The sequence below is a fragment of the Cotesia glomerata genome, linkage group LG5 (assembly GCF_020080835.1).
Source record: "Cotesia glomerata isolate CgM1 linkage group LG5, MPM_Cglom_v2.3, whole genome shotgun sequence".
In the NCBI taxonomy this organism is placed as follows: domain Eukaryota; kingdom Metazoa; phylum Arthropoda; class Insecta; order Hymenoptera; family Braconidae; genus Cotesia; species Cotesia glomerata.
The window spans coordinates 12,915,944-13,060,122 of NC_058162.1; the positions used below are offsets into that span (position 1 = coordinate 12,915,944).

At 35.6% G+C, this 144,179-nt stretch overlaps 10 protein-coding genes across 10 annotated transcripts; 1 reads left to right on the forward strand and 9 right to left on the reverse strand.

Moving 5' to 3' along the window:
• Positions 1–14,517: 14,517 nt before the first annotated feature.
• LOC123265998 lies at positions 14,518–15,447 on the forward strand. The gene has a single exon (XM_044730025.1). It carries the CDS (start codon positions 14,518–14,520, stop codon positions 15,445–15,447), a length of 930 nt encoding a protein of 309 aa, XP_044585960.1.
• A 33,154-nt stretch (positions 15,448–48,601) lies between these two features.
• Positions 48,602–50,012, reverse strand: LOC123265999. Its single transcript, XM_044730026.1, has 3 exons — positions 49,556–50,012; positions 49,360–49,476; positions 48,602–49,273 (listed from the first exon to the last, which is right to left on the reverse strand). Exons 1-3 carry the CDS (start codon positions 50,010–50,012, stop codon positions 48,618–48,620), a joined length of 1,230 nt encoding a protein of 409 aa, XP_044585961.1. The 3' UTR covers positions 48,602–48,617.
• A 12,556-nt stretch (positions 50,013–62,568) lies between these two features.
• LOC123265223 lies at positions 62,569–63,118 on the reverse strand. Its single transcript, XM_044728880.1, has 2 exons — positions 62,875–63,118; positions 62,569–62,718 (listed from the first exon to the last, which is right to left on the reverse strand). The coding sequence occupies exons 1-2, from the start codon at positions 63,098–63,100 to the stop codon at positions 62,642–62,644; spliced, it is 303 nt and encodes a 100-aa protein (XP_044584815.1). The 5' UTR covers positions 63,101–63,118; the 3' UTR covers positions 62,569–62,641.
• A 662-nt stretch (positions 63,119–63,780) lies between these two features.
• On the reverse strand, positions 63,781–65,534 carry LOC123266000. Its single transcript, XM_044730027.1, has 2 exons — positions 64,625–65,534; positions 63,781–64,505 (listed from the first exon to the last, which is right to left on the reverse strand). Exons 1-2 carry the CDS (start codon positions 65,532–65,534, stop codon positions 63,781–63,783), a joined length of 1,635 nt encoding a protein of 544 aa, XP_044585962.1.
• Positions 65,535–67,801: 2,267 nt separating this feature from the next.
• LOC123266001 lies at positions 67,802–68,980 on the reverse strand. Its single transcript, XM_044730028.1, has one exon. The coding sequence runs from the start codon at positions 68,978–68,980 to the stop codon at positions 67,802–67,804; it is 1,179 nt and encodes a 392-aa protein (XP_044585963.1).
• Positions 68,981–69,901: 921 nt separating this feature from the next.
• Positions 69,902–73,704, reverse strand: LOC123266002. Its single transcript, XM_044730029.1, has 2 exons — positions 70,746–73,704; positions 69,902–70,626 (listed from the first exon to the last, which is right to left on the reverse strand). Exons 1-2 carry the CDS (start codon positions 73,702–73,704, stop codon positions 69,902–69,904), a joined length of 3,684 nt encoding a protein of 1,227 aa, XP_044585964.1.
• A 220-nt stretch (positions 73,705–73,924) lies between these two features.
• Positions 73,925–75,103, reverse strand: LOC123266003. The gene has a single exon (XM_044730031.1). The coding sequence runs from the start codon at positions 75,101–75,103 to the stop codon at positions 73,925–73,927; it is 1,179 nt and encodes a 392-aa protein (XP_044585966.1).
• A 1,511-nt stretch (positions 75,104–76,614) lies between these two features.
• Positions 76,615–77,369, reverse strand: LOC123265222. The gene is made up of 2 exons (XM_044728879.1): positions 77,209–77,369; positions 76,615–77,062 (listed from the first exon to the last, which is right to left on the reverse strand). Exons 1-2 carry the CDS (start codon positions 77,353–77,355, stop codon positions 76,799–76,801), a joined length of 411 nt encoding a protein of 136 aa, XP_044584814.1. The 5' UTR covers positions 77,356–77,369; the 3' UTR covers positions 76,615–76,798.
• An 11,485-nt stretch (positions 77,370–88,854) lies between these two features.
• LOC123266004 lies at positions 88,855–92,844 on the reverse strand. The gene is made up of 2 exons (XM_044730032.1): positions 90,657–92,844; positions 88,855–90,596 (listed from the first exon to the last, which is right to left on the reverse strand). The coding sequence occupies exons 1-2, from the start codon at positions 92,842–92,844 to the stop codon at positions 88,855–88,857; spliced, it is 3,930 nt and encodes a 1,309-aa protein (XP_044585967.1).
• A 15,316-nt stretch (positions 92,845–108,160) lies between these two features.
• Positions 108,161–118,602, reverse strand: LOC123266005. The gene is made up of 3 exons (XM_044730033.1): positions 117,866–118,602; positions 113,522–116,311; positions 108,161–108,344 (listed from the first exon to the last, which is right to left on the reverse strand). Exons 1-3 carry the CDS (start codon positions 118,600–118,602, stop codon positions 108,161–108,163), a joined length of 3,711 nt encoding a protein of 1,236 aa, XP_044585968.1.
• Between the last annotated feature and the right edge of the window lie 25,577 nt (positions 118,603–144,179).

The following is a 144,179-nucleotide window of genomic DNA, read 5'->3' on the forward strand; positions in this document are numbered from 1 at the left end:
TGGTAAAGCATCCTGACATGTAATCGGGGAGATCCAGGTTCGATTCCTGGCTTGGTTAATTTTTCATCGATTTTTTCAAAGTTGCCCTTTATTCTCAGTAGCTTTCCATCGTTAATACTTAACATATAGTCGAACAGATACTAGCATTCACCAGCTAACTAGTGTTCAAGTTCGATGGTTGCCCATCGACTTAACTATCCGAAGACGAATTGTCTCAAATCGTTAGTGAAGATGGAAATTTCCATCCACTTGAAATTAGATTATACTAGCATGAAAATGACCGAATAGGTGATAACGGGTTAGAAGAATTATAATAAAATCACGGTTGATAAAATTAATAAAAATTCTAAAGAATGATTTTTGTTTTTCCAACCTCTTCTTTTAACTTCAAGGAGTATTTATTTATCCGTGTTTATTAGTCTGAGCCAAAAAAATCAACTATTTCTTTTTTAAGTTATATCGAACATATTATTTGGGATTGCAAAAAAAAAGTCTTATGAGAATTTGAGCCCTAAATATTAACATTAAGAGGACTATCATCGCAATTTTTGATTTTTTCTTTTCTAGAACGGAATTTTTTCTTATAACTCCTAAACCATCGGGGTAAATGAAATTGACTTAGAAACATTTTTTCGAGAGAATTTAAATCTTAAAAAAAAAAAATTGATTGAAATTTTTTGTCAGAAGAACCGCTTTCTCGTAACCACGCCTTGAAAATTTGTATGATTTCACACTTTGACTTTTTAACTGTGGAAATTTGTAACTCACTTAAAAATGAGTGTTCGCGAAAAATCTAATACAGTTTGTTGAAAAAAATTCAATTTTCTACAAAAAACATCTTCAACATTTTTAGCTCAATACACTTCTTTAAAAGTTATTCAAAGTTAAAGTTGAGGTCAAAATTAAATTCTTGTTTTTATCGCGGTAAATTTAATTTTTTCGGCCCCGTTGAAAAATTTCATCTTTTCATAGATATTAATTTTTATTTTATCAATCAAATTACGAAAAATTAAAAAAAAAACTTTAATATATATTAGATTTATTAACGTTAAAAAGCATTTTTCATTAAAAAAAAAAAACATTGTTACCGTTCTTCAATCGTTTAAAAAATATGAGTTGGAATTCAGCTGACATCCGACAATCGAAAATTTAAACAGTTGATATCTTCATGAAAATATCGATTAGCACAATTTCTCAAAATGATAATGGCTTGTATTTACATCATCTGTTAGTGCATTTTTTTTTTCAAATTTATAAAATTCATTACTTAGGCTGCAATTTTCCTTACAATTTATAATAGTTTCAACTTTGACCTTGAATAACTTTTGAAGAAGTGCATTAATCAAAAATATATAAGAGACCTTTTTTGTAGAACATTCTATTTCCCGTAAGGACATGTCATGGTTTACCACTTCAATAATTCATTGCAGAGCTACAAAATTCCAAACAGGATTGCGAATTTTCTAATTGAAAAATTTTGCATTAAAAATTAAAATTAAAATTTTTAATCCCAAAATCATGATTAAAAATTTTATTGTCAATTTTTAATCCCAAAATCAGAATTAAAAATTGAAAATTTAATTTTTAATCTCAAAATCGGAATTAAAAATTGAAAATTTAATTTTTAATCCCAAAATCGGAATTAGAAACTGAAAATTTAATTTTTAATTCCAAAATTCGAGTAAAAAATTAAAAATTATTTTTTAAACCAAAAGTTGGAATAATAAGGAATAGAAAAGTAAAAGATTTATTTCTAACTTAAACGCTAGAGTTTTGAGTTATTTAATAAAAATGAAACAAAGTGTTAAACGATGATGGCTTTCTTAAAAATAAGCTTTTATTTTACTAAGATAACAGATATTTAAAGATCCTTAAGATTTAATTTAATTAATTATTTTTGTTGAATTTGTTTAATTTGTTAAATTCGCTTTAGTAAGTATTCTTTGCTCAAAATGCTGATCATTTAACTGATCAAATTGAGCATTATGGCATTGAATAAGAGTTTCCTTATAAGATATATATTATAATCTTTGTACTTATAACTCTTGAAAATTATCTATACTTATTAAATTATTATTATTATGTAATGCCGTAAGATGGACGGGTGTCTCCAGGGTCCACCTTTACAAGCATGCAATGTGAATGTTATCCATACATGCTTGTAAAATAAAAAAAAAACCATTTGGCAGCCGAAATGGAAGTAGATTTCATCATGAATAGGAAAAAAAAAAAAAATGAGGATTGTATACAAAATTAGGGCTTCTAACTTCTATGCAATTGACAGAAATATATGTCGACGGAAAAATACTAAAACCAGTGCACTAGCAAATTTCATAATTGGCATAGCGGAATAGGACATAATTTTGAGACTACACATATAATATGGTACTCAAATTGAAGCTCATTTAAAGAGCTTTCAGATGAAATTTAAAGAGTGTCAATAAGTCATCCCATTCAAAAGTTATTCGAGTAAGGAAGTGAAGAAATATGAATTTTTATGATTTTCAAAATTTTGAAATATAATAACAACGAAAAAATAATAACTCGGAAAATGCTCAGACCAGGAATCGAACCTGGATCTTTTGGTCTCGCGCCAACTGCTCTACCCTTAAGCTATCCGAGACACTGTCCGTAACTATCATTCAGTTACCTATTAAGACCCAATGAGTATATTGACAAATTTTAATGATGTATTTTTAGATGTTTTTAAATACGTAGACTAATCTCCTACTTGACTGTAAGAAGATTGTAGTCCGTCTGGCCAGGATTTTTCGATAATTTACTATTTTTTCCGAAGATCGGTGTTTTTACTAATTAAAAAGTTCTGTATTTCAAAGCCATTATCCCCGATCCAAATTGATGTTAAACTTATTTTAAATTTTACATTAAATTTTTATTTATTAAATCCTTTAAATTTTAATTTTTACTTATTATTTATTTCCACAACATATTCACCCAAGAATGGTATGAGTGCTCATACCGACAATATGTTGTAAAAATTAATAATAAGTAAAAATTTAAATTTAAAGAATTTAATAAATAAAAATTTAATATAAAATTTAAAATTAGTCTAACATCAATTTGGATCGGGGATAATGGCTTTGAAATACAGAACTCTTTAATTAGTAAAAACATCGATCTTCGGAAAAAATAGTATATACATATATATATAATATACAGGGTGTCCCAGAAGTCGCGCACCTCATTGGAGGGATCGAAAGAGAAAAATATTCTGAGACGAAAAGTCCTTAGCCATTTTTGAATCAGACGCATGGATAATTAATAATTAATTAATAAAAGTGACCAATCAGGAGCGCGCGACAGAAGAATTGAAAGTGAGTGGAAAGGCAGAAAGAGACGCGAGAGTAATACGAAAGATCTGCGTCTCGCGCAGTAGACCGAGAGTGAGGACGGAACAAACGTGGACGGCGGACGTACGTGATGCTAGGTGAATGTGTGAGATCGTGCGCTAGTGTGGGCTAGCGTCAGTGTAACGGTAACAATGCACGTATGAATGTGAGTGAGGATATTTTTATTTTTTTTATTACAGGCACAAGATTTGACCAAATTTGACAAGAAAAAAAGGAGATTTTACTGAACTCAATCGGCACGACTGAATTTTGATATTTAATTGAAATAATTGAAGAAATTTTTAATGAAGAATCAGTAGCGGGGCTCAGAAAAAGGCAGAGGGCGAAAGTTACTAGACTTTTTTATTCATTAGGAAAATTAAAGTAATTGTTGATTAAACAATCATTAACAAGGCACTGGGCGGCTGTGTCTGAATTTTTTTTTTTTATTTGAAGTAATTAAAGTAATCGTTAATTGAATAATAGGTAGCGAGGGTCAGTTAGAGGCCTTGGGCAGCCATGACAAAATTTTGATTTTTAATTAGAATAATTAAAGTAACTTTTAAATAAAAAATAAGTAGCGAGGGTCAGTAAGAGGCACTGGGCAGCTATGAATGAATTTTTATTTTTATTTCGAATAATAACAGTAATTTTTAATTTAATATTAAGTAACGAGGGTCAGTGTGAGGCCCTAAGCGGCTATGGATGAATTTTTATTAGTATTTCGAATGATTAAAATAATTTTTAATTAAAAAATAAGTAGCAAGGGTGTGTCAGAGACACTGGGCGGCTTGGGATGAATTTTTATTTCGATCTAGAATAATTGAAGTAATTTATAAATGAAAAATAAGTAGCAAGGGTGAGTAAGAGGTACTGGGTGGCTATGAATAAATTTTTATTTTTATTCGGAAAAATAAGAATAATTTTCAATTGAAAAATAAGTAGCGAGGGTCAGTTAAAAGCATTGGGAGGCTATAAATGAATTTTTATTTTTATCTCGAATATTTAAAGTAATTTTTGATTGAAAATCGAGTAACTAGGTCGAGTAAGAGGCACTTGGCGGTTATGAATGAATTTTTATTTTTATTGGGAATAGTTGGAATAATTTTTAATTGAAAAATAAGTAGCGAAATTCAGTTAGAGGCACTAGGCGGCTATGAATGAATTGTTATTATTATTTCGAATCATTCAAATAATTTTTAATAGAAAAACAAGAAGCGAGGGTAAGTACTAGCCCCTGGGTGGCTATGATTACAGTAATTTTTATTCAGAAAATAAGTAGGGAGGTTGTGTAAGAGACACTGGGTGGCTGGGAAGGAATATTTATTTCAATTAACAATACTTAAAATAATTCTTGATTGAAGAACCAGTAGGAACGATGATTAAGAGGCACTGGGCAGCTATGAATAAATTTTTATTTTTATTTAGAATGATTAAAGTAATTTTCATGTGAAAAATTAGTGGTAAGTGTCAAGTTGAGGCTCTGGTCAATTTTCTGAATGAAAATTACTGTAATCATTCGAAATAATAATAAAAATCCATTTATAGCCGCCCAGGCCCTCTAACTGACCCTCGCTACTTATTTTTCAATCAAAAATTTTTCTTATTACTCCGAATAAAAATAAAAATTAATTCATAGCTGCTCATTGCCTCTCACTGACTCCCACTACTTGTTTTTCATTTAAAAATTACTTTTATTATTCCAACTAGAAATAAAAATTCATTCCTACTCGCTCAGTGTCTCTTACACACCCTCGCTACTTATTTTCTGAATCAAAATTGCTCTAATTATTCGAAATAATAATAAAAATTCATGCATAGCTGCTTTGGGCCTCTAACTGACCCTCGCTACTTATGTTTCAATTAAAAATTACTTTAATTATGTAAAATGAAAATAAAAATTTATCCATAGCCGCTCGGGGCCTCTAACTGACCCTCGGTACTTGTTTAACCGCCAGAAAAGAGATCCAGTAAAAATTTATGAGAGGAATTGCGCCTTCGGGCTTGATCGCTCCAACTCGGAAATAATCGTATCACGCGATGGCCGTCGCTCATGCGCGCCTTGGTTAACGGGAGAGAAACCGGCTCACGTGGTCGGCGATAAGCAGTTGTGCTTGGACTCTTGTACTAGTACGACTACTCTGTATCATTCGATCCCGATATTTCTTACTTACATCTTACATTTGTTCAAATACTTAAATTATTCATTAAACACAAATAATTACTTCAATTTCAATAACAATTAAATTCTCAAATCATTCAAATCAGTTCAATAGTTCAGTGAATTAAAATCAATAAAATCAAGGTAGATTTAATTAGTGACGCCACGCGGCCATTGCGCGCCATATTAACAAAGGATTGCAACAGCCACGCGGCTTTAGTCAATACATTATTGACGCGCGATATTGATATTAAATTATATTGAATTCATTACCAACATTTAATTACAATTTTACTTAATCAAATTCATCAATAGTTCAATTCTAAATTCAAAATCATTTGACTATTTTCTACACGAAAAACAATAAATTCAATTGACCAACATCTTATTATCAATTGAATATTATAAGCTCTCACACTGAGATAATTCATTTAATTAATTGAACATTATTAGCTCTCACACTGAGACAGTTCATCTAATTAATAAGATATTACCAGCTTCCACCTTAGGACAATACAAATTTAAATTATCGATAATTATCTCTTTACGGCGGCTGAGCTCACCCCTATTGCGTTATTGCAACGTAATTTACACATACATACTTACACACATACAATTTACTTGTATAATTTTCATCAAGGAGGTTTTTTCTCAGCCTAGCTGGGTTTTCCTCCTTTGGGGACAAATAAATCATCTAAATTGTTCCCCAAAAAATCCAAGTATTTTTATTTAACTTCCTAATCCTAATTTCATCACATTTTTAAAATTAATTACGGGAGCTATCCGCATTGGATAGTTTTCGACAAAACATTTGGTGCCTCCTGTGAGGTTTGAACTCCCGACCCCTGGTTTACGAAGACGAGCAAGACGTGCCGAGGATCCAGTCACTATACCACCCAGCTGCTGCCAGCATCGTTGGACTTCAATACAAATCAGATTAGTTTTTAACATTAAATCATTTATAATTCAATCATTGATAATATATTCAACTTATTTATTTGTAATTTTAGTTAATTGTTTAACTTTGACTGATTGATCGATTGTCACCTGGCAATTAGTTCATCGGTCGAATAGTGCAATTGATTATCATTCAGATATTTATTTACGTTATTATTCTAATTATTTACGTATAATTTAATTTAATTAATCAATCGACAGTTCACAATTAATTGATCATTATCCGGTGATTAATTATTGTTCAACAGAATAATTAATTATCAATTAACTCTCTATCTTCATTATCAACTCTCAAGTTATTTATTATTTAATTATAATTAATTATTTAAATTATTTCTTAAATCAATTGATTACCATAAGTGATCTATTTATTGTAGAAATAGGATAATTAATAATCAACTGATATTTATCATTATTATTATTGCTATTATTATCATATAAATCTATCGCAAAATGACTAGAACAAAAATGACTTTCGAACAATTGCGTAGTCTATTAACTACTAACATTACCGCATTAGCCAATGAACTAAAGGCACAGACCACAGACGTTCAGACTGCTTTTGTACGTTTTCCTAAAATCGAACGATTATTCGAACAGTACGATACTGCTGTCGACGAATTAGAAGTTAACAAACCTGAGGACATAGAAGTAGGACTCGCGGACGGAATTCGTAAAATTTATTACGAGCTTGCAACTAAAATAAAGACTCCTAATCAAGATATTCTTAACACTACTATTCAATCTGCAATTAACGCTTCAACTCTCAATCGGACACTCGAAACTCAACGATTCGCGAAGCTCCCTACCACGGATTTACCAAAATTCGATGGTAACTTTGAAAATTGGCTTTCTTTTAAAAATACATTTAAGACACTTATCGACGGACGTAACGATTTAGATGATCTTAATAAGTTTTTATACCTTCGTGGATGTTTAGCTGGGTCTGCTGCAAACAAGCTCGCGCTTTTTGATGCAAGTGCAGAAAACTATACAAAGGCTTGGACCCTTTTAACAGAAGCTTATCAGAAAGAGCGCGCTCTAGTTTTTAAACATTATGACACTCTTTTGAATATCAATTCAATATCAATTCCAACTAATGAAAATCTTACTAAATTCATAGATGAAGCTCGACAACACTTGAATGATTTAGAGTCATTAAAAGCAACACCAACTGACGCATTTACAGTAAGATTATTAGAACATAAATTACCAATAGAAATTAGAGACAAATGGGAAGAAACGTATAAAGACGATAACACTCTCCCAACATTTGACGAGTTTAGCAAATTTATTATAAAAACTGCTTTCCGACTCAGTACACGTAAACCTAACAAACAGCGTGACTCTGATAACTCTTTTAAAAGACGACGTAATGAACATTTAAGTAATAATTTAAAGAAACAAAAAACAGATACGCCAGTTCGAGCTTTAGTGACGACCGCCTCTACTACCTGCCCATGTTGCAAACAATCTCATCCTCTCTTTAAATGTTATAAATTCAATGTATCAACTATAGGAGAACGCATAAAATTTGTAAAATCTGTTAAACTTTGCAATAATTGTCTTCGCGAACACAAAGGAACTTGCACTTCCAGCAGATGTCGAGTCTGTAAGAAATTCCATCATACCACATTGCACATTAATCAAAATGTAACTCAACAACCGACTAATCCAAATACTTCCAAGAACAACTCCGTAAAATTCGAGTCACCTTCTACTGTAACAACTGATAAGGAATCTACATCTTGACTAGTAGCACACAATTATACAACAATTCTCAGAACACCGCGTTTCCAATTGATGATGAGCGCACTCATTCAATTGCGTGATTCAACAGGTGAATTCATACAAGCTCGCGCTTAACTTGACACTTGTGCAACAGCTAATTTCATTACTGAAAAATTGACTAATAAATTAAAATTGCCAATGCAAAATTGTTCTATTCTAATCGGGGCTGTTAACGGAATGTAAACCTTTTCAAAACATATCGTACAAATAAATTGTAAATCTTTAAATGGTAAATTTCAAAGATCATTGTCATTTCTAACTGTTAACGAAATTGCAGAACTGAGTCCAAATGAAATCTTTCCGCGTGATAAAATAAGCATACCTAAAAAGATAATACTTGCTGATCCGCAATTTCATATACCAAGACCCGTAGATGTCCTTATCGGTTCAGGTACCACACTTTCTCTTCTATCTGTCGGACAGATTAACTGCTCACAAACTGATTGTGATTTAATATTACAAAAAATACAACTAGGATGGGTCGTAGCGGGAGGAGTCAACGACGATAAAAATATACTTGCTGTAACTTGTCAATTAACTGATCTGTCCAGTCAATTAACAAAATTCTGGACTATTGAAGACGTAGGTTCTAATGATTCCCGATCTTTTGATGATTCTACACGTGAGACTCATTATCAAAACACGACTACTCGCGATATAGACGGTCGATATGTAGTAAAATTACCTTTTCGCGTAGACGATGTCGATTTCGGGAATTCCAAACAACAAGCTTATAAAAGATTTCTGTCCTTACAGAAGAGATTGAATGCAGACTCATCATTAAAATCTGAATACAATAAAGTCATGAATGAATACATCAATCTTGGCCACATGGTACTCGTACCGAATGATAGTGGACCAGAGTATTATATGCCCCATTATCCGATAATAAAAAAAACCAGCACTACCACTAAGGTACGCGTTGTATTTGATGCTTCAGCTAAAACCGATAAAGGTATTTCTTTGAATGAAGTCTTACTAACCGGACCTACTATACAAGATAATCTTTTTACCATTCTCTTACGTTTTCGTACCTTTGTTTTCTATGACTTCTGATATAGCTCAAATGTATCGACAAATTTGCATACATCCGGATCATCATAAATATCAACGAATCCTTTACTATCATAATAACAATATTAGTACCTTTGAACTTAAACGAGTAACATTTGGAGTTTCTGCAGCCCCGTTTTTAGCTATACGCACTGTAAATCAACTTGCTGATGACGAATCTCATAATTTTCCTGTAGCTTCGAAAATATTAAAACGAGATCTTTATGTCGATAACTTATTAACCGGATCTAATTCTTTGACCGAAATTTTAAATTTGCGTGATGAAATCATTCAACTAGTGCGAAAGGGTGGATTCGAACTCAGACAATGGGCTTTGAATCATCGACACGCACTCGATAATTTCGATCAAAGAACCTGAGATTTAGATTGTGCTATTAACGATGATCCTATCTCTAAAACTTTGGGCATAGCATGGAATTCTCTAACTGACGAATTTATCTATACAGTCAATTCAATCGATTCATCGCGAAAAGTAACTAAACGAACCATCCTATCTGACATTGCAAAAATTTTCGATCCTATCGGAATTTTAGGTCCTATAGTATTAGCTGCAAAAACCATTATTCAAGAATGTTGGAAATTAAAGGTCCATTGGGATGAAGCGGTCCCACAAGAATTGCATTGGCGCTGGTGTAAATTTGCTGAACAATTACCTCTAATTAAAGATTTTTCTATTGAACGTAATATTTTACTTCCTGATCCGACTGACATACAATTGCATGGATTTTGTGATGCTAGTAAAGTGGACTATGGTGCTTGCATTCATATAAGATCTGTAAATGAATATGGAGACGCGATCGTGAAGTTAGTTTGTTCCAAATCTCGAGTCGCTCCCATTAAAGATGTTACAATTCCAAAATTAGAGTTATGTGGAGCATTATTACTTGCTAGATTGTATAAAGACACAATTCCCTCCTTTAACTTTGACATTTCTAAAGTCACATTTTGGTCAGATTCAACTATTGTACTTCAATGGCTCAAACGATCTCCCAATTCTCTCAAGGTCTTTGAAGCGAATCACGTAACAGAAATTCAAACTCTTTGCGGTAAAGTCGAATGGCGACATGTCAGAACTAAAGATAATTCGGCAGATGGTCTATCTAGAGGTCAACTTCCTTCTGAATTTTTAAATAATAAAATGTGGTGGAACGGTCCTACGTGGCTATCACAGGATCCTCTCAATTGGCCTAACTTAAAACCGGCTGTTCCTTCTGAACTTCCCGGTATTCGAAAAATTACTTGTTTACTAGCTTCCACTGAAAATTTGTTTAAACGATTTTCATCATATTCTAAACTTATAAATTCCTTTTCCTATTGTTTACGAATGTTAAAGGGTAATCTATTCAATCACAAGTCTTTAAGCGTAGAAGAAAAATTATTAACTGAAATAAAAATCTTAACTCTGATTCAAAACGAACAATATCATGATGAAATCGAACAAATTAAAGAAACCGGAGAAACTAAAAACCTCCAATTGCGATGTCTTAATCCATTTATCGATTCAAACGGACTATTGAGAGTGGGAGGACGTTTGAAACATGCTCCTATATCTTTTTCGAAAAACATCCTATTTTATTACCTTCACGTCATTATGTTACTGATTTAATCATTAGGGAAACCCATGAAAATTTGTACCATTCGGGTATACAGAGTACACTTTCAAATCTCAGACATAAATTTTGGCTGCTAGACGGAAAAAATCAAGTACGTAAAATCATTAGACATTGTGTTAAATGCATTCGACTTCAACCAATATTACTACAAACTAAAATGGCCAATTTGCCTAGTTCTCGAGTCTCAGAATCTCCACCATTTTCCCACGTGGAAATCGATTATTTCAGACCTCTCTTTATCAAAGAACGCAAATTTCGAAACAGAACTAAAGTCAAGGTCTATGGATGTGTTTTTGTTTGTATGGCTACTAAGGCCGTACATTTAGAGATCGCGAGTGGCCTAACTACTGAAGGTTTCTTAGGAGCTTTCGGACGTTTTATTGGTAGAAGAGGGGTTTCATCTCATGTATATTCTGATAATGGTACCAATTTTGTGGGTGCAAATCATCAATTAAGAGAACTTTACCAACTATTCAACTCAAAATCCCATCAGGATATTGTTAACAACTATGCTATGAATAAAAATATTATCTGGAAATTCAATCCACCTCTATCTCCTCATTTTGGTGGTATCTGGGAGGCGGCAGTCCAGTCATTTAAACATCATTTTAAACGAGTAGTGAAAGAACAACTTTTAACATTTGAAGAATTAAATTCTCTGGCCATACAAATTGAATCTGTATTAAATTCTCGTCCTTTATGTTCATTGTCAAGTGATCCTAATGATTCTATTGCTTTAACTCCTGCACACATTTTAATAGGTCGTCCTCTCACAATGCTGCCTGAAAATGATGTTTCTGATGTTCCAGATAATAGACTAAGCTCATGGCAATTCATTGTCAAGGCTCGACAGAATTTCTGGAAACGCTGGTATTTGAAATACCTTCACGAACTACAGACCAGGCAAAAATAGGACTCCAATCGAGGAGATATTAAAATCAATCAAGTTGTCTTGCTAATGGACAAAAACCAACCATGCGTGCGGTGGCAGCTGGGAGTCGTGATCGACATTCATCCAGGAGAGGATAATATAACAAGAGTAGCTTCAATTCGAACGGCTCAAGGCATATATAAACGGAATATCACTCTATTGTGTCCTTTACCAATCAATTCTTAAATTCTGTAAAATCAAAATATTATAATCATGTGATGTCACTAATTGTAAACACTATTCATAACATCTTGCTCAACCTTCGCAACGGGGGGAGAATGTTGAGCCGCCAGAAAAGAGATCCAGTAAAAATTTATAAGAGGAATTGCGCCTTCGGGCTTGATCGCTCCAACTCGGAAATAATCGTATCACGCGATGGCCGTCGCTCATGCGCGCCTTGGTTAACGGGAGAGAAACCGGCTCACGTGGTCGGCGATAAGCAGTTGTGCTTGGACTCTTGTACTAGTACGACTACTCTGTATCATTCGATCTCGATATTTCTTACTTACATCTTACATTTGTTCAAATACTTAAATTATTCATTAAACACAAATAATTACTTCAATTTCAATAACAATTAAATTCTCAAATCATTCAAATCAGTTCAATAGTTCAGTAAATTAAAATCAATAAAATCAAGGTAGATTTAATTAGTGACGCCACGCGGCCATTGCGCGCCATATTAACAAAGGATTGCAACAGCCACGCGGCTTTAGTCAATCCATTATTGACGCGCGATATTAATATTAAATTATATTGAATTCATAATTAAATTAAAACACTTAATCAAATTCATCAATAATTCAATTATAAATTCAAAATCATTTGACTATTTTCTACACGAAAAACAATAAATTCAATTGACTAACATCTTGTTATCAATTGAATATTTTAAGCTCTCACACTGAGACAATTCATCTAATTAATTGAACATTATTAGCTCTCACACTGAGACAGTTCATCTAATTAATTAGATATTACCAGCTTCCACCTTGGGACAATACAAATTTAAATTATCGATAATTATCTCTTTACGGCGGCTGAGCTCACCCCTATTGCGTTATTGCAACGTAATTTACACATACATACTTACACACATACAATTTACTTGTATAATTTTCATCAAGGAGGTTTTTTCTCAGCCTAGCTGGGTTTTCCTCCTTTGGGGATAAATAAATCATCTAAATTGTTCCCCAAAAAATCCAAGTATTTTTATTTAACTTCCTAATCCTAATTTCATCACATTTTTTAAAATTAATTACGGGAGCTATCCGCATTGGATAGTTTTCGACAAAACACTCTCTCTTTCAAAAAAACTAAATTCTCGGCCCTTAATATTATTATCTTTCGCTTCCACGCTTTCGTAGCAACAAGTTGCCATTAGTGTTACTTTACTTTTGCTTTTTGCTAACAAACCGCATTTCGCTTATTTAATAATTTAATTTGCTTAAATTAATTGTTATTAACCCGCTTTAGTTTATTACAGATAAATTGTAAAAATAATTCTCTGCTTTTCCAGTGTCGGCAGTGTGCTCAACCACGTATCAACCGGCTTCGCTTTATTAATCACGCAGTGCTTTTATCCGCTTTTATTTAAACAATCCGCTAAAATATTAAATAAATGTTAAGTGTAATTTGTGTAAATGAATTTATAGTGTTCATTTTAATAATATTTCCGCGTTTGAATTGAAATATCCAGACCAAAAGCTGATCCTCCACTGTCCCGCATTTTCAGCATTTTATATTTGGTCCATCGAGCCGGATCAGGGTGGCTCTATCTCAATTAATTTAAATTAATTATACCGCTAATAATTGTGTTGTGAGAGTGAAGTTTATTACCGCTAGGAAGAGTCGAGTGTCAGGAGCATCGCGGATCACATCGGGTGCTGCTCCCAGTAGTCATTCGTACACTGGTACGCTGAACTTTCCGCTTTATTAAGACTGAAAACTCGACTTCGGGCCTAAAATAACTTCTGTATGGAGAACTACGCAAGATAGTTGAAAAATGCAACTTGTGCTTCAACTGTCGTGTTCCGCACCAAGCCGCAGACTGCAAGACCGCTCAATATTTCCGAAAATGTGGTCAACATTACCACGCGTTCATCGAGTTTAGATGCAGCAACGAAATCAGCTTCGCCGCAGCCTACATCTTCCGCAAAAGCAACTGATCGTTCCTTTAGACCGATTACAGCTTGACATTAAACGTTGATTATTTCAGATTCACTTTCCGCTCCAGTCTTGCTAGCTACCGCTTCAGTCCAGGTCCGTCCACATGATGGTAATCCCATCACCGCGAGAGTTTTGATCGATCAAGGCTCAGAGTTCTAATTTATGAGACAGACGCTCTTCAAAAAGCTTGGACAACCGCTACAACGCGACATGGTCATGCTCAAGGGCATTGGCAATGTCTCCGCAGGAAGTTCACTAGGTGGAAGCACAATTGAACTTTATTCGCTGTGTACACCCGCTTCAATGCATGTCAGCATGCATATTCTACCAACACTGACGGTAGATCTTCCATCGTTCGTGATCGCTGATCCGGAATGACCACATCTTGATAATCTCAAGCTCGCTGACCCGCACTATCTACAGCCGCGTTCTGTAGACATTATTCTAGGCGCATCACCAGCCGCACAGATCATGAACGCTGAGATTAAACACGAACTTCGCAATTCTCCGATTGCACAATCCACCACGCTTGGTTGGATTGTCTATGGAGCTTTCACAGCTAAACACGCTTCCACGTCACACGCAGAATTACATGCGTCATTAGACACATCATTACAAGACGCTATCGCAAAGTTTTGGGAACAAGAAGAAGTTCCATCAGGAAATTCACCGCTCAACACCGCTGAAGAAGACGAATGTGAAATTCACTTTCGTCAAACGCATTATCGACAGCCTGATGGACGCTACGTAGTGAGATTACCGCTTAAAGCCCCCGAGAGTCAACTTGGCGACTTTATCAACGCAGCCATGGGGTCACTCCGCAGATTAGTAACCCGCTTTTCGCGAGAAAAAGAATATTCTGACATGTACCGTGCGTTCATGGCAGAATACATACAACTAGGACACATGGCACGAGTTCTAATCAACGAATTGCCCGCAAACGCTTACTTCTTGCCTCACCATGGAATATTGAAGCTTGATAGCACTACTACGAAGCTCCGCACAGTGTTCAACGGTTCTTCTGCAACATCTATAGGAATTTCATTGAACGACATTCTACACGCAGGACCCAAAACGCAAATTGACATCTTCGACGTGATGTTGAGAATTCGCTGCAACAGGATTCTATTCGCTACTGACATCACCAAGATGTTAAGCCAGATTGAGGTTGATTCGCTTGATTGGCCACTTCAGTTCATTCTCTGGATAGATGAGAATGACCTAGTAGACGCTTACTTTCTCCAGACAGTCAACTACGGGACCGCTAGTGCAACTTTTGACGCTGAACGTGTGCTCATCAAACTAGTAAAGGATGAGGGACACCGCTTCCCGCTAGCTGTTGCTCCAATGTTGGAAACACGCTACGTAGACGACATCTATGCTGGAGCAGACAACAAATAACTAATATTATAGTCCAAGCTATATAATAATTTTTTCTCGCATATTCTATAAACTCACATTAAGATGATCCTCTCCACATTCCTTTCTCATTCCTTTCCTACCAACATCCTGTTACGTAAACGTGGTACGCTTCACGTAATTATTACCGTAACTCCTATTCTTTCCCGCTCCACAGCATTATTTATACTTGTTCCACATTTTTACAAATATAAATAATGTTAATTGCTATTAACCCGCTTTAGTTTGTTACAGATAAATTGTAAAAATAATTCTCCGCTTTTCCAGTGTCGGCAGTGTGCCCAACCACGTGTCAATCGGCTTCGCTTTATTAATCACGCAGTGCTTTATTTATTCGCTTTTATTTAAACAATCCGCTAACATATTGAATAAATATTAAGTGTAATTTGTGTAAATAAATTTATTGTGTTCATTTTAATAATATTTGTGCGTTTTAATTGAGATATACAGACCAAAACCTGATCCTTCGCTTTCCCGCATTTTCAGCATTTTACAGGCACAGTATAATATATATATATATATATATATATATATATATATATATATATATTATAACCAAATTTTCAAGGGGGGTATACGGGAAGTTAACTAAACTTAATTCTAAAAATAAAATCTGGATTATACTTCGTTATCTTTCCGATTCTTGGTCTCTAGTCTCGATAAAATAGGGCGCCAGGTAATTTTTAATCACTAGAATTACCAAACTAGTGAACACGGAACGTAAAGAATTTTTATTCGCTAGGAATTCTCAAACTAGCTAAACTTAAACGCAAACTCAAACAATATCAGAACTCAAACTTAAACTCAAACGTAATTAGATAATTTTTATTCGCTAGAAATTATTAAACTAGCTAAAACGTAAACTGAATCAAAAATACAGAAAACTTAACAAAATAAAGACCAAAAATCAGAAGGACAACGGAATACCTCGGGGTCGCTCAGTGTGCTGGTTTGTGGAGAGAGGGGGTGGTTCGAGTAGAGAGGATCCATAATTGTAATAATTTTATACGCAACACTAAAAATTTATCATTAAAACAAAATCGGTATTTATTCAGTAAACCGTAAACTTAATTAACAAACTTAATCTCAAATCCATATAAAATTACTAGAACGATATAGCTAACAATATCAACGCTATAGCCAAGTTACAGTACCTTATTCTTATAAAATAAAACAAATAAATAAATAAATCTTAATGACTCGAATCACAATCTCAATTAAATCTATCAACAAAACTCTAAATTCTTTATAATACAAAAGTTTACTATTAACGAGACTATCCGCGATCTCAAGACCAAAAACTAAATTATTAACGCTCAAATTACAATAAATAAACTAAAATCATACCTGATATAAACAATGCCGATGCTGAGTAACTTTTTATACTAACTTAAATAAACCTCATAACTATATTCATTTCTGTAACGTAAACTAAAATGCAAGAGACTAAACTCTTCACCTGTAGCTGCAATAATACGCACATCCGATCACTTAAAGTGATCAGAGGCGACTCTCTAACTCGACTGTCCTCTACGAGGTCTAAGACTCAACTCTCTTTAACAAAATCTAAAATCCAACTATCTTTAACAAAATCTAAAACTCAAGTATTCTTAAACGTGACTCACTTCCAACTAAAATTTCTATATTCAATTAATCCCCATAAACATTTTAATCTCTAAATCAAACAATTGAGGCTCGGAGTACGGATATTCCTTTAGTGGATGCTCTCCGGGAACTGACTACTGCTGGGATCGAAACCAAAAACGTAACTCAAAACGTAACTTAAACTCAAAATTAAAATATCAAAAATGTAACTTAAACGTAACAAAAACTTAACGAAAAACGTAAACGTAAACGTAACTCAAACTGATCTCATATGCTTTCGTCATGTTCCTCTACATTGGAGCGCTGGCGGCTCAACCAGACCTAGGCATTCCACCCGGAAGTCTCAAAGGGTTAGACCAACGTCTCACATCAAACGAAACCGGGTGACTTATAGTCCCGCTCCTCGGTAACGCTGATTTACCCACATACTCTGCAACCTCCAAACTCAATAACTCAAAACTTACAATTCGAAACTCAAAACTAAAAATTCAAAACCCACAAACTCAAAATAACTCAATAAAACCCATAAATAACTCGACCTCTATATTTTTTAAGAACTTGACTCTAAAACTGACTCTAATTTCAAAAATCTCAAAAGCTCGACTGTAACTGTAACTCTCTAAATTCACACTAAAACTGTAGCTCCTCGTTACTCGGCATCTACACTCGGACTCTACTCACTAAAGACTCGCTAAGAACTCACTTTTAATCCTCTCAATTATTTTCTATAAAATTTTGGCCTTGGAATATCGACTTAAAATCACAAAAAATCCGTTGGCGCTAGTGACGTTCATTTTAAATAGACCCCGGTCGAAAAAATAACGTCACAATATATATATATATATATATATATATATATATATATATATATATATATATATATATATATATATCGGACATAACGCGGCTTGTCACGACGATAGCGTAGCCAATTTACAACAGATCTTTACAAAACTCAATATACTTATTCTAAAGTTCAATACCGAAGTCAAGTTCGAAGATAAGCTTAATTGGTCAAGTAATTTAGAAATGCCAGGATTTCATAACTTTGAAAATCATAAAAATTCATACTTCTTTACTTTCTTACTCGAATAACTTTTGAATAGAATATGTAACGTTCTCGTAAAAATTAATTAATAAAATTATTTAAGAAAAAAAATATTACGGCTCCGTTAGTGACAAAAATTTATCGCCAGCGAAGTAACGGAAATCTCTAATGATAAGAGTCGCCGTTGCTCGCGGATAGCCTAAACATCTTGCGTCAGCATAAGATCCGCAGCTCGACGACGTTCCCGAGGTGTAACCTGAGACCAACAATGGCTGACAATCAAAAGATTGTACCATTTTAAGCAATCAGAATAGTCAGTCGATCCAGAATCTTAATAGAGCACGGAGCTTTGCTCCGTACACACCTGACCCTACTGCAGTTATCTTTATCATTATTTATTATCATTAGTTCTTACTTATTGGCTATTCATTTCTATTGGAGACGAGCGCTCATAACCCGTTCTCTCTTCCTAAAAAATCATATATCCTCTCTGGCCCTAATTGCTGTTCAAGGCCTAAATTCTGCCTCGTGAGTGGTCAAAAGGTCAAATAATTATTGTCCAATCCAGCAAGGGATCCAGCAAGTTTGAATCTTACAAACAAAATCATCTGTGACGATACACCTGAGGTCGATTGATTCTCTAATGATGTCAACCTGGATTATTTATAATTAATGCCTCAAATTTGGGAACATTACAGTGGTGCTGTGACCAGGATCACAGGTAATACCAGTGATTGTGATTCAAAACTGAAAATTAAGAAATTGTGAAATTTAAAAGCGGTTGTGAATTAACTTCGGTGCCAAATTACTCATCGCGGAGTGACATTATGTGACGTTATTCAATAAAACCAACTTTTGTTCAAAGTGAACGAATTCTATCAATTTAATTTATTTTTCGATAGTTTTGAACAGCCGCGTGTGATTATATTATGAATAAATAATTGTGCTAAATAAAATAAAATTGTTTAGTGAAATATGAGTGCAGTGGATGTTGCTTGAACGCGAGATATTATATTTTGCCGTCGGAAGATGACATCTTTATTAAAATTTGACACGTTGGCACCAGACATTGAAATTTGTTTTAAAAATTGTTGTTACGGACCTTTAAATGGGTGATAATGATACATTTTAATCTCAATTTATGATTGCATTCAATTGAAAAATTTATGTCAACATTAATTAGTATATATTCTCGCCAGTTCATAAATTTACATTAAGATTATTGTAATGCATTAATTTTGAACTGCTAGAATTAATTATAACGACGATTATCAAATTTACATATAGTAAAATTATTTTATTGATAAGTGAAATATTTGGAGTCTATAATTTCGCGTGCAAAAAAAAAAAATAAATGGTACTTGAGCTTTTTAAATTAAAAAAAATTAGGAAAACGGTTGACCCTAAAGGCCATCACTGCAACTTCCCGCTAATTCCGTTAATACCTGGCCGCTTTTTTGAGCTCTTCGAGCTCAAAAGTACAATCTGTGTGTTGTTTTAAGCTCTCCGAGCTCAAAAAGATACCTTTTCTATGCTTTTGAGCTCTTTGAGCTCAAAAGTCTGATAGAAGTTTCATGGAACACTATTTTTTGAATGTTCATACCGCAATAACTTTTGAATGAATGAACCGATTTTTACGCGGTTGGCGGCATTCTACGTAGTTTTTTAAGCCTTATAAATAATTTCTAAGTTTCAATTGGTCAAACTAGAAATTTCGGAGTAACTCTGAAAAAACACTTTTTTCGGTTTTCTTTCGTTCACGATATCTCTCGAACGAATCAACCGATTTTGACCAGCTTGGTGGCAATCGACGTGATTTTATGATGTTAAGAGCTAATTAGTTTTTGGAATCGATCGGTAGAGCTGTTTGAAAGTTATTCCAAAAAATGTCGAAGTTATGTTGAAAAAATCCTTATTTCCAAATATTTCGTCGAGGATATCTCTCGAACTAATCAACCGATTTCCACGTCTTTGGCGGCAATCGACGCGGTTTTTTAACCTCTGAAATTATTCTCTATCATCAAAAACGATCCGAGTAGAAATGACGAAGTTATGTGAAAAAAACAGTTTTTTCGGTTTTTTTCGGTTTTATTTCGTTCACGCTATCTCTCGAACGAATCAACCGATTTCGACCGGATTAGCGCCGATCGGCGTGGTTTTTTGACGTTAAGAGCTAATTAGTTTTTGAAATTGATCGATCGAGCCGTTTAAAAGATATTCCAAAAAAACCACTTTCAAAAATGATTTTTTTCTAATTTTTTTTGAGATTTTTCAAAATTTCTCAAAATCTATCGGTCCGAATCGGTTCAAATTCTTAAAAAATCTAAGTTTGGCAAAGCCCTTTCGAATGGCACCAACCGCGATGAAATCCGTTCAACCGTTCAAAAGTTATAAGTGATTCACATACTTACACACACACACACACACACACACACACACACACACACACACACACACACACACACACACACACACACACACATACATACAGACAAAGTGACAACCTCGCGGGGATAGTCAGGGAAGCTTCCTGTGACCTTCAAACGTCGAGATCTGATGAAAACTCGATTTTTGCAAAACGGGGTGAAAACAATAACTTCCCGATTTTTGAAAATCTGAGATTTTTAGCGGGAAGTTAAAAAAAGAGAATTCATAAAGTTCTTTTCAATTAATTAAATAGAATTATTGTATAATTATGTTGTATTAATAACATTCTATTCTATTTAGCTCGATTTTATTCGTGCTTAATTATCAATAGTAGTTATTGTTAAGAGAAGTATTGTAAAATGTTAAAAATGCGAGAAAGCGGAGGATCAGGTTTTGGTCTGGATATCTCAATTAAAAAGCGGTAATATTGTTAAAAAATTAACACTATAAAATTATTTACACTAAATACAAGTTATATTTAATATGATAATTTGCAGAGTGTTTAAATCAAAGCGGATAAATAAAGCACTGCGTGTATAATCAAGCGAAGCCGGTTGACACGTGGTTGAACACACTTCCGGCACTGGAAAAGCAGAGAATTAATTGCACAAATAACACAATTTATCTGTAACAAACTAAAGCGGATTAATAACAGTTAATTTAAGCAAATTCAATTATTAAATAAGCGAAATGCAGTTTATTAAAAAAAAACGAAAGTAAAGAAATACTAATGGCGACTTGATGCAGCGAAAGTTAAATAATAATAATGCGTCTTCTTCCTCGGCGACTTGGGGAAGAAGGCTTATTGCGCATGTCTGCTGAGCAATTAGCCAATCACGCCATAGCGTGATGTCAAGCTAAGCTTTCATAGACGGTTAGTTTTTGCGGGAACTAGCGGTAGACAGGTGCGGCTCGTGAAATTGGGAGTCCCCCAGGGGCGATTCTATCGCGCCTGTTCACTGAACATTCACCCCCAGGTTGGCGGCTGCGTCGACAAGATCGTCTTTTTCATATTTTAGCGGCAAGACACAGAGCTTTGTAATTGGACGTACTAGTTCTGTGTTAACTGTCTTGACAGTTACCACGCGGACTTGTCCATCTTCCCCTGGATGGAGAGCGATGACAACTGAACCCACTTTGATCTCGTTGCGTTGATGATGCCACATTGAAATGGCCTGGTAGCGGTGGATGCAGTCCTGATAATAGCGTTTCCAGAAATGTTGAACCATTTGCTGGACTTGTTTCCAATGAGAGAGCCGAGCCGGTTGTACTTCTGTCAGCGATGGCTCTGTTATTGCGGTCAGTGACTGTCCGATTAAGAAATGACCTGGTGTCAGTACTGCCAGGTCAGCAGAATCTTCATTCAGCGGTGTGAGTGGTTTGGTGTTCAAGATAGCTTCAATTTGAGCCAGTAGCGTTGAATATTGCTTAAGCGTCAACAGCGAGTTTTCGATTGTTCTACGAAGGTGAAACTTAATAGATTTCACAGCGGCTTCCCATTTTCCTCCAAAATGTGGAGCTCCAGGTGGATTGAACTTCCAGTTCGTGCCATCTTGAGCGATTAAAACTGATAATTCTCGAAGTGTGCGGGATCCTGCAGCGAATAGTCGTCTTAGCTTTTTATCTGCCCCTACAAAGTTGGTTCCACATTCTGAATATAGCGTATGACAGATACCTCGGCGACTTGTAAAGTGGCGATAAGCGGCAATGAAGGTGGCAGTGGTGTCGTCAGTAACTAGCTCTAGATGTACAGCTGAGCTGAACATGCAGATAAAGACTGCAATCCAGCTTTTGTATGTTTTTGCTCCATGTGCTTAAAAAGTTTTCAGCGTGATAGGTCCAGCGTAGTCAAGTCCTGTATGCAGGAAAGCTCGAGTTGCTGCACTCGTGCGGCAAGTAGTTGACCCATCAACTGTTGAGCGCGTTCTCCACGGTGTCTAGTGCAGATAGCGTAGCGTAATATAAATGATCTGACTGAAACACGGCCTCCAATGATCCAGACACTCTTGTGTAAGTCAGCGAGCGTAAGCTGAGTACCTTCGTGAAGCGTTTCGCGGTGCGAATCATCAATCAGGATTGATGTAAGCGGTGATTGTCTTGGTAGAATCGCTGGATGATTTTCTTCTGGGTCCAGCAATGCGTGTTTCAAGCGACCGCCGACTCTCAGGACTCTCTGATGGTCGATGAACGGAGTCAGCTTGGTGATGCAGTTATTTTTCGGCAGACCATCACCATCTTGAAGCGTGTGAATCTCTCTAGCGAAGTATTGTCCTTGAGTGAACTTTATCAAGGTCAATTTAGCGCGCTTCAGGTCTGATGGAGTAAGCGGGTAGGCCAGCGAAGATTGTCGAACTCTTTTGAAGCGGTCGATGACACGATGCCAGATGCTGAGCTTCCGTAGCAGTGGAAACAGCTGGGTGTAATGCGATAGTAATTGTTGGAGCAGGCAGTTTTTTGCTTTCCAAGTTACTAGTGTCAGACCTTGGTGTTTTTCTCGATGCGTTGCGTTGTCAGCTGGAGGTTCCAAAGTGGGCCGAGAGGATTCTGGTTCATGAAGCCAAGTCAGTCCATACCACCAGAGAGCTTGTTGTTTGAGCTTTAGCGTTGGTATACCTCTTGAAGCGCAGTCAGCGGGGTTTTGTTTTTGTGGAATAAATTTCCAGGAGACATCTCGAAGCGTTTCTTGGATTTTTCCCACTCTTTTGCGGACAAATGTCTTTCAGCGGGTTGCTGGACTTTTAATCCATGCGAGAGTCATGGCGGAGTCAGTCCAGAGATTTATCATGACATTTTCAAGCGACTGTACTTCCTTGACATGACGAATCAGTTGTGTAAGCAACCATGCAGCAGATAATTCCAAGCGTGGAATTGTCATGGTCTTCAGCGGTGCTACTTGCGTTTTTGAACACAAAAGTGAGACCTTTGTGTTCCCATCAGCGTCAGTGACTCTCAAATAATAAACAGCGGCAGCAATTGCGTTTTGCGAAGCGTCTGAGAACCCGTGCAATTCTATTGTTGTTCCAGGTGCAATATTATTTCAACGTGGAATGTAGATGGATTCGATGTTTCGAAGATCCTCGCGGTATCCAGTCCATTTATGAATGAGTGATGATGACAATTGTTTATCTCATGACACTCTATCTAGCCACAGATCTTGCATAAAGATCTTGGCTTTGACGATAATTGGTGCGAGAAGTCCTAGCGGGTCATACAGCTTAGCGATTTCAGACAAAATAGCTTTTTTTGTCTTAAGTGTCTCTGGTGGTAGCGTGTCCTTGAACTGGAGAGCGTCAGTGTTTGAATTCCAGTACATGCCTAGGACCTTAACTAGTTCATCACTGATTTATTTAAGCGGTGTTTATAGCTGCTTTTCTGGAGCGACTTCAGCAAAAAGTCTTAGACTATTGCTAGCCCATTTGGCAAGCGATTGTCTGCCCCACCGTATATGTCATCTACGTAGCGTATTTCCAACATTGGAGCAACAGCTAGCGGGAAGCGGTGTCCCTCATCCTTTACTAGTTGGATGAGCACACGTACAGCGTCAAAAGGTGCACTAGCGGTCCCGTAGGTGACTGTCTTGAGACGGTAAGCGTCTACTAGGTCATTCTCATCTATTCAGAGAATGCACTGAAGCGGCCAATCAAGCGAATCAACCTCAATCTGTCTGAACATCTTGGTGATGTCAGTAGCGAATAGAATCCTGTTGCAGCGGATTATCAACATCACGTCGAAAATGTCAATTTGCGTTTTGGGTCCTGCGTGTAGAATGTCGTTCAATGAAATTCCTGTATATGTTGCACAAGAACCGTTGAACACTGTGCGGAGCTTCGTAGTGGTGCTATCAAGCTTCAATACCCCATGGTGAGGCAAGGAGTAAGCGTTTGCGGGCAAGTCGTTGATTGGAACTCGAACCATGTCTCCTAGTTTTATGTATTCTGCCATGAACGTGCGATACATGTCAGAATATTCTTTTTCTCGCGAAAAGCGGGTTATTAATCTGCGGAGTGACCTCATGGCTGCGTTGATAGAGTCGCCAAGTTGACTCTCGGGTGCTTTAAACGGTAATCTCACTACGTAGCGTTCATCAGGCTGTCGATAATGCGTTTGACGAAAGTAAACTTCACATTCATCTCCTTTAGCGGTGTTGAGCGGTGAATTACCTGATGGAACCTCTTCCTGTTCCCAAAACTTTGCGATAGCGTCTTGTAATGATGTGTCTAATGACGCATGTAATTCTGCGTGTGACGTGGAAGCGTGTTTAGCGGTGACAGCTCCATAGACAATCCAACCAAGCGTGGTGGATTGTTCAATCGAAGTATTGCGAAGTCCACGTTTAATTTCAGCGTTCATGATCTGTGCGGCTGGTGATGCACCTAGAATAATGTCTACAGGACGCGGCTGTAGATAATGCGGGTCAGCGAGCTTGAGATTCTCAAGATGCGGCCATTTCGGATCAGCGATCACGAACGATGGAAGATTTTCCGTCAGCGTTGGTAGAATATGCACGCTGACATGCATTGATGCGGTCGTACACAGCGAACGAAGCTCAATTGTGCTCACACTTAGTAAACTTCCTGCGGAGACATTGCCAATGCCCTTGAGCATGACCATGTCGCGTTGTAGTGGTTGTCCAAGCTTCATGAAGAGCGTCTGTCTCATAAATGAGAGCTCTGAGCCTTGATCAATCAAAACTCTACCGGTGATGGGATTACCATGATGCGGACGGCCCTGAAATAAAGCGGTAGCTAGCAAGACTTGAGTGGAAAGTGAATCTGAAATAATTAACGGTTAATGTCAAGCTGTAAACGGTCTAAAGAAACGATTAGTTGCCTGTGCGGAAGATGTAGGCTGCGGCGAAGCTGATTTCGTCGGTGCATCCGAACTGGATGACCGCGTGGTGACGTTGACCACATTTTCGGCAATCTTGAGCGGTCTTGCAGTCTGCGGCGCGGTGCGGAACACGACAGTTGAAGCACAAGTTGCATTTTTCAATTCTCTTGCGTAGTTCTACATATAGAAGTTATTTTAGGCCCGAAGTCGAGTTTTCAGTGTTAATAAAGCGGAAAGTTCAGCGTACCAGTGTACGAATGACTACCAGGAGCAGCACCCGATGTGCTCCGCGATGCTCCTGACACTCGACCCTTCCTAGCGGTAATAAACTTTACTCTACAACACAAGTATTAGCGGTATAATTAATTTAAATTATTTGAGATAGACCCAGCCTGATCCGGCTTGAGAGACCAAATGTAAAATGTTGAAAATGCGGGAAAGCGGAGGATCAGGTTTTGGTCTGGATATCTCAATTAAAACGCGGTCATATTATTAAAAATTAACTGTATAAATTTATTTACACTAAATACAAGTTATATTTAATATGTTAATTTGCGGATTATTTAAATAAAAGCGGATAAATAAAGCACTGCGCGAATAATAAAGTGAAGCCGGTTGACACGTGGTTGAACACACTGCCGGCAGTGGAAAAGCGGAGAATTAATTGCACAAATAACACAATTTATCTGTAACAAACTAAAGCGGATTAATAACAATCAATTTAAGCAAATTAAATTATTAAATCAGCGAAATGCGGTTTAACAAAAAGCGAAAGTGGAGAAATACTAATGGTGACTTGATGCAGCGAAAGCGTGGAAGCGAAAGTTAAATAATAATAATGCGTTTTTTTCCTTGTCGACTTGGGGAAGAAGGCTAATAGCGCATGTCTGCTGAGCAATCAGCCAATCACGCCATAGCGTGATGTCAAGCTCAGCTTTCATAGGCGGTTAGTTTTTGCGGGAACTAGCAGTAGACAGGTGCGGCTCGTGAAATTGGGAGTCCCCCAGGGGCGTCTTTATCGCGGCTGGGCCTGTTCACTGAACAAGTATTACTGTAACGAAAAGAAAGTTTTTTATGTTTGATTATGTTACGTTCTCAGAATTTTGCCTAAAATTATTTTTTTTTATTATTTTATAAATATTATATTTTACATAAATTTATCTCATTCAATGCTCCGAATGCACATTGAGAGATGTCCGTTGCTTTGCTGGTAGCTTGATCAGCAGCTTGGTAACGGAAATCTCGCGATAAGGCGTCGGCAGAGAGTCACCGCGGCCGCGAATAGTCCAAACATCTTGCGTCAACATGAGACCTGGGCCTCGATGACTCTCTCAGGGAGTAACCTGAGCTGCAAACATGGCTGAAATACTGTTTATAAAAACTAATCTGTAGCTAATTCAAGTCTCGAGACGTAGAAGTAGATCTCGAGACTCTCTAGTGCAGAGAGCTCTATCCTCAGGATTGAACCTCTCCAGATCCTATTATCAAATAAACCAACTATACCGAACATATAGCCCATTACACTTATTATGAGGATGAGTGCTTCACGGCTGTTCTACCCCATATGAAGAAATCCTTCGGCAGAAGCGCTAGTCAGCGTCTTCTCCAGTCTAACTCTCCTGCTGGGCGAACGCTTTATCGGCGTTCCACCAGGTCCCAATCTCTTCGCCAACTCCAACTTCCTTTACTTCATGCTTCGAGGAAAGCGATTACGTCGATCGGGTCAATCGGTACATAAGCGTCGCCATCTCTTCGCCCAGCCGTTTTATTTGTCGTTACCGATAATCGACGACGAAATTCCAGTTGAGCCGCGAGTGGAAGTAGTGCGGGCTCAGAAACCGTTGCTGCGTATAATCGACGACGAGATACTCGTTGAACCACGGGTGAGAGTAGTACGAACTGCCGAGGAAGACTCGCCCAAATCACCACTGTACCAGGGTCCGCAGGGTCAGTCAATCTTCGCCAACAACAACCGCCCTGCCTATTGGACGGATGTCACCAGGACCTGGAAGTTGGTCCCAGTAGAGGTTCCCAAGGTTCACCCTCCAGGAGGTGTCATCCCGATAAAAGATCCCAGATACGGGTATTATTCGAAGGAGTACTTTCGAAAGACGGAGTACGACATCTACCCGCCCTTCGAAGCTAAGTGGTTAGAAACCCAGGGGGTTATTTGGGCTGATTTATGGGGCCCATAATGGTAAGTCCACAATAATTAAAATAAAACAAGTAAGCTCATCTGTGACGACACACCGGGGGTCGATCGATTACCCAAAGTGTCAAAACCTGGTATTTAATTATTTAAAATCTCAAAGAATTTATTTGACGTATTTTTGGGAACGTAACAATTAACAATTAAATTTTAAACTTTTATAGTGAAATGTCACGAACATATGTCACGTGATGATCCGAAGGAATTTTATAAATTTTCAATATTCAATTACGCATTAAACCTAATCTCAATGTTTTAAGAATTAAAGTCGCGATTTTTAATATTTATTTGAATCAAATTGAAACTTATTTTTGCAAGCACAAAATCTCATTTCCAAAATTATTTTATTGAAAAATAATTATAAATTATTTGTCAAACCAATAACTTCAGAAAATTCGTCCAAGATCCTAGAATAGTCATTATCATTAATAATGATCAGGATACATGACTTGAATTCATTGTCGATGGAAAGGTCTATTGCAATAGATGTAAATTCATTCATGGTTTATTGGTAAAAGTTTTATTATAACTTTGATAGAATTGAACTTATTTTGCAAAAATCTTGATAGATAATTTAACTTATTGATTATATGCCTCAAAATAATTTGGAAATAGTGTGAAATATGCATTAACGGGGCTGAGCTTGAATCCTCAGTTTCAAATGCCCGTCTCGCAAATTAAACTGTAATAAACTACTTTTGCGATGGATTAATTATTTAAATTTTGACCATGAATCCGTATTACAAAACGTGTAAAAAATCTTGTTAGTATTCTATCTTATCTGAATCTAATGACGAAGTTTGTTCGCTTAATGAAATATTTCTGAAAATTACACTGGAAATAGAGCAACGCGCGTTAATGATCGAGTTACCTTTTTCTTTTGAGTCAGGGGCTCATTATTACCGATCAGACCGTTTAATAAACGGTACCAATTAAATGACCGTAGGAGTTAACAGGTTGTCATCTACAAGAAGGAAAGTCCCGTAGTACGATTTCAGGTTGATGAGTTTGTTGTTTCGTGTAAGAACAACGCGCACTGAATCGGCTACCAAATTAAGAAATGGCCGTGTCGAGAAACATGTTCTCCTAAGGCGGAATGTCACGTATTGCTATTTGGAAGTTCTGATTTCAAGAAAAATTTTGAAATTTAACGCGTTGAAATTGAAGCTATTCTACCAGTTGCTCGCGGATAGCTTAAACATCTTGCGTCAGCATAAGGTCCGCAGCTCGACGACGTTCTCGAGGTGTAACCTGAGACCAACAATGGCTAAAAATTAGAAGATTGTACCATTGTAAGCAGTCAGAATAGTCAGTCGATCTATAATCTTTATAGAGTATGGAGCTCTGCTCCGTGCACACCTGACCCTGCTTCAGTTTTCTCATTATCATTATTAAGTATCATTAGTTTTAACTTATTGGTTATTCATTTCTATTGGAGACGAGCGCTCATAAGCCGTTCTCTCTTCCTAAAAAATCATATATCCTCTTTGGCCCCAATTGCTGTTCAAGTCGCCTAAAGTCTGCGTCGTGAGTGGTCAAAAGCTCAAACAAAAAGTTTCGAAAATCCAAAAGTGCACGACTCATAATGTTCATTTAATTATGAAATATAAAAAAAAAAAAAAAACTTAAGTCGTTCAAAATTAATTGCCGAAAAAACAGCTGTAGTAGGAAGGTACTGCACAAGCGCCCCTGGTGGAATAAAATGTACATAATGTCTATAGATATAGATATATCACCATCCATGTTAATTTTACATGGATATATATAGATATACAGTCTTGTAGTTTTCGTTTTTTATTAATTGCAATTAAACGACACTGAATTAATTAATCATTCGCATTCAGTGACCTACAATCGTCGATTAGAATTTTTAAAGAAAAAATTTAACTCAAATAATGGATTTTTTCACAAGTTACAGTGTTTTCGGGTTTCACACATGACGGACAGGAAAATTTTTTGACCTATTTTGGTGTTTTTTTCCATTTCTATTGCAGTAAATCAATTTTTAAAAAGTATGAAATTAATCTCCATTAAATTATCTCGACAATAGTATGCAAAATATCTTGATTCCGTGAACTAACAAGGCTATAATAATAAAAATAGTCGCCAAAATGAGGCGAAAAAAATTTTTCGATCGTAAAGCACTCTCTGATGCTTCGCATCATGAGTCGTGCAATTATTGTCCAATCCAGCAAGGGATCCAGCAAGTTTAAATTTTACAATCAAAATCATCTGTGACGACACACCTGAGGTCGATTGATTTTCTAACGATGTCAACCTGGATTATTTATAATTAACGCCCCAAATTTGGGAACGTTACAGATAACTTATTGAAACTCTGTAAATTGCATCTAAAAACTTCTTAAGTAAGCTTCAATTTGAGTACTATATCATATGTGTAGTCTCAAATTTATGTCTCATTCCGCTATGCCAATTATGAAATTTGCTATTGACTGGTTTTAGTATTTTTCCGTCGATATATATTTTTGTTGATTGCATAGAAGTTAAAAGCCCTAGTTTTGTATACAATCCTCGTTATATTTTTTTCTATTCATGATGAAATCTACTTCCATTTCGGCAGCCGAATGGTCTTTTTTAAAGCTTATTTTTGAGTCTTTAAAATTTTTTTAAGGAATGTGCGCGGCGCATATTCCCAGGGTACAATTTAAATTAATAACACTCACCGAATAAATTGAATAAATTTAAAATACAATATAATTCTTTTCAGTTTATTCTTCACTATATCATCATGAAAATTATTTTTCTAATTTATCCTCATAGTGTGAATTTTTTACATTTGTTATAAATATACATGTTAGCATCATTGGAAATTTGAACGGTTCATATTTCCCACTTGGTGTTCATAAAAACAAAAACGCATCGTGCGATTTAGAAGTTACGATGCATCTCGAAGTCTTCCGGTAGAAAAACGTAAAGTGCATGCTTCTAATAGTTTGAATTTTCATGGATTTACATATAATATCCATTCGAAATTAAAACAAGTCGAAAATATTTGGTAAGTACCGGAAATAAATATTTTCACACTTTTTAATCCTTTTTTTTTTTAAGTGGCATTCGTAACATATGATTTAATTTTCTTTTACATTGATAAAAAAAAATTATTCTATTAAGAATATATGTTCTTGGTACAAGAAAGTATCGTGGTAAAAATTTTCAACAATTTACTTTTTTATTTAAAGAATTCGTCGAATCACCTAGATCATACGTATTTATATTATTGAAGCTATCCATTTATTTATTTTTTCATTATATTAAAAATAATAATTGATATTCTTCAGTCCAAAAGTTAATGAAATAAATTGTTAATTTGAACAAATATCTTGAAAAAAAAATTCTTGTCGGGACAAAATTTTTTTTTTTTCTCAGTGTATCTGATTGTTTTATTAAAACTTGATCTTTTGTTAAAATTTTAATTCTAAAGGTATGTTGAGTGCAAACAGAGAAAAAAAAGAAAAGGGGGTGAGAACGGAGAAGGGTGTCAAGTTGCTGGTCATGTCTTTTTCCCAGCAAACGGTCTACCCCAATTTACAATAATTGAAAAACTCAAGAAAAGAAAACACTACCATCCTAAATTTAAAGAGGCAGCTGAGGTCCACAAATTGAAAGTTCCCTTGAAAGAATTGGCGAAGAGTTTACCTATTGGAGGCTAATTAAATGTGGCTTATCAGGCGCTGATTCCGAAGTAAGTTATTTTTTAATTCTTAGACTAGCAACTTTGCAGTCACTACATGACTGCTGAGACTTGTGAACTATGAATAAAAAAATCTGGAAAACGGTTGACCCTAAAAGCCATCCCTGCAACTTCCCGCTAATACATATCTAAGCGCTTCAAATAGCACTTATGACGTTTTTGACCTCTTCGAGCCCAAATATGAATTTATGCGCTATTACGAGCTTGTTATATGTTATAACGAGTTAGCTGTTCTAAGTTTTTGAGCTCTTCGAGCTCAGGAGTCTGATGGAAGTTTAATAAAACACTACCCTAGCGGTTTAGACACCAACGCCAAAACTTAGAGTATAAGTAGCGTTTAGGGAGAGTTTTAGCGGAGTAAACTCAGAGGATGGTGTGCAGATATGACGCTAGATTCCGCTAGTGCTCTGTCGGGGTTTTCGTGGAGTACCGTTAGCGTTCTCACCGAGTATGAGCGGAGTAATGTTGGAGTTTTTTCCGAATATTTGTCGAGTACAAGCAGCGTTTTCAGGGAGTATCTACGGAGTACTGCTGGCGTTTTTAAAGATTTATAAATTAGGCCAGCAATACCACCTCTTCCCATAACAGACCGTCCAATATCCTGGTGAATAAGATCACGGTCTCATTTGAAGGCTATATAATTGGGAAGATTGAAAACCGAATTATCATGAGCAAGTTTGAGCTAAGTTTCAGTTAATGCAATAATGTATGATTTTGTTACAGCAACTAAATCCAAAAATTGAGCGATATGGCCATTTAGACTATTGATATTTAAACTTAATAACCCTATGGACGTTGACTTATGACTAAGAGAATCAGTTAAATCTAATAAACATTTATCAAGTATATTCAAATCTAATTCAGAATAAATTGTGATACGAGGTGAATCGTCATCTTTTTCAAAAAAAATGGAACCATTCTGATCCTAAGCGTATTTAAATTTGGAAGTTTTTGCTTTCTGTTGAGCACTGATAAGTAGTTTGTAGACTAAAGGATGCAAAAGTTCATTAACATACTCATAACCTCCAGCTTGGCGTTCATCAATAACCTTAGAAAGATATATTTTTCAGGTAACGCCTTATGATTTCGTTTAGCTTCTACCATATGGTCTCGAATCTGAGGTGATTTTAGCTTGACTATGAATGAGTGCAGAACAGGTCCATTCTTATTTTTACGTATGTTATTATTTCTAGCCTTACCACTATTAGTACGTTTTTTATCAAATCTACGAGCATTTAGAACATCTGACTTTAAGTGAGAAACATTTCGGACATTAAAAATACTGTCTATAATATCTTCAGTGGATATAGCAGCTATAACCGATTCAGGAATACCAGAGATGACCAACTCCGATGTTGACTGACAGACAGCTTGCACAGCTGATGGCGGTGGAATTTCAAATGAAGAAGCTTTTAGTGTAGCAATGTCTTGAGTCATAACAACTAAACTTATAGAAGTTGTATTCATCCAATTCAGACTTTAAACTTGTAACCTTCATAGCATTTTCGGTTAAACCTTCATTCAGTTTGGCTAAGTCTTCCTTAATAGCAGTTTGTTCAGTTTGCATGGAGCTCAAATTCCTTGAGAGATGATCGATAGTATTTGTGAGTGTTTGAACTTGTCGAGTAAGGTTAGATAACTGTTGAAGTTTTTGTGATTGTAATCTCAGGGATAGCATTACCAATGTCAACCTTTCATCTGCTGTCATGGTCAGCCAACCTTGTGGTAACTCATTGGACTCGATAAGACTCAAAGTTGCATCCTGTGCTTGATTGTTATTAGCTGAACAAGCACCACCTAAGTGAGAAAGAAAAGATAACGTTGACATAGAACTCATAGTGGAAAGAGCACCAGGATCAGTATCAGTGTTTATCGTTGATGTCGAACTCATGGTCTCACTTACTGTAGTAGTAGATAGAAACACTGAATCATCTGTAGGTGAAAAGTACGGAGTACCTGGAGACACAGTGCATGAGTCAGATTGCGAACAGATCACCGAGTTATTTAAAGCTGCAGATCTTAAGGTATTTAAACGGCTTTTATTTGTTTGAGTCTGTTGAATTTCAAGTTCAATTAAATAAGCAAACTGAGATCTGCAACAGTCATCCTGGGATTTATTTTTGATGTAATCGCGCAGACAACTTTTATGAAAAGATTTTAGACAAGTGTTATAAGTAAAGGGAGTCTTTAAGTTAGCTTTACATCTAACACATGTGTCACAAGATACTGACTTAACAAGTACCAGCCTAATTCAACCGATATGACATTGTTATAAAATATAATAAAATGTTAATAAATAACGTACAAACACTTGAAAGTTTAACGGTTGAGAATAAGGATAAGAAGTGAATGTAACATTGATTGATAATTTTTTTTATTGATTCAAAGTAATGAAATTATTTAAAATGATTTTATTCGATCAAATTAATCTTTTATCAGTAAATAAAATGTGTTTGTTAGAATATATACGTCACTATGCTGCTCAATATTACTTTTAACGGAGTACAACGAGGGTTTCATTATCCGGAGAAGGCCTCCGGCCCGTGCTAGTCAGTTATCGACAAATCCTCATAGCGCTGTAGTCCGAAGTACTCGCGCCAGTAGTTGTAAGTAGTGAGTAAGTCCCAAAGGTGCAGGCGCCGGCGCAGAGGTGGTGGGGAAGACAGAGTGAAGAAAGAAACGCACCAACAAAATTCTGAAGAGTTATTGTGATCGAGCAGTTCAGCTGTACAACACGCGAAAAAAATCTTCAATCCAGGTAATTATTTTAAGTTCGCTCGAACAAAGTGGAGCGAAGCGATGAAACTTTATTTATTTAAGTGCTTGCTAGGCCATTATGTCAGGTTGCTTAAATTAATCTTAATTTGTAATAAGTACTAATACCAATTTGCGGTTACAGGAAAAATCATTATCAAAGAGTACGTGACGCAGTGACCGAGGATTTTGCCGTCATCCCAGAGTATCTCACCGAGGGAAATTTGATACCAGCACCTGAGACAAGGAGTTGCAGCTCACCGAGGGAGTGCCAATAAAATTATAAAAACTCCAGGTACAAATATTATGTCTGAATGATTTCTCGGGTGTGAAGCATCAGCCAGGCCGTCATGTCAGCTAAAAGTCACCGCCATTTCGCGCTCGGTCAGAATCACTAGGTTTAGAATACATTTAGAATAATTTTAAAAATAAATTCAGGATAAAATTTGTAACGGAGTGATCGTTACCCGTTAAAGGCCCTTCTATCCGCACTCATTAAGTTATCGACGGATCACAGATTGCTGTGATCTGAAGCCCTCGTACTCATAGTTTGAGACTTGTAAGTAAGTCCTCAAGGTGGAGGTGTCGGCGTAGTGAGAGGGGGGAGAGCAGAGGAAGAAAGAAACGCACCGACGAAATTCGGAAGATTCATTGTAACCGAACAGTCTAACTTAGTAGAAACGCAAAATTACTGAACATCTATCCCAGTTACAGGTAAAATATTTGCCGGGAGTACGTGACGCGACGCAGTGACCAACGTCTTTGCTGCCAGATCAAATAACTCACCGAGGAGATTTTTGTACTAGCATCGAGACGAGGAGTTTGTAGCTCATCAAGGGAGTGCACACTACAATTATAAAAACTCCAGGTACAAATATCATGTCTAAATAATCTCTCGGTGGTGCGGCGTCAGCCAGGCACTCAAGTCGGCTGAAGGTCATCGCCATTTCGCGTTCAGTCACAATAATTAGTTTAAGAATTTAGTCGTAAAATTTACTTAAAATATTATATAGAATTTGTTTATCAGAAATATTTAGAGTGTTATTTAGAATGTTTTAGAATTCATTTAAAATAATATTCGGAATAAATTTAAGAACAATCGAGACAAGTCCAGAATAGAAATCAGAATATAATTAAGAATGAATTTAAGTACAAGTTAGAAATAAAAGTACTAAATATTTAATTAATGAAACCAGGAATTATTTCGGTTCATTAATTTACTACGTAGGCAGAGTCTGGATTGACTTTACTAGAAATAATTTCGGTTGGTCAATTCATGGTTTTGGTGCCATGAGAAACGAATTGTCTTTGGTAATTGAGTTAAGTAGATTTATTTAATTAATTGCGCATTTTAAAACCAGTAAAATATTTTGTTAAAATTTTAGTAAAATCATTGGAAAATAATTAAAATCAGTAAAATTATTTATAATAAATTTTTGGTTGTCAAAATAAAATTGTTTAAAATAGAATTCGAGTCAGGAAATAGTTGTTAAAATTGTTAGTCTGCATTGTTTAATTAAAATATAAAATGTTTCACTTGAAAATTTCGTTCGAAATTTGACTTAGCGAGTTGTGCGACAGAGACGCAAGACCGAGCGAGAGCGTCAGCCATCTTGTCCCGCGCAAAAACGCTGAGTAGAGGACACTCAAGGTCGAGACCAAAATCTTATTGTGTTGCTAGGCAGAATATAATCCGCTTTTAAAATAAAATAAATGCTAAGTTTTTCAACCATACACAATAGAAAGTAAAATGAAATAATTTAGGTAAAATAAAACTTGGTTATTTAAGGACAAGTAAAATAGTTTAGAAAAATAAATCGAACAAAATCAATTGAAAAAGTCTTAGTTAATAAAAATTAAGTTCTTAATTAAATAAAATAACTCATCAATTCTGACAAAATAATTCGGACAAAATTCTAAATAACTTAGTAAATTGGACTTAATAAATTCTGGTAAAATAAATTAGACAAAGTAAAATAATTTAACAAAACAATTTATAAAATTATTTAAGTGAATTCAGTAATAATAAATTTGTAAACACTCGGACGCAACGAGCACGTTGTTGGCAGATTATTAAGACCACTGTCAATAGATTTTAACCTATTAATTCAAGATACGAAGACCTCTTGGATTTAAATATTTATTGTTGTATTATTAAGACCACGTCAATTAATTAGTTAATGATTTTAATTTGAAATTTGGATTAGATATTTTGTGAAATTAGTTAGGAACTCGGATTTAGTTAATTAATGAATGGAATAAATGGACCTAGGTATTAAATCGGATCTTATTTAATTTTGGGAAATTAATTTTTGTTACATTGAAAATAAATTTATAAATTTTAATCTGTAAAATTCGGGTAAATATTTACTGTGTTTGGAAATTTAAATAATAGTGTGCGTGGGTAGTATTAATTATTGCAGTGTTGCCTAGGGATTCATGGTATCCTCCTCTGATTCCTGGGCACACTTAAAGTCCTTTGCATAGACACCCAGGTGGGGGTGCAATAGGCGTAAGTTGGAAAATAAATAAATTGTGGGTGTGTGTGGAAAATATTATTGCAGTGTAGCTTAGGGATTCATGGTATCCTCTTCTGCTTCCTGGGCGCACTTAGAAGCCGTTGTATAGACGCCGAATTTGGGGTACAACGGTAGTAAGCTAGAAACCACGGCATAGACGCTCCATATGAGGGTACTGTCGGGAAGAGGAACTATGATAGAAATCGCGGTATAGACGCTCCATATGAGGGTACTGTCGGGAGTAGAAACTATGATAGAAACCGCAGCGAAGGCGAGAATAAGTTTGGTTAATTATTTTGTAAGGGGTTTTATTTGTGTATTAAGGGTTGGTTAAATAAAATAAATGGTTAAAATGAATTTCTTTGAGTAATTTCTGTATCCTTCCTAATAATCTCTCACGACCCTGTGTTATCACTCCATGTTCTGGTTCAGTTTCTGGATACTGTGTGAAAAATCCAGTGGCGCCCTAAATAAATTTTAGGGCCGACCAATAGAGCGTCGGATCCCCGTTTCAAATTTAAGAATAAAAGTCAGAACAAAATTAAGAATGAATTAAAGAATAAATCAGAAATGAATTACTAAATTATTAATTAATAATTCTAGGAATGATTTTGGGTTATTAATTAAACATGTAGGCAAAATCTGAATTAATATTACCAGGAACAATTTCGGTTTGTTAATTCATGATTTCAGTGCCATGCGTAAAATTGATCTCTGATAATTGAGTCTTGAGTAAATTTGTTAATTCAGTGTAAATTAAAATCAGTAAAATAATTAAATAAATTGTTTGTAATAAAAATTAATTTAAATCAGGATAATTAATTCAGAGTAAATTTTAATTGTTTAAAATAAAATTATTTGAAGTAAAAATAGAATCAGGAAATTTTTTTTTAAATTTATCTAATTAAAATCATTTACCTTAAAGTTGAAAATAATTCACTTGTAAAATTTGTCAGAAAATTTAGACACAAAAATTTACTACAAAGAGGCACAACTTTGAGAGAGTCGGTCATCTTGTCTCGCGCTAAAACTCCGAGTAGAGGACACTTAAGGTCGAGACTAAAATCTCATTTCATTGCAAAATAAAATAAAATAAAGTCAAATAAATTCTCAGTTTTCAAGCAAAATGAAATAAAGTAATTTGAAATAATTTAGGTACAATAAATTTACTCAGTTATTCAGAGACAATTAAACAATTTAGGCAAAAATAAATTAAATAAAATCAATTTAATAATTCTTAATTCAGAAAATTAATTAAGTAAAATTCATATATAAATTCTGGCTAAGTAAATAGGATAAAATAATTGAACAAAATAACTTGTAAAATCTCGGACTTAACAAAGATTATGTCGGCAGATTATTAAGACCTCTGTCGTCGTATTTTTAATCTATTAATTCAAGATACGAAGACCTCTTGTAATTAAATATTTATTTGTGTATTATTAAGACCACGGCTATAAATTAGTTAAGGAAAATAAATCATGGAATCGATATTAGGATTTATATTAACTTAGAAATGGATTTAGCAAATTAGTTGATGGGATTTTAATTTGGAAAAATTAGGAAATTAATTTATAATCAAATGGAAAAATGTAATTCGGAAAAATTTAATTCGTAAAATTAATTAATAAATTTGGGAAAAATATTTGTGTGTTAGGTTTGGAAATTAAATAATATTGTGTGAGTGCGTGTGATCATTATTACAGTACTGCCTAAGGATTCATGGTATCCTCTGTTTCCTGGGCACACTTAGAGACCGTTTTATAGACGTCCGGGTCGGGGATACAACGGCAGTAAGTTATAGATGCTCCATAAGAGGATACTGTCGGGAATAGTTTTTTTTATAGAAACCGCTGCGTAGACGCCTGGGTCGGGGCGCAGACGGGAATAAGGCTTAGTATCGTGTTGCTTATTATGTAAAAGGGTATTTATTATTGTGCAAGGAGTTAGTTAAATAAATAAGTTTTGAAAATTAATTTTTCTTAATCATTTTTTGATTCCTTCCTAGCGATCTCTCACGACCCGTAGAATTACTTTATGCTCTGGTCCGGTTCCAAGAACTGTGATAAAAATCTTGGTGGCGCCCTTAATTGATTTGTACTTGTTTGTTTAATTGTAATTAATTACTGGGGTCAATTTGGACAGGTAAACCTACCTGTCTCATACTATTAAAGTAAAATTATATATGCTGGGTTATCTTATAACATTTATCTAGATAAATAAATATAAATATAAGTTAATACATCTCTTTTTTTGAATGCTAATTATATGAAGAAAATATTAGTTTACTGCATTCTTGACTTTTTTTGAGTTCATAACTGAGAAAAACTTTTGCTAAAAAAAAAAAATGATGGTTATCTCCAAAAAAATTTTAGAAATATGCTTTTTAAGTAAGGCCGAAAAAAAATCTAGGTAATACTAACACTTACTTTATTATTCAATTAAAAAATTTTAACAAAACCAAAAGTAAATATTAATCAAGTAAGAAAAAAAAATCAAAATCCTAAAAATAATACCGATAAAAAATATCCAGACTTCACGTTTTCTTTGTTGAACGTACATAAAACGTCGAAATTTAGTTATAATCTCAATGATATGAAGAAAAATCGCTCAGGAATTTGTATTTGTCATAAATTAAGGTTTTTTAAGAAACTGGTTAAAAACGTTAACGCTTATGAAGAAAAACAAAGAATATTAAATTTAGCAGTACTTACTCTTTGATATCAGATTTTTTTGCTACACGACAATAAACTCCACGATCCATTAAACATTTACCGCTAATTGGATCAGGTGGTGCCAAGTTAATGTATGGTGATTCTTCAAGAAATGTAATTCTGAGATAAAATTTTTCAGGAACACCATGAGGGGGTGTATGAGAATTTCCAGGCCATACAATATCTTTTATATCAAGTCCATCTTTTTGCCAAGATTTCCAGACACCAATCTAGAAAACAATTTTATTTCTGTATTGTCAATAGTTATTTCTTTATTGTCAATAGTTAAATGCTACAGATCATAACATTTGAGGCACGTGTTCTTTAAAAAAGAAAAATATTAGATCATAAAGTTCTTTTATAAGCAGAATTTCTATATCAGGTCAATAAAAAAGCGTCACTACCCGTGTAAGAATTTAAAGTGACTAATTTCATGAATTATATATTTTGTTGAATATCAGAATAGACTAGTTGCAAGGAGCTATTAAAAAAAATTGTGAAATGACTGATCTTACAGGCTTTTACAAGCTCCAAAATAGAACAATTATTCGCTATTGTTATGGTCAGATTGGACAAACGAATCAAATTTACTTTGGTTTTGGTATTTTTCAACCATTAAACTAAGAACACAGAAGTTTTAGAGAGACAGGTTTTATTGATAAAATTATGACTTAAATTTAGTTTGTAAAATATATTGTTAAACATGAAATTAGTTTACATTGATTTAATTACTTACAAAATTTCATCTACAAGTGAATTAACATTTAAAAATTACATGTGATAATTACATGTGAGAATAGATAATACCTGAAGTTGTTTTGTCATCACATGTGGTTACTTTCATTAATTATTCTCCTCACTATTTTTTCGTAAATTAATATTCTATTTTAATGCAGTTGAAAATTTAATTTGTTCAATGAATTTACTTTAAATTTTCTATAAATTAGTTATTTGTTACACTGTATTTTTTATCAAAATCAAAATTTCATGCATTTATTCAAATTTTTCATTTCTCCATAAGATATATTTTTTATAGTATATTTTGTACGATTTGCACACTTGCAGATATTAGAGACGAAAAGGAATCTGTCATGGAAATCGTCAAGGTATCGAATTTCTGGGTGTTATTAATTTACACTAATTGGGGAAAAACAGTGTCGAATTAGTTGCCTATTTTCTTGAGATTCTACCCTCTCACCTAGGTGGCCTAAACGTATCATTTGGGTCCCCTCTACTCAGGTCATAATGTATTATTGGTATCACACTTACTCTTATTTGCTGTTACACATCGATGTGTTTGCGTACACATACACCTATTTACGTACAGACAACGACATACATATCGTCGATACAAATATAAATAATGCTGTGAAGCGGAAAAGAATAGGAGTTACGGTAATTATTACGTGAAGCGTTCCACATTCACGTAACAGGATATTGGTAGGAAAGGATTGAGAAAGGAATGTAGAGAGAATCATCTTAATGTGAGTTTATAGAATATGCGAGAAAAAATTATCAGATAGCTCGGACTGAGATTCGAACCCACAACCTTCCGAAGATATGTCGGCTACTCTACCATTTGAGCTATCCGGTCTATACTAAATTTCCTTTCGCTTATTCTATATACATTAAGCCACACCGTCCACTCTACCTTCGTGTTATTGAATATAACATTATTTATTTAAAAAAGTACCAATACATCATATAACAATTTTTTTAAAGGTTTGAGCAAGCCTGGTCTCAATTTCGATAGCCGCTAGTGTTTTTTTCTACGTATGGGTCTTGCGGCAGATACTTGGGACCAGATTAAAAATTTAAGTCTAGTTTAAGCTTTTCACCATAATCTGGTACCAGATTATTGCTCAATAATTATACAGGAAACATGAGAATATCTGGCGAATTTTTATTGATGAAGATGCTAACTCTATTCTAGAGAGAGACTGTACTCCTTCTTCGTTCGCTAACGATATTTTACATTACAGTGATTCTCATACATTATAATATTCAAATAGACCGGTAGATAGAACAGGGTTTTCTATAACTATTGAGACACTATAGTTTTGTATACAAAATGCCTTGGTCTTATCAGCCTAGCGAACTACCACTAAAAATTTTCGTTACCGACCCAAACTAAATAATTTCTGCCTCCCGTGACGTCACAAAACGACATGGAGAGGGGGAAAATAAGTAACGAACCTCAAAACCCGAGCATTGATCGACACTTCGATCTATCCCCCGGTGTTTACCGCCACGCTAGATTTTTCTTAGTCAATTATTACCACTATTAGGTGATTACTCACCAAAACTTATTATAAAAAATTCTGATACTTTCTATTACTATTGTTAGGTAATTATTTACTACATTTTATTTTTAATTTTCATTTATTTCTAGTATTAAGCAAGTTATTCTACTATTGTTACTGTTCTATTCTATTGTTAAGTGTGTTAATACCGAAAGTGAATATTTTGTGTAATAAAATCAAGATTATTATAATCGCCGTATTCAAACCTCATTGTTGTAATACAACCATCTACCTACTTCAATCATTTTTATTCAATCAAAAGGGTCAATCAAGGAAGCAGAATTATCACAACAGTTAAGATTGTAAGTAAGTGGAATAAATTAACAGACACGCGTGAGAATTCTTGTCCGATTGACTAAAATAAATCTAAACATACAATATTCATCTGCTCATGGAAGTAGAATATTCCAGAACAGCTTAACCCATTTTTTCGAGGCTTAGTGAACTATAATTCCTATTCGCAAGGTTTAATTGTCTAACAAAGGGAGGATACGACCTTGGGGAAACGGATTTGGATGATCTTTGACGCAGTGATAGTACACCATGTGGGTATACTACCTCTGAAATACTAAAGTGCAATATTAAAAAATGGCTGAGAAAAACGCACTCAAAGTTTACTCAGCACTATAATATATTAATAGGTAAATAATTGATACATTAAATTATTCTTTAATAAAATATTTTTTTATTTTCAACTTCATTTCTATAAATTATCTACGGTGTATATCATGAGATATTTGTAATTCATGAATAATTCTTATAACTCTCATATTCATTATAAGTTTAACTGAAAAATATATACCTGCGCCAGACAATAAGAAGGGTCGAATATGGTATGAGGGTACAATAATTCTTGTCCTCGAGTTATTGTAAACTGTACATCGATTCGAGCTCTGTTGGCCCACCGGAAGAATAGTCATGTTGTTGTCCTTGAACCTATGTTAGTCCCACCACTTTTTCAGAAGCTTGACTATAGCAGTTAGTTTCTGAATTTCGACACGAACAGACGTATTTGTGCAGTGAAATTTACTTTAAAAATTGTTTTATAATTTATAAAATGTCATCAAGCGAAGCCAGTTCTTCTCATGGAGATGAAAACACTCCTGATACATCCTTACATAGTGATTTATCGAAGCAACGGCTAAAAGATGGAGTAGTGTATTATGAAGGTTTACTTCTTGAAAGTGATTTAATTGCAAAAACATCTTCTGACACTCTATCTGAAGATGCTATGTTGATTGGTAGAGAATTATATGATAATACGTTAGATATGTTAAATAAAAAGAAGTTCGTAAGCGATCAAGAATTGATTCATGCTCAAGAAGAATGCCCAGACGGAAATTTTGAAGCAGTAGAAGATAATTCAGTTGATGACTATGTTCCAGATGAAGAAAAAAAAAAACAAAAAATGATGGATTATATTCCTGTGGAATATAAAATTAAAGTTTTAAACATAGCAAAAGCTCACCCTTCATGGAAACTAGAGACATTACAAAAAAATGGATGTAGTCATTTGAAGAGAATGGATCATTTGAAAGTATGGGAAAAAGATGTTGAACATGGTGGAACTAAATTTGATAAATATCATGTGATTGATTCTTGGACGTATGACCACTTCGTCGAGGCAAGACAAAATTATCAACAAGTGACTACACGAAATTTGCAGCAATGGGCTTTAGCTGCAGCCAGCCAGTTTCCTAATCTTCAATTTACAGCGTCCGACCCATGGGTAAAAAAATTTAAACAAAGACACAACATTCGTCAACTCAAAATTACAAAATTTGTAACAGACAAAGAAGTTCACACCATGCCAGAAATTATCGCCTCGGCAGAAATGTTTCGCATTCAAAAAAAAAACAATTGATATCTAACTTCGATAGTGACTTCGTTATTAATACAGATCAAACAGGTATATAAATTTTCTAACGGTTAACTAATTATTTTTTATTCCATTATTAAATTTAATCGAAGTTAATCATTAGATTTTTTAAAATTCATATTTTCAGGATGTCAATACCAATCAATGTTTAATAGGACACTGACGGAAAAAGGAAGCAAAACAGTGTTTGCAAAAGTACAAGACATGACCAAGGTGTCACACTCATATACTGCACAATATAGCATAACATTATCTGGAAAATTACTACCACATGTTTTTATTTGTTTGCAAGAGCCTACAGGTGATTTTGGGCCAAGAATAAAGGAAAACGTAGAAGAATATTTAAAAAAATACAAAAATGTTATTGTCACATCATCAAAATCAGGAAAACTGACAACTACTCTCTATAAAAATTTTCTAGAGAAATGTTTAATGCCATATGTTCAAAAAAATAAATTTCTTTTAATTATTGACTCGTGGACAGGACAAGTGAAGCCAGAATTATATGATGAAATATTTCAGGATGATAAAAAAATGCCTACATGCACATTTAAAGTTATACCTCCAAAATGTACTCCGTTAGTTCAACCATGTGATGTCTATTTCTATAGACAAGTGAAAAATTTTATCAAACGATTGCAAAGTACCGCTGAACTTCTAGACAAGAATTATGAAATTCATTCCCGAGAGGATTGCATAAAAATTCATTCGATTATTCATCACCAATTGTACTTTAGTATTTCAGAGGTAGTATACCCACATAGTGTACTACCACTACGTCAAAGATTATCAAAATCGGTTTCCCCAAGGTCGTATCCTCCCCTTGTAAGTAAATAAATTTTAAGAAAAGTAAAAATTTCTGTCTCAAATAACGCTCAAACAGTAAAGCTGCTCTCAGATGAACGTTGTAAATCCTCTATAAAATTATAAATTTATTGAACATTTAATACTTTAAATAAAATGTACTTAAAACAGTTGGAAAGTGAAATTTTTGCTGTAGGAAATGATATAAATTATAAAACTTGTAAAATTAATTTTTAAGTTGGCAAAAATTGTCACGTTCTCATATAAATTCCTCGAGTATTTATGCATCATAAATCGAAAAATTACACAAATTCTATTGTATGCGTCACAAATCCTAAAATTGTTAAATTATAATCTCCTTACTGTAAAGATATTTATGCAGATGTCATTTATTTTACGATCACTGAGAAGTACTCACAGTAAAATTTGTTGAAAATATAGTAAGAACTTTATCAGTGTATAAATCTTTACAAGTATTACAAATCTATTGTCTGGTACAGACAATATACTTTGTGTGTGTCGGGACGTAAGCCATTAACACGCTGCATGCCCGGGCTAAAGTAAACACAATCCTAACAAAAAACAGTTTCACTGTAAAAGTGGTAACGCGACCGTTGATTCGACAATTGAACCGCGGCGATTGATCCACGACAACTGATCCGACAACAATTCATCTGCACGACAACTGATCCGACGACAATTGATCCGAACTACAATTGATTTGCACGACAATTGATCCGGAAATTGCAGGGATAGGAGGGCGGAGCTCCCTATTTTAAGGACTCTAATAATGCTTATTGTTGTTATTATATAAATTAAATCGTTGGGGTCCAGGGGCAAAGCCCCGGCGGGAGTTGGGGGGCAGAGCCCCCCACTTAAGTAACTCTATTAATTCTTATTGTTGTTACTAGCCGTTCCTACCCGCTTCGCTGGGCGAATTGTCACAGGAAATAAATTAAATTTTATTTTTTTTTATTTTTATATGAACATAAATATGCCCCGCGAATAGAATTGTAAGCATCGATATTATTTGACTTGTACAGATTCCAAATTCCATCAAGTTAGCCTGTACCTTTTATCTATGTGATTTTTCTAACTAATATTAATTGTAACTTTCAATGTGCAATCATTATAATATTTCAGTGGCTCTCTTAGAAAAATGAATAATAATTGTCACGAAGAAAAAAATTTGAAAGAAGCATTGAGTTTCAGTTAAAATAATTGCAGATCTCATAAGTGCAGTTGAAATCTGCCTAGCTTAAAGTGCGATGGATTTTCCGTCAACTAAAATTTTCTTCGTGACGTTAATTTCTTATAGAAAATTATTTGTATATGATTTTTATGAATTCTATTGAAATAAGTAGCCAAATTTCTTTCCCACATCTCAAGTGCTTGGAAAATGCATCCATTTTAATCTGTTACATTCCCGCGATCTCCGCAATAAAATAATTAATCGGTTATAAGATCTGCGAAAATAAAATTAATGTAAAATTCTTAGTTCATTGACTGAATAACTACATGTAATTCTAAATTTTGAAAACATTACAATGACTTTTTCTCCGCTGCTAAAGAGACGATTGTTATAAAGAAATTTTTACTGAATCTATTGAAATTTAATAGATATGTCGTAAGTTTCATGTCTCAAGAAGTTCTAGTTTATAAATGAAAACATTTTTTACATACTATTCACCACTCTGACATAACCTACACATGAAGTCAATTATCTCGAAATTCGTTTTTAGCTGATATCTAATTATTACGAAAGAAAAATATTTAAAACGGTTGACGTTGGAGGCTGAATAATTACTGAAAGAGCGGAAAAGCGGGAATCAGGTTTAGGTCTGGATATCTCAATTAAAACGCGTAAATAATTATCAAAATTAACACTATAAATTTATTTACACTAAATACAAGTTATATTTAATATGTTAAATAGCGGATTGTTTAAATAAAAGCGGATTTATAATACACAGCGGATTTATAATACACAGCGTGGTTAGCACAAGCGATACCGGTTGACACGTGGGTGAACACTCTGCCAGCACTGGAAAAGCGGTGAAATAAATGCACAAATAACACAATTTATCTGTAACAAATAAGAGCGAATTATTAGCGGTTAATTTAATCAATTTAAATTATAAAAATAGCGAAATGCGGTTAATTAACAATAAGCGAAAGTAAAGCGGAATTAATGGCGACTTGTTGCAACGAAAGCGTGGAAGCGAAAAAATAATAACAATAGTTCGTCTTCTTCCTCGTTGAGTTGGGGAAGAAGGCTATTGCGCATGTCTAGCGGGAGCGATCAGCCAATAAAGCGGTCGATTCATGGCGTAATCGAGAGGCTGATTTTCTATTGGTGGTTTGATTTTTGCGGGAACTAGCGGTGGACAGGTGCGTCTCTTGAATTTAGGAGTCCCCCAGGAGCGAGTTAATCGCTACTGGGCCTTGTTCACCGAACAGAGGCCATCTCTGTAATTTCCTGTTTCTCTTGAGATTCTTTCAAATTTTATATCTGTAGGAACTGTATTTGAAGAATATTAATTTTTTGATAATTAACACCCCAACACTACTATATAGGGGAGGAATTTCCTAAGATCCTATTCGAGATGATTCCTACTGTAGAAATTCTACATTATAAATGAAAGATTCCTACCAAATGTCGAGTCTGTAGAGGTTACAGTTTGGAAATAGAAATTTAACATTCTTGCACCCACCCCCGCAATCCTTCTTGGCGGAGGTTATTGCAAAATCTGCTCTTAGGTCATTTCTGGATCACATATAGAAGACTCTAGCTAAATTTGGAGTCTGTAGGAGCTATAGCTTAGAAATAAAAAATTTTCATTGTTAATACCCACCCCCGCAACCCCCTGTGAGGTAAGCTGTCGTAAAATTCGTTCATAGACTATTTCTACATCTCTTGCAGAAGATTCCTTCTAAATTTGGAGTCTATAGAGCTATATTTTAAAAACGGGAATTTTTGATTTTCAACGCCCCCGCAATCCCCTTTGAGGGAAGAATTTCTTTAAATACGTTCTTAGCTTACCTCTATATAGCAAAAGTAATATTTCTACCAAGTTTCACGTTTCTAAGTTCTATGGTTCCCGAGATTTTGTGATGAGTGGCTATATAGTTGGGATTAGGGGAAAAGCCCCGGCGGAGCTCCCTACTTTTATGACTAAATGCTTATTGTTGTTATTATATTAATTAAATCGTTGGGGTCCAGGGGCAAAGCCCCGGCGGGGGTTGGGGGGGCCCCCCCACTTAAGTAACTCTTTTAATGCTTATTGTTGTTATTGAATCAATTAAATCTTTGAGGTCCAGGGGCAAAGCTCCGGCGGGGGTTAAATATTGTTAAATGAGCACAACACGATGACGAGTATTTGTGTTGGTCTATTTACGAGTAAACACACATACGAATCTTGCTAAATGAGCACAACACGATTACGAGCATTTGTATTGGTCTATTTACGAATAAACACACATACAAATCTTGTTAAATGAGCACTCCACGATTACGAGCATTCGTGTTGGTCTATTTACGAGTAAACACACATACAAATCTTTTTAAATGAGCACACCACGATTACGAGCATATGTATTGGTTTATTTACAAATAAACACATATACAAATCTTGTTAAATAAGTAGAAGATTTCGAATAAACACACACAACAACCATGATAAAAAGGCACAATACGGTAACAAGCAAGTGCAGCTGTTTCAGAATTTAAATACCATAAGTGATTTTTAAATTTATGTAAAACAGCTTCCAAAACTTTTTTATCAATTGTTCTGTATTGATAAACAACTTTTAAAAACTGCAAATCTAAATTTGGAGATAATGCTGCACGAGTCACCGCAAACCAAAAAGGCACATAGATAAACACTATAAATAAACAAATATCTAATAGATTTTTTCTCAATTGTGTATCTAGTTCATAAATATCTCGAAACGTGTAAATTTTTAGAGTGTAAATCGCCTTAGACATCCAGCGAGCATGATGAAAGGCTCCTGGTTTGTAAAATTTGACTTTTTCAACATCCATTGTGCCAAGGAAAATTTGACATAATTCTAAGAGCTCTTTGTAGTCATCTCGAGGTAAGATTGAGCACAAAAACTCTTGAACTTTAGCATTTGTTTCTCCAACCTTCTTTAATAATTTCTGAGGAATTTTATTTCCTGCTAAGAAATTATTATATTTGGTTTTATCGAGAGTACTCCAATTTTCCTGGAACTTCTTAAACAATGGAACGTTTGGCCCATCAGTACCTGGTATTTTCGTAATAAAAACACAATTCAAAACTAGCTTGTAAATGTGATGTCTGCAAGGTAAGTACAAAAGTTCCGTTTATAACATTTGCTCCAAAATAATCGCCGCTCCACTTCGACTTCCCAGATTTGAGGGAGTTGTATCACAACAAACAGCTTTGATATTATCAGTTAATCCCCATTCTTGAACCACATTGAAAATTGCTTGTGCCTGTGTAATTCCTTTCCCATCTGGTAACGCTGGTACGCTTAATATTTTTTCTATGGTATTACTTCTAACTATGATTGGTACTCGATCGACCTTTTTGCAAGAAAAACCATCAGGTATCAACTTTCCATCCCAATGCACTACCGCCGGACCAACTTCAATCTCGCCAAATTCTCGTCTTATTCGTTCAGCAGCTTCTTTTCTAAATTTCGATCGGTATTCATTGAATGACGTTTTGTTCAAAATTAAAGCACTAGTATTAACTCCTAGGGCTTCTGATATAACTGATATTAGTCGAACAGAATTTCTATAAGAAATATTGCAACTATCTAAGGCAGCCACAACGTCTTCAGTAAAAATATTAATAGTTCCTCTCTCATTTTTAGCTTCATAATTTCGTCCTTGAACTTCAAACATTGACAGCGTGCTTTGGTGCGAAGTAGTTGTAGTTGACTTAGCACTTAAAGCTTGCTCACCACTCAAAGGCGGCTCGCTAGTACTTTTAGAGCTTGATGGTAAAGTCACATCTAAAGAGTTAATAAGAAAATTATCATTCCAAGTTTATCAAATCATACAATATTTCTTACTTTAAACAAATACTTTTATTAACTACCTGAATTTGAACGATATTCATCATCGGTTATCAAATTAACATTATTATCGTTTCCGGATATATTTTCATCTGACGTTTGAGTCGTATTGGTATGATCTTGCTCGAATATCGGTTTTTCTGAAATTAATAAAGTATTTTAATATCCAATATTTAAACTACATCTGAATTAGTATGCTCGTTGAATACTCTTACTTACCTAATAACTGACGAGTATTACCAATTTCTTTGCACACGCGTAAATGATATTTTCTATCTGTTTTTTGGTCAAATAAAAAGTTTAACGCTTCACTATCAGCTATATATTGAACGTTTCCGTGTGCGATGTCAAATAATGTTTCAAGAAACTCAGAAAACTCGCGTTCTACTGTTGGATTTGGATTTTTTTGTAAGTTTCTATACTTATCATACAGTTTTTCGACTTTTTTTACACATCTTGAAACAATTTGTATTTTAATTCCAGCTCTAGACCAAAATTTAGTAACTTCTCCAATAACAAATTGATAACTTGCTGTAAGTGTTTTTTTTGCTTCTCTTGTTTGATAAAATAACAATTGTAGTACTTGTTTGTTAGTTGATAATTTATTGCCGCTGATTGTTTCGGTTGGTTCTCTCAAAAGAAACATTGGATTTCTCAAGCTCACAGAAGTATTCATTTTTTTTTTTGAAAAATTATATTAAACAGTATTTTTGCTGAATGAGTTAACACTAATAAAGTTTATCAAACAAACATTTCACCGAGAGGTTATAGACTCAAAGGATATGAAGTTCTCTCACGTTACTCACAGATGGCGTTAGATTATAAAACGAATAAATTTAAAACGTGATTGCTTTTAGTTTTTTCGTTTAATTGCCTTAAATTCACAAACTTTAAAAAAGAAAATTATTTAAACACTTAAATTTATGTAGAATCACGTTTATATACGGCCTATTAGAGTTACTTTATAATTATATTGCAAACAAAAAGCGATAGTAAATAAAAAAACAGGAACATGATGAATTTAACTATGAATACAACTTTATCGTTGAATAACTTTTAAACCGTAAATTTTATCGCAAAAAGCATTCAGATCTTTTTTGAAGAGCGTTAAATTTCCTACAAAAAACAGCTGTCAAAGTATTTTTAGCTACATTTGTTTCGGTGGAAAAAAATTAACTGCAAAAAGTGCAAAAATCCCATGTTATTTAAATGGGAAATGTATTATGATTCAGGAATGGGTTAATGTGAATATTAAGGGCTGGTTTGGGTCGGATATTTTTTTTTAGGTCATAACCTAAAAATTTGAGGGGCGTTCGCAGAACAAAATCCAATTTGGGAAATAACGGACACCCTAATCAATAGTCATTAACAAATTTTCAGTTGATTATTTTATTTCAGACGAGTAGGATCGTCGCTTTTATTCCCAAAAATAGTATTATCTAAAATAATTAATAAATTGAATTTTTTACGTAGAAGTTGAAACGAATCATAGTTTTTGTGATAATTATAAATATTTGATAGATAGATAATAATTTTATTGGATTCTGGAGCCTAGGCTCCCTCAGAACTATCATCAAATATACATTTATAATTAGTATGATGTACAGAGTGTTAGATACATAAAAATAAAATCAAAATAAATATAGTAATTAACAGTAATAACATGTTAATCATGTTTATAAATAATACTTGTGTTATACAAAGCTCAACAATCTTCAATAGCAGTAATAAACGTTGATAATTATAATTTAACAAATAATAATAAAAAATGCCGTTAAAATTCTCTAAATCAGAACGTGGTGGGTTAATATTAATACACAAAGGTTATTTGCTCACGAAGAAAAGTGTCAATAAGAATGATGTCACTAGGAGTCGTATTAAATATAAGAAGCAAGCTTTCCTAGCCTTAATTCTATCCATGTCATGTATAATCAAAAGTTATTACCACTAGTATATATTATGGCTCTAAATAAATCTGAAAAAATATATAGTTCTATGTTAAAAGTTATCAAGGATGCTCAACCGAATTTGAATCCGAAAAGAATTATAGTAGATTATAAACGTGCATTTATTGTCACTTTCTCAAATTTATTTCCACGATATTTAATAACGGGCTGTTTGTTTCATTTCACACAATGTGTTTATCGACATGTACAGCAATGTGGTTTGCAAGTTAATTATAACACAAATTTAAAATATCAGCAAAATATAAAAATGATTATGGCACTTGCGTACGTTCCTGTGGAAGATGTAGTACCGGCTTACGAGAAGCTGTTGGCATCGCCGTTTTTTGATGAGCATGTTGATGAATTGAATGAATTCATAGCATACTTTGATCGTACTTGGATCGGAGAACGAAAACGTAGTGGTAGTAGCAGGAAAAAGCCGTTATTTGAATTAGAACTATGGAACTGCTATCAAACGATTGTCCATGGGTATTAAGAAGTAATAATGTTGTCGAAGGATGGCATAGCTCATTAAATAAAAGATTTGGAACATTTCATGCTGTTTTTAGTGATTTCATGGATGTAATTAAGGATATTCAGGTTTTAACAGAGACAAATATATGAAAAATTGATACTGGTGTAAATGTATGTAATAAACGGAGAAAAGAATATATTGATAAAGATGAACGAATCAAATATGTTATCGAACACTATGATAAAAACGATAAATTAAAATTTCTGAAGTCGGTAGTGAATAATTACTTAAAGAGCGGAAAAGCGGGGATCAGGTTTAGGTCTGGATATCTCAATTAAAACGCGTAAATTATTATCAAAAATAACACTAGGAATTTATTTACATTAAATACACTCAATATTTAATATGTTTAATAGCGGATTGTTAAGATAAAAGCGGATTTATAAATTACAGCGTGGTTTGCAAAAGCGAAGCCGGTTGATACGTGGTTGAACACTTTGCCGGCACTGAAAAAGCGGTGAAATAAATGCACAAATAACATAACTTATCTGAAACAAACTAAAGCGAATTATTAGCGGTTAATTTAAACAAATTAAATTATTAAATAAGCGAAATGCGGTTTATTAACGAAAAGCGAAAGTAAAGAAATACTAATGGCGACTTGATGCAGCGAAAACGTAGAAGCGAAAGATAATAACAATAGTTCGTCTTCTTCCTCGTTGAGTTGGGGAAGAAGGCTATTGCGCATGTCTAGTGGGAGCGATCAGCCAATAAAGCGGTCGATTCATGGCGTGATCGAGAGGCTGATTTTCCATTGGTGGTTCGATTTTTGCGGGAACTAGCGGTGGACAGGTGCGTCTCTTGAATTTGGGAGTCTCCCAGGAGCGAGTTAATCGCTACTGGGCCTTGCTCACCGAACAGGTAGCCACAGTGCTAAATTTTAAGTAGATATTAATAATCGTTATAATGTAATATTAATGAATAATGGATATTTATATTAAATTTATGTTAATTTTGTGTCATATAAAAAAAATAATATCATTATATTCATATGTTTTTAGTTTATCGAATAAATTTTGAAATTATGTAAATAATTTTATTGTGTATATTTTTATTAATCGGATCGAATAAACACACACAACAACTATGATTATCCGCAGATCAATTGTCGTGTATTTAAATTGTCATCGGATCAATTGTCGTGCGGATGAATTATCGTTAGACGTATTGTCCTCGGATCAATCGTCGTGCGGATCAATTGTCGCGCAGTTCAATTGTCGGGCGGTTCAATTGTCTGCGGATCAATTGGTCTGGAACCTTAAAAAGTTGCGCCAAGTCCACATTCATAAGACTCATATCATTAACATTTGCCCTTTGCAAAAAAAAATTAAGACTCATTTCAATTAGTTTCATTCTTTACAAAAAGATAAGAAATACAAAAAAATACCCTGATAGCCACACTTTCTCTTCAAGACTTGGAATATCCGTGATTATTAAGGCCAAGACTTTCGCAGTTGATTAAATGAGCATTAATATGTTTAACCTGAAATTTGAATGAATAAAAAACGCCAACTTCCTGGCCCTAGTGATCATAGTAAAATTAACGGAAAGTTTACAAGGCTTGCTGTTCCGAGTATTGTCGGTAACATGCTGTAAAGTTTTACAGTAAGGGACAAAAAGCTAGTGCCGTTTTTAGAGGAAAAGAAATCCGAAAAGTTTGCTCTACAATAAGTTGCTGTAAAGATACCGGTATATTTCTATGAAAAATTATGGCTAATTTTGCTTTAAGTTTTTTCGGGTAAACCCATGACTGTAACTTATATGAAAATTGCTATTTTTACTTTTGATTTTAAATAAATATTTGTTAACAGTTAACAGATATTCATTAATCGTTAATGAATATTTATTAACAGTTAATAAATTGTACTTAATAAATTACTTATCAATAACTGTTAACAAATATTTATTAACATTTAATAAATCGTATTAAATAAATAATTTATTAATTGTAAATAAATATTTATTAAATCCTATGATGCTAAAAAATCATTTATTAACAGTTAATAAAGCTTATTAAATATAAATGAATTCTTCTATCAGTGTAACACTATACGGAAATCATATATAAGGTGAAAGACCCAGTTATTGACACTGGCCAAGTTGTTTGACACTTGCAATTTTATTCTAATTGAAAAAATAAAATATTCTCAAAACACCAATTATCTTAAAATTTATAATTCAAAAATTATATTTATTAATTTATCATAATTAATTTGTTTTTTTCAGTTAAAATAAAATTGCAAGTGTCAATAACTAGGCCAGTGCCAATAACTGAATCTTTTACCTTAGTCATATATAATTTTTATTACTCCAGTGGGTATTTTGTAACTACTATAAAACATTCTTTCTGTTTATCTAAGAGTCTGTTATTCCAATGATTAATGATCTTTCAATCCATAGTATTTTGCGGATGAAATAATAGGACCTGTATTAACTTATGAAAAAATTAAATTTCACAAAAATTCATAGTTTCGTCAAGTTTAAAAATTGTAACCCAGGCCCTCCAGCAATATATAGTTTCATATACTAAACAAATAATTCCATCAAAATTTGAGCTTTTAATTCTGATTCTACTGCTATTATTTCCGTAATTTTGAAGTAATGATAAATTTTAAAGCAACGGAAAACTTAAAAAATTTCTTAGGATCATTTTTGCGATTTTATGTATGCATATATATATATATATATATATATATATATATATATATATATATATATATATATATATATATATATATATATATATATATATATATTAGGGTGTGCCAAAAAAATCGGATATTTTTTTTTTCACTTTCCGCTCAAAATATCGTAGAAGATGTCGAAACGAAAGGCCTGCCCAAGAGAGTTCTTAATTTTAATTTTGAGAGGTCCTCCATCGATTCTGAAGTTTTTCCCATTTAAATAACACAGGAAAATTTTTTTTTTTTCATTTTTACTGCCGCAACGTCTGAAGATTCCATTTTTTCATAAAATAAACTATTAGACCTCATTTGAGATTAAATTTTGAACAAAAAATTTCATTGGGTCATATTGCTACCATTGAAGCCTGACTTTTTATAAAGCTTTACAGTATCAATTTTCCCCAAATTTCGTGTTTTTCGTAATTTTTAGCTAAACTATCCAATATAGAACAAAAAGTCGAATCACAATTTTGTAGTTCAATTGATGCACTACAAAAAACATTCCGATAAATTTTTTGTATCATCAATATTTTTAAAGTTACAGACCAAAAAAATCCTAGTTTTCTAATTTTTAGCTTTGTTCAAGTGAACCATCGATAAAAATATTTGGTTCTTATTTTTTAGTACATCAAATTTGCTACAAAATTGTATAAGAAAGATTCGTTGTCTCCGCAATAGCTCAGAGTAACAAGCCTGATAAGTCATATTTCCATAATTTTTCAACTATATTTTCCAAATTATTGACGATAAATGACAAATTTCAATTAAAAATTTAAAGTATATTTAATTCTCTAAAAAGTGAGCTTAGATTAATTTTTTACATTATAACTTGCTTAATAAGTCAACAAATATTATTGTTATTTATTTCGTTTTTGGTCTATTGAGGTTATTTAACCAATTCTCAAGACAACCCTGATTAAGTAAACATATTGAAAATGATTTGACACATTTCACTCCTACAAGATATATTATTAAAAATAAGAAAATTGAATGATCAACAAGTGTTTAATATAATAAAAAATCTAATCCTTTCTGATGCTTTTTGTTTCTTTTTTCGCATAAGAGAGTATTACCGACAAATTATGTTTTTTTTTTAAATACCTCAACGTTTTCATGATAGTATTTTTATTTTTATTGTGCGTTTTTATTGTATTTTAAGTTATTTTTTTTTTCGTATCTATTTATTTATTTATTACCATTGTTGCAAAGAAACATAATTGTTCAACAAATTACTTTAGTCACATAGTAATCAGGAATAAAACCTTCCATATCTAACCTTTCACAATTTTACATTGTAAAACTTATTACATTTTTACTAATCTTTATGACATATTAAATTATAAAAAAAATTTTGTATTCCATATTTACGTGTTCATATTAATATTAACTTTTGTATGGAACTTTTCACTTTCTGTTAAAAAGAGTTATCATTACTGGCTGAAGTTTAAAGTCAAATTCAAATTTTCTACTGAATTCTCAACTAATGCCCTCTGAGTATTTATTGACTTTTTGCGTAATCGATCAATTATCCGCATGAAATCGGCCGTTAGAGGACTCTATTGTCTTTCATTATAATTGGTCCTTAATTGAGGTTGGTTTTTTAATGAATCATTATCGTATCAACAATTAGACCAGTTTATTTATGATCAATGTTTTGTAAAATAAGTAATAATTACATTAACTTGGTTGGGTTCGAGTCAAAAACTTTAAGCGATTTGAAATTACCCACGAATCGTGATGTTTTATGTTTATTTTTCTATAAACATCGAACAAATAAACTATTCATTCGCGAAAGTGCTAGATTTGTTCTGTGTGAGGTTATCAAAGTGTGGAATAAGTTCACATTACCAGGAAACAATTCACATCGTTTAATTGGAAAAATTGAAAAACTACATAAAAACTGGCAAAAAAACTCAAGTACATAAAGCTCGCAAAAAATCTCCTGCACAACAATTGGCCGAAAAAACTTTCATCAATTCTCTCGACAAACTGTTCGATATTGCACCGCAGAATGTTTTGACAACATTAAGCTCACCACAAAAAAAGTTTTGATTGCTAGTCGGGAAATTTGCAAACGTAGTCAATTGATAAAAATTTCAGCCAATATTGAAGATGTACAAAATACATCGACCTTTTGTGTGGAAGACAATTCAAATTTTATTTCGATGGAAAGTGCTGGGACAAATGTAAATACTAATGAAGTTGATGAAGCAGGTAAAATCGAATGGTTACTCGTTGCTTTTATTTTTAATAATCCATTTTAAAGAATTCTTCTCACAGCAATAACTTTACAATTAATTTTTAATTTATTATTCTGTGAATGATTTTTACACAGTAAAAAAATTTTCGTCTAATTTAACACAAATATTTGTTTTACTGACTGTTTTTATACAAACTAATATTAATTCAACATTCTAGTGTGTTAAATCAACACATGAGAATGTGAAATTCTACACTCTAGAGTGTAATATTCTACACAAAAATTTTTATACTTTACGCAATGACAAAAAATTTTTTACTGAGTAAATGTACTGTGAATAGTCTATACTAACGTCATAATTTTTATATTATTCACTTACTTGATAGGTAATTCGCTCACACTTTACTAAAGCTTTATAAAATACTGTACATTACTGAAAATATACGAGAAATTACAGTAGAAACCAAATATGTGAGTTTTCGGCTATTTAAGATAAAAGTAATATTCTATCTTCATTTACAGGAGACGATAAAGTTGTTAAAATTTTTAAATGAGTGTGAGTTTAATGTTTATGAAGTTCTCGCAATTCAAAAGATCTTTTTTATGAGCTAATAACATTCAATTTTTTTCTTTTTTTTTTTAATGATTATTTTTCTATAATTTCTATTTATAGTCTCTTTGTTACCTCTTTCATAACATTCTACCACTTCTACTATATCAATTCAATCAAATCATTCTACTACATCTGATTTTTTCGATGAGCTACCTGTTGAACCAAAACTAAAAAAATTAAAACTTATGACACCAGAAGTAGTTTCGGCAATGGATAGAGCGAATGTGAGTAGTAGACAAGCCACGCATCTTTTTTGCGCATTTGCATCAGCTTTAGGAATCAATTTAAATGATGTTTCTGTAAGCCACCGTACGATCCATCGAAATCGGATCGAGATAAGAAAAAAGATTGCTGAAGATTTGAAAACTGATCTACGAGTTGCTCAATGCGTTGTCATCCACTGGGATGGAAAGTTGCTGCCTGATATTACTGGCCGGGATAAAGTCGAAAGACTTCCAATAATCTTATCGGGTGTCAATACTCAGCAATTATTGGGAGTATCAAATCTTGACCGTGGGACTGGTTTAAACCATGCAATCGCCATCAAGGAAACCATAAATGAGTGGAATACTTCAGATCGGATTAAAGCTATGTGCTTTGACACATGTGCGACAAATACAGGTTAATGAATTAGTGAACAACATTCACCTGTTCCCGAAAAAATATGTGGATCATTTCACCAAGCGATGTCATTATTTATAAAGAGTTTTTAGAATTGGTGTTGATATTTTTAGACGGTTCTCCGAAAAATGGAATAAGCATTAAAGCTCCAGGGACCAACCACCATGCTAGATAAATGTCAAATCTCTGTACGCTTTGAAACTGTCTATGTTTCGAAAACAGTTTCAAATGAATTCCACTGAGGTAAATGGACTAAGATATGTCTGCTTATTCCTCGTCGAATTTTATGTCATTTCATGGTTTTAAGCACCTTCTGCGATAAAGTCACCTAATTGAGATTTGAATATGGTTAAAAATTTATATCAATACCGTTCTGTTCATAAAAAAATTGCTGACGCAGCAAGCTCGACATTATTAAGATATTTATGGTACTTATCCGAAGAGTTAGTTGGTTTAGCGTTATTTGATAACCGTGTACTCTTACAAATTAAAAGGCAAACCGTAGCTGCAATGAAAGTGCGAAACAGTAATGCTGCGAACTCGAAAAAGTTTATTGCCAAAGATATAAGCTTGTTATTATCGAAAAACCTCTGTGATTTTGCTAGCAAGCAATCATTGCTTTTATTTCAACAGTATGAATTACCGCATCAATTCATGGACAAGGATCCAGATCTCTGAGCATTTTATCAAAATTATTTACACTGTAAATCAGTGTTGTCTGACTTACAAGTGATTATTGATCTCGCTGAACGAGGCCTAGCATTAATTCAGGAGAACAACAACTGTTTGACCAGGAGTAAAGAACAAAGGCAATATTTATTGCAAGTTGTTGAAGAGCATATGAAAAAATTTCTTAACGTTACTAAGAGTTACTACATTACTGAGTTACAAACCAAATACGTTTAAATGTCTGGAAATATAATAGATATTGTTTTGATATAGAAAACTTGTACTTTATGCCGGCATTATCCGATTTATTAGTGTGAATCTAAATATAGTTTTATAAATAACAATTATTTACTTGTAGTAAATAACTTTAATAAGGGCTCAATTTTTCAAAAATACCTTTTCTTATTCTTATGCATTCTGTTGAAACTAGTTGCTCCTCGAATTTGTTTTTTATACTGTGTATTTAATCCTTAACCATTTATCCGAAAATTCAGTTGATCCTGCAGACTATCCCTAAAACTTTCTGCTGTAAATTATGATTAAAAGCCTTCAAAAATTTTATTATTGGAACATTAAAACGCTTTTCTAACTTAATATAGAATTTAGCATGTTTTTCAGTTCGAAAAATAGAAGATCGTTTGAAACAAAAAAGGATTACAAAGTACTAGAAAGAATTTGATGTTTGATTATATCGAATACTTGTTAATCATTCAATTTTCTTATTTTTAATAATATATCTTGTGGGAATAGAATGTGTCAAATCATTTTCAATATGTTTACTTAATCACGGTTGTCTTGAGGGTTGGTTAAATAACCTCAATAGAACAAAAATGAAATAAATAACAATAATATTTGTTGACTTATTAAGCAAGTTATAATGTAAGAAATTAATCCGAGCTATCTTTTTAGAGAATTAAATATACTTTGAATATTTAATTGAAATTTGTTATTTATCGTCAATAATTTAGAAAATATAGATGAAAAATTATGAAAATATGATTTATCAGGCTTGTTACTCTGATCTATTGCGGAGACAACGAATCTTTTTTATACAATTTTGTAGCAAATTTGATGTACTAAAAAATAAGAACCAAGTTTTTTGTATTTTTATCGATGGTTCACTTGAACAAAGCTAAACATTAGAAAACTAGGATTTTCTTGGTCTGTAACTTTGAAAATATTGATGATACAAAAAATTTATCCAAATATTTTTTGTAGTGCGTCAAATGAACTACAAAATTGTGATTCGACTTTTTGTTCTATTTTGGATAGTTTAGCTAAAAATTACGAAAAACACGAAATTTGGGGAAAATTGATACTGTAAAGCTTTATAAAAAGTCAGGCTTCGATGGTAGCAATATGACCCAATAAAATTTTTTGTTCAAAATTTAATCTCAAATGAGGTCTAATAGTTTATTTTATGAAAAAATGAAATCTTCAGACGTTGCGGCAGTAAAAATGAAAAAAAAAAAAATTTTCCCGTGTTATTTAAATGGGAAAAACTTCAGAATCGATGGAGGACCTCTTAAAATTAAAATTAAGAACTCTTTTGGGCAGGCCTTTTGTTTCGACATCTTCTACGATATTTTGAGCGGAAAGTGAAAAAAAAAAATATCCGATTTTTTCGGCACCCCCTAATATATATATTAGGGTGTGCCAAAATGTAAGTTCTGTGGAGAACCTTTTAAAATTGGAATTTTAAGTTCCACTTTTAACAGCAGCTGTGTTTGGGCATTTCCTGAAATATTTCAAGTTGAGAGAATTCATTCGATTATTTATAGGATTGTTAACAGCAGATTTAATTAGGCATTTCCGGCCAAATTTTGAATTTTCACCGAAAATACCTAAACTAAGCTTCTGTTAAAAAATTTTATGAAAATCAAATACATTTTCTCACACCAAAATATTTCAGAAAATGCCCAAACGCAGCCCTTGTTAAAAGCGGAACTAAAAATTCCAATTTTAAAAGGTTCTCCACGGGAGTTACATTTTGGCACACCCTAATATATATGTTAATGATTTATAAATTTAATAAAAAATTTTGTTCATTACGAATCGATCATGTATACAATTTTTATTACTTGTAGTTATTACAAACTCTACTCTTTAAGTAAGTCTAGTAGGTACTCCCCAGGAAAAAATGATCAGATCTGATCAGATATGATCAGGCATGAGTCTTCAGGTCTGATCAGATATGAAAAATGACCGGGTCTGACCAGAACATGCTTGTGAACATGAACAGATCTGATCAGACCTGAACAGGCCTGGCCAGATCTGATCAGACCCGGTCATTTTTCATATCTGATCAGACCTGAAGACTCATGCCTGTTCATATCTGATCATTTTTCCCCGGGATGCTCGTGCCCGACATTTCTCCTGTAAATATTGTTATATCCGGCGTTGCCTCATATAACAAACAGGGTCTCTCCCCTTCGATGAAAAGTACAACGCTTGCACTTTATTACAACGAAAAGTACAACGCTTGCACTTTATTAGTTTCGGCAATCACTCGGACAACACCTCGATGAAGAAATGAGCACACTGTCCACGTTCTGTCAAATTGCAATTTTAGACCAATAACAAAATTCAACTCCCTTCCGAAAATCACGATCCGGGTGTATAAAAACCACCAAACACCACGGATCAAATGTTCACTCTTTTATTAAAGAATACGAAGGAAGGTATCTTCGTAGAACCCGTGTGGGTCCTTATACCGCGTTACGTATAAGGCAGTATACAGCACTCGGTCGCGTATACAAAATCTAAATTCATCTCAACCTTTAATCTCATCTTCTACGAACCACGACAGTGTGCTTTTCGAGCAGAATCGAGGGCCCCGTGGCCGTAGTGATATCAAAATTATAACCTTTCGTCCTATTATCTGTTAACGGCGGATCTTAGTGTCTGTCAGAGTCGTTACTCTGTTTACGAACTCAATTTTAATAAACATTCTATCTGTCAAAACATAGAAATAAGTGATAGTTCATAAGTGAATTAGTGTACATTGAGTGCGTCTCGCCCATAGGGCGAATAATTGAATAAATCATAAAGACCAGAACTTCTTGTTTCACTTTATTCTAAATTAAGATCCTGAACCTCTTCGAGTACACTGATCTACATCACGAGAGAAAGAGGAGAATCCAACCCAGGATCAACCGATCGACCAATTCAATTCGAATCAACTGGAAAAATCATAAAGGACAACTGTGAGTTCAGTATTTGATATCGACTTCCCTTTCAATTCGCCGTTGGAATTCCTGGTTACCGGGAGGCGTTCGAAATCCACAACAAAAATAAAACTCTTGTAGCTTGCCTACAAGAGAAAATCTATCTAAAAACGTGTCCGAGCCTCCTCAAGGCCCACACTACCAATAATTATTTAATTATAATTAATTCGGACATAACAATATTATAAAATATGATAATTAAATTGTCATAAAAATTATAAAACAGTGTTTATGAAATTTTTAGTAATAACATTGTTTTATTATCGTATAATATTATTTATCAACATATCGTAATATATGGTAACATACATGAAGTTTTTTTAATATATATATATTTTTCTGAACACAAATAGAAATTTTGATATATTTATTTAGCATTTTGATATATTACTTCTTCTATTCTTACTTCTTATCAAATAATGCTGATTAAGTATTGCTTACCTTTGAATTCTTACACCTTAACTCTTTTAAATTAATAATTAGAAAATATGAATAAAAATAAGATATTTAAATAGTAATATCACTTTCTTATTGTACTTTTTTTTATATCATTATTTTTTTTTATAAAATCATTTTTATTTTTACTGCTAATCTTCGGATTGTTCTTTAAACTTGAATCTAAATATTTAAAAAAATATTAAAAAAAAAGAGTTCACTGAATTTTGTCCAAGATTGAAAATGATATAAGATGATTAATCTTTATAATTTTAAATCATTAATGATTTTTAAGTGTTTTAAATTAAATAAAGTATTAAATATAATCTAAACTAATTATACGTCGAAGGAAAGTATTTATAAAACTAATTATAATTAAAAATTATACTTAAAAATGACAGTAGAATCTTGTTTTGGCCAGTTTTTTGTGGCTGCATAGCGAATAGCAAAATCTGCAAATCAAAAAATTAACATATGTACGCACAGAGAAAAGATCCTTTAAAATCTACAGATAATCTATAAATTTGACAGTTCTATAAAATTTACAGAAGTCTTTTTCTTCTTTGCGTGCATGCAGAAAATCTAATTAATAGATAAGAATCACTCACCAAGAATAACATCTTTGCCCCGCTTATTAAGCGGTCTAATTGCAAAATCTGATTTTGTGTCTTTACCACGAGGAGCCTGTCCCGTTAAGGTGCACTTTATAAGAGACTCATGGGTAAAAACCCCTTCTATCAATCTCCTTGCTATATGTGTTGCTTTCTTAGAAGCTCCTGTTGCTGAATCATAAATTACATTTCTACAATAAACACTGTTGCCGATGTTCGTCATCTATAAAATTGAAAAACTAATTATCAATTTATTCTTTTAAAGTAAGTTTGAAAAATGTTGAAAGAGCGGAAAAGCGGGGATCAGGTTTAGGTCTGGATATCTCAATTAAAACGCGTAAATAATTATCAAAATTAACACTATAAATTTATTTACACTAAATACAAGTTATATTTAATATGTTAAATAGCGGATTGTTTAAATAAAAGCGGATTTATAATACACAGCGTGGTTAGCACAAGCGATACCGGTTGACACGTGGGTGAACACTCTGCCGGCACTGTAAAAGCGGTGAAATAAATGCACAAATAACACAATTTATCTGTAACAAATTAGAGCGAATTATTAGCGGTTAATTTAAGCAATTTAAATTATAAAAATAGCGAAATGAGGTTAATTAACAATAAGCGAAAGTAAAGCGGAATTAATGGCGACTCGTTGCAACGAAAGCGTGGAAACGAAAGATAATAATAATAATGCGTCTTCTTCCTCATCGACTTGGGGAAGAAGGCTGATTGCGCATTTCAGCGGAGCGATCAGCCAATCACACCACCGAGACATGGCGTGATCAGTCAAGCTAAGCATTCATAGGCGGTTAGTTTTTGCGAGAACTAGCGGTCGACAGGTGCGGCTCGTGAAATTGGGAGTCCCCCAGGGGCGAGTTAATCGCTACTGGGCCTTGTTCACCGAACATTCTCCCCCGGGTTGGCGGCTGCGTCGACAAGATCATCTTCTTCATGCGTTAGCGGCAGGACACAGAGCTTTGTAATTGGACGTATCAGCTCTGTGTTAACTGTCTTAACAGTTACCACGCGGATTTGTCCATCTTCACCTGGATGGACAGCAATTACTTTGGCTAATGGCCACTTGGTTGGCGGGAGATCCTCAGTGGTGATCAGTACTACTGAACCCACCTTGATCTGGTTGCGTCGATGATGCCACTTTGAAAAGGCCTGGTAGCGGTGGATGCAGTCCTGGTAGTAGCATTTCCAGAAATGTTGAACCATTTGCTGGACTTGTTCCCAGTGCGAGAGCCGAGCAGGTTGTAAATCTGTCAGCGATGGATCTGGGATAGCGGTCAGTGACTGTCCGATTAACAAGTGACCTGGAGTCAGTACAGCCAGGTCAGCAGGATCTTCATTCAGCGGTGTGAGCGGTCTGGAATTCAATATGGCTTTAATTTGAGCCAGTAGCGTTGAATATTGCTCAAGCGTCAACAGCGAGTCTCCGATTGTTCTTCGAAGGTGAAATTTGATAGATTTCACAGCGGCTTCCCATTTTCCTCCAAAATGTGGAGCTCCAGGCGGATTGAATTTCCAGTTCGTGCCATCTTGAGCGATCAAGGTTGATAATTCTCGTAATGTGCGGGATCCTGCAGCGAATAGTCGTTTCAGCTCTTTATCTGCTCCTACAAAATTGGTTCCACAGTCTGAATATAGCGTGTGGCAGATACCTCGGCGCTTAGTGAAGCGGCGATGAAAGCGGCAGCGGTGTAGTCAGTTACTAGCTCTAAATGTACAGCTGAACTGAACATGCATACAAAGACTGCAATCCAGCCTTTGTATGTTTTTGCTCCACGTCCTTGAAACGTTTTCAGCGTGATAGGTCCAGCGTAGTCGAGTCCTGTATGCAAGAATGCTCGAGTTGGCTGTACTCGTGCGGCGGGTAGTTGACCCATCAACTGTTGAGCGCGTTCTCCACGATGTCTCGTGCAGATAACGCAGCGTAAAATAAATGATCTGACTGGGACACGGCCTCCAATGATCCAGACACTCTTGCGTAAGTCAGCGAGCATAAGCTGAGTACCTCCGTGAAGCATTTTGCGGTGCGAATCATCAATCAAAATTGATGTAAGCGGTGATTGTCGCGGTAGAATCACTGGATGCCTCTCTTCTGGGTCCAGCAATGCGTTTTTCAAGCGGCCACCGACTCTCAGGACCCCCTGATGGTCAATGAACGGAGTCAGCTTAGTGATGCTGTTATTTTTAGGCAGACCATCACCATCTTGTAGCGTGTGAATCTCTCTAGCGAAGTATTGTCCTTGAGTGAACTTTATCAAGGTCAATTTAGCGCGCTCCAGGTCTGATGGAGTAAGCGGGTAGGCCAGTGAAGATTGTGGAACTCTTTTGAAGCGGTCGATGGTACGATGCCAGATGCTGAGTTTCCGTAGCAATGGAAACAGCTGCGTGTAATGTGACAGTAATTGTTGGAGCAGGCAATTTTCTGCTTTCCAAGTTACTAGTGTCAGACCTTGGCGTTCTTCTCGATGCGTTGCGTTGTGGGTTGGAGGCTCCAGAGTGGGCCAAGAGGATTCTGGTTCATGAAGCCAAGTTGGTCCATGCCACCAGAGAGCGTGTTGTTTCAGTTTTAGCGTAGGTATACCTCTTGAAGCGCAGTCATGGGTTCTGTTTTCCTGCAATAAATTTCCAGGAGACATCTCGAAGCGTTTCTTGGATTTTTCCCACTCTATTGCGGACGAATGTCTTCCAGCGGATTGCTGGACTTTTAATCCATGCAAGAGTCACGGCGGAGTCAGTCCAGAGATTGATCCTGACATTTTCAAGCGACTGAACTTCTTTGACATGAAGTATCAGTTGTGTGAGCAACCATGTGGCAGATAATTCCAAGCGTGGGATTGTCATGGTCTTCAGCGGTGCTACTTGGCGTTTTTGAACACAAAAGTGAGACCTTTTTGTTCCCATCAGCGTCAGTGACTCTCGAATAAACAGCGGCAGCCATAGCGTTTTGCGAAGCGTCTGAGAACCCGTGCAATTCCATAGTTGCTCCAGGTGCTATATTATTCCAGCGTGGAATGCGGATGGATTCGATGTTTCGAAGATCCTCGCGGTATCCAGTCCATTTGTGAATGAGTGATGGTGACAATTGTTCATCCCATGACACTCTATCTAGCCACAGATCTTGCATAAAGATCTTGGCTTTGACGACTATTGGTGCGAGAAGTCCTAGCGGGTCATACAGTTTAGCGATTTCAGACAAAATAGCTCTTTTTGTCTTAGGCGTCTCTGGCGGTAGCGTGTACTTGAACTGGAGAGCGTCAGTGCGTGAATTCCAGTACATGACCAGGACTTTACTGGTGCATCACTGATTTCTTTAAGCGGTGTATCCAGCTGCTTTTCTGGAGCGACTTCAGCGAGTAACCGTGGGCTATTGCTAGCCCATTTGGCAAGCGGGAAGCAGCCTGCTGCACACAGAGCTTTTGTTTGTACTGCAGCCTTGATAGCGTCTTCTTCGTTGTCTGCTCCACCGTAGATGTCATCTACGTAGCGTGTTTTCAACATTGGAGCAACAGCTAGCGGAAAGCGGTGTCCTTCATCCTTTACTAGTTGGATAAGCACACGTACAGCGTCAAAAGGTGCACTAGTGGTTCCGTATGTGACTGTCTTGAGACAGTAAGCGTCTATTAAGTCATTCTCATCTATCCAGAGAATGCACTGAAGCAGCCAATCAAACGGGTCGACCTCAATCTGTCTGAAAATCTTGGTGATGTCAGTAGCGAATAGAATCCTGCTGCAACGGATTTTCAACATCACATCAAAAATGTCAATTTGCGTTTTGGGTCCTGCGTGGAGAATGTCGTTCAATGAAATTCCTGTAGATGTTGCACAGGAACCATTGAACACTGTGCGGAGCTTCGTAGTGGCACTAACAAGCTTCAATACCCCATGGTGAGGCAAGAAGTAAGCGTTTGCAGGCAATTCGTTGACTGGTACTCGTACCATGTGTCCTAGTTGAATGTATTCTGCCATGAATGCACGATACATGTCAGAATATTCTCTTTCTCGCGACAAGCGAGTTATTAATCTGCGGAGTGACCCCATAGCTGCGTTGATAGAGTCGCCAAGTTGACTCTCAAGGGCCTTAAGCGGTAATCTCACTACGTAGCGTCCATCAGGCTGTCGATAATACGTTTGACGAAAGTGAATTTCACATTCGTCTTCTTCAGCGGTGTTGATCGGTGAATTACCTGATGGAACCTCTTCCTGTTCCCAAAACTTAGCGATAGCGTCTTGTAATTCTGTATCTACTGACGCATGTAGTGCTGCGTGTGATGTTGAAGCGTGTTTAGCGGTGACAGCTCCATAGACAATCCAACCAAGCGTGGTGGATTGTGCAATAGGAGCATTGCGAGGTCCTCGTTGAATCTCTGCGTTCATGATCTGTGCGGCTGGTGATGCACCTAGAATAATATCTACAGGGCGTGGCTGTAGATACTGCGGGTCAGCGAGCTTGAGATTCTCAAGATGCGGCCATTTCGGATCAGTGATCACGAACGATGGAAGATCTACCGTCAGTGTTGGTAGAATATGCATGCTGACATGCATTGATGCGGTCGTACACAGCGAACGAAGCTCAATTGTGCTCACACCTAGTGAGCTTCCTGCGGAGACATTGCCAATGCCCTTGAGCATGACCATGTCACGCTGTAGCGGTTGTCCAAGCTTCTTGAAGAGCGACTGTCTCATAAATAAGAGCTCTGAACCTTGATCAATCAACACTCTGGCGGTGATTGGATTACCATGATGTGGGTGGACCTAGACTAAAGCGGTAGCTAGCAATACTTGAGCGGAAAGCGGATCTAAAATAACCAACAGTTAATGTTGAATTATAAGCGGTCTAATGGAACGGTTAGTTACCTTGTGCGGTGTCTGCAAGTGTCTGTGATGCAGATTTAGGCGGTGTATCTCAATGGATGGAAGTATGATGACGTTGACTGCACTTCCTGCATCCTTGAGCGGTCTTACAATCAGCGACGCGATGCGGGCCCAAGCAATTGTAACACAGGCGGTATTTTTCGACAATGTCGATTCGTTCCTCCAAAGTAGCGGCCTTAAAGATTGGACAGAACAACATGTAATGTTCCTCAGGGCACAGCGGGCAATTTCTTCTGGGCTTTTCTTTGTATTGAATAGCGGTGTGAGAGGATGTTGTCTTCTGATGTTTATTACTGCGTGAGCCTCCGGATTTATGACCTTTAGATTGCTTCTTGGGTTCCGAAGCGGGTTCCAAGTTCTCCCAAGCCCTGACTTTGGACTTGAGAAACTCGTGGAGCTGAACGTAAGTCGGCATGTTATCAGTAAGACCCAGGCTGGTCTCCCAATCTTCTCTAACGGCGGGCGGCAAGCGGCGTAGCGTCAGGTGTATGATTATCAGGTCCCAGTGATCTACTGGAACTCCTTGGGCCTTGATGGAATCCAGAGCCTTTTGGTTGGATAGTAACAAGGAATCCAATTTAGCGGCTGATCTAGCGGGAACAGACTCACCAACCAGCAGGTCTTCAAGATGTGATGATACAACGCGGCGAGGATTGGAATAGCAGCTTTTCAAAAGGTTCCATGCGGGCTCAAATGACTCATCAGTGGATGACATGTTACCAATAAGCTGGTGTGCTTCATCTTTGGTGAATGTCTTCAAATAATGCATCCTCTGGCTGTTTTTCAGAAGTGCATTGTCAATAACAATATCGGAGAAGAGCTGACTAAATGATCCCCAGCGCTTAAAGTCTCCAGAGAAGCTCTGGAGCATAATTTTTGGGAGTCCAGTACCCGATGAGCCTCCCATGAAGGCGGTGCTATGCATAGCCAGGTTTTGTTGTGTTTGTGCGGCTTCTCTGGCATCAATCTCCTGCTGAATGACGTCTTTGTGGGTGGCTATGCGGGTCTCCAAGATTGCATAGGTGGCGTGAGCGTTAGTATAATGATTCCCGATGTGGTACTCGTGTTCAAGTACTTCCGGGTACGTCTCAAAGATCAGCGAGTTCAAATTAGTAATGTCCAGCCAAATCTTGGAGCTTTGTGTTGCCACTGACTCAATAGCGGTGATCGTAAGCGAGTTAAGCTCCTCATTAGTTAAGCGATCCACCATGGCGTACAAAGCATCCAGTTACTGCTTTTGCATAGCAATAGCAGTTTCAAACTGCATTGCGGTGTTTAATGTAGGACCGAGATCGAGTTTTCAGTCAATTAAAGCGGAAAGTTCAGCGTACCGGTGTACGAATGACTACCAGGAGCAGCACCCGATGTGCTCTGCGATGCTCCTGACACTCGACCTTTCCTAGCGGTATTACACTTCACTTAACACAGCACAATTTTTAGCGGTATGATTAATTAAATTAATTGAGATAGAGCCAGCCTGATCCGGCTCGAGGGACCAATGAAAAATGTTGAAAGAGCGGAAAAGCGGGGATCAGGTTTAGGTCTGGATATCTCAATTAAAACGCGTAAATAATTATCAAAATTAACACTATAAATTTATTTACACTAAATACAAGTTATATTTAATATGTTAAATAGCGGATTGTTTAAATAAAAGCGGATTTATAATACACAGCGTGGTTAGCACAAGCGATACCGGTTGACACGTGGGTGAACACTCTGCCGGCACTGTAAAAGCGGTGAAATAAATGCACAAATAACACAATTTATCTGTAACAAATTAGAGCGAATTATTAGCGGTTAATTTAAGCAATTTAAATTATAAAAATAGCGAAATGAGGTTAATTAACAATAAGCGAAAGTAAAGCGGAATTAATGGCGACTCGTTGCAACGAAAGCGTGGAAACGAAAGATAATAATAATAATGCGTCTTCTTCCTCGTCGACTTGGGGAAGAAGGCTGATTGCGCATGTCAGCGGAGCGATCAGCCAATCACACCACCGAGACATGGCGTGATCAGTCAAGCTAAGCATTCATAGGCGGTTAGTTTTTGCGAGAACTAGCGGTCGACAGGTGCGGCTCGTGAAATTGGGAGTCCCCCAGGGGCGAGTTAATCGCTACTGGGCCTTGTTCACCGAACATTCTCCCCCGGGTTGGCGGCTGCGTCGACAAGATCATCTTCTTCATGCGTTAGCGGCAGGACACAGAGCTTTGTAATTGGACGTATCAGCTCTGTGTTAACTGTCTTAACAGTTACCACGCGGATTTGTCCATCTTCACCTGGATGGACAGCAATTACTTTGGCTAATGGCCACTTGGTTGGCGGGAGATCCTCAGTGGTGATCAGTACTACTGAACCCACCTTGATCTGGTTGCGTCGATGATGCCACTTTGAAAAGGCCTGGTAGCGGTGGATGCAGTCCTGGTAGTAGCATTTCCAGAAATGTTGAACCATTTGCTGGACTTGTTCCCAGTGCGAGAGCCGAGCAGGTTGTAAATCTGTCAGCGATGGATCTGGGATAGCGGTCAGTGACTGTCCGATTAACAAGTGACCTGGAGTCAGTACAGCCAGGTCAGCAGGATCTTCATTCAGCGGTGTGAGCGGTCTGGAATTCAATATGGCTTTAATTTGAGCCAGTAGCGTTGAATATTGCTCAAGCGTCAACAGCGAGTCTCCGATTGTTCTTCGAAGGTGAAATTTGATAGATTTCACAGCGGCTTCCCATTTTCCTCCAAAATGTGGAGCTCCAGGCGGATTGAATTTCCAGTTCGTGCCATCTTGAGCGATCAAGGTTGATAATTCTCGTAATGTGCGGGATCCTGCAGCGAATAGTCGTTTCAGCTCTTTATCTGCTCCTACAAAATTGGTTCCACAGTCTGAATATAGCGTGTGGCAGATACCTCGGCGCTTAGTGAAGCGGCGATGAAAGCGGCAGCGGTGTAGTCAGTTACTAGCTCTAAATGTACAGCTGAACTGAACATGCATACAAAGACTGCAATCCAGCCTTTGTATGTTTTTGCTCCACGTCCTTGAAACGTTTTCAGCGTGATAGGTCCAGCGTAGTCGAGTCCTGTATGCAAGAATGCTCGAGTTGGCTGTACTCGTGCGGCGGGTAGTTGACCCATCAACTGTTGAGCGCGTTCTCCACGATGTCTCGTGCAGATAACGCAGCGTAAAATAAATGATCTGACTGGGACACGGCCTCCAATGATCCAGACACTCTTGCGTAAGTCAGCGAGCATAAGCTGAGTACCTCCGTGAAGCATTTTGCGGTGCGAATCATCAATCAAAATTGATGTAAGCGGTGATTGTCGCGGTAGAATCACTGGATGCCTCTCTTCTGGGTCCAGCAATGCGTTTTTCAAGCGGCCACCGACTCTCAGGACCCCCTGATGGTCAATGAACGGAGTCAGCTTAGTGATGCTGTTATTTTTAGGCAGACCATCACCATCTTGTAGCGTGTGAATCTCTCTAGCGAAGTATTGTCCTTGAGTGAACTTTATCAAGGTCAATTTAGCGCGCTCCAGGTCTGATGGAGTAAGCGGGTAGGCCAGTGAAGATTGTGGAACTCTTTTGAAGCGGTCGATGGTACGATGCCAGATGCTGAGTTTCCGTAGCAATGGAAACAGCTGCGTGTAATGTGACAGTAATTGTTGGAGCAGGCAATTTTCTGCTTTCCAAGTTACTAGTGTCAGACCTTGGCGTTCTTCTCGATGCGTTGCGTTGTGGGTTGGAGGCTCCAGAGTGGGCCAAGAGGATTCTGGTTCATGAAGCCAAGTTGGTCCATGCCACCAGAGAGCGTGTTGTTTCAGTTTTAGCGTAGGTATACCTCTTGAAGCGCAGTCAGCGGGGTTTTGTTTTCCTGGAATAAATTTCCAGGAGACATCTCGAAGCGTTTCTTGGATTTTTCCCACTCTATTGCGGACGAATGTCTTCCAGCGGATTGCTGGACTTTTAATCCATGCAAGAGTCACGGCGGAGTCAGTCCAGAGATTGATCCTGACATTTTCAAGCGACTGAACTTCTTTGACATGAAGTATCAGTTGTGTGAGCAACCATGTGGCAGATAATTCCAAGCGTGGGATTGTCATGGTCTTCAGCGGTGCTACTTGCGTTTTTGAACACAAAAGTGAGACCTTTTTGTTCCCATCAGCGTCAGTGACTCTCGAATAAACAGCGGCAGCCATAGCGTTTTGCGAAGCGTCTGAGAACCCGTGCAATTCCATAGTTGCTCCAGGTGCTATATTATTCCAGCGTGGAATGCGGATGGATTCGATGTTTCGAAGATCCTCGCGGTATCCAGTCCATTTGTGAATGAGTGATGGTGACAATTGTTCATCCCATGACACTCTATCTAGCCACAGATCTTGCATAAAGATCTTGGCTTTGACGACTATTGGTGCGAGAAGTCCTAGCGGGTCATACAGTTTAGCGATTTCAGACAAAATAGCTCTTTTTGTCTTAGGCGTCTCTGGCGGTAGCGTGTACTTGAACTGGAGAGCGTCAGTGCGTGAATTCCAGTACATGACCAGGACTTTTACTGGTGCATCACTGATTTCTTTAAGCGGTGTATCCAGCTGCTTTTCTGGAGCGACTTCAGCGAGTAACCGTGGGCTATTGCTAGCCCATTTGGCAAGCGGGAAGCAGCCTGCTGCACACAGAGCTTTTGTTTGTACTGCAGCCTTGATAGCGTCTTCTTCGTTGTCTGCTCCACCGTAGATGTCATCTACGTAGCGTGTTTTCAACATTGGAGCAACAGCTAGCGGAAAGCGGTGTCCTTCATCCTTTACTAGTTGGATAAGCACACGTACAGCGTCAAAAGGTGCACTAGTGGTTCCGTATGTGACTGTCTTGAGACAGTAAGCGTCTATTAAGTCATTCTCATCTATCCAGAGAATGCACTGAAGCAGCCAATCAAACGGGTCGACCTCAATCTGTCTGAAAATCTTGGTGATGTCAGTAGCGAATAGAATCCTGCTGCAACGGATTCTCAACATCACATCAAAAATGTCAATTTGCGTTTTGGGTCCTGCGTGGAGAATGTCGTTCAATGAAATTCCTGTAGATGTTGCACAGGAACCATTGAACACTGTGCGGAGCTTCGTAGTGGCACTAACAAGCTTCAATACCCCATGGTGAGGCAAGAAGTAAGCGTTTGCAGGCAATTCGTTGACTGGTACTCGTACCATGTGTCCTAGTTGAATGTATTCTGCCATGAATGCACGATACATGTCAGAATATTCTCTTTCTCGCGACAAGCGAGTTATTAATCTGCGGAGTGACCCCATAGCTGCGTTGATAGAGTCGCCAAGTTGACTCTCAAGGGCCTTAAGCGGTAATCTCACTACGTAGCGTCCATCAGGCTGTCGATAATACGTTTGACGAAAGTGAATTTCACATTCGTCTTCTTCAGCGGTGTTGATCGGTGAATTACCTGATGGAACCTCTTCCTGTTCCCAAAACTTAGCGATAGCGTCTTGTAATTCTGTATCTACTGACGCATGTAGTGCTGCGTGTGATGTTGAAGCGTGTTTAGCGGTGACAGCTCCATAGACAATCCAACCAAGCGTGGTGGATTGTGCAATAGGAGCATTGCGAGGTCCTCGTTGAATCTCTGCGTTCATGATCTGTGCGGCTGGTGATGCACCTAGAATAATATCTACAGGGCGTGGCTGTAGATACTGCGGGTCAGCGAGCTTGAGATTCTCAAGATGCGGCCATTTCGGATCAGTGATCACGAACGATGGAAGATCTACCGTCAGTGTTGGTAGAATATGCATGCTGACATGCATTGATGCGGTCGTACACAGCGAACGAAGCTCAATTGTGCTCACACCTAGTGAGCTTCCTGCGGAGACATTGCCAATGCCCTTGAGCATGACCATGTCACGCTGTAGCGGTTGTCCAAGCTTCTTGAAGAGCGACTGTCTCATAAATAAGAGCTCTGAACCTTGATCAATCAACACTCTGGCGGTGATTGGATTACCATGATGTGGGTGGACCTAGACTAAAGCGGTAGCTAGCAATACTTGAGCGGAAAGCGGATCTAAAATAACCAACAGTTAATGTTGAATTATAAGCGGTCTAATGGAACGGTTAGTTACCTTGTGCGGTGTCTGCAAGTGTCTGTGATGCAGATTTAGGCGGTGTATCTCAATGGATGGAAGTATGATGACGTTGACTGCACTTCCTGCATCCTTGAGCGGTCTTACAATCAGCGACGCGATGCGGGCCCAAGCAATTGTAACACAGGCGGTATTTTTCGACAATGTCGATTCGTTCCTCCAAAGTAGCGGCCTTAAAGATTGGACAGAACAACATGTAATGTTCCTCAGGGCACAGCGGGCAATTTCTTCTGGGCTTTTCTTTGTATTGAATAGCGGTGTGAGAGGATGTTGTCTTCTGATGTTTATTACTGCGTGAGCCTCCGGATTTATGACCTTTAGATTGCTTCTTGGGTTCCGAAGCGGGTTCCAAGTTCTCCCAAGCCCTGACTTTGGACTTGAGAAACTCGTGGAGCTGAACGTAAGTCGGCATGTTATCAGTAAGACCCAGGCTGGTCTCCCAATCTTCTCTAACGGCGGGCGGCAAGCGGCGTAGCGTCAGGTGTATGATTATCAGGTCCCAGTGATCTACTGGAACTCCTTGGGCCTTGATGGAATCCAGAGCCTTTTGGTTGGATAGTAACAAGGAATCCAATTTAGCGGCTGATCTAGCGGGAACAGACTCACCAACCAGCAGGTCTTCAAGATGTGATGATACAACGCGGCGAGGATTGGAATAGCAGCTTTTCAAAAGGTTCCATGCGGGCTCAAATGACTCATCAGTGGATGACATGTTACCAATAAGCTGGTGTGCTTCATCTTTGGTGAATGTCTTCAAATAATGCATCCTCTGGCTGTTTTTCAGAAGTGCATTGTCAATAACAATATCGGAGAAGAGCTGACTAAATGATCCCCAGCGCTTAAAGTCTCCAGAGAAGCTCTGGAGCATAATTTTTGGGAGTCCAGTACCCGATGAGCCTCCCATGAAGGCGGTGCTATGCATAGCCAGGTTTTGTTGTGTTTGTGCGGCTTCTCTGGCATCAATCTCCTGCTGAATGACGTCTTTGTGGGTGGCTATGCGGGTCTCCAAGATTGCATAGGTGGCGTGAGCGTTAGTATAATGATTCCCGATGTGGTACTCGTGTTCAAGTACTTCCGGGTACGTCTCAAAGATCAGCGAGTTCAAATTAGTAATGTCCAGCCAAATCTTGGAGCTTTGTGTTGCCACTGACTCAATAGCGGTGATCGTAAGCGAGTTAAGCTCCTCATTAGTTAAGCGATCCACCATGGCGTACAAAGCATCCAGTTACTGCTTTTTGCATAGCAATAGCAGTTTCAAACTGCATTGCGGTGTTTAATGTAGGACCGAGATCGAGTTTTCAGTCAATTAAAGCGGAAAGTTCAGCGTACCGGTGTACGAATGACTACCAGGAGCAGCACCCGATGTGCTCTGCGATGCTCCTGACACTCGACCTTTCCTAGCGGTATTACACTTCACTTAACACAGCACAATTTTTAGCGGTATGATTAATTAAATTAATTGAGATAGAGCCAGCCTGATCCGGCTCGAGGGACCAATGAAAAATGTTGAAAGAGCGGAAAAGCGGGGATCAGGTTTAGGTCTGGATATCTCAATTAAAACGCGTAAATAATTATCAAAATTAACACTATAAATTTATTTACACTAAATACAAGTTATATTTAATATGTTAAATAGCGGATTGTTTAAATAAAAGCGGATTTATAATACACAGCGTGGTTAGCACAAGCGATACCGGTTGACACGTGGGTGAACACTCTGCCGGCACTGTAAAAGCGGTGAAATAAATGCACAAATAACACAATTTATCTGTAACAAATTAGAGCGAATTATTAGCGGTTAATTTAAGCAATTTAAATTATAAAAATAGCGAAATGAGGTTAATTAACAATAAGCGAAAGTAAAGCGGAATTAATGGCGACTCGTTGCAACGAAAGCGTGGAAACGAAAGATAATAATAATAATGCGTCTTCTTCCTCGTCGACTTGGGGAAGAAGGCTGATTGCGCATGTCAGCGGAGCGATCAGCCAATCACACCACCGAGACATGGCGTGATCAGTCAAGCTAAGCATTCATAGGCGGTTAGTTTTTGCGAGAACTAGCGGTCGACAGGTGCGGCTCGTGAAATTGGGAGTCCCCCAGGGGCGAGTTAATCGCTACTGGGCCTTGTTCACCGAACAAAGTTATACTTGTTTTCGCGCGTTCGTAGCATTTAAAAAATTAAATTAGAGTTCATTAGAAAAAATATATTAATTTTTTTTTTTAATCTAAAAATAAATGCTGCATGTATATTTCAATAATTATTCAATGAACAATAATGTAAATTGCTTTAAAAAACCATTTGATTATTGAATATTTAGGTTTATGTCCGCGTGTTAAAAAATTAAATTTCATTTTTCAAACTTAAAAAAATATTTTGCCGATTGATAACTGAGAATTAATAACTATTTAATTAATAAGGAACATTATAATGACTTTTCAAACTTTGGAAAAAAAATAATAACAATTCGAATTGAATTTCAACAAATTTAAGTATTCTTTATGAAAATTTTCGTTAATAGTATTGTTTATTAGTTTATACGCGATTTGACTCAATTATAATTTATTGAAATCAAGAAGAAAATTTTTTCTCAAACTACGCCAAAGAAGTATAACTACTTACGTGCGTACACAAGTACACACACAGTTTTTGTTAATTAAACAATCATTATTGCAATAAAAATTAAGCAAAATAGAGAATAATAAGAACCTTTCCACCGTCGAATTCTGGAGGAAAGAGATCCACAGAATTGGCCTTCTCTTCGGCGTCATCACATTCTGGTAGTATTTCAGGAGATACCTTATTTTCATTGTTTTCTTCAGTTTTTCCAGAATCATCGGTAGCTTTGGATTTGTTCGAATCATTCAATTTTTTCGTTGCTAAAACATTATTTATGTTTAAGCTCAGTTTACGAGATTCCTGTTGGGTTTTCTCTTTTTTTGCTTTTTCTGCCTCCAGTATTGCAATTTGCCGCTTGAGATCCTTTTGAGATCTTTTGTTGGACTGATAATACATTGAGGTGGCGTGGTTGACGTTTTTTCGTCACCATCACTTTCCGAAATATGAGACGAATCACTAGAGCTTGGCGAAGAGTCAATTAGCTTTTTAGCTGGCTTTGGTTTTAGTAAATCTTTATTTCTTCCACTTTTCTTCTCCATCTTAGTATCCTGTATAAATATTAGTATTAATATAAATTTAAATTGATTTTTTTTAACTGCAGCTATCTTTAATTAAAGCAATAACTATGAAATAATTAATGTCTTCAAAAAAAAATTATTCAATAGAAATAGTATCAATTAACAAAATTTCTTACCATTTTCTTAGATTTTTTTGGTGAGGTCGAATTAGATGGAGACCAACTTCTTTTAGGGACATGTTTACGTTTTGACCCAAGTACCTTAGCATCATTCGACTTTTTTTTAGTTCCTTCAATCGCTTTATTAAACGTTGTCAATTCCATTCTTAAATACTTTGAATTACCTATAAACATTATTTATGAATTATTACATATATAAAATATGTGATTTAACTCTAAGTTTAATAGTCAAATACAAATAAGAATTTTTAATAACACACACAAATCAGCCCACATCGAATATTTTTCAAAATTATTCTTATTAATTAACTTACTTTCTGAAAAATTCCGTGAATATTAATCAATCATTTGGAAATAAGAATAAGTGGTTTTAAATCTAATTTTATCTAAGTTTTTATAAATGCATTAAATTTCAACTAATTTTTTTTATCCTTTTCATAGATTTTAGGTTATGTATTATTAAAATTTCTAAAATATTTATTTATTCAAATGAAAATGATTCTACGGTAGTTTAAAGAAATAAATAAAATAACTTACTTGAATGATCAATCACTTTTCCTTCAAATTCTTTTTTTCCCAATTTAAATAACACTTCATCACCTACTATTATTTCATGAACTTGTTTACCAATACATTCAATATCATTGTGATCAACAATGTAAGCCTTTTGGTCATCATATGATTGTACCAAAAACATGTTGATTGTTTAATACGCGTACAAACAATTTAAAAAGATGGAATTATTTAATTATATATAAATAATGTAAGACGACTGATTACAAATCAATAAAGCATATAAAAATACAAAAATACTACGACGCTCACGAGATCAACAGACTATGCGGCATCCATATTGGAAATATATAACCCACGTGACGCTACAGTGTTACTTACCCGCCAAATCTCACACTTGATTTCTGAGATATGTGTATACACTATAGCACTCATATGTATTTATTATTTATAAGTATGTGTAAAAACACACCGCGAAACTATTATAAATAATACGAAATACTGAGTCGCACATTTGTCTGTAAACTTTTATAAAAAAAATATAACTAACAATTTAACTAATAATAAAAAACAAAATTTCACTGCAGTGTTAATTTAAAATATTGTAGAAGTGCAATAATTAATAATATCACCTTTCAAGGTGGTATGTGAGTGTATTCCGTACATGCTTGTAAGTTAAATATATATTATAATATAATAATAATAATAATATTAATAATAATAATAATAATAAAATATATATTATAATATAATAATATTATTATTATTATTTATAATATTATATGATATTATATGATGTTATATGATATTATATGATGTTATATGATATTATATATTATAATGTGTATATATATGTATAATATAAATACTATATAGCATAAATATAATTTTTTTTTTTTTTTTTTTTTTTTACGGCAAGCATTTTTACAAATATAAATAATGCTGTGAAGCGGGAAAGAATAGGAGTTACGGTAATTATTACATAATCAATATACCAAATCTGAACAGTCCTGATATATGGAGTTTAAATCCTTTATTTCTAGGCTAGATCAGACGTGCTCAGACATGGACAGGTATAATCAGATCTGAGCGTATTTAACGCTTCAGACATTGAGACAATACAAATTGTCCGCCTGATCAGCTGCGCGACATACCCTTGAAAATTAGACTCGGCTATGATCGAACGCGGTCGATATCTAGCGCCGTAAGGGCGAAGGAGGGGAGAAAAACCGAATACCCAACGGACAGGAGCATCGATCGGCACTTCGACCTCGCTAGTCAATAAGCATACAACACATTTCCTTGCTTTGTTAATTTACTAGGTATTCACTACCGACTCAATTCCAACCTTAAATATCTAATCATTCTTTTTGTAATAATATTTCTTAATATTCTTCATATTTAGTTTATAATTAAATTTATTATAATCATTGAGTTTGTTTATAAGTAATTTTAAGTTGTGTGAATATATTCAATAGTTAAACATATCAGTGTAGTTTATTAAAAATTACTATACGACAACCAGCCACCTTCCTGAACGAGCGTGCACGAGGCCAATCAAGGTTATCAATTCATTGCTGGAATTTATGTAAGTGAAGGAAAATTTGATACGTTGGCCGAGTCTGAGTTCTTTCACGGGATTTCGTAAAAGTGATAAGTGGGATTCTTTTATTGTAAGTTATTCGTCACCGCAGATTGTGATTTGAGAAATTTAGCGGACAAAATTTCCTACATGGCTCGTCCCAATTTTTTTAGAAACTTATTAGGTCTCCAGTAAGATCCGCAAGGCTGATAGGCTCAATAAGGGAATTTTATTTAATAGAGAAAATAAAATTTCATTTCAATGGCGCTCGAACAGGGACGCCGTGTTCGAGGAACCTGTCCCGGTGACGGAAAGCTCTGCGATAAAAGTTTTTCTTAAAATAAAATTTCAAAAAAAAATTTTGCTTCGAAAATTTTATTGAAAATGTAATTTTTCAATATTCAAACTTTTCAAAATTCCTACGTTAAAAAAAAAAAAAAAAAAAAAACATCCTAAATAAGTATTACAAAATTTAATTCCAAACTTGAGAAAATTTTAAAGTTAAAAAATATTAAAAATATTAAAAGTTAAAAATATTAAAAGTTAAAAATATTATAAATTTCATGAGTAGTAATTTTGTAAATTACCAGATTATCGTTTGTGCAAGAGCTCAGACTTTATTCATTAAATAAGTTTAGCATTGTATAAAGTGACAAAATCTGAATAATTATCACATTATAACCCTGAAAATGACATTATGCTGTAGTCTTCCAGAGATAAGGGATTAAGAAATTTATGTAGGTGATGTCATGCTTCCTGCCGAGTATGTCATAGGATTTACTAGAATTAATATTAAAAGCATACCCTCAGAAAATCAAATAAGACAATAGTCAAAAATTTTAGTAAATATCCAAATAAAATAAATTTAATCTCTAGCATAATAAATAAAATTATATTAAGGCTTCAGGAAATTAAATAAGACAATAGTCAAAATCTCTAGTAAATATCCAAAGGAAAGGAATTTAATCTCTAACATAATAAATAAAATATACAATAAAGCTCAGTAAAATAAATAAGATAGTAATCCTCGGGCATAATGTTAACTCGTACCCCTATAAATCGTTTTACCGTACCCGCAGCATTTGAGCCAAGACAATCCACCTCACAAACAAACGACTTACCCCCGCTCCCTACTCAAACGGACAATTTATCTAATATACCTGTTTCGGTAAACACAATTCTAAACAGTACCACCCACACGGCAACGGATGGTCTAGATAGCTCGATAAATAATGTAAGCGGAATAAGTAACCTCACTGTTGCAGAACTCTCAAACGAACCTGTACAGACGTTACAGAATGTTACTCAACAACTACGAAAGGAAGTAACAGCGTTGAGATCGGCTCAACAAAACTTCCAAATCTCAGTAGCATCTACGTGGACGCAGTCTACACATAGACCCATGACAGACGCTACATACACAAATACCAATATGTATAACACATACATGTTGACTTTACAGCCACGGGAACTATTCCCCCACACGACACTTCCCTCAACAATATACGGGCAGCAGTATTCCTCCTCTCAACACGTGCCTGTATATCCCTCGCAGTCTAGTGCAACCCAAGGTGGGGCTGCGCGTTTACCGCACGCGCAACAAGCTCCCCTCTTACCTGCTACTGCAAGCGGAGCCATGCCTCAACAGTATGCGCTGCCGCCAACTATACCTCCCTACACATACACATATAATAACACCACTATGCCTACAATGCAATATCCCTACCCTAGTCTCAATACTCAGTTCGCACCGACGAATACATGGCAAAACAATACATCCATGCGTCCAAGCGATATAGGCCGAGTTGCCAAGTCCTGGAATGTCACATTTCCGCCGCGAGATACAACTGTAAATATTAACGCAAAAAAATACCTCAAAATTATTGAACAGCGTATGTCGAGTCATGAGATACCTTTTGAGAATTTTAGATCGGTCGTCATCACTACTTTAACTGGACATGTATTAGAATGGTATTACCAAAACGAACATTTGTTCATAAACTGGCCCATTTTTAAATCCCATTTTAAAGTCTGGTAAAGCCATCAGTCAGACGAATCAATTTTACAAGAGATTTTCGCTTCACAGCAGGGTCACGACGAACCTGGTGTATCATTTATTAACAGAATGCAATGTGCATTCTCACAGTTAGAGGAGCCATTGCCAGAAGAAAAGCAAATCCGGATCATTGTTCGAAAATTTAACCATCACTTTTTAATGAAATTCGCAGACGCAAATATTTTTAGTTATCCGGAACTTTACTCCCGCGTAAGCGCCTGGCAACCCGTCGTAAATTCCTCTCAGCCACTCCAAACTGAAATTACAAGTAGACCTCGAACTAATCATTTTACAAAAACAACAAAGCCTAAAACAAAATTGAATGCGGTTACCGAATTAAATGAAATGACTCTTGATAAGCAAACTCAAGATGATGATTCTGTAAACAGCTATGACACAGAACAAACTTCATTATATTTTATAACCAATAATAATCCACCGCATCGTAAAGCATCTAATTCGAGTGATTCAACCCAAAGTCCCTCCTCGTTTTCCCCGGAATATTTTCAAAATATGTTCAAATTATTATTTGAAAAGCTACAACTCGGTACAACAGCTTCACAACCGTCAGTTTGCCAGCGATGTGGTAAAATAGGGCATACTGCTGATGTTTGTTGTATGCCAACCACAGATGAAATGCGGAAACGAGCAGGTCTCCCGATTATACAAAAAAATTCAAAGCCAAAAAACGAGTAGGCGCCCTGGTGGATGACCAAACACCAACCAGGGCCAATAAAATCTTAGAAACAGATTTACCCTTTAAACAGCCCTCAGAGGTAACAAATAAAACAATCGATTCTTCAGATTCTGTGATTAATATTAACAACTCGGTCCCTGAAGACTCTCCTGGAAGTTCCAGCCCGAATGTAGTCAGTGTATTGCATGATGCACCTATTTCTGATTCAGAATTTGAAGATTATGAATCTGAGGATGAATCTGACCAGCCAGTAAATCCTGAATTAAAAATTCACGCTTCCTATGACGAATTGACTGATTACTTAATGCCCATACACGGCGCCACTAGCCACATCAAACCCGTTTCTGCTAGTATACAAGCCCCAGTAGAAGTAAGTCGAATGATAGCCAAAATTACAATTGATTCTCACGTAATAGAAGCCTTGTTAGACAGTGGTAGCGAAAGAAGTTATATATCTGAAGCAGCATACCTCACAATACAAGGTAGTGAGCTTCAAAAGTTAGGTCCAGACCCCACGAGCACTCATGGAGTCACTTTAGCCGATTCCGGGTCAACATTTACTAAAGGTGGGGCCCCTTTCCGAATTGAAATAGACGGATACACGTTCCTTACCTGGTTGAGCGTACTTCCTGGTTTGTCAACACCAGTTATTCTAGGTTTAGACTTCTGGAAACTTGCAGACATTAGAGTAGAGTCAAAAACTGCCACCTGGAAATTAGGAGATAATCCAAAAGGACACCAATTTTGTTCACGTCCCACCAGAAATACGATATTCTCACTGAATGTTCTAACCTCTTCTGAGCGCACTGAACTCCAAAATTTTCTAACTAGCGAATTCGATAAAAATAAAGCTGCAAAGTTAGGATTGACCCATTTAGTGCAACATCACATCGAAGTTAGTGACGAAACTCCAGTTAGATGCAAACCTTATCGGCGTAGCCCTCCAGTAATGCAAGCATTACATGAAAAGGTTGATGAGTTGCTGACGAAAGGGTACATTCGGCCTTCTGATAGTAGTTGGGCCTGTTCACCAGTAATGGTTCCAAAGAAAAATAATACCTGGCGAATGTGCATAGATTATCGCCCACTTAACCGAAAAACTCGGAAATCCGCTTATCCACTGCCCATTATGCATCGGATTTTATCCAGTCTTCGCGGAGCTAAGATCATTTCCACAATTGATCTTAGTGATGCATTTCACTAGATTGAAATTTCACCTGACTCGCGAAAATATACAGCATTCTGTGTTGATGGCCGTGGGTTGTTCGAATGGATTCGCATGCCTTTCGGGTTAGTGAATGCACCGAGTACTTATCAGGAGTTAACTGACGAAGTTCGGCGTATGGTTATTCAATCACTGTGGGAAACAGCCGCCACATATGCAGCAGCTGCGGAAGAAAAAATATTCGCGTATTTAGACGACTGGATAATTATCAGTAGCACTATTGAGGAACATAAAATCTACTTACACGCCGTCCTGGAAGCATTCTGAAGGGCTGGTTTAAAAATGAATGAGAAAAAAAGTCAATTTGGTAGATCAGAAGTAAAATTTTTAGGTTTTATAATAAATGAAAATGGTATGAGTCCGGATCCCGCGCGTTTAGAACCAATTAAAAATTATCCCCGGCCTCAAAACCGCAAGGAACTACGTAGATTCAATGGGCTTATCAATTGGTACCATAAACACTTAAAAAATATCGCAAAAATCCAGGGTCCGTTAAACAAATTAACTAGCGTTCGCACAGAGTGGAAATGGACCGGTGTTGAGGAAAATGCATTCCTTGAAACTAAGAAAGCGTTACTCCAAGCCTCAACTTTGACGTTACCGGAACCCGACAAACCGTACCGCTTATATACTGATGCCAGTAACACTGGTTTACGTGCAATCCTGACTCAGTACGATTCAATAGAAAATAAAGAAAATTTGATTGTATGTTTGAGTCGACCACTTAATAAGGCAGAAATTAATTACACAACCACTGAAAAGGAATGCCTCGCGGTAATATGGTCCCTACGGAAATTACGCGGCTATCTAGAAGGATTACTGGTCACAGTTTACACTGATCATTCCGCCCTACAATGGCTTTACAATCTAAAAGATCCAGCAGGCCGTCTAGCCCGATGGGCAATTGACCTTTCAGCTTATCGACTAGAAATAATCCACTACAGAGGTACCCAAAATGAGGCCCCAGATGCCTTATCACGCCTCTATGAAGATCCTAGTAACGATTCTCGCTTAAATGCCATTATCGATCCCACGATAAACTGGTATGATGAAAAAGTTCGCGTAGTAAGTAAATTCCCGAACCAATACCCTGAATGGAAATATGAAAATGATCAACTATATTATTTTAGACCCACTATTATCAAAGAAGTTCTGGGTGACTTAAATGCATGGAAAATTGTATTAAAGGAACCTGAAATTAAAACACACATTGAAAAAGCTCATTGTGAAGTCACAGCTGGCCATCTAGGCATTGATAAGACATACCAACGCATACGTGAGACCCATTACTGGCCTGGAATGTTCCGTGATATCGTTACATTCGTAAACTCGTGTGAGATTTGCCTTCAGACTAAGTCTGACCAGACCAAATCCCGAGGTTATATAGGCACACGCCCCCCAACACAACCTTGGTCTATCATCTCGATAGACACCATCGGTCCATACACTCGATCTGCAGCTGGAAATCAGTATGCGCTGGTAATTGAAGATATTTATACCAGGTATCTTGAAATATTCCCTTTAAAGCAACAGACCGGGAGGTCTATTAAAAAACATCTACACGAAGTCATAGTCCATTGGGGTCCCGTTCGCCAAATTATCTCTGATAATGGCAAAGAATTCATAAATAAAGATATTCTAGATTTTATAAAACAGAATAACATTCAATTAACTCCCACTCCCATAGGTCACCCTAGTGCTAATCCAGTAGAACGTTGTAATCGCACCATTAAACCCATGATCGTTGCGTTTACCGGACAAAATCAGAAAGACTGGGACGAACATTTACCTGACTTGAAATTTGCCTACAATACTTCTGTACATACTGCTCTTGGAGTATCTCCATTTTACTTAAATCATGGGCGAGATCCTCCTCTTATACAAAACATTAACACTCATACTGACCTAGCTGATTTTGACTTGGCCCTGTGGACCAGTCGAGCAAACAGACTTGATGAATTAAGACACTTGGTGGAGAGTCACATGCTCAAAGCTCGGGAACGCACTCGCAGACAGTATGAAAATAAATTCTCAGCCTAGCCTATTGATCTAAAAGTAGGAGACCATGTTTATTATTTAAATAAAAAATTAAGCAAAAAAGTAGACGGCTACAGTGCTAAACTAGCCCCTAAATATTCTAGCCCCGCAATCGTTACCGAGATTGTAAGTCCATTAGTGATTCAGCTGACAGACCTAGCAGGTAACAGCCTGGGCACACATTATCTTAATGATTTAAAAATTCCAAGACGGTCAAAACGTCAAAACTAATTATTATCAATATATTGCAGATTACATCATACAATGCTGAAAATTCGTTTCACCGATTCTGGCGACGAGTCTATCTCCTCGAGTCAAGAGAACCTGCTTGACCCGTTGAAGGGGACTCCTAGCCAGCCATCCATTTCATCTCATCAAACATCATTATCTTCATCACTACCCTCGTCGGAGACCATCGAACCTCCAAGGATCATCAAGCCACCAGAAGACGCCGTTACCGCAGCCCAGATGTCATTTGGAAAAGTCTCATCCACTCCACCGATACCAGCAGTCTCAACAATACAAGACATGTTAAAAAACGAGTTTGCAAAACTTCACGCACGAATCGATCGAGCTATTTCAACCCAGACAGCCCCCAACAAACGTTCGTCGTTACCGGAACGTCCTGAATGGGTCACACACCTCGCTGACCGCCTTGAGGATGTGTACCACTTATTAAGCGTCAATTCAAAGAATATCGCTAAGTTGGAAGCCAGGCTGGATCGACAGACAACGGATGTAGCTATTCAACCGAAAGGGGGCAATCAACAAACCCCAATTCTGCTCCAGGAACTCAAGGAGAGTATTGTTAAGGCCAATCAAGATACTATAAAAAGGCTGGAAGCCCTTGAGCAACAGATGCAATTGCTTCACTCCTGTGAAGCTACAACTACAACTTCAGCAGCTGAGGTTCCAAGTCCAACAGCTCAAGTAGAACCTCCAAAATATAAGATCGGAAGAACTCCTGAGAACAGGGCAGTGATACCTATCCTAGCAAACCAGCCAGCTTCTGCCTGTGGACCAAATGCGGGATTGAAGCGAAGGGTGTCAAAGAGTGCTCAGACAATCGCACCAGGTGTCCAGTTTCCACCATCGGCTCTACTAACAGCCCGCGACAACAGAGGTGAACTCACTGAGGAAGAGTCACTCAAGCTTCAACAGACAGGAGCCATCTCCAAGATCGTCTCTATAAAGCCACCGGTCGTCACCATCATGAGTGAATTACCTTACGCTCAAACGCAGCCAGCCACTAGACAGCCACCACCAATCTCCTGTGAAGCTGCCTATAAACAGTTCTTACAGGACACAGCTGATACTGGTGCCGACTCAAGCCCATCTGCGAAGCCTAATGAGCCAACTATTGTGATCCATAATGGAGTACGGCTCATGGACTACACTGCGTTCCGTAAGACCATCCAAAGCACGTGTGCAATGGTACAGCCATACTTGTTGCATGACCACAGGCAAAATTCCTGGACCCAGACGGTCATGAGCCAAGCCCAGGCTTTATTCATTTCTGAAGGATGTCAAAATTGCAGGCAACGCAACCACAAAATATCAGAATGTCGATTGCCATGGAGACCCGATATGTGCCATGTATGCTACCAGGATCAGGTAACAACAGAAACCTGCTTTCGACCTCATCTCAAGGAACAACGAGACTTGTATCGTGGACGCTGCTCCAAATGTGGATTACCAATCCAATTTTTTGATCCTCAATGTAAAGGCTGTAACCAACGTTATCTAAGATATAAAAGATGGATTGCCACCAAGTACACCCAGGAAGAGATCGAGCGATTTCACCAAGACCATCTACGTGCCCTCCGAAAATGATTCATCTTATCATCATTATCATTCATTCATCTTTATTTTTTTTGCAAAGGCCAGTGTATTAATTTTCTTTTACAATTACAGCAATAGTAATTATATGTAAAATTTTTATTATTGTTATTATAAATAATTTTCTTTATTATAATTTTTCTTTCTCAGAGAAGAGGTCGAAGTCACGTGATCGGAGTGTCGATGGATTCTCATCTCATCGTTACCGGTATCCCGTGCCGCCTCTCTCGAAATATTTTATTATTTTTTTATTCAGCACTCACTGCACATCTAATTATTTAAACTCTTCTTTTTCTTTCAAGAGTATGTCCCAGCCTGGTAAGGAGGATTGAGACAATACAAATTGTCCGCCTGATCAGCTGCGCGACATACCCTTGAAAATTAGACTCGGCTATGATCGAACGCTGTCGATATCTAGCGCCGTAAGGGGGAAGGAGGGGAGAAAAACCGAATACCCAACGGACAGGAGCATCGATCGGCACTTCGACCTCGCTAGTCAATAAGCATACAACACATTTCCTTGCTTTGTTAATTTACTAGGTATTCACTACCGACTCAATTCCAACCTTAAATATCTAATCATTCTTTTTGTAATAATATTTCTTAATATTCTTCACATTTAGTTTATAATTAAATTTATTATAATCATTGAGTTTGTTTATAAGTAATTTTAAGTTGTGTGAATATATTCAATAGTTAAACATATCGGTGTAGTTTATTAAAAATTACTATACGACAACCAGCCACCTCCCTGAACGAGCGTGCACGAGGCCAATCAAGGTTATCAATTCATTGCTGGAATTTATGTAAGTGAAGGAAAATTTGATACGTTGGCCGAGTCTGAGTTCTTTCACGGGATTTCGTAAAAGTGATAAGTGGGATTCTTTTATTGTAAGTTATTCGTCACCGCAGGTTGTGATTTGAGAAATTTAGCGGACAAAATTTCCTACATGGCTCGTCCCAATTTTTTTAGAAACTTATTAGGTCTCCAGTAAGATCCGCAAGGCTGATAGGCTCAATAAGGGAATTTTATTTAATAGAGAAAATTAAAATATCATTTTGAATAATTACAGAAAGAGCGGAAAAGCGGGGATCAGGTTTAGGGTTGGATATCTCAATTAAAACGCGTAATTTATTATCAAAAATAACACTAGTAATTTATTTACATTAATTACACTCAATATTTAATATTTTTAATAGCGGATTGTTAAGATAAAAGCGGATTTGTTAATTACTGCGTGGTTTGCAAAAGCGAAGCCGGTTGACACGTGGTTGAACACTTTGCCGGCACTGAAAAAGCGGTGAAATAAATGCACTGTTAACACAATTTACCTATAACAAATTAAAGCGAATTATTAGCGGTTAATTTAAGCAGTTTAAATTATAAAATTAGCGAAATGCGGTTTATTAACAAAAAGCGAAAGTAAAGAAATACTAATGGCGACTTGATGCAGCGAAAGCGTAAAAGCGAAAGATAATAACAATAGTCCGTCTTCTTCCTCGTTGAGTTGGGGAAGAAGGCTATTGCGCATGTCTAGTGGGAGCGATCAGCCAATAAAGCGGTCGATTCATGACGTGATCGAGAGGCTGATTTTCTATTGGCGGTTCGATTTTTGCGGGAACTAGCGGTGGACAGGTGCGTCTCTTGAATTTGGGAGTCCCCCAGGAGCGAGTTAATCGCTACTGGGCCTTGTTCACCGAACATTCTCCCCCGGGTTGGCGGCTGCGTCGACAAGATCATCTTCTTCATGCGTTAGCGGCAGGACACAGAGCTTTGTAATTGGACGTACCAGCTCTGTGTTAACTGTCTTAACAGTTACTACGCGGATTTGTCCATCTTCACCTGGATGGACAGCAATTACTTTGGCTAATGGCCACTTGGTTGGCGGGAGATCCTCAGTGGTGATCAGTACTACTGAACCCACCTTGATCTGGTTGCGTCGATGATGCCACTTTGAAAAGGCCTGGTAGCGGTGGATGCAGTCCTGGTAGTAGCGTTTCCAGAAATGTTGAACCATTTGCTGGACTTGTTCCCAGTGCGAGAGCCGAGCAGGTTGTAAATCTGTCAGCGATGGCTCTGGGATAGCGGTCAGTGACTGTCCGATTAAGAAGTGACCTGGAGTCAGTACAGCCAGGTCAGCAGGATCTTCATTCAGCGGTGTGAGCGGTCTGGAATTCAATATGGCTTCAATTTGAGCCAGTAGCGATGAATATTGCTCAAGCGTCAACAGCGAGTCTCCGATTGTTCTTCGAAGGTGAAATTTGATAGATTTCACAGCGGCTTCCCATTTTCCTCCAAAATGTGGAGCTCCAGGCGGATTGAATTTCCAGTTCGTGCCATCTTGAGCGATCAAGGTTGATAATTCTCGTAATGTGCGGGATCCTGCAGCGAATAGTCGTTTCAGCTGTTTATCTGCTCCTACAAAATTGGTTCCACAGTCTGAATATAGCGTGTGGCAGATACCTCGGCGACTAGTGAAGCGGCGATAAGCGGCGATGAAAGCGGCAGCGGTGTAGTCAGTTACTAGCTCTAAATGTACAGCTGAACTGAACATGCATACAAAGACTGCAATCCAGCCTTTGTATGTTTTTGCTCCACGTCCTTGAAACGTTTTCAGCGTGATAGGTCCAGCGTAGTCGAGTCCTGTATGCAAGAAGGCTCGAGTTGGCTGTACTCGTGCGGCGGGTAGTTGACCCATCAACTGTTGAGCGCGTTCTCCACGATGTCTCGTGCAGATAACGCAGCGTAAAATAAATGATCTGACTGGAACACGGCCTCCAATGATCCAGACACTCTTGCGTAAGTCAGCGAGCGTAAGCTGAGTACCTCCGTGAAGCGTTTTGCGGTGCGAATCATCAATCAAAATTGATGTAAGCGGTGAATGTCGCGGTAGAATCGCTGGATGCCTCTCTTCTGGGTCCAGCAATGCGTTTTTCAAGCGGCCACCGACTCTCAGGACCCCCTGATGGTCGATGAACGGAGTCAGCTTAGTGATGCTGTTATTTTTAGGCAGACCATCACTATCTTGTAGCGTGTGAATCTCTCTAGCGAAGTATTGTCCTTGAGTGAACTTAATCAAGGTCAATTTAGCGCGCTTCAGGTCTGATGGAGTAAGCGGGTAGGCCAGCGAAGATTGTGGAACTCTTTTAAAGCGGTCGATGGCACGATGCCAGATGCTAAGCTTCCGTAGCAGTGGAAACAGCTGCGTGTAATGTGACAGTAATTGTTGGAGCAGGCAATTTTCTGCTTTCCAAGTTACTAGTGTCAGACCTTGGCGTTCTTCTCGATGCGTTGCGTTGTCGGTTGGAGGCTCCAGAGTGGGCCAAGAGGATTCTGGTTCATGAAGCCAAGTTGGTCCATGCCACCAGAGAGCGTGTTGTTTCAGTTTTAGCGTAGGTATACCTCTTGAAGCGCAGTCAGCGGGGTTTTGTTTTCCTGGAATAAATTTCTAGGAGACATCTCGAAGCGTTTCTTGGATTTTTCCCACTCTATTGCGGACGAATGTCTTCCAGCGGATTGCTGGACTTTTAATCCATGCGAGAGTCACGGCGGAGTCAGTCCAGAGATTGATCCTGACATTTTCAAGCGACTGAACTTCTTTAACATGAAGTATCAGTTGTGTTAGCAACCATGCAGCAGATAATTCCAAGCGTGGAATTGTCATGGTCTTCAGCGGTGCTACTTGCGTTTTTGAACACAAAAGTGAGACCTTTATGTTCCCATCAGCGTCAGTGACTCTCAAATAAACAGCGGCAGCCATAGCGTTTTGCGAAGCGTCTGAGAACCCGTGCAATTCCATAGTTGCTCCAGGTGCTATATTATTCCAGCGTGGAATGCGGATGGATTCGATGTTTCGAAGATCCTCGCGGTATCCAGTCCATTTGTGAATGAGTGATGGTGACAATTGTTCATCCCATGACACTCTATCTAGCCACAGATCTTGCATAAAGATCTTGGCTTTGACGACTATTGGTGCGAGAAGTCCTAGCGGATCATACAGTTTAGCGATTTCAGACAAAATAGCTCTCTTTGTCTTAGGCGTATCTGGCGGTAGCGTGTACTTGAACTGGAGAGCGTCAGTGCGTGAATTCCAGTACATGCCCAGGACTTTTACTGGTGCATCACTGATTTCTTTAAGCGGTGTATCCAGCTGCTTTTCTGGAGCGACTTCAGCGAGTAACCGTGGGCTATTGCTAGCCCATTTGGCAAGCGGGAAGCAGCCTGCTGCACACAGAGCTTTTGTTTGTACTGCAGCCTTGATAGCGTCTTCTTCGTTGTCTGCTCCACCGTAGATATCATCTACGTAGCGTGTTTTCAACATTGGAGCAACAGCTAGCGGAAAGCGGTGTCCTTCATCCTTTACTAGTTGGATAAGCACACGTACAGCGTCAAAAGGTGCACTAGCGGTTCCGTATGTGACTGTCTTGAGACAGTAAGCGTCTATTAAGTCATTCTCATCTATCCAGAGAATGCACTGAAGCGGCCAATCAAGCGAGTCGACCTCAATCTGTCTGAACATCTTGGTGATGTCAGTAGCGAATAGAATCCTGCTGCAACGGATTCTCAACATCACATCAAAAATGTCAATTTGCGTTTTGGGTCCTGCGTGGAGAATGTCGTTCAATGAAATTCCTGTAGATGTTGCACAGGAACCATTGAACACTGTGCGGAGCTTCGTAGTGGCACTATCAAGCTTCAATACCCCATGGTGAGGCAAGAAGTAAGCGTTTGCGGGCAATTCGTTGACTGGTACTCGTACCATGTGTCCTAGTTGAATGTATTCTGCCATGAATGCACGATACATGTCAGAATATTCTCTTTCTCGCGACAAGCGAGTTATTAATCTGCGGAGTGACCCCATAGCTGCGTTGATAGAGTCGCCAAGTTGACTCTCAAGGGCCTTAAGCGGTAATCTTACTACGTAGCGTCCATCAGGCTGTCGATAATGCGTTTGACGAAAGTGAATTTCACATTCGTCTTCTTCAGCGGTGTTGAGCGGTGAATTTCCTGATGGAACTTCTTCCTGTTCCCAAAACTTAGCGATAGCGTCTTGTAATTCAGTATCTACTGACGCATGTAGTGCTGCGTGTGATGTTGAAGCGTGTTTAGCGGTGACAGCTCCATAGACAATCCAACCAAGCGTGGTGGATTGTGCAATAGGAGCATTGCGAGGTCCTCGTTGAATCTCTGCGTTCATGATCTGTGCGGCTGGTGATGCACCTAGAATAATATCTACAGGGCGTGGCTGTAGATACTGCGGGTCAGCGAGCTTGAGATTCTCAAGATGCGGCCATATCGGATCAGCGATCACGAACGATGGAAGATCTACCGTCAGTGTTGGTAGAATATGCATGCTGACATGCATTAATGCGGTCGTACACAGCGAACGAAGCTCAATTGTGCTCACACCTAGTGAGCTTCCTGCGGAGACATTGCCAATGCCCTTGAGCATGACCATGTCACGCTGTAGCGGTTGTCCAAGCTTCTTGAAGAGCGACTGTCTCATAAATGAGAGCTCTGAACCTTGATCAATCAACACTCTGGCGGTGATTGGATTACCATGATGTGGGCGGACCTGGACTAAAGCGGTAGCTAGCAATACTTGAGCGGAAAGCGGATCTGTGCGGAAGATGTAGACTGCGGTGAAGCTGGTTTCGTTGGTGCATCCAAAATGGATGGACATGTGGTGACGTTGACCACATTTTCGGCAATCTTGAGTGGTCTTGCAATCTGCGGCGCGGTGCGGAACACGAAAGTTGAAGCACAAATTGCATTTTTCAACTATCTTGTGTAATTCTCCATAGCGAAGTTATTTGAGGCCCGAAGTCGAGTTTTCAGTCTTAATAAACGGAAAGTTCAGCGTACCGGTGTACGAATGACTATCAGGAGCAGCACCCGATGTGCTCTGCGATGCTCCTGACACTCGACCTTTCCTAGCGGTATTACACTTCACTTAGCACAGCACAATTTTTAAGCGGAATAATAAATTAATTTAATTGAGATAGAGCCAGCCTGATCCGGCTCGAGGGACCAATGAATAATTACAGAAAGAGCGGAAAAGCGGGGATCAGGTTTAGGGTTGGATATCTCAATTAAAACGCGTAATTTATTATCAAAAATAACACTAGTAATTTATTTACATTAATTACACTCAATATTTAATATTTTTAATAGCGGATTGTTAAGATAAAAGCGGATTTGTTAATTACTGCGTGGTTTGCAAAAGCGAAGCCGGTTGACACGTGGTTGAACACTTTGCCGGCACTGAAAAAGCGGTGAAATAAATGCACTGTTAACACAATTTACCTATAACAAATTAAAGCGAATTATTAGCGGTTAATTTAAGCAGTTTAAATTATAAAATTAGCGAAATGCGGTTTATTAACAAAAAGCGAAAGTAAAGAAATACTAATGGCGACTTGATGCAGCGAAAGCGTAAAAGCGAAAGATAATAACAATAGTCCGTCTTCTTCCTCGTTGAGTTGGGGAAGAAGGCTATTGCGCATGTCTAGTGGGAGCGATCAGCCAATAAAGCGGTCGATTCATGACGTGATCGAGAGGCTGATTTTCTATTGGCGGTTCGATTTTTGCGGGAACTAGCGGTGGACAGGTGCGTCTCTTGAATTTGGGAGTTCCCCAGGAGCGAGTTAATCGCTACTGGGCCTTGTTCACCGAACACATTTCAACATGAACAGGCATGGATAGGTCTGATCAGGTCTGGGCGTATTTAACGCTTCAGACATGACCAGGCATGAACAGGCATGGACAGGTCTGATCAGGTCTGAGCGTATTCAATGCTTCAAACATGAGCAGGCATAGACAGGTCTGATCAGGTCTGAGCGTATTTAACGCTTCAGACATGACCAGGCATGAACAGGCATGGACAGGTCTGATCAGGTCTGAGCGTATTTAACGCTTCAGACATGACCAGGCATAGACAGGTATGATCAGGTCTGAGCGTATTTAACGCTTCAGACATGACCAGGCATGAACAGGCATGGACAGGTCTGATCAGGTCTGAGCGTATTTAACGCTTCAGACATGACCAGGCATAGACAGGTATGAGCAGGTATGGACAGGTCTGATCAGGTCTGAGCGTATTTGACGCTTCAGACATGAACAGACATGAGCAGGCATGAACAGGTCTGATCAGGTCTAATTTCAGGCCTGATCATACATGAACAGGCCTGATCAGGTCCAATTTCAGGCCTGATCAGATATGAACAGGTCTGATCAGTCCTGATCATTTTTTCCCGGGTCTGGAAAAAATGATCAGACCTGATCAGACATGAACAGGCATGAGTCTTCAGGCCTGATCAGACATGGTCAGGTCTGAAAGCCCATTTTTACTTTTAATTAATTATTTTGCTTAGTTTTATGGATATAGTAGTTGATAGAGTCATACGCAATTCTCTATAATGAATTAAAATTAAAAAAAAAATGATAACATATAATTGCCCGGCCGTAACACCAGCAGTCACCCATCCAACTACTAACCACGCTCAATGCTGCTTAACTTTTGTGATATCCGTGCGCCTTGAAGTTCCCGCTTGCTGTGCTGCTATCTTATGTGACAACAATTCTATGAAGTACATAGCGTATTAAATAAGTTTATCATAAATATAATATAAAAATTGATTTTATAATATATTTTGATAGTCCTAATTCATTTATTTAACCGAATCTCATGATAATATCACATTTATTTAAATAATAAAATAAGTAATGATTTTAATATTAGGCAGGAACAGAGCAGACCAAAACATCCCATTGGAAATGTAACAAATTTTTTATTTCAAAATTATTTAAACGTAATGATAAAAATAATTTTGCACATTTTGTGATGTCTAAAAAAATTTTTTTCACCAAAGAAAAAATTTTCATCACATTTCTGACCATGTAAGTCTGATCAGATCTACTCAGAAAAAAATGATCAGACCTGACCATGCCTGTTCATGTATGATCAGGCCTGAAATTAGACATAGTCATAGTTTTGTCGAAACCTCGTCAAAGCACCGAGATTTCGTGCATCAGTTTTTCAAAATTTGATTTTGAGTATTAGTGTAGATCGATAGAAATTTTAAATAAATTACACTCGATGTTTGGGACAACAGGAAGAAATTTTTTTTTTTTTTTTTTTTTTTATTAATTATTATTTAAAGTCGGTTTTAACTGCTGTGGTCTTATCGCTGACGTTAACTGTTGGTAGTGGTACGTTGGGGTCTTTTTGGGTTGTGGAAAATCTTAACCTACGCGGCAAGGGCCGAATATCAACCAAGTTGGTTTTTTAAGACCAGCTTGGGGGATTCGAACCCACGCCTGGCCGGTAAGTTAGTCCGAGTTCTCTATAGGCCATGCGCCTTAGACGACTTGGCTAACGTCACCGGTTAGGAAGAAATTTATTGTCCCAGAGGAGGAAAAATCTGATGGTCAGATAAAAAAACCTCTTCGATGATAATTACAAGAAATAAAGGTGCGTGAATGTGTAATTGGTGTTTAGTCAGGGTAGGACCTGAGCTATTGTTATTTCATCAGGATAGGGCCTGAGCTATTGTTATTTCGTCAGGATAGGGCCTGAGCTATAAGAATGATAAACTATCTCTTGGTGAGAATAGTTTAATTCGTATTGCCAAATGTAGGCAAATACTGATGACTCTTCTGGAGAGTGCTGTTAAATTATATGTGTGAGAGAGAGAAACGATCAAAGCCGAGGAGGCACGATCAAAACCACTGGCCGTCAATACCCAAAAAGTGAGAGAGAGCTCGGATGTATGGCGTCAGTCCGAATTACCGTGTAATTTCTATAAATTTGCGTTTTACCGAAAATAATTGAATTCAAATTGAATTTATGAATATGATTCGAATGATAATAATTAAATGATGTGATTTTTGAGATGGTCTCAATTGTACTGTATGATGCGTAATATGCGAGAGTGATTGCGTGAAAATTACTGCTGATACAAGGGCCTCAGAGCAACTGGTGGTACTGGTCACCGCACGAGAAAATTCGGTTTTTCCTATACGGCCCCGATCAGCGCTATACCGTTCTGCGCATCCGCCGCAACTTGTCGCCTACGAGGTCTCCCGAAATTGTTCGAGAAAATTCTCGTTGAAGCTAGAGCTAATATATAGATATAGTCATCTGATCTCGTACGCTCACGCTCTCTCTCTCAACAGATATAGATGTAATTGTATAGTATAATACATGCATAACTCTACACTGCACACACACACATTTATAGTCTATCATATAGGTACGACTCGACTCGACAGTCATGCCTGTTCATGTCTGAAGCATTAAATACTCTCAGGCCTGATCATGTCTGTTCATGCCTGTTCATGTCTGAAGTGTTATATACGCTCAAGCCTGATCATACCTGTTCATGCATGATCATGCTAAGGACCAAATATGCTAAGGAAAAATTTTTGAATATGTTCAGTGTGTGTACATTGATACCGATTAATAAATTTGTAAATTATCAATAAACGGTATATTTTATTATTTAATAAATAAAAGTATTTTTTTGGTTATCATTAAAAACCTACTGTAGGGTAAATTTAATAACCTTTCCTAGGCATAGACAGGCATGAACAGGGCTGAGCATATTTAATGCTTCAAACATGAACAGGCATCGACAGGCATGAACAGGCCTGAGCGTATTTCACGCTTCAGACATGAACAGGCATGGAAAGGTCTGATCAGACATGAACAGATATGAGCGATTTTAACCCTTCAGACATGAACAGGTATGGACATGCATGAACAGGCCTGATCAGACACGAACAGGCATGATCAGACCTGAGCGTATTTAACCCTTCAGACATAAACAGGCATGATCATGTCTAATTTCAGGCCTGATCATACATGAACAGGCATGGTCAGGTCTGATAATTTTTACCCGGGTAAATAGGTAATAAATCAGTCTTCCAAGCGTCAGGTCCGAAGTTCGGTTCCCGCGCTCGCTGGATTTTTTTTTATTTCTATAGAAATAACTATATGTAAATAATTTCAAATAATTATATTTAATTATATATAACTATATAGGGCCATTTTCCATTTATAATTATGGATAATTATATATAATATTTTTTACCCGGGATACAGATAAGTTACCTATTGAGAGTACAAACGTTAAAATTTTTACAATCTGCCATATCTACAATTATTATCTGCAACTTTACGGCAAGCTTACATCAAGACTTGTGCTACAGTTTATGCTGGAAATGTGATAACCAGTTTCAGCAACAGATTGTCGATAAGTTGAAGTACAATTTGATGTAAACTTTCGGTAAGTATGGCTATCAGTGTATGTAACGAAGTACACGGGGCCTTCATTACCCAGATAAGGTCTCCGATCGATGCTGGTTATTTATCGACCGATTCCCCAGAGCGCTGTGCTCCGAAGTACTCGCTCCTCTTTAGCTATAAGTAGCGAGTAAGTCCCCAAGAGGGAAGCGCTGGCGCGGAGAATGAAAGGGGAAGACAGAGTGAAGAAAGAAACGCACCAACAAAATTCGGAAGATTCATTGTGACCAAACAGTCTGGCTGAATAGAGACGCACAACTCAATGAACGACTATCCACGGTCAATATTTTACTTCGCTCGACTTTAATATCTCAATTAAAACGCGGAAATATTATTAAAAATTAACACTATAAATTTATTTACACTAAATACAAGTTATATTCAATATGTTAATTTGCGGATTGTTTAAATAAAAGCGGATAAACAAAGCACTGCGTGAATAATAAAGCGACGCCAGTTGACAAGTGGTTGAACACACTGCCGGCACTGGAAAAGCGGAGAATTAATTGCACAAATAACACAAATTATCTGAAACAGACTCAAAATAAAATAAGCACAATTTATTAAAGCGGATTAATTATCAATTAAGCGAAAAAGCGGAATTTTATAACTTAAGCGAATTAATTTAGCGGGATAGCGAAACGTTCGACTCAATGGCGGTGGAGCGAGAGATAATAATAATAATGCGTCTTCTTCCTCGTCGACTTGGGGAAGAAGGCCGATTGCGCATGTCAGCGGAGCGATCAGCCAATCACGCCATGGCGTGATGTCAAGCTAAGCTTTCATAGGTGGTTAGATTTTGCGGGAACTAGCGGTAGACAGGTGTGGCTCGTGAAATTGGGAGTCCGTCAGGGGCGACTTTATCGCGGCTGGGCCTGTTCACTGAACACTTGGCGTACATGATTCCAACCCTCCTGGTAATCTGAAAAATAAAAAAGAGACGGATCCTTAATTATTATAGATGCTTCTATCGTATGACCTTTGAATAAGTTAAAAAAAAACTTTTCCTAAGAATAGCGGCAGTTTGAAAAAAAAATTTTTCTTTTGCATATTTTTTTAACAATTCCGAATTTTTTAAAAATACTAAATGATAACTTATAATTCGGATCATGGTTCACGCGATAAAGAGATGTGTAGAGAACATCCTTTTTAAATTTGGCGTAAATTGGTCCATTAGAACTCGAGATATCCTTACCGCCAGCTCGAAAAAAGTAGTTTCGAGAAAAACGCGTTCAAATTTTTGAGACAAGTTTTCGACAATTTTACTTATAGAATGGTACAGAATACTTACATATTTTTAATCGGCGATTCCTGCTCCATATAAGATTCCTTCCTCTACTTCAAATGTTCATTCTCCGATGTTTTCTGGTGAAGACGAGCAGTTCTACTCTTCTTTGAAGCCTCTGAAGTCCGGAGTTCCAAGCGCTCAATACGCGCTTCATCCCGTCTCGCTGCAAAAGCATTAGCTTCTGGGCCAATCGTGATTCCCATAACATTCAACATTTTTAATATGGGTTTAAAACCTTCATTAAAAATGCTAACTGCGAGGAAAGTGACAATTTCGATTGTCTTCGGTCCAGCGTGGATGTACTTCGGAGCAAAAGTCCAAATAACGAATTTAAAGATTCGTTATTATTTTGGGTTTCAAAACCCAGACGACGCTCCAATAATGAATCAGCTGATAAACTTTCATAAATAGGTTTTCTTTTCTAAAATACAATAACCGTAGTTGTTATTAATTATACCTTCCTCATCCTGGGAACTTTTTAATTTTGCTGCAGATGCACTAGTGAAACTGGTTTCTTCTTCTACAGTAAACTGATAACCGGAAAATTTCCTATTTTTTTATCTGCGTGGCCGTGTAGAACCTGATTTTAAAGATTTTCTATCCATTATATTGTAAATAAATTCACAATTCGCAATGTACAAAATAATTTTCACTTTAATAATTTGAAGCACGTTGTCAGAGTTTGCACTCAGTACGAAGGTTAGCTCAAAACTTACTTAATTTAAAATGAAACTAAAAGGAGAATATTCCGACAAAACTAGCTTCTATGTCCTTCAGGTAAATATAGATTTAAAAAGGATCCTATATAATAGAAAGGGATATTCATAAATAGGGACTCGGAAACGCCTACCCTCTTTTGTTAATTTGTAGCGGTCGACCGGAACCGATGCCGCGTCACTAAAACGGCTATAATTCATTAAATGATAGAAATTTTGAAAAATCCTTTTAATTACATATTCTTGAACGTCTAAACTTTAGAAATATGAAAAAAAAATTTTTCGATTTTTTCAAAATTCTATACTAGAATACCCCTTTAATTTTATCCTAAAAGATTTTATTACCGTTGGGAATTATCATCGATTTTTATCGACTGTTGAGGATTATCATCGATTTGGTGATCGATTTTTACCGACTGTTGGGGGATTATCATCGATTTGTTGATCGATTGTCTGTTTAGTATAGTTTTCGTACAGACGAAAATTATAGCTCCTCTTCTCTCGATTACATCATGTTTTTACGTCATCTGACAAGTTTGAACCTGTTTTTTAACGTCGTCATCGTGAATTTTAACGTTTTTTAGCCCCTCCTCTCTCGATTACATCATGTTTTTACGTCATCCGACAAGTTTGAACCTGTTTTTGGCGTCGTTGGGAGGGGATCTTTGGTGGGGAGTTATACTTACTTGCCACCAAATTTCAGTCCTCTCCTTGCAGTTACTTGATTCAGTCGTTAAGTTCAAAAATAACGTGTCTTTTGTTAAAAATATTTGAAATTGTGTATTCTACAGAAAATCAAGTAAGTCATTTATTTCATTATTCTATTTTATAACTAATTTTTATTATTATTAACTATTATCTATCAATTTCTTAGTTTAATAATTCAAAAATGGATTTGAGTGCTATCAATAAAATCAACAACTTACCAAACTTTTTACCAACTAAAAAGTTTGAAGAACTGCAATTGGGTAGAATTTATCAAATCACGGAAATTAAGAAAGTCAACACAAAATTTGGTCCAAAAATTTTGGGAATTGTGGAAAACGAGTTTTTAATCTACTTCCCGAATCGAATTAACCGGAAGCTTATTGATGATGAAGAGCAATTAACTTCACTGATCGATTTGGCCTCAGCAGGAGAACTTCACTTGAATTATTTCAGAACAGCTTATCACAAGTTCGAATTTCTTATCAAACCTCCCTGGTTAAAAATATTGATTGAAAAGGATTAAAAATGATGAAATTTGAATACTTTTGAATAATTTCAATTCTTATTCATGTATATATAGATATACAGTTTACATGGAGTTACTGATTCCCAAGACTTTTCAATCAATATTTTTCATCAGGGCTTCATAATTAAGAATAAAATATAAATTAATTAAATTAAATTAAATTTATGTTAAAAAATGTACTTATATGTGTTCTTAAAAATTATACTTTAAAAAAAATATATACATGAAAAATTAACAGAAAAAAATTGTAATTTCCATTTTTTTTATTTTTATTATTATTACAAAAACATAACATTAATTTTTCTTTTAATTACTTAAAATTTAATTTACAATAATCTTGGTCTTTTAATAGTTTTTTCAATATTGGCAACTTTTGTGAACTTGGTATTTCATAACCCCATGGTAATGTGTCTGTACTATTTTTGAGAAGTTGACGTTTGTCATCTTCCCAACTTAAAGCTAATTTCGTCTGAAGAAGTGTATTTACTTCATGATTTCTACTTTTATAACATATTCATCTTTTTATACTCTTATATTATCGAATAGACATTGTTTAAAATCATCAAACGTTATAGTTCGCAAAGTTGATTTTTTGACATTTTTAGCTCGCATTTTAATCATATCATCTTTTATTTTTTCATCAGACTCATATGCTTGAATTTGATATTCTTCAGATTTATATATTTGTATCTGTATCTGTATACATTAATTTAGAATCGTAATTTTTAAAATTTTTCTTTACGTAATTATAGTGAAAGTCGTATATATAAGTTTTTGACATATCTAAAATACAAAAACCAGCATAGATTGGTTTATTAAAATTAACTTCAGCACATTTCATTTCAATAATAATCATATTTTCATCAAAAACTGTAAGACTATGGAAATTTGGTTTACAAATCATATCAGAAGCACCATATCTACCAGGCCATCTTGTAACTATTCTAACATCTTTATATTTTGTAACATTTTCCATAGTCTTACCAAGAACTGCATTTTTCATTAATTTATAAAAATCTTTTTCAAATTCATTTTTTGCAGCCTTTCTACAATCAGTATTTTTATCTATATACGGTTTTAACCATGGTGAATCTCTAAATTTTAAAATTCGGTGTACTTTTGTTAATTTTAATCTCAAGTCTAAACATTGTTTTAAATTTTCATAGTGTATTACATACTCTTTTTTATCATACAAAGTAGTTGCTAATTTTGTATGTTTGCTGTCTGGAGGTAAAAAGTGTTCAGGACATAAAGGTAAATCTTTATGTAGATCATATAATTCCTCCGGATATTTTAGATCAACTTCAAGTATATAGCCAAAACCATCGATATTATTGAAAAATTTATTAATTTCCTGATTTATATCGAAATTTAATTCAACCCATTCAAATGAGCCTGTTGGTGAAGGCATACTCATAGATGCACCATACAAATTATTAACATCAAAATACATTAAATAGGATTCTGGTTTATTTGAATCAAAATTAGTTCTCATATATCTATTATTTGTTGATGCATATCTATTTGTACACTAAGAAACACCACCTCTGACACCTTTTTCAATGAATAGCATCATTTCCGAATCAGTTAATAATTCCAACTCAACACCAGTATATTTTCAACATTGCATCAAAAGCTAGCTCTGGTACTGTATAGTAGTGTAGAGGATCTAATCTATAAGTTTTTAAACAATTACTTTTAAAGTTTTCAAATATATCAGCTAATAAAAGAACATCAGTTTTAAGATATAAATCAGAATACTCGTCTAATGTTTTTATATTAATTTCTTTCCAGATTAATTGAGCGAATGCGTAATTTTTTTTTGGTTACATTACTGTTGGTTAATTTTGAATAAAAATGCTTCCTCTCAGGTAATTTTGTATCATTGAGTTTATCTATCGATGTTATATATTCATACGAGAATACTCCCTTTCTAATGACTAATATGAATTTTTTAAGATGATTATAATGAAGTTTTGTTATCTTGTTATCATCTTCTTTTAAGTTCGATGGTAATTTATCTAGACCAGAGGCCATAAATTTTAATGAGTCTATAAATCTAAGATTAACACATGTTTTTTCAACATACTTAGTAAAAGAAATATAACGATCTTTATTGATTGGTAATAGTTTAGTTTTTAGTTTATTAACAAAATTATGTCAAGGCAGTTGCCGAATGACAAAGAGTAAGTATACATATAATTTTACATTATTGTGCAGTTCAACTTATAAATATTTAGAGTGTTTTACACAATAATATTATTAGATAGGTGATAATATTATATACTACATTAAAAATAAATATAAAAATTTAATTTATAAAGAATTAACTAATAATTTTAAGAATTTTTGATGTTACTAAAGAGACAGGTCGGAAACTTTAAATTAAAAAGAAGCTTAAGAATTAATGATTCCGTGATAAATGACTGTAAATGATTAGGTGTTATAGAGGATTCTAACAGATCAAAATTCAAGTCTCCCGTAATTATTAAATTTTTGTAACTTATCATTAATTTAGAAATTACATTAAAAAATTCATCTGAAAGATTACCTTGAGGCCTACGATAGATTACTGATAGTAATAAGCGATTTCCAGTCTGTGAAATGACTTCGAGAATTAAATATTCAGGTTGATTTATATTATTTGTATTAGGTACATAGATGACTTTAGCTTTTAATGACTTGTGGACCAAACATGCCACACCCCCACCTTTAATGAAGCACCCATTATCGGAATGAGTTAAACCTCTATCTCTTCTAAAGACTGTAAAGTTTTCTAAGTTAAGTAAAGAATTGTCTTGTAGCGGTTTGAGCCATGTTTCAGTTATAGCAATGATATGTGGTTTTGTATCTGCAACTAGATCTAGAAATTGGGCAACATGACCATTAAAACTATTAATATTCAAACTTAAGAACCTTATAGACATGGACTGAGGATTTGGATTATCAGTTAATTCTAAGTGACGTTAATCAAGTTTAGTGAGATCGGCTTCAGAACAGATCTTAATTTTAGTAGTATTGTCATCTTTTTTAACAAAAATCGAACTATTTTGCACCCAAACATACTTAAAACGTAGAGTTTTGGCCTTAGACTTAGTTATAAGTAACAATTTATATACTTCAGCATTTAAAAATTCATTAACATATAAGAAATCCTTAGAAACATTTGCCGTATCCGGGAAGACAGTTTCAACTAGTAATGTTTTAAGCTTTCTCTTACTATTAATAATATAATCTCGTATTTGAGGAGATTTAAGTTTAACTATGATTGAGTGCAAAATAGGTTTTACATTATCTTTTACATTATTTGAAGAGTTTTTGGTTCTCTTCTCTATTATCCTGGTAGAAAGTATGTCAGACTTGAGTTCAGGTACTTTGAGAGCGTTGAATACACTAGAAGTGATCTCCATTTCAGATGAACCTTGGACAACTGAATCCGGAATGCCTGAGATAACCAATTCTGATGTAACTTGTAAATAAGGCAGGACTCCAGAAGAATCATTTAATTTAACACTTGAGATTAAGGCATGTTGATCAGCTAAGCTTTTAGAATTTTTTAGTGTATCTTCTTTGATGGTTTCAAGCTCATTTCTCAGTTTGATAATATTGGTAGTGTTCAAATTTACATTAGTGTTTATAGAGTTAAGAGCTTCTTTGGTATTAGATTGTTCAATTTGTAACAAATTTAATCGAGAACCAAAATCGTCAATTTTTGAAGACAATGTCTTAAATTCAGTCGTAAGCACTGGTATTTGCGCAACTGACTTCATCACTAATGTAAGTTTGTCATCTGTAGATAGTGAAGACCAATCGGAGGGAAGCTGATTTGAACCCATTGTACTCGGAGGTGAACTTACTACTATTTGATTTGTTTCAATGATATCTAAGATCGTTGATAATGAACTAGTATTTGTTTGAACTGTAATGTGTTTGGTTTGATTTGAAGATGTAGATGAATCAATTAAATCTTGTGATTCGGGAAGAAAAACTGAATCTCTGTTAGGTGACAATGGTGAGCTAGGCGTGATCGGAGCAGAAGTTGTTGATCCTTGTCGACTTCCAATACTAGTAAGAGACTCAGTAGATTTAGCCGATTTAAAACTAGATGTTGATGAGTTGTTAGAAGTTACCGATCTTAATGATTGAAGACGGTTTCTGGTTTGAGGTTGATTTACTTTTTGTTTAGTTTTATTATCCACTGAATTGATTAAATAACTAAACTTTAGTCTGCAGCAATCATCAACTGGTCTAGATTTGATATAATCAGTGACACAACTTTTATGAAAAGACTTATAACAAATATCACAGGTGAATGGTGTTCGAAGTACAGCCTTGCATCTACTACAGATGTCATCTAACACTGACATAGCAATTTACACTAAGTTGATTCTATTTACAAACAACAGTTTTAGAACGAATGTATTCTTACACAGTTGTAAGAACTCCATATATAAAGATCTTTCACATAAGCAGATAATGCAACCAACAATAGTCAGGCTTTGGTAAACACTAATACTAAGATAATTTGATATTACAAATTGTACATAATATGTCACTCACATAATATTGCACTATAGATAGAACCAACACTCACTTACACTACTACAGATAGGCTACAAGAACACTATACCATAGCTGTACAATTATGGGCTGTAAGTGATGCGCACAACACTGCGTAGAAGTTAGAGCAACATAACCACGATGCTTCTAAAATTAATTTTCAATCTTTAATGACCAAATAACTTGATAAACGTAAATAAAAATCAAAAGATTTATATCTCAATTTGAAGCCTCGAATTAGGCGTATTAGACTATACCAGCCTGATTTTTTATTGTCACCAATAAACACTATATATTACAATTTTTATGCACAATAATAAAAGACGTGTATATGCATTTGAGATTGAGAAGGATATTCAATTGTACCTTTAAAATTTTTAGCTAAAGATTTTATTATAAAATGAGAGTCATAACCAGACATATTATGGAAAACTACCGGTATAGTATGTGATTTTTTATAATTTAAATTACACGATAGAGCAGGCCCTCTCTAATATCCCGTAAAATGATTATGATCGTAACATTTGTCTTGAGAATTTATAATTTTTTTTTTCGCAAATATAACAAATATTTGCCTGTTTATGTTCTTCTAATTGTTTTTTAGTCAAAGGTTTCATAGGTATTGGATTTTTTAAATATGAATCTACTTCAATTGCAAAATTTTTAAGTTTACCCACAAACCAATCAATACAATTTTCTGAACGATTAATTTCAAATCTAGATAATCTATTATCATAATTACAAAAGCGGTAAAATGCAATGCTATGAGGAATATGAATATCTGTATCATCATCGGTGGGTGTCAGTGTACATTCTAGATCTGCATAAATAATAAATGGTACAGTATCCTGATTTTGAAAATTTTTTAATTTTATTTTCCTCTTTTGGAAATACCATATGAACTTTATTAATTTTAAAACAATCTTTTTTATGACGTTCAAAAGATTTTCTTATTTTAAAATGATTTAAGCATCGATCACAAAAGAAATATTGTTTGCGTAATTTTGTTACACTACTTTTTACTAAAGCTGATAAATTATTAATTAATGCAAAATCGTCATAATCATTGCTCTTCATATTTAAATTTATAATACTTTGTATCATTAAAAAAAGAATAGTTTTTATATCAGAATTTATAGACTTACTTAAATACACCGGAATTATTACACATTCATCAGATTTTTTATCAGATTTCTTATTAGAAAAATCTGATTCTTAACCGTATACAATAATAGATAAACTGTTCATTTTTTCAAATTTCACAATATCTTTCATTTGAATTGGAAAATTAATTCCATCGTATTTAAGTAACTCACTAAAATGTGGATAAGAAGTAGTCCTTCCTCCGTGACTCGTCCTTGGAGGGTGAATAGCAGCTACAACACACCACAGGAATCAGTATTTATCAAAGTTTTCAATGTTCAGAACTGCATATCGGTCGCTTATCTTCTGAGGCATCCTCACAAAAGTTGAGATTCCAGCATGAAGGGGTTGATATTTTGACATTGTTATTACTAAATTTGAGATTTCCGATAAACGCCATCCAGATTTTTCATTACAGAATTCTTCAATTTTTCTTATCAAGGCATCGGTAACGTGATCTCTAGGGCCGAGAATTTAGTTTTTTTAAAAGAGAGAGACAGAAGATAGGTGTAGCCAAGTGTTCTGATTCGTCATAATAAATCAATTGTTTTTTGTTTTTCGCAATCAAGTGAAGACAGCAGCTTGAAGAAAAAATAAAAATTAGATTGCTAATCCAACATGAAAATATGAAAAATATGTCAAAAAAAATAGGTTGGTTTGCACATGTAAAGGTGCTTGTAAACAAATACAAGTCTGTACTGCTCAGATAAATAAAGAAGAGAATTTGAAGCACAGTGTTGGGACTAAAATGTTCGATAAAATTAATTTAACGTGAACAGTGACAAGCTGGCAATTTCGCTGAAGATCGCGTAAAGGAATTGCTCCCGGTCTCACTGGTAATTTTGCTGGAGATCGCACTGACGTTCTTTTTAAAGGTCTCGCTAGAACTCTTGCTGACAGTCTCGCTGGAGATCACGCTGACGGTTATTCTAGAGGTCTCGCTGACGGTCTCACTGGAGGTCGTTTTGCTGGAAGTTGTGCTAATGGTATTGCTGCCGGTCTCGCTTGGTGATTTTGCTGGCGATCAGGCTGACGGTCACGCTGGAGATCACGCTGACGATCTCGCTGGAGATCGCGCTGACGATCTCGCTGGAGATCACGCTCACGATCTTTATGGAGGTCTTGCTGGTGATTTCCAGCGAGACTTCCAGAAAGACCGTCAGCGTGATCACCAGCGAGACCTCCAGAAAGATCGTCAGCGTTATTTCCAACGAGACTTCCAGAAATACAGTCAGCGTGATCACCAGCGAGACCTCTAGAAAGATCGTCAGCGTGATCTCCAGCGAGACTCCCAAAAAAACCGTCAGCGTGGTCACCAGCGAGACCTTCAGAAAAACCGTCAGCGTGATCTCCAGCGAGACCTCCAGAAAGATTGTCAGTATGATCTCCAGCGATACCATCGCCGTGATCGCTAACAAAATTATCAGCGTGACCGGCAGCGTGATCTTCAGAAAGATCGTCAGCGTAATCACCAGCGTGACCTCCAGAAAGATCGTCAGCGTGATCTCCAGCGAGACCATCAGCAAGACCGTCAGCAAGAGTTTTAGCGAGACCTTTAGAAAGACCGTTGGCGTGATCTCCAGCGAGACCTCCAGAAAGACCGTCAGTGTGATCTCCAGAAAAACCGTCAGTGTGATCTTCAGAAAGACCGTCAGCGTGATCTCCAGCGAGACCGTCAGCGTGATCTCCAGCGATACCATCACCGTGATCGCCATCAAAATTACCAGCGAAACTCCTAGCAATACCATCAGCTCAATCTCCAGCAAGATCTTTAGCAAGACCGTCAGCGAGACCTCTAAAAAGACCGTCAGCGTGATTTCCAGCAAGACCATCGGCAAGAGTTCTAGCGAGACCTCCAGCGAGACCTTCAAAAAGACCGTCAGTGCGATCCCCAGCAAAATTACCAGTGAGGCCGGGACCAATTCTTTTACGCGATCTTGAGCGAAATTGTCAGCTTGTTTACTGTTCTCTTTAAATTAATTTCATTAAATATTTTAGTCACAACACTGTGCTTCAAATTCTCTTCTTTATTTATCTGAGCAGTACAGACTTGTATTTGTTTACAAGCACCTTTACATCTGACAACCAACCTTTTTTTTTTGACATATTTTTCATATTTTCATGTTGGATTAGCAATCTAATTTTCATTTTTTCTTCAAGCTGCTGTCTTCACTTGATTGCGAAAAACAAAAAACAATTAATTTATTATGACCAATCAGAACGCTTGGCTACACCTATCTTCTGTCTCTCTCTTTTAAAAAAACTAAATTCTCGGCCCTAGAGATCACGTAACCGATGCCTTGATAAGAAAAATTGAAGAATTCTGTAACGAAAAATCCGGATGGCTTTTGTCGAAAATCTCAAATTTAGTAATAACAATGTCAAAATATCAACCCCTTCATGCTGGAATCTTAACTTTTGTGAGGATGCCTCAGAAGATAAGCGACCGATATGCAGTTTCTGAACAGACGGTGTCAAATATTATTATTAGGCGTTTACTTCCTTCATATTGTTATCCTGAGCCGATTGCTTTAATTTATTGTCAATAAATTAATAATATTTTTATTAATTGAGAATTAATACGAGCAACCCCGAGTAATTTCCTCGATCCTTCTATAATTAAGTCGTACCCTTAAAGGCCCGCCACCCGACGAATAGAGTCCCGGACCGGAGTAGCCGGAATTGACGTGATTGGAGCAAAGCTCCTGGTGCCCAACAACAGGTAAGGCAGGTAGGCCAAGTTATTTATTTCGGATTTCGTCCTCAATAACGCACGAGTTCGAAATACCCGTTATAATATATATATATATATATATATATATATATATATATATATTACAAATATAAATAATGCTGTGAAGCGGGAAAGAATAGGAGTTAAGGTAATTATTACGTGAAGCGTTCCACATTCACGTAACAGGATATTGGTAGGGAAGGATTGAGAAAGGAATGTGGAGAGGATCATCTTAATGTGAGTTTATAGAATATGCGCCTAACAACAGGTAAGGCAGGTAGGCCAAGTTATTTATTTCGGGTTTCGTCCTCGATAACGCACGAGTTCGAAATACCCGTTATAGTATATATATACATAAATACATAGATAAACTTTTAAGCCAACGTCATTTTTCGACATTACTCAATGAAATAAAACATATTATGACAAAATTTTATAAAAATTACGATATGACAACGGCTACAATAGTTAGATTTCTAAAGAAATCTACCTAAAAATTAGGAAAACCGTTGACCCTGAAGGCCATCCCTACAACTTCCCGCTGATTCCGTTGATACATGGCCTTTTTTCTGAGCTCTTTGAGCCCAAAAATACAATTTGTGTGTTGTTTTGAGTTCTCCGAGCTTAAAACGATACCTTATCTATGCTTTTGAGCTCTTGAGCTCAAAAGTCTGATAGAAGTTTCATAGAACACTATTTTTTGAATTTTCAAACCGCAATAACTTTTAAATGAATGAACCGATTTTTACGCAGTTGGCGGCATTCTACGCAGTTTTTCAAGCCTCATTACGAATTCTTAAGTTTCAATTAGTCAAACTAGAAATTTCGGAGTAACTCCGAAAAAACACTTTTGTTGGTTTTCTTTCGTTCACGATATCTCTCGAACGAATCAACCAAAAATTAAAATTCATTCATAGCCACCCAGAGCCTCAACTTCACACTTACTACTAATTTTTCACATGAAAATTACTTTAATCATTCTAAATAAAAATAAAAATTTATTTATAGCTGCCCAGTGCCTCTTAATTATCGTTCCTACTGGTTCTTCAATCAAGAATTATTTTAAGTATTGTTAATTGAAATGAAAATTCATTCCCAGCCACCCAGTGTCTCTTACACAACCTCGCTACTAATTTTCTGAATCAAAAATACTCTAATCATTCGAAATAATAATAAAAATTCATTCATAGCCGCTTAGGGCCTCTAACTGACTCTTGCTACTTATTTTTCAATTAAAAATTACTCTTATTACTCCGAATAAAAAAAAAAATTAATTCATAGCTGCTCATTGCCTCTCGCTGACCCTCACTACTCATTTTTTATTTAAAAATTACTTTTATTATTCCCACTAAAAATAAAAATTCATTCCTACTCGCTCAGTGTCTCTTAGACATCCTCGCTACTTATGTTCTGAATAAAAATCACTCTAATCATTCGAAATAATAATAAAAATTCATTCATAGCCACTCAGGGAAGGGCTTCTTAGACACCCTCGCTACTTATGTTCTGAATAAAAATTACTCAAATCATTCGAAATAATAATAAATATTCATTCATAGCCGCTCAGGGCCTCTAACTGACCCTCGTTACTTATTTTTCAATTAAAAATTATTCTAAGTACTTGGAATACAAATAAAAATTAATTCATAACTGCTCATTGCCTCTTACACTGACCCTCACTACTTGTTTTTCATTTAAAAATTACTTCAATTATCCCAAATAAAAATAAAAATCCATTCATAGCCACCCAGGGGCTAGTACTTACCCTCGCTACTTGTTTTTCAATTAAAAATTATTTGAATGATTCGAAATAATAATAACAATTCATTCATAGCCGCCTTGTGCCTCTAACTGAATCTCGCTACTTATTTTTCAATTAAAAATTATTCCAACTATTCCCAATAAAAATAAAAATTCATTTATAACCGCCAAGTGCCTCTTACTCGACCTAGTTACTCGATTTTCAATCAAAAATTACTTTAAATATTCGAAATAAAAATAAAAATTCATTCATAGCCTCCCAATGCTTTTAACTGACCCTCGCTACTTATTTTTCAATTGAAAATTATTCTTATTTTTCCGAATAAAAATAAAAATTTATTCATAGCCACCCAGTACCTCTTACTCACCCTTGCTACTTATTTTTCATTTATAAATTACTTCAATTATTCTAGATTGAAATAAAAATTTATCCCAAGCCGCCCAGTGTCTCTTACACACCCTTGCTACTTATTTTTTAATTAAAAATTATTTTAATCATTCGAAATACTAATAAAAATTCATCCATAGCCGCTCAGGGCCTTACACTGACCCTCGCTACTTAATATTAAATTGAAAATTACTGTTATTATTCGAAATAAAAATAAAAATTCATTCATAGCTGCCCAGTGCCTCTTACTGACCCTCGCTACTTATTTTTTATTTAAAAGTTAGTTTAATTATTCTAATTAAAAATCAAAATTCTGTCATGGCTACCCAAGGCCTCTAACTGACCCTCTCTACCTATTTTTCAATTAACGATTACTTTAATTACATCAAATAAAAAAAAAAATATTCAGACACAACCGCCCAGTGCCTTGTTAATGATTGTTTAATCAACAATTACTTTAATTTTCCTAATGAATAAAAAAGTCCAGTAACTTTTGCCCTCTGCCTTTTTCTGAGCCCCGCTACTGATTCTTCATTAAAAATTTCTTCAATTATTTTAATTAAAAATCAAAATTCAGTCGTGCCGATTGAGTTCAGTAAAATCTCCTTTTTTTCCTGTCGAATTTGGTCAAATCTTGTGCCTGTAATAAAAAAAATAAAAATATCCTCACTCACATTCATACGTGCATTGTTACCGTTACACTGACGCTAGCCCACACTAGCGCACGATCTTACACATTCACCTAGCATCACGTACGTCCGCCGTCCACGTTTGTTCCGTCCCCACTCTCGGTCTACTGCGCGAGACGCAGGCAGCAGATCTCTCGTCTTACTCTCGCGTCTCTTTTTGCCTTTCCGCTCACTTTTCATTCTTCTGTCGCGCGCTCCTGATTGGTCACTTTCATTAATTAATTATTAATTATCCATGCGTCTGATTCAAAAATGGCTAAGGACTTTTCGTCTCAGAATATTTTTCTCTTTCAATCCCTACAATGGGGTGCGCGACTTTTGGGACACCCTGTATATGTATTTCGTGGACGCATAATTTTTTTTATATAAATATTCTAAGATTACATCTTTGAATTACAGAAGGAGTTTTGAATCTCACACTTTGCATATCTCAGTCAAAAGAAATTGAATCTCACATCTAGCGTATATCATATGATCTAAAAAGTTTGATTTAACAACTGTTAGTGATTTATATGAGCATTAAGTTGTTTTTGCGAATTTTTTTGCAAATTTTTTGCAAATTATTAACAATTGTTAGTGATTTATACTAGCATTAGTTGTGTTTTTGCGAATTTTTTTTGCAAATATGTCTCAACAAATAATAGAAGCTATTCACAGCCTGGTGGATACAGTGTCTGAATCTTATAACGATTTAAAATCTAACCAAGTGAGTGTTGAACAATGTGAACGGTGTTTTAATGTTTGCCAAGATACTATTAACTATTTTGATACTATCTTATCAGATCCGCAGACCAGTGTGTATGTGAAACGCAGTGTTAAAACACAGATTACCCTTCTGCATTGGTATAGTGAACAGTTTTTACTATTGAGTAGTCAAGTTGCAGGTAGTGATTTAAATCAACAGAATAATTCTATTAAATGGCAAGATCTTGGGAATGCCTTTTCAAATAACATTAAGACTGGCTCAGTTATTAACCGTACTCATATAAATATCGGGAAATTTTTGACTTTTTCTGAGAATCTTGTTTGTGCAAAAGTTCAAGAAATGTTAAATAAAGTGAACAGTTTAAAAATTCATGTTGAATTTTTTGGCAAATTTGAGATTCCTACCACTAACCGAGAAGAAATGAAATCTTCCGTAGCACAAAATCGTGAAATATTAGTATCTACAGATATTGTTGATTGGTATAGAGATCACTAGGGCCGAGAATTTAGTTTTTTTAAAAGATTGATTGATTGATAATTTATTATTAATGCCAAGGCACAAGCCAAATGGCAATTTTAAATACAATATGATTTACAAATAGAGTAATAATAGCAAAATTACATAAGTACATAAACTAGAATATAAATCTTATATATAAATTTATATTTATTTTTATCTGATTCAACTAACGAACTCAATAAATTATTTAATTAAAAACAGCTGATTAAAGAACAAAGTTGGAGAATTGAACACTTCGAATCTAACAGTAATTTTCAGAGAATTTGTCACTTTACAATAACATAATTAATAATCCAAATTCAACAGATGGTCAAACATTTTATTTTTAAATACTTCAAGACTAGATGAGTTGACAATCTCTTCAGGTAGTTCTTCCCACAATCGTATTACACCTAATTGAAATGACCGCTCCATGAAGGTCGTAGCAAAATGCGGAAACTTATAAAGAGAGTGTTTTTTGGCTGCTAACCTATCTGAACGTCTGACTTCAGTCTCCTCAACAAAAGAATCTCGCAGGTACTTGGGTTTACCAACCTGAAGTAGCTTAAAGAAGAAACAACTCATGAAATACATTCTACGATATTTCACAGTGAGCCATCCCAATTCTCGTCGATAAGGTGTTATATGCTCATCATTTTTAAGATTAAAAATGAATCTAATTGAGCAATTTATTGCACGTTGAAGTTTCAAGTCATTTTCAGATGTTGAGTCTACTAATACGATGGAACAGTAATCAATAAGTGGTAGGATGGTTGATGATACTAACAATTTCCTGATGTCAGTTGAGAAAATGTTCTTCCGAACCTTGAGAGAATGCAAGGCTAAGTTAATTTTGCTAACCACTAGCTTGAAATGATAATTCCAACTTAGGTTTCTACTGATGTGTAATCCCAAGCACTTGGCAGTGTCGACATATGAAATTATGACACCATTTATAATAATAGGTGGCAGATCAAAATTACTCAGTTGTTTCAGCTTGCTATTTGAACTCAAGATCATTGCTTTGGTCTTGGACAAATTTATCTCCAAGCCATGCTTCCTTGCCCAATCCGCAACTGATTGTGCATCAATGTTGACCTGTCTGACTGCCTCTTGTAATTGATACACAAAGAAGTGTAGATAAATATATTTGTCGTCAGCAAACAGGCCATAGTTACAATACACTAGCCATCTGACAACAGAATTCATGACAATTAAAAACAAGATTGGACCAAGCACAGAACCTTGAGGAACACCAGATGAGGTTCTAAGGAGCTGAATGGGAGTCCCAAGATCATTCAGTATTGACTGAGAGCGATTTGATAGGTAGGAGAAAAACCAGATAATTGTTTCCATAGAATAACCAAGCTCAAATAACGCAATCAGTATGATTTTGGGGTCAACATAGTCAAAAGCCTTACTCAAATCAAATAAGACTATTATAGTTAGTTTATTCTTGTCCATCGCCTGCCTAATATCATCAGTAAGCCTCAATAATGCTGATTGAGTGCTGTGGTGCTTCCTAAATCCAGACTGAAAAGGATCAAGTAATTCATTGTCTTCCAGATAGGTTATCACTTGATTTTCAATGATTCTCTCAAACACTTTGGCGAGATGTGATAAATTTGCAATAGGACAGGTGTCTGACGGAGACCTTGGTGGTGCGATCTTATTCAAAGGTATTATGTAAATAATCTTCCAAATATCAGGAAAAATACCAGTGTCAAGGGATCTATTAAATAAAGCTGTGAGAAAGAGTGAGATTTGCGGAAGATGATCTCTTAACCATCTTAGATCAAGTCCATCAGGACTTTTGCCCTTCGATTTGGATAGCGTAAGATGCAGTGCCTTCGTTACATCAACAATGTCAATTTTGGTCCAGTTAAATAGACACTCAACTAGCCTTGAATGGTTCTCGGGCAAAAAATCAACAAAATTTCTATCGCAAGATGGGTGTTTTCTTCCTATGTTGGCGTAATACTCATTTAATTCAAGAGCATCAAAAAAATTTAGCGGCAAAGAAGGGTTAGATTTAATTAGTCCAAGATGTTTAAGCTTACTCCAAATAGATGAACCATATGAAAGATTTGAAAGAATAGTTTTTAAGTATTCTTCACGAGCATGATTCAACTCAGTTTTTAATTTTTTTCTCTTAATTCTAAAAAGAGCAAGCAGATTTAGATCCCGAGTTCTCCTAGCTTTTTTATAAATTTCATCACGTTCTTTGCACTTCATTTTTAATTCTTTTGTAAACCAGGGATTACCATGACGGACTATCTTCTTAGTAATTTCTGGTGCAAACAAATCCAGAGAAGATAGAACACCAGATTTGAAGATAATCAGCAACTCATTTGGATCCGAATTCTCTAGTACAGCATTATCAATTCTTAAAGTGTTCATCAAGGTTCTTGAAAGAGCTTGATGATCACAATTCTTAAGGTTTCTAAAGGTAACTTTCTTTGGTGCTGGTTTTGAACAATTTAATTTATATTTACAAAATAAATAGTCATGGCCATCAATGAACGGAGAGTCGGATTTAGCAAAAGAAACTAATTTACTCTCACTGTCAAGCAGGATGACATCCAACCAAGAATCATGATTATTTTTATGAAAAGTAGCTCCGTAAGGTACGCAGAACAGTGACGATTCAAGAATAAAGTCTTTCAGGTGCCTTGCAGTGTAACTATCATCCAACAAATTACAATTTAAATCACCAGCTATGATTATGTTATTGAAATTTGGAGCAAATCTTGAAAAAATGTCAAAGAATTCGTTGAGAAATAGCCCTTTCGGTCTTCTGTAAATGCAAGATAATAAAAGGTGAGATCCAGAGAATAAGGTGACATCAGCTATCAAATATTCTGGTTGGTTTAAATAATCAGAAGTTGAAATATGTAAAACCTTGACTTCTACGGATTCATGGACAAGACAGGCCACTCCACCTCCCTGGATGTAACAACCAGTATCTGCATGTTTAAGGGTTCGATCTCTTCGAACAATATTGTAGCCATTCAGTAAAAAGATACTGTTATCGTGTAAGGGTTTTAACCTCGTTTCAACCAGGATAATTATATTAGGTTGCGTATCATTAATCAAATTCAAGAATTGAGCAGTATGGCCAATAAGGCTGTTACGAGTGGAAACTTTGGTTAATTTAATGAGTAATACAAAATATTCCTACTGTAAGGCAATTGAAATAGAAGGATCAGGATTTAAGAAAATAAAAGAAGAACAGGTACTACTATGGAAACTTTGGTCAACTTAATGAGTAATACAAAATATTCCTACTGCAAGCCAATTTCAATACAAGTATCAGGATTTAAGAAAGTAAAAGAAGAAGAGGGGTTGAAATCGATTAAAAGGAGCGCCGGAAAATAAATAAACACAGGTCGAAACAACGTTTGCGCGACTAACGAGAACAGGATGACAGAAAACAAAGTAGGGAGCTTCACGCTAAAAGTTAAGGGTGCCACATATCACCCCGTGTTCGTACTAGTGGAATCAGGACTCCAGGAAAAAGAAGAATAAAGACTGTAACTATGCGAATGTGGACGGTAATATTCCATTTAAGGTCCCCCACGAACAATACAGGATTCACATGAGTGGTACCTAACACCATTCTAAAGTGAGTCACCTGAGGAATATTCCAGAATAAAATCCATCCCTTAGCAGTATTATAAAAAGCAAGCATCGGACTGCCAGAGCCAGTGCGTCAGGAGCTTTCGAACTAAGAGTAGGCCAGTGTGTCAGGAGCTTTTAAACTAAGAGTAGGCCAGTGCGTCAGGAGCTTTTAAACTAAGAGGAAGCTCTCAACAAAGTGTAGTACAGTACAATTTCGGGAACTCTTTTGTCTTGAATAAGATTCCAATCAACTAAATTTCAATTTCTAATCGACATCTATTTATTTCTACTGAAATCAAGCATCGATTTCGAAAATTAAAATTAAATACAACAGAGTAAATATCGAATTAGGCTCCATCATTCATCAACTTCAGCATTGAAGCTGACAATCAACTTAGTGTCTCGCGCACTTAACATCGGAGGACCTTCCAGTTTCAATGCCTCCATTCTCCAGATTCAACATCTCCAACCTCTAGACGAATCAACGCCAAGTTCATTGCGACATCACCTTCAACAACGAAGACGACCAAAAATTCAACTTCACGCAATTACTCACTGGCCAATTCCAATCGTAACAACCCGGTAGAGAAGTATTCCGTAACAACATCCTGAGTGTACCAGTTATAAATAAAACACCTATTTAATATTATTCAAATCGTAAGTAAATATTTAATTTCTTTCTTTAATATTTCATTTTCTCCTCTTTTCCTTTTTCCAACCGGTTCTGATGGTCATCCCTTAGTGTTAATTAGTCAATAAGTTTCTAACTCAAAGAGATCTGTCAATAAGTGTGACTGCCACTCCCAGGGTAAAGGCATTTAGTTGTCTGACCGTACAAACAAGCAGTTGATCACATTTGTGTCGTCCCAGGACGTAACAAAGGCTATTTATATTTAGACTAAGTACATTTAGTGATGAAGATATATTTTTTGTTGAGCTATTAGTTGAATCAGTTGACTGTTAATCTAGTTTAGTAAGATCAGAAACACATTTAATTTTAAATATTTCAGAGCCATCATCTCTTTTCGCAAAAATTTGTCCACTTGTCACCCAAACATACTTGATCTTTTTTAATTTAGCCTTTTCTTTAGTTTGTAAAAGTAGTTTATACATCTCAGGCAGTAAAAATTCATTGATGTATATAGCACCTTTGAAGTTTTGATCAACATAGTCCGGAAACATAATTTTAGCTAAAAGATTTTTTGACTTGCGTTTCGAACTTATAATGAAATCACGCACTCGAGAAGACTTCAAATCAACAAGATAAGAATGATTAACCTTATCTTGTCTCGGTCTACATTTATTTTGAAATTCGCGAACGCTCAAAACGTCACTGACCAGATGCGGCAACTCTAGGGCATTTAAAACAGCAGACTGAATTTCAGAAGGCGATAAATTATCAGCCACCGAATTGGGAATACCTGCAATTACCAACTCAGTTGTACTTCCTGATAGAGATGAAGTAGACGAAGTTTCTCTGTTTTCAAGATTGACTATCTTGTTCAGATCTGCTAGATTATTATGCATTGTATTCATATTAGATTTATAATCTTCTTTTAATTTTTTGATTTCCGAGTTCAACTCCGAAATTGACTCAGCATTTGTTTTTACACTCATCTTAACTTCCGAAAGGTCAGCCACAGTAGCAGCTTGTGAATTTTTGAGATCAGTAATTTGCGTACTAAGATCTTCAAGTTTCTTATTCACTGACATGTTCGATGATAGAAACTGTTCCATCATAGTTGTCATCTTATCATCAAGTGTCTTTTCAAACCAGTCTGAAGGTAGCTGCAACATTTCTGGTGATGGAATAGATTAATGAAACACTGAGTCTGGACCAGGAGATATCGGTGTATTTGGTGTGACGGGTGATTTCAATGAGGTTGATACACGAGCTGTGGATAAGCGAACAAGTGAGGTAGATCCACGAGCTTTAAATGTATGATCAAGAGGTGAAGAGCTGGCAGACGTGAAACTAGAAACTGAGGAGGTGTTAGAGCTAGTAGATTTTATCGAAGCAAGTCTCGTTTTTGCATCTAAATTTCCCAGGAGATAGTTAAATTGTTTTCTGCAACAATCAGTGAGCGGCCTGTTTTTTACATAATCTCGTGCACAACCAGAATGACAATGCTGTTGACAAGTGTTACAAATAACAGATGATTTAACAGGTCTCTTGCATTTGACACATGTGTCAGGCACCAATGGCATAACCAGAAGATTGGAAGTAAAATTACTTCTCAATACACACACTGTTGGTACTTTGTAAATTCTCAGGCCGTAACAATTTGATGCTCAGAACACACTGTAGATCTTTTATAAGTTCTTGAACTATAGTAATTTGATGCCGAGAGTCAATTTGATAACAATTTACCAACAGAGCAGTAATCGAATGGATGATATCTATCGAACCTGGTAAACCTCAAGTGAGAGTTGACATCAACTGACGCTAATTTGGCTAACAGCCCACTGCACACTAAAACCACTGTCAACTTAACCTCTTCAATGATGAGCAATTTATATTTAATTATTTTGCAATCCACAACGAACAAATAAGGAAAATTTATATGTCAATCTGCAGATTACAATTTGTTGCTTGCAATATTTCTGAAACAAAAAATGCCCGGGGGAAATTTACAGCAGAAAAATATTCCAAAGACAGAGCGAAAAATTAAGCGTGTTTATGTACTTACGGAGAGAGAGAGAGAGAGACAGAAGATAGGTGTAGCCAAGCGTTCTGATTGGTCATAATAAATTAATTGTTTTTTGTTCTTCGGAATCAAGTGAAGACAGCAGCTTGAAGAAAAAATGAAAATTAGATTGCTAATTCAACATGAAAATATGAAAAATATGTCAAAAAAAAAAAGGTTGGTTTTCAGATGTAAAGGTGCTTGTAAACAAATACAAGTTTGTACTGCTCAGATAAATAAAGAAGAGAATTTGAAGCACAGTGTTGTGACTAAAATGTTTAATGAAATTAATTTAAAGAGAACAGTAAACAAGCTGGCGATTTCGCTCAAGATCGCGTAAAAGAATTGGTCCCGGCCTCACTGGTAATTTTGCTGGGGATCGCACTGACGGTCTTTTTGAAGGTCTCGCTGGAGGTCTCGCTAGAACTCTTGCCGATGGTCTTGCTGGAAATCACGCTGACGGTCTTTTTAGAGGTCTCGCTGACGGTCTTGCTAAAGATCTTGCTGGAGATCGAGCTGATGGTATTGCTAGGAGTTTCGCTGGTAATTTTGATGGCGATCACGGTGATGGTATCGCTGGAGATCACGCTGACGGTCTTTCTGGAGATCACACTGACGGTCTTTCTGGAGGTCTCGCTGGAGATCACGCCAACGGTCTTTCTAAAGGTCTCGCTAAAACTCTTGCTGACGGTCTCGCTGATGGTCTCGCTGGAGATCACGCTGACGATCTTTCTGGAGGTCACGCTGGTGATTACGCTGACGATCTTTCTGAAGATCACGCTGCCGGTCACGCTGATAATTTTGTTAGCGATCACGGCGATGGTATCGCTGGAGATCATGCTGACAATCTTTCTGGAGGTCTCGCTGGAGATCACGCTGACGGTTTTTCTGAAGGTCTCGCTGGTGACCACGCTGACGGCTTTTTTGGGAGTCTCGCTGGAGATCACGCTGACAATCTTTCTAGAGGTCTCGCTGGTGATCACGCTGACTGTATTTCTGGAAGTCTCGTTGGAGATAACGCTGACGATCTTGCTGGAATCACGCTGACGATCTTTCTGGAGGTCTCGCTGGTGATCACGCTGACGGTCTTTCTGGAAGTCTCGCTGGAAATCACCAGCGAGACCTCCATAAAGATCGTCAGCGTGATCTCCAGCGAGATCGTCAGCGCGATCTCCAGCGAGATCGTCAGCGTGATCTCCAGCGAGACCATCAGCGAGACCGTCAGCGTGATCTCCAGAAAGACCGTCAGTGTGATCTTTAGAAAGACCGTCAGCGTGATCTCCAGCGTGACCGTCAGCCTGATCGCCAGCAAAATCACCAAGCGAGATCGGCAGCAATACCATTAGCACAACTTCCAGCAAAACGACCTCCAGTGAGACCGTCAGCGAGACCTCTAGAATAACCGTCAGCGTGATCTCCAGCGAGACTGTCAGCAAGAGTTCTAGCGAGACCTTTAAAAAGAACGTCAGTGCGATCTCCAGCAAAATTACCAGTGAGACCGGGAGCAATTCCTTTACGCGATCTTCAGCGAAATTGCCAGCTTGTCACTGTTCACGTTAAATTAATTTTATCGAACATTTTAGTCCCAACACTGTGCTTCAAATTCTCTTCTTTATTTATCTGAGCAGTACAGACTTGTATTTGTTTACAAGCACCTTTACATGTGCAAACCAACCTATTTTTTTTGACATATTTTTCATATTTTCATGTTGGATTAGCAATCTAATTTTTATTTTTTCTTCAAGCTGCTGTCTTCACTTGATTGCGAAAAACAAAAAACAATTGATTTATTATGACGAATCAGAACACTTGGCTACACCTATCTTCTGTCTCTCTCTTTTAAAAAAACTGAATTCTCGGCCCTAGAGATCACGTAACCGATGCCTTGATAAGAAAAATTGAAGAATTCTGTAACGAAAAATCTGGATGGCGTTTATCGGAAATCTCAAATTTAGTAATAACAATGTCAAAATATCAACCCCTTCATGCTGGAATCTCAACTTTTGTGAGGATGCCTCAGAAGATAAGCGACCGATATGCAGTTCTGAACATTGAAAACTTTGATAAATACTGATTCCTGTGGTGTGTTGTAGCTGCTATTCACCCTCCAAGGACGAGTCACGGAGGAAGGACTACTTCTTATCCACATTTTAGTGAGTTACTTAAATACGATGGAATTAATTTTCCAATTCAAATGAAAGATATTGTGAAATTTGAAAAAATGAACAGTTTATCTATTATTGTATACGGTTAAGAATCAGATTTTTCTAATAAGAAATCTGATAAAAAATCTGATGAATGTGTAATAATTCCGGTGTATTTAAGTAAGTCTATAAATTCTGATATAAAAACTATTCATCTTTTAATGATACAAAGTATTATAAATTTAAATATGAAGAGCAATGATTATGACGATTTTGCATTAATTAATAATTTATCAGCTTTAGTAAAAAGTAGTGTAACAAAATTACGCAAACAATATTTCTTTTGTGATCGATGCTTAAATCATTTTAAAATAAGAAAATCTTTTGAACGTCATAAAAAAGATTGTTTTAAAATTAATAAAGTTCATATGGTATTTCCAAAAGAGGAAAATAAAATTAAAAAATTTTCAAAATCAGGATACTGTACCATTTATTATTTATGCAGATCTAGAATGTACACTGACACCCACCGATGATGATACAGATATTCATATTCCTCATAGCATTGCATTTTACCGCTTTTGTAATTATGATAATAGATTATCTAGATTTGAAATTAATCGTTCAGAAAATTGTATTGATTGGTTTGTGGGTAAACTTAAAAATTTTGCAATTGAAGTAGATTCATATTTAAAAAATCCAATACCTATGAAACCTTTGACTAAACAACAATTAGAAGAACATAAACAGGCAAATATTTGTTATATTTGCGAAAAAAAAATTATAAATTCTCAAGACAAATGTTACGATCATAATCATTTTACGGGATATTACAGAGGGCCTGCTCATTTATCGTGTAATTTAAATTATAAAAATCACATACTATACCGGTAGTTTTCCATAATATGTCTGGTTATGACTCTCATTTTATAATAAAATCTTTAGCTAAAAATTTCAAAGGTACAATTGAATTATTACCAATCAATAAAGATCGTTATATTTCTTTTACTAAGTATGTTGAAAAAACATGTGTTAATCTTAGATTTATACTCATTTAAATTTATGGTCTCTAGTCTAGATAAATTAGCATCGAACTTAAAAGAAGATGATAAAAAGATAACAAAACTTCATTATAATGATCTTGAAAAATTAAGATTAGTCATTAGAAAGGGAGTATTCTCGTATGAATATATAACATCGATAGATAAACTCAATGATACAAAATTACCTGAGAGGAAGCATTTTTATTCAAAATTAACCAACAGTAATGTAACCAAAAAAAAATTACGCATTCGCTCAATTAATCTGGAAAGAAATTAATATAAAAACATTAGACGAGTATTCTGATTTATATCTTAAAACTGATGTTCTTTTATTAGCTGATATATTTGAAAACTTTAAAAGTAATTGTTTAAAAACTTATAGATTAGATCCTCTACACTACTATACAGTACCAGAGCTAGCTTTTGATGCAATGTTGAAAATATACTGGTGTTGAGTTGGAATTATTAACTGATTCGGAAATGATGCTATTCATTGAAAAAGGTGTCAGAGGTGGTGTTTCTTAGTGTACAAATAGATATGCATCAACAAATAATAGATATATGAGAACTAATTTTGATTCAAATAAACCAGAATCCTATTTAATGTATTTTGATGTTAATAATTTGTATGGTGCATCTATGAGTATGCCTTCACCAACAGGCTCATTTGAATGGGTTGAATTAAATTTCGATATAAATCAGGAAATTAATAAATTTTTCAATAATATCGATGGTTTTGGCTATATACTTGAAGTTGATCTAAAATATCCGGAGGAATTATATGATCTACATAAAGATTTACCTTTATGTCCTGAACACTTTTTACCTCCAGACAGCAAACATACAAAATTAGCAACTACTTTGTATGATAAAAAAGAGTATGTAATACACTATGAAAATTTAAAACAATGTTTAGACTTGAGATTAAAATTAACAAAAGTACACCGAATTTTAAAATTTAGAGATTCACCATGGTTAAAACCGTATATAGATAAAAATACTGATTGTAGAAAGGCTGCAAAAAATGAATTTGAAAAAGATTTTTATAAATTAATGAATAATGCAGTTTTTGGTAAGACTATGGAAAATGTTACAAAATATAAAGATGTTAGAATAGTTACAAGATGGCCTGGTAGATATGGTGCTTCTGATATGATTTGTAAACCAAATTTCCATAGTCTTACAGTTTTTGATGAAAATATGATTATTATTGAAATGAAATGTGCTGAAGTTAATTTTAATAAACCAATCTATGCTGGTTTTTGTATTTTAGATATGTCAAAAACTTATATATACGACTTTCACTATAATTACGTAAAGAAAAATTTTAAAAATTACGATTCTAAATTAATGTATACAGATACAGATACAAATATATAAATCTGAAGAATATCAAATTCAAGCATATGAGTCTGATGAAAAAATAAAAGATGATATGATTAAAATGCGAGCTAAAAATGTCAAAAAATCAACTTTGCGAACTATAACGTTTGATGATTTTAAACAATGTCTATTCGATAATATAAGAGTATAAAAAGATGAATATGTTATAAAAAGTAGAAATCATGAAGTAAATACACTTCTTCAGACGAAATTAGCTTTAAGTTGGGAAGATGACAAACGTCAACTTCTCAAAAATAGTACAGACACATTACCATGGGGTTATGAAATACCAAGTTCACAAAAGTTGCCAATATTGAAAAAAACTATTAAAAGACCAAGATTATTGTAAATTAAATTTTAAGTAAATAAAAGAAAAATTAATGTTATGTTTTTGTAATAATAATAATAAAAAAAAAAAAAAAATGGAAATTACAATTTTTTTCTGTTAATTTTTCATGTATATATTTTTTTTTAAAGTATAATTTTTAAGAACACATATAAGTACATTTTTTAACATAAATTTAATTTAATTTAATTAATTTATATTTTATTCTTAATTATGAAGCCCTGATGAAAAATATTGATTGAAAAGTCTTGGGAATCAGTAACTCCATGTAAACTGTATATCTATATATACATGAATAAGAATTGAAATTATTCAAAAGTATTCAAATTTCATCATTTTTAATCCTTTTCAATCAATATTTTTAACCAGGGAGGTTTGATAAGAAATTCGAACTTGTGATAAGCTGTTCTGAAATAATTCAAGTGAAGTTCTCCTGCTGAGGCCAAATCGATCAGTGAAGTTAATTGCTCTTCATCATCAATAAGCTTCCGGTTAATTCGATTCGGGAAGTAGATTAAAAACTCGTTTTCCACAATTCCCAAAATTTTTGGACCAAATTTTGTGTTGACTTTCTTAATTTCCGTGATTTGATAAATTCTACCCAATTGCAGTTCTTCAAACTTTTTAGTTGGTAAAAAGTTCGGTAAGTTGTTGATTTTATTGATAGCACTCAAATCCATTTTTGAATTATTAAACTAAGAAATTGATAGATAATAGTTAATAATAATAAAAATTAGTTATAAAATAGAATAATGAAATAAATGACTTACTTGATTGTCTGTAGAATACACAATTTCAAATATTTTTAACAAAAGACACAAGTTATTTTTAAACTTAACGACTGAATCGAGTAACTGCAAGGAGAGGACTGAAATTTGGAGGCAAGTAAGTATAATTCCCTACCAAAGATCCCCTCCCAACGACGCCAAAAACAGGTTTAAACTTGTCGGATGACGTAAAAACATGATGTAATCGAAAGAGGAGGGGTTAAAAAACGTTAAAATTCACGATGACGACGTTAAAAAACAGGTTCAAACTTGTCAGATGACGTAAAAACATGATGTAATCGAGAGAAGAGGAGCTATAATTTTCGTCTGTACGAAAACTATACTAAACAGACAATCGATCAACAAATCGATGATAATCCCCCAACAGTCGGTAAAAATCGATCACCAAATCGATGATAATCCTCAACAGTCGATAAAAATCGATGATAATTCCCAACGGTAATAAAATCTTTTAGGATAAAATTAAAGGGGTATTCTAGTATAGAATTTTGAAAAAATCGAAAAATTTTTTTTTCATATTTCTAAAGTTTAGACGTTCAAGAATATGTAATTAAAAGGATTTTTCAAAATTTCTATCATTTAATGAATTATAGCCGTTTTAGTGACGCGGCATCGGTTCCGGTCGACCGCTACAAATTAACAAAAGAGGGTAGGCGTTTCCGAGTCCCTATTTATGAATATCCCTTTCTATTATATAGGATCCTTTTTAAATCTATATTTACCTGAAGGACATAGAAGCTAGTTTTGTCGGAATATTCTCCTTTTAGTTTCATTTTAAATTAAGTAAGTTTTGAGCTAACCTTCGTACTGAGTGCAAACTCTGACAACGTGCTTCAAATTATTAAAGTGAAAATTATTTTGTACATTGCGAATTGTGAATTTATTTACAATATAATGGATAGAAAATCTTTAAAATCAGGTTCTACACGGCCACGCAGATAAAAAATAGGAAATTGTCCGGTTATCAGTTTACTGTAGAAGAAGAAACCAGTTTCACTAGTCCATCTGCAGCAAAATTAAAAGTTCCCAGGATGAGGAAGGTATAATTAATAACAACTACGGTTATTGTATTTTAGAAAAGAAAACCTATTTATGAAAGTTTATCAGCTGATTCATTATTGGAGCGTCGTCTGGGTTTTGAAACCCAAAATAATAACGAATCTTTAAATTCGTTATTTGGACTTTTGCTCCGAAGTACATCCACGCTGGACCGAAGACAATCGAAATTGTCACTTTCCTCGCAGTTAGCATTTTTAATGAAGGTTTTAAACCCATATTAAAAATGTTGAATGTTATGGGAATCACGATTGGCCCAGAAGCTAATGCTTTTGCAGCGAGACGGGATGAAGCGCGTATTGAGCGCTTGGAACTCCGGACTTCAGAGGCTTCAAAGAAGAGTAGAACTGCTCGTCTTCACCAGAAAACATCGGAGAATGAACATTTGAAGTAGAGGAAGGAATCTTATATGGAGCAGGAATCGCCGATTAAAAATATGTAAGTATTCTGTACCATTCTATAAGTAAAATTGTCGAAAACTTGTCTCAAAAATTTGAACGCGTTTTTCTCGAAACTACTTTTTCGAGCTGGCGGTAAGGATATCTCGAGTTCTAATGGACCAATTTACGCCAAATTTAAAAAGGATGTTCTCTACACATCTCTTTATCGCGTGAACCATGATCCGAATTATAAGTTATCATTTAGTATTTTTAAAAAATTCGGAATTGTTAAAAAAATATGCAAAAGAAAAATTTTTTTCAAACTGCCGCTATTCTTAGGAAAAGTTTTTTTTTAACTTATTCAAAGGTCATACGATAGAAGCATCTATAATAATTAAGGATCCGTCTCTTTTTTATTTTTCAGATTACCAGGAGGGTTGGAATCATGTACGCCAAGTGTTCAGTGAACAGGCCCAGCCGCGATAAAGTCGCCCCTGACGGACTCCCAATTTCACGAGCCACACCTGTCTACCGCTAGTTCCCGCAAAATCTAACCACCTATGAAAGCTTAGCTTGACATCACGCCATGGCGTGATTGGCTGATCGCTCCGCTGACATGCGCAATCGGCCTTCTTCCCCAAGTCGACGAGGAAGAAGACGCATTATTATTATTATCTCTCGCTCCACCGCCATTGAGTCGAACGTTTCGCTATCCCGCTAAATTAATTCGCTTAAGTTATAAAATTCCGCTTTTTCGCTTAATTGATAATTAATCCGCTTTAATAAATTGTGCTTATTTTATTTTGAGTCTGTTTCAGATAATTTGTGTTATTTGTGCAATTAATTCTCCGCTTTTCCAGTGCCGGCAGTGTGTTCAACCACTTGTCAACTGGCGTCGCTTTATTATTCACGCAGTGCTTTGTTTATCCGCTTTTATTTAAACAATCCGCAAATTAACATATTGAATATAACTTGTATTTAGTGTAAATAAATTTATAGTGTTAATTTTTAATAATATTTCCGCGTCTTAATTGAGATATCGAGACCAAAACCTGATCCTCCGCTTTCCCGCATTTTCAGCATTTTTCACCAAGACACGCTCTTTTTTTTGGACCCCCCACTTCAACTGCTCATAACTCTGTCAATTTTAATTTTTTTTTTAAATTAATTTTTTTATGTCATAATAAAACATCAATAAACAAATGATAGAATAACACAGGTCCACAAAAAAAATGGTCTTTGTTGAGTGTGCGACATAGTCCAGTCGATGAGTGATTTAAATGGCGAACCTAGTAGATTAAGAAAAGCGGAGACCGATTTTCAAAAATTTTTTTTTGTTTCCGCACTAAAAAAGGATTTCCAAAAAAGTTGAACAGGTCTCCCGGCTTGCTTTTTACTATTTAAATATTTGAAATTTAGTACTTAGTTAACATTCAAATATCTCGGAAACTATTGGGAAATCCGGAAAAAAAACTAAGAATAAAATGTAGAGAAATAATCAAAGAAAAAAAATGAGATCAATAACCGAAGTCTGTACGACCAATAGCTTACGAGATATGATTTTTTTAATGCAAATTAATCTTTCGCCGCGCGCGCGGGAGTAAACAATTACCTGGAACTGTTTGAAAAATGCATAAATTAAAAAAAAATTTTTCCTAATCCATAGCTCTTACAATTCGAGCCAATGAACAAAAAGTTTCAAATCGAAAAAACCATTTTTTCGATTTTTTACAACAAAAAAACTACTTTTAGGTTTTTTGGATTTAAAAAATTAAAATTTCAAAAAATTTTAATTTTTTGTAAATACAGTTATTCTATAAGTTAAAATACACTTCCTAAATAAAAAACTAATCCAAAAAAAATTTTTTTGCACACAAAAAAATTGATTTAAAATTTTAAATTTTATGCCGCCAGCCCTATCCATTACATGAGTAAGACAGAGATGGCAATATATGTCTGTCACTCTAATCGCTGGTCAAGCGCCGCTAGTGGGGGATTCATAATAATAATAAGGCTATATACGGTGGTCATAATTCGAAATATTGAAGTCGTTTCATAAGTCGTGTAATAAAAAATTTTTTTTTTAATTAAAATTTTAATTATTCAAATTTTCTTTTCTTCCTTCATTTCTTCTGTCTGTAAACAAATTTTTTTTTTTTACAAAATTTTTTTTACAACAAAAAAAATTATTTATCTGAAACAATAATTTTTTTTTTTTATTATAACTTTTTTGCGTGAAAAAAATTAGTTTTCTAAAATTTTTTTTCTTTTTCCGATTGAAAATTATTCTTTGAAGATAAATATTTCAAGCGGTATATCTGCTATAATTATTAAATTTGACATTTAAAAAAATTAAATATTAACTCTACTCTACAATGAAATATTTTAAAATTTTACAGTAATTTAAGTTCAACTGAATACGATTTAATAAATATTTATTCTATTAATACTATTGTAAGTAATAAGGAATGGTTTGGATATAAATTACAATCATTTTAAAAAATACTGAGATTTATTGAAGACAACATTAAGTACAGGTAAAATTACACTTATATCACGTTAAATACAACTAGGAAAATTCTCAAAAAGTAATTATATGATGAATAAATTCCACATTACAAATATGATGGCCCAGGAATCGCTTCATCCATTGAAGAATTGTCTTCTGATGTCTCAGCAATACGTGGTGATACAAAGTTCCCGGTGACAACATTTTCATCGTCATTGATTGAATCCCAGTCACTTGCAATCCTCGGTTTATTAACACATATGTCGATGCATTGCTTGCATAAATCTGAACAACACAGTCCACTTTTAATGCATGAGCACAGCTTAGATGTACACCCTTTTTTTCGTGGTAAAATAATATTTGATAACAGGGTAGTTAAGCTGTTTGGTACAACTTCATCAATTTTATCTGTTGAAAGTAAGCTTTTCGATGATGGGTAATTTTCATTGTCTGGAAATATACCACGAATATCTTCTCGTATGTATTTAGCAGCTAATTCATCAAGATCTCAAAGAATTTGAACGGCGATTTCAGGAGCAGTAAGAAGTAAATATGTTTGCAGATTACTGCTGGATGCTACAAAGAAAAACTCAACAGAGAGGAAAAAAGCTTAGCAGAAATCCGTTGCACAGGTCGTTTGAGGAGAAAAGAGCCAGGAAATGACAAAAATCATAAGATTTTAATTACCATGCAGAAAAAATGATTAGATCGAAGATTTTATTGGTTTTTTTTATTTTTCTCCATTTTTTGCAGTTTGACCCCCAATTTTGAATTCAGATTCGTATTCAGCGGTAAAAAATACGTCGAAAAATATATGTCTTTCACCCAGCATAGACCACTTTTTTTTTGTGGACCTGTGTAATTGATGGTAAAATAGTTATTTTCGATCCGAACAAAAACAGTTTCACTGTAAAAAATTGCGCCAAGTCCACGTTCATAAAACTCAAATCAATAACATTTGCACTTTACAAAAAAAATAAGACTATTTCAATAACTTTCACTCTCTACAAAAAGATGTGAAATACAAAAAAATACCAAAAAACCGTTATAATGTTAAAAAAATTAAAAAAAATTTTGTTGAAAATTTAAAAATTAAAAAAAAATTTTTTTATCGTACTTGGCGTGCGTCATTGAGTACCCCAAATTTTTTTGGAAGAATTACAACCCGGGAAAAAGCAATTTTGACTAAATATATATAATTATATATGGTTATATATTAGGGTGTTTAAAAAAAAAAACAAAATTTTTTTTTTTTTAATGGTGTTGAAAAGTTGAAAGTACATTCAAAAACAAAAATTTTGGCGCCTATTAGAGCCCTTAATATTAATAATAAGGTTTGCCTCAATTCATTTGTAATTTTTCTATTTAAATAACACGAGAAAACTTTTTTTTATTTTTGAATTTTAATTACTTCGAAATGGCTTGTTTACGCAATATCCAAGAGAGAGGTCTTATAGGAAATTTCACGCTCTACAAAAAACGTTTGAAGATCAAAGTTCCTCAGATCGACCGTTTCAAAGATATTTGCAATCAAAAATAACACCAATCAAAAATTTCAAATATTTTCCAAAAAAATTGCGAAAAAAAATCATACTTTATATTGATATTGTTTTTTTCTGTAAAATCAATTGAATTCTGTTAATCTGAGATTTTAATTTTTTTTTTTTGCTTATTTACTCCATACGTAACTTACAAAAAGTACAAATACGTAAATCTAAAGGTTACAAATATCAAATAAATGATTTTTGGGTCTCTTTTATAACAAATTAATTTTATATTTCATAAAGTTTATAAATTTTTGTAAGATGAGAATGTAAAGTTCCTAATCACACTAACTAAACAAACACTCATCATTGTATTTTATTAAAAATGTTAAAAAAATTATAAATATATTAAATCAATTCAATCAACTATGAAATTTGATTAATTTTTTTCATTTACAAAATATTGAATGAGCTTTATTCAGCTCCGTCGATAAAAGTAGTATATTCGTTTGATTTGAGTAATGTAGTTAGTAAACTCTGTGTTGGTAAGCTTGGTCGTTCAGTACCAATTTCTCTTTGTTGCTCTGCATTTAATGCGTTGTTCTATCTTCTCGTCATTATCTTTCTTTATTGATACTGATTGTTATTTAAATTCGTTATATTATTAATTTAATTTGCTTATAATTAAAATAAATGAGTTATAAATTTTAGCCAGTCCCATGGCTAAGCGGTATAACGCTTGTCATGCTTGCTTGGGACTGGTGAGGCGTGGGTTCGAATCCCGGTGTGAGCTGAAATTTAATTTTCAGTGAACATCGGTGCTCGTAACTCACGCCGGGCTGTACAGGTTTGGGTTTTTCGATGGTTTCCCCAAACCCTGTGCTACCGGTGGGGCACAGGCAAATGCGTGCAGCTTCCCCAAAGTCGGCCCATCGCCGCATTACTCTCCAGGCTGAAAAAGTATGTAATACCGCCAAACTTATTCTGCCAAACTTCATGTACCGATCAGCCTGGAGTCCCCTTTCCGTCTCGGCCGGAACCCCATCGAGACAGAAGTCTGAAAAGCAGGGTTAACATAAAAAAAAAAAAAAGTTATAAATTTTATGATCACAATGGTGAAAACAGTGTACTTGATTGGTGATGTATTAAGTGAATTTGGTGGAAAAAAATTACTTTCATTGAAAGAGGTTATGTCACTTTTATTTCATTATCTCAAAACGAAAAATTTTTCAGTGAAAGAAAGCATATCAACCACTGTCGACAAAGTTTTCGAAATTTGGTGTGTGGCACAAATCCCGACAAGAGAGAAAAGATCTGCTTTTTTAAAACTAACCTCAAATCACAATCGATGGAGGAATTTACAAAAAAACTGTAAGAGGAAAAAGTCAAAATCTCAAAAAAAAATGAATACCTTTTTCGGGACGAATTAAATAAACTATTTGATATAGATCATGCTGATGTGCTAAATTTACTGGATAAAGAAAAAAGATTATTTTATTTGGGACAAAAATCTTCAAGTCGACGTGGTTTTATTTCATATAATTCTCAACCAATTCCAGAAGATGTTGAAGATATGGATGTTGATGTAAGCGATGAAAATAATAACTACAGTAATAGTGATAACAATAATGAAGAGAACATTGATATCAATTATAATAACAATAATGATAGTGGTACATTTGATGTCGGAGAGTTCGGTAATGACAATGTTGACTATTCTTGTACAGTTGAGACTGATAATGTTGTTAATCATGAAATATCAAGTCAAATATCTAAGTTATCCCAAAAATCTTTGGAAAGTAATACTTCTTGTATAATCTCTGATTATAAAGATGAAATTCCAAAACAACAAGTTCCTAAAATTGATCTAATGACACCAGAACTTGCTGCGGCTTTGGATAGAGCTAATGTGAGTAGTAGGTCGGCGACTTACATTTTTGCTGCTTTATTATCTAGCCTAAATATTGATTGTGCAAGCGTAAACTTCAGTCATTTGACCATTCACCGAGCACGGGAAAAATTTCGCAAAGAAGCGACGTTAAATCTGAAAACTAATTTGGAAACTGATAATTATGTGCTACATTTTGATGGAAAACTGTTGTCAGATATTACAGGTATAGAACAAGTTGACCGGCATCCTATTGTAACAAAACTTTCCCCGGAATTTTAAACAAATTCCCACCGGTGGCGGAGATACCGGCCGGGTACAGTTTTTCACGCTCGCCCTTTTTCAACAAGATAATAAAATAAACCCGAGACTACCCAGGATGGGTTAGTGCACGAAAGGGCGCCAGGTAATTTTGTATAAAAATTACCAAAAGTATCTAAAATGCCAGGGACCTCGCCGGACGATCAATTAACGATCCAAATGAATACGAATGAAAGATAAATTACAAAATACTTACAGTCAGGACTAATTTATATAGCTTATACTCAGAGATAATACGTAGTTAACAATAAATAATATCTTAAATCGTTTAATTAAATGGGAATGTAACTTGCAGGAAAAGATTCCGGGAATCAATTTACATAAAATAAATTGTTGTTGAATCGATAAATGTTAATAAAAATAAATTATTTATTTATAAATGTTGTCACTTAACTAAATATTCTTTCTAAGTAACAAAATAATTCCTTTATGGAGTGTTCAATTAATACATATAACTTTTTCTTCAACTTAAATATAAATTGCGCTCGAGAATAATAATAACCGCAATCAAAACAATAATCGTAACAGTAATTAAAATTTAAGAATATTAAATCTGAATTGCGCTTGAAAATACTACTTGTAATGATAGTTAATGTTTGACAATAATAATTGTCAATGACGCAAAATAATAAACCTAATTTGACAATAATAATTATAAAAAATTGCTGGCCGTATCGAGGACCCAACACGCGGCTTTCGGGACAGGTACAAATATTCCCTTATGATAACCCTTACTCGCTACGGGATCGACCCGATCAATCGATAGTGATTTTAGTTGGACAGTAAAAGAATAACTTATTTAAGCCAGGAGACAGCGGTGTGCGGATATTAATTGATCTCAACTTGTGAGTACTCACCAGAAAAGGAAACTCAAACCAAGGCACCAAATCCACACTCCTTACAATAGCGGAGGTCCCGCGTGCATACCTCACACCAAGCGGGCCACCGCGTGTCTGCTCAATTTTTGTCACCGTAAACCGTTCGAGGCCTCGTGTTCGACAACAAGGGCCTCTCTAGCCATTTTCCCTAATTCAATGAACTCTTTGCTCGCGATCGATATTGTAGGGCCTCACCCGTGCGAGTAAAGGCTATGATTTATCACTCATAGTAAAATTAGGTACTATATGCCAATGATTTACGGCAATGCATTCAGATGATAAAAATAATAATAATAATAATGAATTATAAATAATTCATTATAAACATCTGAAATAAATATAAGATTAATTTTAAATTAATAAAATAATATCGAAAATTTCAAACATATATATAGTAATAATAATAATAGTAATAATAAATTATAAATACATTTATAGATAAATACAAAATAGTAAAATTGAGACACACATTGAGTGTGGATCTGTTGCCAAATATTAGGCGCAGGGAGGAACGCGCACAGGGAATAAAAACCCTGTGACACCCCCCTGCCAGACAATGGTTAATTTTGTAAAATTAATCATGGGCGAAAACAAACGCGAACTCACAAGCCGCATGATCAATTACCACGCACACCCGTGTCTCCAGCTCAAAAACAAAATTTTTAACTATCATGTAAACTAGTATTATATCTATTTAAATTATAACTTGTCCTTCCTCGCGACAATGTATTAAAATAATTGCAAGGTACAGGGCAATAGTCTATTTTACAATCGCACGCAAACGCTCGCGGCATATCGCTCCTACCACACGGAACTTCCCAACGCGGGCCTACGCAGCGATTTGCTAATTCATATCTAATCTCGAATCTATTTTCCGGCACATACCTACGAGGATTAACTTTGCTGTGTACATAACGATCATACACAGGTCTTTGAGAAAAATCGACGACATTGCTCACGACCACCGGCGCTCTTGATGTCTCAGTCTTCTTAGAGGATCGTCTTCTCCTGCGACGCTTCCTCTTTTTAGCAACTTCTGACTTGGCATCACTCGAACCGTCCTTCTGGTCACTTGGATCCGAATTGACTGTCGACGAGCTCGCTTTTCTCGATGCATCTTCACCCTTTGTGTACTCCGAAGTCAAATTATGCACAGCCTCGTCACTGATAATTGTACCGTCGCTGGGTTTCTTCAAATCATTACAATACCTCCTGCGACGTCGTCTAAATACACGATTATCTGAGTCCTTGAGAGGCGCTGAATCTCTACTAGGAACCTTGGATTCACAATCGACCCCTGAGTCACTTTGACTTTCTAACTTTTGGTCATTTACCACTCGGCTTGTGTCCTCTTGATAGTTTACTCTCGTCATCATCTTATCCATTATTACTTGCTGAAGTTGGGTGAAGCAATTCTCTATCTTCGACTCCAACTTTCGTACAGCGACATCCAAGTCTCGTCTCGTCACGATTTGATCCATAGACGACTCAAAATTTACAGATTCACCATCATTGTCCATCGGCGGGCCAGCAGTCTTACTCGCATGATCCAGCACCACTCCATCCACTGTGGAACTCGGGTCATTCACGAGTTCATCTTTGTGCGCTGAATACGAGCCATCACTGTTCAACACTTCCTCCTCTGAGATACTCGGGTAAGTCACGAGCTCTCGTTGAGGTGTTACGTCCAGTGACTCAAAACTCTCATGCTTCGAAAAACCTCCACTGGAAGCCAACTCTTGGATTAGGCGACTGCTTGAACTTAAAATTTCGTCGACGCGTTCAATTAAATCCTCACAAGAACTTTGGATCGACGATTGACTTGTTTGGTTAATATCGACGACGATTTCGGTAAGTTTTCCTGTTTCACCGATTTCAGACTTCTCCGGGAGCAACGTTGATTCTAGATCATCACCAGGGGGACTCACTTCATCCACAGTAGGATCCCAATGCACTCCTGGCACTTCATATTTGTACTCTAGATGACGAATCAAACGGTCATGAAGCGTTTCTAAATTTCCCTTCGATGATAAGCCCAAGCCACAAAGAAAAAGTCTTAACTGACTTGTTGGCAATTCAAGGCCAGTCATCAACCAAGTTTGGTCCATCGCTGGCGAGTAATTGTGTACTGGGTCAGTCTTTACAATGCTTCGATCGGTTTGGGGACTGGAATCCATCGATTCATCTAAATGTGAAATCCCACTACCGCAAATCAAACGTTGAATGCCGTTCCACCCTTTCACCTCGCCAATTTCGCGAAACCTGACTAATTCTACTTTCAAATTGTTTATTATTTACAATTTAAACCAGCCAAGGGACCGCTTACTTTCAAAATATAAATTAAATACAAAAATTAATAACAGTCAAACGGTGACAAATAATAAAGAAAATTCCAATGAATTCGAGTCAACCGATGACGAATAATAATAAAGAAAACCGATTTATAAATCAAGAAAAATAATAATCAAATAAATTCAAGACGTAGTATTAAATAAACTCACTTATTACTTAAAGCGTTTACTACGTATTAAAAATATATAAATAAATCACGACGATGATTTACTTGAACCGAATATTTAATCCAAATCCAAATACTTATTTTAAATAACAATTTATTAATTGAAAAGTATTTCCGGATTAAATAAATACGAAGATTATTTTCAGTGGCGACGATAATAATAATAATCCGCTGGGACTGCACTGCGAACGGTAGAATGAGAGACTACCCAAGAACGGCAAGTTAGTCAGTCCCGCGTGACGTCATCGACCAAAACTTAACGTCGACAAGCAGACGGTGCTCGCTGAAACCTTCAAGTTGAAAATATCAATCGCTTGTATTCGATCCGAATCGGTAAATTCACTCGGCGATTTAGAGCTCGATCCCACGATGTACAGTAATTATTTTAATTCATTAGATTCACTAGTCGACTTAAATAATTAAACTGATGATTATTACCCTTAGTGTTGATAATTACAACTTTACTAGAGGCCGAAACCAAACAAATAATTTTTAAATTTAAAATCCAAGGGATTAAATTTTATTCCAAAATAAAATAATACTAGTCATGCTCAAATTTGAAAGCGAAGAGAGCAAAAGAGACTCACCGATAACACAATGCAGTGACAAGTAAGCCGAATGACGTCACTGCTTCGGAATTTCTTTTGTTAGCCAAACGCTCGACGCTCTCTTTGCTTCTCCAACTTTACCTTCCCGTAGCAACCTGTACGAAACGCTTAAAATATCATTCGCAATCAAATTCAACTAAATCGTTCCCCGCAATTATCGCCCGGGTATCGAATAAATAAATAATTGATTAATGGCTCCCTGGCCCCACGTTGGGCGCCATGTAACAAAACTTTCCCCGGAATTTTAAACAAATTCCCACCGGTGGCGGAGATACCGGCCGGGTACAGTTTTTCACGCTCGCCCTTTTTCAACAAGATAATAAAATAAACCCGAGACTACCCAGGATGGGTTAGTGCACGAAAGGGCGCCAGGTAATTTTGTATAAAAATTACCAAAAGTATCTAAAATGCCAGGGACCTCGCCGGACGATCAATTAACGATCCAAATGAATACGAATGAAAGATAAATTACAAAATACTTACAGTCAGGACTAATTTATATAGCTTATACTCAGAGATAATACGTAGTTAACAATAAATAATATCTTAAATCGTTTAATTAAATGGGAATGTAACTTGCAGGAAAAGATTCCGGGAATCAATTTACATAAAATAAATTGTTGTTGAATCGATAAATGTTAATAAAAATAAATTATTTATTTATAAATGTTGTCACTTAACTAAATATTCTTTCTAAGTAACAAAATAATTCCTTTATGGAGTGTTCAATTAATACATATAACTTTTTCTTCAACTTAAATATAAATTGCGCTCGAGAATAATAATAACCGCAATCAAAACAATAATCGTAACAGTAATTAAAATTTAAGAATATTAAATCTGAATTGCGCTTGAAAATACTACTTGTAATGATAGTTAATGTTTGACAATAATAATTGTCAATGACGCAAAATAATAAACCTAATTTGACAATAATAATTATAAAAAATTGCTGGCCGTATCGAGGACCCAACACGCGGCTTTCGGGACAGGTACAAATATTCCCTTATGATAACCCTTACTCGCTACGGGATCGACCCGATCAATCGATAGTGATTTTAGTTGGACAGTAAAAGAATAACTTATTTAAGCCAGGAGACAGCGGTGTGCGGATATTAATTGATCTCAACTTGTGAGTACTCACCAGAAAAGGAAACTCAAACCAAGGCACCAAATCCACACTCCTTACAATAGCGGAGGTCCCGCGTGCATACCTCACACCAAGCGGGCCACCGCGTGTCTGCTCAATTTTTGTCACCGTAAACCGTTCGAGGCCTCGTGTTCGACAACAAGGGCCTCTCTAGCCATTTTCCCTAATTCAATGAACTCTTTGCTCGCGATCGATATTGTAGGGCCTCACCCGTGCGAGTAAAGGCTATGATTTATCACTCATAGTAAAATTAGGTACTATATGCCAATGATTTACGGCAATGCATTCAGATGATAAAAATAATAATAATAATAATGAATTATAAATAATTCATTATAAACATCTGAAATAAATATAAGATTAATTTTAAATTAATAAAATAATATCGAAAATTTCAAACATATATATAGTAATAATAATAATAGTAATAATAAATTATAAATACATTTATAGATAAATACAAAATAGTAAAATTGAGACACACATTGAGTGTGGATCTGTTGCCAAATATTAGGCGCAGGGAGGAACGCGCACAGGGAATAAAAACCCTGTGACACTATTATTTTATCATCATCAGGTAAATTTCAACTGTTAGGAGTCCCCAAACTAGAATCTGGAACTGGACAAAATCAAGCTTCAGCTATCATTACAACAGTAAAACAATGGAATATTAATACTGATATCGAAGCATTGTGTTCTAATACTACAGCGTCAAATACCGGTAAATTACTTATTAATTATCAACATATAAAGAGTTTAGTTATAGTAATGTTAAATGCTAAATTCTTATTTTATTTTTACAGGAATCAGAAATGGTGCGTGTGTATTAGTAGAAAAGGCTCTGAATCGACAACTGTTATACTTGCCATGTCGACACCATATTTTTGAAATTGTTCTTCGAAGAGCATTTGAAATATACTGTCCTGCTTCATCTGGCCCAAACGTTCCAATTTATCAGAGATTTAAAAAGAAGTGGGATGAAATTGATCAATCAAACTTTACGGCTGGTATTTATGACCAAGAAATTTTGGAAGTTATAACACCAATCAAAGATGAAATTTTGAAATTCGTTAATAATCAAATAGAAGTAAAATTTTTTAATCCAGCGCTAAAGAATTATCAACTGATGTTAAAGTGAAACATGAAAATTTATGAAGTTCCATATAATCATCCATTTTACACTTAATAATTAACCCCGTTGTAAATAAAAATATTGGAAATCAATTTCACATGATTATTACACTCTTAATCATCATTAACGATTACAATTGCATTTGTAAAATATTTTGTAATTTTTACTTCACATCAGTTGATAATAATTAATGTTCTTTACTTTGAGACTGACGATAGCAAAATTATGAAAAGACAGTTTTATTCAGATCCTGAAGAACTAAAATTGGTAACTTCTAAAGGGATATTTCTCTATGAATATTTCGACTCATTGGAAAAATTAGATGTGACAAAACTACCTGACAAACAGGACTTTTACTCACGACAAACATATCAGTGATGAAGACTATGCGCTTGTTCAGAAAGTTTGGGATAAATTTAACATACAGACTCTTGGTGAATACTCGGATCTCTATTCAAAAACTGATGTCTTGTTACTGGCAGACATTTTTGAAAATTTCTGTTCAAGCTGTTTTAAAACTTATGAATTAGATACTCTTCACTACTATACTGCTCCAGGACTAGCTTTTTCAGCAATGCTTAAACTCACAGGAGTCCAACTCGATCTATTACTAGATCCTGAAATGATACTCTTCTTTGAGAAGGGTATTAGAGGTAGAGTATCACAATGTTCCAATCGCTATGCTCGAGCCAATAACCGCTACATTGACAAAGACTTCAACTCTGAAGAAGCTGAATCTTACATCTTATACCTAGATGTAAATAACTTGTGCGGAAGCACAAAGATATCAAGCTGGTTAGTGTATGGCGAGGTCGATATGGTGCTAAAAGTTTGATTTCCAAGTCCAACTTTCATAGCTTCACCATTTTTGGTGAAGATCTGGTAATAGTCGAGTTGAATAAAGTTAACGTTTATTTCAATAAACCTATTTACGTTGGCTTCAGCATACTTGACTTGTGTATGACTTTAATGCATAACTTTCATTATAATTATGTGAAAAAGATTTTTTCTAACAAAGATTCAAAAATGCTCTGTACCGACACAGACAGTCTTATTTATCACTTTATATTCAGAGTCCCCAATATTTATGAAATCATCAAACGTGATATTCACAAGTTTAATACCTCTGATTACCCGCTCAACAATGTATACGATATTCCTCAGAAGAATAAAAAAGTTCTGGGGCTCATGAAAGATGAGAACTATGGCAGAATCATGTCAGAGTTCGTGGATTTCAGAGCAAAATTGTATGCCTTTAAACTATATGATAACGAGGCTGAGGTTAACAAACGAGCAAAGGGAGTTAAAGAATCAACTCTGAGAAAAATCACGTTTGATGATTTTAAAAGCTGCTTAGTTGATCATGTGAATGTACATAAGGTTCAATACTTGATCAAAAGCAATAAGCATATTGTAAAGACAGTGCTACAAGAAAATAAGCTTGCCCTGAGCTGGGATGATGACAAACGCCAGCTGTTGGATAACTCTACAGACACCCTACCATGGGGTTTTAAGAATGTCAATCCAGAACCAGCAGCTAAACGAAAGAAAATATAAAAAATAGTATAATTAGATTTAAATTTGTAATTATTGTAAATACTTAGGATTAAGGTTATAAATAATTAGATTCAAGTTTTATGTTGATAAATATTTACTATTAGATTATTACATATCTGACTTATTAATCCAACTGTTATGACTATTATCAAAGCCTAACCACTTTACATAATATTTATTTTCTCGTGTTTTTATAACTTTTTCAACAGGATACACATCTGGATATTTTACTTTGCTGATAAGGAAAGGTTCCCAGGTGTCTGCCTCCGATTTCAATGCCGCTAAAATATGTTATTCTACATCGAAATTAAAGAGACACGTATTTTTTTTATCGGCAAAAATACATTTTTAGGGGGAGAAATCAACTCCCAAAGTTAACCCCCTTAGGGGGTTAATTGCAGGTTTCAAATACTTGCAGTCAATAATTTTGCAAACGACCAAGTGGGTCATAATCTACATGAAAAATGATGAAAAACGTGAATAAATAGATTTTAGAAAATTAATATCAAATAGTTCTTATAATCAATAAAAATGATAAAAGTTTAATAAAAAAAAAACTACTCATTATATTTCAATGGGACCAATGGCAATCGAAAGAGCTCTAAAAAAATATGAAATACGTGTTTTTTCATTAATTATGGAAAACTGAAATTCAAGGTTTAAATCATCTTTTATCGATAATTACTTTATCACACTTATTAGCAGTAACAATTTTTTTTCTTCTTTCCATTATCGATTCTTTTGCATGAAAACAATACACACAACGATAGTTTGCTAAATTACACGTTCTAATCTCTCGATCTAACATAATATTCATATCGAATAATCCAAACAAAGTCATCAGATTATTCACTCATATAAGGTAATAAGAAAACTAATTCATCTTTTCATTCATTAATGATGTGTATGAAATTTGTTACCATTTTGTTCGTTTTATGTACTACATTTGAATCGTTTATTTGAGAAACCCCATAAGTCATATAGAGTTTCCGTATGACTTATGGGGTTTTTCAAATAAACGATTCATTTATGATATTGATCAAAAAAATGTTCAAGAGACAATGACTTTATACGCCAAGAACAACAAATGACCGCTCAATTTTCACATCCTGGAATTTGACAGTGGGTATTACAACGATCTCCAAATGTAAAACTTACAAGATTTTCGAATTCGTTTGGTTTTATCTCAACGTAACCACTTTTGAATCAAGAGTACTTGAAAAGATCTCTACATCGAGGAGATGAAAATTGATTATGAGTGATTGTAACTTGATGATGTAATTTCTTAAATGTAAATTCGAATCTTGACCCATCAATATTACACTGTCAGAAAAATGTTTGACAAAGTTTTTTCATATTCTGAATCCGAAAACATCAAGTGGCTGAATATTTCCAGTTGTTCCTTTTGGTATTATCATTATTTCCAAATTCTTATCAAAGAGTTTAACAGCAGTTACAGGTTTTGGACAGTGTCCAGTCCACGAATCCAATAATAATAAATTTTTTGAACCAACATTCGGAAAAAGAAAATCCCGGAAAAAAAAGTTTAAATCTGCTCTGATCAAATCAGATCAAATTTATCAGGTCTGAGCAGACCTGCATTTTAGCCAGATCTGTCCAGATTAAATTTGATCTGTTCAGATCTGGTTCGATTGGAACAGAATCAATTTATGAAGAAGTTTATAAAATAAAAATAATAGTAAAATTTATTTTATTTCTACTTGCAAAGGGGGCGTCCATTAATTACGTAAGGTGTTTTAGGGGGGGGGGAGTGGATCAAGCTAAATCTTACCAAATCTCACTTAGGGAGGAGGAGGGATCTTAACAAATATCACGTAATTTTTTCTCTAGCAGAAAACAGTGTAAAATTGCGTGAAATAGTATTTCTATAATAAAATATGGCCAAATTTGACACAATAGTGTTTGTCGTATTCGTCTGAACCCTGCAGAGCAGCAAAGTAGCGCTCGATTGTTTAATTTGATTATTGATCGATAGGATTCACTAATACTTTAGGTAGATTTATTTAGAAATATATCGGTGGTAGCCGATCTCATGTCGTAATTTTAATAAAATTTTGTCATAATATGTTTAATTATCTTCAATTTAAGCTATTGTTCGTCGACTTTTAATACTTTTTTCAATTTATTTCGTAGTTAAGAAAATTAAAAAAAAATCAAGAATAAATTAAATTTTAGGGGTGGACATCAATGACCTATAATCCGATTGCCTAGACCTAGTATTGGACACAATTCTTTTACCCAGAATTCGTTTGTCCAGATTTTTATTGTACAGTGCATCTTTTACCCAGAGTTCCAATTATACAGAATTTCTATTACACATGCATCGGATAACACATGATATCTTTTACTCAGTAATTCATTTACACAGGTTTCTTTTGCCCAGACTCTTTAATTTGATCTCAGTAGTTCTTGCAATAAATAGCGCCACCATAACTAATTATAATTTGAAAACAGTTTTTTTATTTCAACAATTAACAAATCAGAGCCGCCTTATTTTTCTGTAACATTTGTTAAACTCCTGGGTCATTCCATGTCAAATCGATCAATAATCGACAAAAGAAAAAAAAATAAAAAAAAAATTTTTCAAAAGATATGCCAATTCAAAATTTCGCGATTTTTACAGCTTTTGAATTTCATTTTTGTAATATCTAGAACGCTATTATAGATACAGAAATGGCCTTTCGTTTGTTTAAAAAGAGACACTTGGTGCTATTGAAAAAAAAAAAATATTTTGGAAAAAAATTTTGAAAAATGCCAAACAAATTTTGAGTTTTTGAAAATCGTCAAAAATGACGATTGAGATTAAAATTTTGGTTCAATTTTTTTCGTATAATACCTTGTACTAATCTTAAAAGATTCTGAAAATTTGAGAACACTGTTTTTTGTTTTTTCAAAAATAAGAAATTTTGAATTTCAAAAAACATTTTTTTTTTTGTTTTTTGCAACTTATACATAAGGTAAAGTTATGCAGATACATAGTATTATAATTTTGAGCATTAAAAAATTAAATGTACGACGTGGAAATATTAAATAATAAGGCGGCTCTGATTCGTCAATTGTTGAAATAAAAAAAATGTTTTCAAATTATAATTAGTTATGCTGGCGCTATTTATTGCAAGAACTACTGAGATCAAATTGAAGAGTTTGGGCAAAAGAAACCTGTGTAAATGAATTACTGAGTAAAAGATATCATGTGTTATCGGATGCCTGTGTAATAGAAATTCTGTATAATTGGAACTCTGGGTAAAAGATGCACTGTATCATAAAAATCTGGACAAACGAATTCTGGGTAAAAGAATTGTGTCCAATACTAGGTCTAGGCAATCGGATTATGGGTCATTGATGTCCACTCAATTTTAGCTTTTGTCATCAAATGACTTTTATCTGTAAGAAATCCGATTTTTTAGGTAGATGTCTTTGAATATCTATTTGTTATAGTCAATCTCATGTCGTTATTTGCAAAAATATAATAGAAAATAAA

Coding starts and splice junctions, on each gene's coding strand:
- LOC123266001 (XM_044730028.1), bottom strand. CDS start 68,980: ATGGTGGATCGCTTAACTAATGAGGAGCTTAACTCGCTTACGATCACC.
- LOC123266005 (XM_044730033.1), bottom strand. CDS start 118,602: ATGTTGCAGCTACCTTCAGACTGGTTTGAAAAGACACTTGATGATAAG. Junction 116,312..117,865: donor GCTAAATTAAAAAAGATCAA/GTATGTTTGGGT, acceptor CACTCGTAACAG/CCTTATTGGCCATACTGCTC. Junction 108,345..113,521: donor GAAGTATTTAAAAATAAAAT/GTTTGACCATCT, acceptor ATTTCGCTCAAG/ATCGCGTAAAAGAATTGGTC.
- LOC123266003 (XM_044730031.1), bottom strand. CDS start 75,103: ATGGTGGATCGCTTAACTAATGAGGAGCTTAACTCGCTTACGATCACC.
- LOC123265998 (XM_044730025.1), top strand. CDS start 14,518: ATGAACGCTGAGATTAAACACGAACTTCGCAATTCTCCGATTGCACAA.
- LOC123266002 (XM_044730029.1), bottom strand. CDS start 73,704: ATGAGACAGTCGCTCTTCAAGAAGCTTGGACAACCGCTACAGCGTGAC. Junction 70,627..70,745: donor AGTCTTTGTATGCATGTTCA/GTTCAGCTGTAC, acceptor CCAATTTTGTAG/GAGCAGATAAAGAGCTGAAA.
- LOC123265999 (XM_044730026.1), bottom strand. CDS start 50,012: ATGAATACTTCTGTGAGCTTGAGAAATCCAATGTTTCTTTTGAGAGAA. Junction 49,477..49,555: donor TAATACTCGTCAGTTATTAG/GTAAGTAAGAGT, acceptor TATTAATTTCAG/AAAAACCGATATTCGAGCAA. Junction 49,274..49,359: donor TGAATATCGTTCAAATTCAG/GTAGTTAATAAA, acceptor TTAACTCTTTAG/ATGTGACTTTACCATCAAGC.
- LOC123265223 (XM_044728880.1), bottom strand. CDS start 63,100: ATGACGAACATCGGCAACAGTGTTTATTGTAGAAATGTAATTTATGAT. Junction 62,719..62,874: donor GGGCAAAGATGTTATTCTTG/GTGAGTGATTCT, acceptor TTTGATTTGCAG/ATTTTGCTATTCGCTATGCA.
- LOC123265222 (XM_044728879.1), bottom strand. CDS start 77,355: ATGGAATTGACAACGTTTAATAAAGCGATTGAAGGAACTAAAAAAAAG. Junction 77,063..77,208: donor CAAAAAAATCTAAGAAAATG/GTAAGAAATTTT, acceptor ATATTTATACAG/GATACTAAGATGGAGAAGAA.
- LOC123266000 (XM_044730027.1), bottom strand. CDS start 65,534: ATGTCTCCTGGAAATTTATTGCAGGAAAACAGAACCCATGACTGCGCT. Junction 64,506..64,624: donor AGTCTTTGTATGCATGTTCA/GTTCAGCTGTAC, acceptor CCAATTTTGTAG/GAGCAGATAAAGAGCTGAAA.
- LOC123266004 (XM_044730032.1), bottom strand. CDS start 92,844: ATGTCCATCCATTTTGGATGCACCAACGAAACCAGCTTCACCGCAGTC. Junction 90,597..90,656: donor CCGCTGGAAGACATTCGTCC/GCAATAGAGTGG, acceptor AATTTATTCCAG/GAAAACAAAACCCCGCTGAC.